Genomic DNA, 134,408 nt, shown 5'->3' with positions numbered 1-134,408 from the left:
GTTTTGGGTGTAAGAGAATACCAAACAAATCCCAACTCTAATCCTAACCCTAACCTAATCTTACCATAACTCTAACCCTTACCCTAACCCTAAATCCTAAGCCTAACTCTAATCCTATTAGTATTTCGTGCTCTCTTACACTGAGGATAAACCACGTTTTGGGAGATTAAAAAAAAATCACTGAAATCATGTAAAATCGTCCGGTTTTTTTAGCCAAAATGTATTGATTTAGACTGAACAAGAAATGTCTTTAAAAAAGACAATGCCTCAAGAGATTCCAGCGGGCACCATCTGTTATTTGCCATAAGAGATACTTGAAATGCTAGCTTTAAGCCTAGTACAAGGAACTTATACGATGTCCTCATTCACAAACTGATACTATCTGTCCATCGCGCGTATAAGACTATTACTAGGGATGACCAATGAACCATCAACTTGATTAGAACACTCCCATAGACATGCAGGGAGCTCAACTGTGCACTGCTTGCACATACATTTCTAAATTGATCTCATTCTTTTATTTTTCAATATTTTTCTGTAAAATTTGTGGAAGTTACTGCCAATTATATTTTGTAACTATCTTGCAAATTACAGCAACATAACTTATTTTGTTTTTCTGTAAGTGCGAGTCAAAATTGGTCCATCGCCACAGTGCGCTTAATTGCCAGTGGCTGAGTTTAGCACTGCTCAAGAATGGCACAAAATATTCAAATCAGTAAGATCAGGTGAAAAACGTGGCCTACTGAGCTGTAATTTGGCAGAGTGGCCAGTAATACCTCTATCATACCCTCTGTAAAAAGGTTAAAAAATTGAACAAGTAGATCTCGAGTTACAAATTAAATCACCAGCTTCCCTTTGGAATTTTTATATTCCTTTCAAATCATGTTAAGAAGACACCTTTCTGAACATAAATGTGAAGTTTCGTGCTCATTCGATGTATTGTTCACCTGATCTTAACCCTAAACGTTTTCTTATATTTAGGCCTATAACATCTACAACTTGCTGCTGGCTATACCTTGTTTAGGACTTTCAAAAGAAGTACCTGAATGTGCAACCATAACTGTTTCAAAATAGCCCGCGATAGTCATGCAGGTAACTCCGAGGTCAAGGATTGAATTGGTTTGAACAAAGATACTCATAATGTATTGAGTGCTACTTTGGTTTGAATGAGGAATACTACAGGAATACACATGAGCATGATGAGGATAATCTCTATTGTTGTGAATAAGTCAATGACCTTCAAAACTTAAGATTTTGTTTACATACACCTACTAATTGGTCATATTAAACCCAATAACATTGAAATTCTTGGTTGTGAAAAAAAGTTCACCTACTTAGTGCAATTTTGATTTTGTGCCATATCGGCTATCTTGGATGATTTTTGGCAAATGTCCTCTAATAAATGCATGATTTCAATGCCTTGGTTTGAAAAAATAAGTTATGCCAGTGACTAGTTAAGTGCCATTTCATAAGAAACCCTTTGATACTTTCACAATATGCTTGTTTCATGTTTGCAAATATGTTAAAATAAAGAAATATATAAAGGTAAATATATGCTTATGCCAATTTTGCTCCCAACTGCTATTTTTGGACCTTGTCATTTTATTTCGTTCCAATGACCGGTCAGAATGGGAAACTTTGATAATTCATAATTCGAAAAGTGTTTGACCGATTTTGACCATTTAACCACCAAAATACTTCTGTTGATTAGTTCTACTCAGAAAACAATCTTTTGTAGCAATAGGGTCAACATGAAATTTTGATGGTTATCCCTACTATTACCGTAAGGCAGCGTATTGAATGAATATTAAACAGTCAAGAATAAGCTCCGCCACCCGCTGTTTCGGATCCCTCACTGTCTCCCAAAACATCAAAAGCGTTGCACGTATACTTACTTAAGACTGTCCTTTTCACACAACGCAGACAAAGTAAGGCCAACTTGCCTACAAATGGTCAAATTTTGGCACGAAATATCTCTGTGTAATCCTATGCAAGTCCCACATCACATCCATCACATCGATATCGGCGATCGTATTTTTTTTACTGAAGTTAGGCTAGGCTGGTTACCACCAGCGTCATGCGCGTGACGTGACACAGCTAAAATAATCAATCGGGGATCATTAAAACGTCAACAATTTCAAAATACGCAATGACAGTAAACTTAATGGCGAGCGGTCCGAATTTTGAGCCATACAAGTTTACGTGGTGAACTAGCTTTATTTAAGCCATCTTGCAATGGTAATAATTCTGATGTATTTAATGCAGGAATATACACACCCAGTTTTTGCCCACTTTGTACATAAATTTTAAATTTACACACCCAGTTTTTTAAATTTACACACCCAAACCTTCTGATCCTGCCTAAGACCCTGCCTAGCATGGAGGACAGGCCTAGGCAAAATAAAAGCTTTTTTTCTAATAATTTCTCCGCAAGCGTCATTTATGTCAACAAATTGTTCGCAAATCCACAGCAGGGTTGCAAATATACCATATGTCACTCGGAGTGCGACAATTTGTACAGATAAATTTATCACAGGTATTTTTCTATTAATTTGGCCATTCGTCTGCATATTACCAAATATAATGCATTTTGGCCGACCGTTTCTCCACGAACGTTATTTATGTCGACAAATTGTTCGCAAATCCACCACAGGGTTGCAAATATACCATACGTCACTCGGAGTGCGACAATGTGTACAGATAAATTTATCACAGGTATTCAGTTTTCTATTAATTTGACCATTCGTGTGCATATTACCAAATATAACCCATTTTGGCCCACCGTTTCACCGCCAACGTCATTTATTGCGACAAATTGTTCGCAAATCCACCGTTAGTTTTAAGAATATAATACATGGCATAAAATGTGACAATTTATCAAAATAAATTGATAATGAACGCTTTTGTGGATATTTGCCAATACAATTATACATCTGACATGTATATGAATTATGATTATGTCTTCAGGCTGTCTTCAGTCAGTAGGAATTCAGATGAGTACATGCAGCTGAGACTAGTCAATGCTAGTCTCAGGTTGTAGTAAGCTACAAATTTCAAATGTAGGACTTGTTCTCATTGCTTACCTGTGTTTCATATCATATTTTGTGGTCAAAATGATTACAAATGTGTAATTTGCAATCATTTCCGACGGCTAGTAAGGATTTGAATGCACACTAAACCCCGGGCCGTGACACTCGTATTCAATCCCTGTATAAAAGTGAACGGCAGTTGACACATCGTAAGTTTGAGTGACAGTTGCTAGGCATTTTAAATACAAGATGGCGGATGTCGATCGAGTACGTGCTATTTTATCAGCAAAAATACAGCTGATTTAGCCAAATTCAACATGGGGTCATCGGTTATAATATTTTCCTAGCATATTGAGCTAACACCACAGCTACATGGTTTTTCACAATATACTAGTAATAAAATAAAGAAAATCAGTAAGCTTAAGACGAATATTACCGTACCTAGGGGAGATCGGGGGAAAGTGGAACATATTTTTGTCCAGCCCAAACAGGATTACGAAGCAAGCAAGGCAAAACGTAAGGTTTACAAGATACATATTTGGTGCATACGCACCAATATGAACCTCGCGCCAATCAACCTTTTTGTTCCTTATGACCGGAGGAAAAGTTCGACATATCGCACGACACTGTAGGATATTTGATTAAAAAGATACAGAGTTAAGTGCACAAAGTACAATAAGTGACTATATCTCATTAACCAATGATCGTACAGATACGCGACCACTGAATTTTTTGTTCCTTATGACCAGACGAAAAGTTTGACATATCGCACGACTCTCTAGAATATTTGGTTAAAAAGATAGAGGGTTAAATGCACAAAATTGGAAAAGTAACTCTATCTCATTAACCAATGATCCTACAGATATGCCACCGCTGACTTCTTTGTTCCTTATGGCCAGAGGAAAAGTTTGACATATCGCACGACTCTGTGGGATATTTGGTTAAAAAGATAGAGGGTTAAGTACACAAAGTAGAAAAAGTGACTATATCTCATTAACCAATGATCCTACAGAGATGTGACCACTGACTTTTTGTTCCTTATGACCAGAGGAAAAGTTTGACATATCGCACGACTCTGTGGGATATTTGGTTAAAAAGATAGAGGGTTAAGTACACAAAGTACAAAAAAGTGACTATATCTCATTAACCAATGATCCTACAGAGATGTGACCACTGACTTTTTTGTTCCTTATGACCAGAGGAAAAGTTTGACATATCGCACGACTCTGTGGGATATTTGGTTAAAAAGATAGAGAGTTAAGTACAGAAAGTAGAAAAAAGTGACTATATCTCATTAACCAATGATCCTACAGCGATGTTACCCCTGACTTTTTTTTTCCTTCGCACGACTCTGTGGGATAAAAAGATAGAGGGTTAAGTACACAAAGTACAAACAAGTGACTATATCTCATTAATACAGAGAAGTAAACACTGAATTTTTTTGTTCCTTATGACCAGAGGAAAAGTTTGACATATCGCACGACTCTGTGGGATATTTGGTTAAAAAGATAGAGAGTTAAGTACAGAAAGTAGAAAAAAGTGACTATATCTCATAAACCAATGATCCTACAGAAATGCGACCACTGACTTTTTTGTTCCTTATGACCAGAGGAAAAGTTTGACATATCGCACGACTCTGTGGTATATTTGGTTAAAAAGATAAAGGGTTAAATGCACAAAGTAGAAAAAGTGACTATATCTCGTTAACTAATGATCCTACAGATATGCGACCACAGACTTTTTTGTTCCTTATGACCAGAGGAAAAGTATGACATATCGCACGACTCTGTGGTATATTTGGTTAACAAGATAGAGGGTTAAATGCACAAAGTAGAAAAAAGTGACTATATCTCATCAACCAATGATCCTACAGAGATGTGACCACTGACTTTTTTGTTCTTTATGACCAGAGGAAAAGTTTGACATATCGCACGACTCTGTGGGATATTTGGTTAAAAAGATAGAGGGTTAAGTACACAAAGTACAAAAAAGGATGCAGCCAAAGATAGGAGCTTGTAGTCACCTGCTCCGCAGCCGACTGATGATTCCGCTTTGCCCCGTGTTCCACTTTGCCCCGATCTCCCTAAATATTCGTCTCAGGCTGAACTATTTAGCTACCGTTCACAAAAAATTCGACATTTTTGTAAGACGGGGGGTGCAGGCCCTTTAAATATCCCTAAAATCCTTCACAGATACCTTATTTCAGATTAACTTCTTTAAAACAATAAAAACTTTACACATTCAAAGCTTTATATTCTTTTCAAAGTCCAGAATCAAGTCAAACATTTTTATAATCACTCTTCAAGGCAAACATTTTACTACAACCCCGTATAAAGAATTTATGACCGTCCCTGTCATTTTTTTTTTTTCTAATGCATAATTCATTAGCCCGAAATGCAGACTCATTGAGCATTTTGTACTGTAAGAACTTCGTGGCAACATGGAAAACGTAGCCCAAATGTACTTGACAGAATGATTTGTCATGGCAATCCGGCCATTATTTCGCCCAATAGTCGTGTTTCATGTTCCAATTCGAATACATACTGCTTTCGGCAGAAAAATATTTCGAAATAATTATGTTTGCGAAAAATTATTAGATGATTACGCGAATGAAGAGAATTAATACGTATTGGGAATAGACATCAAAGGTATATTTCGAAACTGGTCAACAACACTCAGTTTTTGAACCGAATATTTCAGAGAAACCATTCTCCGTCATCAGAGGGAAGGGAAACTAAAATATCACTTAGTCGTCAAGAGAACTAGCTGTCAAAAATACCAATAATTATTTTGACAATGCCGAAAAATGCATCCGAAATATTGACAAGTTCAAGATGAGACAAGTTACTGCAATGTCGAAACACTTCGGCAAGAGACACTTGGCAATCACCGAAGCAAATCATGCGACAGTGTTAAATACTAAACTACGCAAAAAAAGTTTCTTTATGGTTAGGAAATGTACCCACTATATAAATCTAGCGACCAATTTTGTACGTTTGCTAAATAATCACATGCGGGAGATTGTCCTGCGCATTTTGACACCTCAATCACTACCCTACGTCACTCCTGAGAAAAGATATGAATGTTTAAGTAACACAAGGTCGAAAACTGAAAATTGCAAAGAAGCCTATTCAATGGTTTTAGAGCTGATTGACTGATCCAAGACGGTTTCATTATTTCCGCCTTTTCAATTTTAATTTAAAGCATTTTAATTGATGCATGTTGGATAATCGATTTGCTTATTGTGCAGATGAATGATCAAAGACAAAGGTGAGTGGGTACTAAGACATTTACGTTTTGAGAGATGGATTTGGAAAAGGAATTCAAAACAGGTCATGATTACAGCTGCATTCCTGGAAGCAGAAGGAATTGAGACTCTTGAGTGGCCCTCTAGAAGCCCTAATGATCTTAACCCCATGGAGAACCTTTGGGATCAACACAAGAGACGAGTCAACAAGAAGATAAAGGCAGATACAACTCTGGTGGGATTGCGTCGCATCGTTATCAACGAGTGGAACGGGGTTGAGCAAGGTAAAATTCGACGCCTCATTAGGAGCATGAGACGCCGCGTGGGTACTGTAAGGGAAGCCAACGATGGACACACAAAGTATTGAAAGACTGGTAAAGAAAGTGAAGTTGGAAGAGGCAGTATGATGCCTGAAATGTGCGCAGCAATTAAACAAACAATGTTATCTGCATGTTTGTTGTTTTTGGTGTTCTTTTATGCTGAAAACTTGAATAGGCCTTTCTGCAATTTTCATTTTTCGACCTCGTGTTACTTAAACATTCATATCTGTTCTCAGGAGTGTCGTAGAGTAGTGATTGAGGTGTCAAAATGCGCAGGACAATCACCCGCATGCGATTATTTAGCAAATGTACAAAATTAGTCGCTAGATTTTAATAGTGGGTAAATTTCCTAACCATAAAGAAACTTTTTTTGCGTAGTGTATATACCGTCATTTTTGCATGTTTTGCAAGAATTTCTATCGAAATATCGCCTATTGCGTTCATATCGTTATGACTTACAAGTTGCCGACCGCATCCGGATTCGTCTTTTTGTTAAATTTAGCATTAGCATGATTAGAGGGTAGGCTATTTGATGCTAGAGATGAGTTTTGTGGCTCTTCTCATCGCTTTCTACATCATAAAAATATCTTTCTTGAGGTATAGGCCTATGGACACCGTGCTTGGACCAACTCGGTGCTTGGACTGAGTACTCCAGGTGCGGACGGATATACGTCTTGTACAGCATTGAAGCTTTTCTTGTCAAAGTGCTTGAACGTGTGTTTTATTGCTCGTCTGTTCATCGCCTTATTCGCCGCCACCACACACTGTTCAGTTATTGTCCTTCGATCTTCTGCAATTATCACTGCAAGATCTTTTTCTTCAGTGTCATGTTGGATTACCTCATCACCAAGCTTATATTCAAGTCCTTGGTTTGTACTATACCCATTGGCATTCGTTTGCACTTACTTGCATTGAATATGTGCAGCCATGTAGCAGACCATGTTTGAAGAGCATCTAGGTCTTTCTGCAGGTTGTTACTATCCTCTTCACCAACCATCATGACCATATGTACACCTTGGTGTCATCAGCAAACATCTGGACTGATTCTGATTCAACATTTTTCCGGCAGGTCGTTGATGTAGACCACGAACAAGATTGGTCCAAGGACTGACCCTTGTGGTACACCACTAATAACATCATTCTAGTCCGACTTTGCATCTCATACTGCCACCTTAGGATTTCTACCACATCTGTTCTTGTTCATGTTGCTACCGAACTAAATCGTCGGTTAATAAAGACCAGGGGGTTTTACACTGGTGATTCTACAACTTTCAGGCGGACCGGTATTTCCACCTTTTTGTTGGGATTGTGCGGTGATGTTCACCCCCACCTCGGACCTCGTAAGACTGCTAGAAGAAAGCGTACCATCAAGTTTTTTGTACTCTATGTGAACAGGAAGTCACCGAGGACCACCAAGCTCTGGACTCACACAAGATGTGGTGAAATTAGCGAAAATGAGTACACAGCACTCACCGAACTTGACGAGTTTGCATGGTTCTGCCCGGCGTGTGATATCTTGAATTTCAGCGACTCCCTTTTCTCAACCAAAAACATTGAATGTACCAATCAGTACGAAATACTTGGATTGTAATATGCAAGAAAAAATGTAATGTTTTGTAAACTGGCAAGTTTAGACCCCCTAAATTGACATTTTTTGTCAGATTAATTATTTTTTGTTGTCACTGATGCTATAAATAGGTTAAATACAATGCATATCCAAAAAAGTGGGCCCGAAGTCGATGTGGTCCACCTTCAAAATTTATAAAACATCACTTTTATATGACTTCTAGTCTTAAATTACAACTTTGTTAAGTCCCAGTAATAATTATTGTCTAGGTTGACTTCATATAAAACGACAAATTGGGCCCAATTTGACTTTTAAGCCTTCCAAATTCGGCACATTTGCAGTACATGCAATCATAAGAAAATGGTCAACTTTGGGCTTGTCGTTTTATATGAAGTCAACCTAGACAATTACTGGGACTTAGCAAAGTTGTAATTTAAGACTAGTAGTCATATAAAAGTGATGTTTTATAAATTTTGAAGGTGGACCATATCGACTTTGGGCCCCTGAAAATGTTGAATTTGCAATAAATTTCATCTTCGTGAGGGCGCTGTTCGAAATGTAAATGAGTTGAGACCTCATTTTTTTGGATATGCATTGTATTTATCCTATATATAGCATCAGTGACAACAAAAAATAATTAATTTGACAAAATGTGAATTTAGGGGGGCTAAACTTGCCAGTTTACAAAACATTACATTTTTTCTTGCATATTTAATGACCCCATGACACAACACGCAATTACAGAAATCTTTTTTTTACTTTTCGACAAATTGGGCATGCAGTTAGTGTGTATACAAGGTTTCAGACCTCTCTCTCTTTTTATAAAGAAGGCACAGACTCTCAAAGATGACATTTATTTAAAGGGCAACTTTTTAGTCCAAATTTAGACCCCCCCTACTCCAACTTTAAATGGCTGCCACAGAAAATCCGTAAGAGCTACAGACCTTAAATTTGCAGGTTTTTAATTTTTTACAGGTACAACATATGACTAAAATATAAAGCAAATCTGAGGGGGTCAGGTGGGGAGCCTCCTTGATTTCATATGGAGTGACCCAACATCAACTTCCAGAATTTGAAGGGAAAGGTTGTTGAACTTCATGCGCTGCTTGACTCCGAAAAGCCGGATATTTTGATCGCAACTGAGACGTGGTTAAATGGCGACATCATCAAGTCTTGTGAACTTTTCCCCCAAAACTACAGGAAAGATCGCGCTGATGGTTATGGGGGTGTGCTTATCGCAGGGCCGGCGCAACCTATGCGACAGGTCAGGCGATCGCCGCACCAGTTTTTGAAAAAAAAAGAAAAGAAAAAAGAGAGTGAGAGAGAGAGAGGAAAGAAAGAAAGAGAGAACGAAAGAAAGGAAAAGTATGCACCAAATCGGGCGAATTGAGTTCAGAAATGCAAAATTTCCCTATAGGCAACACACTGGACCCCCGTATTGGTCATAACTTAACAGCAGGCTCCCACAAAAACGAGGAAATGAGAGAAGAGAAAGGGGAAAAAAGCTTTAAAAAAAAAAAGGAGAAAAAGAGAAAAGGAGGAGAGAAAAAGTTAAATTGCACGTAATTGAGTAGGTCCATACCTAAAAAACCGTACAGTCGGGTCGATCAGAAGTAGGCCCTATAATATAGGCCTGCAATTATTTTAGGCATTGCTTGAAGGCGGGTCCTCGTGTGCAAATTACTGCGGGCCCGCCGATATGCAGGGCCTATCACATTGTGTCACCAAAGTCATTAGACGACTGACTATAGGGAAAACTTGTTCACGAAAGGCTTCATGGATGGGCCGTCATTCACAAATATTTTCGGCTTTTTCAACATGTTCTAACTAAAATTTTACACACTACTAGTGCCAAAATGGTCATTGGTCCACCAAATCGCTTCAATTAGGTCTTCATTTTGCAAAATTTTCCAACTTCTCAGGGGGGAATATCCCCCTCAGACACCCCCTTGCGTAGTGGATAAACAAGTGTCCATTTTCGCTTCTGCTTTCAACATTTGCCAATTTATATTTAAAACAATTTATAGGCCTACAACAATAGGGAAACTAAAGGCTTCATGGCTCGTCATTTCACAATTTTCAGCTTTTTCAAACTAAAATTGTACACACTAATAGTGCCAAAATGGTCCACCAAATCGCTTCAAATAGGTCTTCATTTTGCAAAATATCTTCAGACACCCCCTGCGTAGTGCATAAACAAGTGGCCATTTTTGCTTCTGCTTTCAACATTTGCCCATTTATGTTTAAACATAGGCCTACAACAATAGGGAAAACTTGTCCACGAAAGGCTTCATGCCATGTCATTTCACAAATTTTCGGCTTTTCAAACTAAAATTTTACACACTAATAAAGACAAAATGGTCCACCAAATCGCTTCAATTAGGTCTTCATTTTGCAAAAGTTTCTTACTTCTGAGGGGGCACATCCCCCCTCAGACACCCCCCTGGGATGCTCGCTTTGCGCACATTTTTTTACCATTTACGATATTTTATTTTAAAGCACCCCGGGGGAAGCAGTCCTGGATCCGCCCTTGACACCTTGTATATATTGATGGGTCTACATGTACTTTCAAATTCTCAGCGGCACCCCCCTTTCCCGGGTTTTATAATGTGAAGTTCTTAATCTGCATATTTACCATTGCAAATTGGGGGAAATTATAATAGAGTGAATTGTATTTTTCGTGACTGATTCTCGCGCAACCGGGACCTTATTTTGGTGTTAACTTAAGCCTAGAATATCCGCAATTTTGTTTAAAAAACAACAGGAAATGGCCTCTCTAAGCGCATCCAGAAACAAAAAAATTTTCCAGGGGCCTGAGAGCGGGCCCCTGCACCCACGCCGTTAGACGCTCCGCTCGTTTCCCTCGCTACGCTCGAATGGGATAGTATATTTATAGCGCCGCACCACTTATAAATCCCTTGCGCCGGGCCTGTATCGCAGTTAAAAATCGCCCCTGTCAGCATTTTGAGGGTCTGGATGTGGATGCTGAACTGATTTGGATTAGGATTGACCGTAATAAAAATGAACCCCTGAGCATTGGAGCCTACTATAACCCTGACTCTTTACTTGACTCTCTACATGAGCTGGATTTATCGCTGCCCAAACTTGGCCAGGGCATGACATGGTTGGGAGGTGATTTCACTTCCAAAGTTGAGTGCCCCCCCCGGGTTAAAACCATCAAGGTCGTATCAATGTTAGCAGTTACTGATAATAGATATTTGGATTGTCATGGCTGGTTATGATCACCGGCAGCATGCAAACATTCTTAAGGTCGTCTGAATAGATTGTTGGATTGATGGGGAACTCGGTGGATGTGATTTCCATTGATCCCTTTGTTTGTACAAGTATAAATTCAATGTAGACCTATTTAGCACACATTTTTTAATTTAGCTTTCAACATAAAAAAATTCTTCAGAATTTCCTATAGTATGTCATTGGTAGTAAAAACATTTCCCACCCAGTTAGTTGTGCATGTGCTACACACACAAAAATTACTAGCATTCCAAGTAGGCCCCTACTTGTCAATGTATATAAAATTATGAAACATGAATTTCATCCATGGCGTTGACAACAGTATAAAGATGAGGAAAGTCAAGGAATCAAGAACCAGTGTCCCCTTTAGGAGCAAATCCTGGGGTGGTCCATTGCAGTCATCCCCTCAATGTTATGCAACTATGACCAAATTTAGGCTAATAACATTTTATTAGCCTAAGGTTATGTACACTACTTGAATCTTTTTAAGATCCATTCAAATGTTTTTAAGATCCATTCAAAGTTTCCCTGCTGGTCAGTTGGTACTGTTTTAGTTTGCTTTTTTGCTAAGGGACGCACCATTAGATTCTCAGAGTGGGGTAGGAAGTTTTTCAAAAAAAAAAAACTTCACCCACTACATGAGCAAAAAAAAAAAAAACTTTCCCCACCAACACTAAAAAAAAAAAAAAAAAAACCTTCCCCCACCTAACTGTGTATAATGCATGAAATTAAAAAAAAAAAAAATTGCCGCCTTTGGCGGCAAAAAAATTTCTTCCCCGACCCTAACTTCCTACCCCCCCCCCTGAGTATCAAATGGTGCGTCCCTAATAACATTTTAGCCGGCAAATGCAACTTTTCGCGCGCATTTGTCTCCTTCAATGTTCATATTTGATCATTTTAGCGGGAACTTGGAGCTTGTCAGATATCTGGAAGCAAGACACTACTTTCAAATTGCCAATTTTCTGCGCTTCCCGTGGATTTTTTTAAAAATGTTAACCTGAAAGCAAAATACGCGACTTTCAAATTGCACATTTTTGCGCGCTTCACGCGCATTTGTTTCGTTCAATGTTCATATTAATCATTTTAGCTTTATCGCGTATTTTTTTTAAAAACTAGCTGAACACGCTAATTTCCTCTGTTTCAACATGTGTTCATTGATTTCTTACCAACCTCAAATATCATAAAGATATTTACACCCACCACCCTGCACCTAGACTTCTCCGTAGTCCACTTGCCAATTGTGCACTACTCTGGCTATTACATTTAAGCTTAAAACTCTGATTTAATTAATGAGTGCACGATTGATAGATTTTCACAACTGATCTTTTCAGTCACCGTACGCCCTCTGTTAGCTTCCCAAGTGGACTACTGACTTTGCCTTGAGAGTTAGGCCAATTTCTGGCCTAACTAAAATTGGTCATGATGTAATGCATCTTTAAAAATGAATCTGACGCGTACTGGTACCATTATAACTATACATGGAATACTATACTAGGGAATGCGGCGCTTTTGTGCTGGTGGATGAACGTATGCATCTCTAGCGCGTATTGTACCACCATGCTTAGTCTTGTGGTTAGATTTGATTGATAAACAAGTATGATTGACAGTGTGTGAGTCCCGGGGTAAAGTTCTGCTTAAAAGTGAAAGTCCATAGTCGGTTTTTCGGATAATAAACTGGCAGATTCTAAAATTAGAATTGTTCAGTATTTAAGTGTCATTATAATTATGCCATTATGATATGTTGCATTCAATAATATAAGCCTACGTAGGGCCTATACTTTACTTTTACTGTCACAAATATAATTATATAGCCTAAACTTTTTCATAACCATTTTATACTAGTATTTTGATGTACTAAATATCAGTATAATTTCGAGTTCAACTGAATGCGTTCATCATGATTAATAACATTTTTATTTATCAAAAATCGACTATGGCATAGTCTACCCTGCACCCCACGTATGAAGCCACGTCATCGCGCTGATCAAAGGGGACCCGAGTGCGTTCATTTTACCCCGGGCCCGTATGGCTCTCGGCGGCACTGTTAGGTATTATATTCTTGCTTGGTCTATCCATGCTTAGACTGCGATGCATTCCTTTTTTTTTTTTTTTTTGATAAACAATTCATACGTTTCCATGCATGAAACCATTTAAAATCTATGACGAAACACATCACATCTCCAGTGACTGCCCTGCCCAGAGAAAAAGTAGTTTTCTCATGGATATCTGAGCTGTTGAATCAGAACAGGAATGATGAGTTTTCCATGGTCAATTCAGAGAGATTAATTTAGGGAATGATAAATTAAACTGGTCTACTACAGTAGACTAATCCATGCTATGCGTAGGCCTATACTATAAACTTCTATGTTGTCACAAAAGAAAATTTGGTGTGAAACACATGCATTACGGTATTTTGTGATTTTCTCAAAATTGGACCATTTTGCTGTGTCTGACCTCACAAAGTGATTACTTGATCGATTTGCTTTAACGCGGCTGTGTACTCAAGACGTTGTTTCTTTCGCAAAATTGAGCTTTTTTGATATTTGTTACTTTGTTATGTTTTTTATAAATACAAGGAAAGCAAATCCAGATTTATAAACCCCAACTGCGCTATTTTATGGATTTTATTTCACTATTTCATTCGTGTTTGCAATTTTAAAAGAGAGAAAACCTTTGTTGTATCAGCGGGGTGACACGCGCGCAACAACGCATCGCGCTGCGTATCGCGCAATTTGTTAACGCACAGATACGCTACGCATACGCGACGCTTATCTGCATGCGTGGCGCATCCTTTGGAAACACTAATTTCAAGTGGTCAAATGGCTCCGTTTTAGCTGATAAAATGTGGGTTTTTTCAAGTTCTTTTCCTCGATTTGAATATCAAGTTATGAATGAATTTCGCTCAAACTTCTCAACGGGCTGTGGATTTACCCGATGTTCACATAATATAAGGTAGAAAAACGAAAACTGCCGCATTCTCCTGTGAGATTCGATGAAAGGGCAAAATGTGACCACTTTAAACTTTAACGGCCATTATTTCAATGTTCATTTTCTCGGTAAAATGACGATTTAGGTACACGATAACTCAATAAATACAGCATCTATAGGTAAGCAAATATGATCATCGTAAAAAGCATGATCGACTCAAGAAACGGTTTTCTCATTTTTTTATATTTTGGTCTATTTCCGATTTTAGGCATCATTTTGTGCAAATAGGCGTTTGTGAATTTTAAAAAATCAATTTGATGCCTTATATGGTCAATATCTCAAAAACTAAGGCCAATATCAAAAAAATAAAAAACCGTTTTTGGAATGGAGCCTCAAGATTGAGCTAAAAACAAAATAAAATATTTTGGAAAGAGTGTTTTTTTGTTATGATGTACCTAACAAATATTGCCAAAAACTCACTTTTTGTGATTTTCTTCAAAATTGTTGTTTTTACCCCAAATCTGTATTTATATTAAGATTTATTGATGTCTTGCCTTCATAAAAATGTATACTTTTATATGTTTTGCACGAATAATTACAAAGTTATTGCACTTTTACTACATGCATGTCTGAGAGTACACAGCCACCTTAAATTGGCCCAAAAAGATACGAAACTTGCCCAGAATAATTTGCTGAAAATTAACGAAAACGATTATTAAACATAAAAATGCTTTGAATTTGGCAATTCTTTGAAATCGCTCAATCATGTCAATGGCCTGGTACAAAATCCTCAGAAGTAACACTGCTTGGAACATAATAACTTCAACCAATGAGTTGGAAAAGACACATTCACTGCTTTTAGTAGACTATGCCATAGTCGATTTTTGATAAATAAAAATGTTATTAATCATGATGAACGCATTCAGTTGAACTCGAAATTATACTGATATTTAGTACATCAAAATACTAGTATAAAATGGTTATGAAAAAGTTTAGGCTATATAATTATATTTGTGACAGTAAAAGTAAAGTATAGGCCCTACGTAGGCTTATATGTGACGTGTCATGTCAAAAGGAGACACTTTTGGGCAGGTTATTAATTTTGAGGTTTTTACATATCTTAAATATATAGATTTTTTGCTCCACAAAGCCGTTTTCCCCAATGAAATCAGACATTCCTAAGCGAAGATATTGAGTTCGTAAGTTATAGTATTATAAAATTGGAATTTGAGATATCGGCCTTTAAAAATATTATTGACAATGTTGAGAGTAGGTATTACCTTGAAAAATGTCTCAAAAAATACAAGATGCCAGTTATATTCCGGCCTGAAACTATCAGGCAATATTTTTAACATTAATAACATCACAAATTTGCAACAAACCTAAAAATTGTGAAAAAATCACCCCTGGGCAGATTTTTGGCTATTTCTCAATTTACGATCCTGCCCAAAAGTGTCTCCTTTTGACATGACACGTCACATATTATTGAATGCAACATATCATAATGGCATAATTATAATGACACTTAAATACTGAACAATTCTAATTTTAGAATCTGCCAGTTTATTATCCGAAAAACCGACTATGGACTTTCACTTTTAAGCAGAACTTTACCCGGGACTCACACACTGTCAATCATACTTGTTTATCAATCAAATCTAACCACAAGACTAAGCATGGTGGTACAATACGCGCTAGATGCATACGTTCATCCACCAGCACAAAAGCGCCGCATTCCCTAGTATAGTATTCCATGTATAGTTATAATGGTACCAGTACGCGTCGGGTGGATTTTAAACAATAACGAGATCTGGGCGACCAATCACAAGCCAGATTCATTTTTAAAGATGCATTACATCATGACCAATTTTAGTTAGGCCAGAAATTGGCCTAACTCTCAAGGCAAAGTCAGTAGTCCACTTGGGAAGCTAACAAACAGAGGGCGTACGGTGACTGAAAAGATCAGTTGTGAAAATCTATCAATCGTGCACTCATTAATTAAATCCGAGTTTTAAGCTTAAATGTAATAGCCAGAGTAGTGCACAATTGACAAGTGGACTACGGAGAAGTCTATGCTTTTAGACACACCTAAAACTTAGTGCGCAATTTTGACGAAACTGTCAGCAGAAATTTGGTCTTGACAAACATGACAAAGAACTTTTAGCTGTTTAACAGACCTGATGAACACTTTGGTCAAGTGAAGTGGCAAATTTCGGATATTAATGAGGAAATTGGAAATGGAAATTGTTCGTGATTTCCGTTCTATTTATGTGATATGTCTACTTTGGCCGGGTACTTTGGTTACAAGTATGCTTATTATTATAATTGTTCCACTGAGATTTTTTGGTTTAATTATTTCCCCGGCACCTTTTCTAGACGCTCGACGGCAACAATAATTAAATTCGAGGGCTTAGAGCAAGAACTAGCTATGTTCACAATTACGTGTTACTCATTTCGGCAATGGACGGGTAATTCTGCCCTCTATACAGTGGCGTACCGTGGCCGCCCCAACCCCGGTGGGTTGAAGAAAATTCAATTTTGCCGCCCCTTCCTCAACAGCCCGAAAAGGTTAACGCAATTTTTTCTCGGTCGTTTGAAAAGTGAAGAGCAAAAACAAAAAAAAACAAAAAAACCAAGAATCCAGGCGCTAGCGCCCTAAAAGCAGCACATTTTGATGTATAATAGGCCTACCATTTTTTTATATTTTTTTATGCTTTATCAAATTTTTCCGCCCTTTTTTATTTACTAATTCTTTTTGCCGCCCCTTCGTTTTTGCCGCCCCTGTTTTTGCCGCCCCTTCTTCTTCCGCCGCCCCTTCATTTTGGCCGCCCCTTGCTTTTACCCCGGGGCTGGCGCCCCAAAGCCCCCCCAAAAAAAATACACGCATGCTATAATATAATTAATGTAAGTGACTTTGGGGGTATATGTACATGGTCACTTGCGTCTAACTAACCATGCTAACTGTTTTAAAGTGCATGCATATACCCCAAACTCACTTGCATTTATGGAGGGCAGAATTAGCCCTACCACATGGCCTTTTTTTATATTACACATTATATACACCATGCTATATACTGAGAACTGCTAAAACCCCAGTGACAGCTCACAACCCACTAACCGCTGTCCCCGAGATTTCTGGGGAATTAGCAGTCACTGGCAGCAGCTCTCTAAACATAGCCAGGTTTTATGCATGCATGGTTTTGGATCACCACAGTCAAAAGGCCCTATACTAGTAGGGCTAGGCAGAATTAACCAGCCATTTGTTGCTGAAATGAGTAACATGTAATTGTGGACATAGCTAGTTCTTACTCTAAGCCCTCGTTTGATGATGAACACAGGCCCACCTTGAGTCCAATTTATCTTAATACTAATCACAGAGTGTCCGTCCGTCCGTCCGTCCGCGCGCTATCGCGTTCGCGTGGTACGATATCGTGTTCGCGCGGTGCGATATCGCGTACGCGCTGTTCGATATCCGGGTGTGCTATCGCGGAGTATCAACGTGGGTGTGCGCAGTGTACCGCATCGCGCATTATAAATAAATTTACACCCCCCCCTGTAGGTATATATTCTTGCTTGGTCTATCCTTGCTAGGCGTACGTATACTATAAACTTTTATGTTGTCACAAAAGAAAATTTGGTGTGAAACACATGCATTTGTGATTTTCTCAAAATTGGACCATTTTGCTGTATTCATTCATTCATTCATTCATTCATATTTTATTTCCATAAAAATCAAAGACATTACATAAAAAAATATATATAAACACGGTACATATGGAGGAAAAGGCTGGAAGACCAAAAAGGTCTGAAAGTTAGCCTTTCCCTGAAATCAAATGAAATTAACAAAATAAATCAACATCACATAACATAACCAAAAGACAAGGGAAGGGGGGTGCTCACGAAAAGATTAATTATATTTAGAGATCAGTTTTGTTTTGAATTGATTACGGAAATGTTTAACAGATTTTGAAGCTTTCAGATTTTTATCTAAAGAATTCCAAAGAATGGGACCTCGTGTACGTATGGCATGATCAGAAAAGACTTTCTTATTTTTGGTTAGATTTAGGTCATTTACATATCGTGTCTTGTAGTTATGTATGTCAGAACGTTTGGTAAAATAATTATCAAATGAACAGGGCAGCTCATTTATAGAGTGCCTGTACATGAATGTACCTAATTCCAGTGTGTACATATCTTCAACTTTTAATATGTTATAATTAGCAAACAATGGCGCTGTGTGGTCTCTGTAGTGACCGTTTGCCACCGTTCTAATAGCCCATTTTTGAATTTTTACAATTTTATTTAAGTAAGATTTACATGTATTTCCCCATAAAAGTACTCCATAATTCAAATAAGGCAATATTAACGTACAATAAAGTGTAAATAAAATACGATTTGGAACAAAATGTTTCAATTTATTCATGACACCGACATTTCTTGAAATTGTTCTAGATACGCAATCTATGTGACATTTCCAAGTGAGACATTCGTCTATTAGTACACCAAGGAATTTAGTTTGATGCACTCTTTCTAAAGCCGAGTGATCTAGTGTGATTTGCAGGTCTTGATTCATCGATGTCATTTTGGGTGTGCCAAGTATCATGTAATTTGTTTTGGTAGCATTAATTGACAATTTATTAGCTTTAAACCAATTGCTTACTTCCTTTAACTCTTCATTAACAAGGTTTGTCTGGCGTTCTACGTTTTTATGGGAGTATAAAATGGTGGTATCGTCTGCAAAAGGACGAATTCGAGTACTTTAGATGCATTGGTTATATCATTGACATATAGTATAAATAGAAGTGGTCCCAGGATTGATCCTTGTGGAACACCACATATAATATCGTGTGATTCTGATTCATAAGAATTATAATAGACATACTGTTTTCTGTTACTTAAATAATTTCTGAACCATTCTAACACAATACCACGAAATCCATAGTGTTCTAATTTATGTAAGAGTATGTTATGATCGATTGTATCAAAGGCTTTTGATAAGTCCAAAAATATTCCAATAGTCGTTTCATTTCTTTCAACTGCTGCAGTAACTTTGTCTACCATTTGCTCTACAGCCATAAAGGTCGAATGTTTTGACCGAAAGCCAAATTGTTTGGGGTTAAGGATTCGCTTATTGTCAATGTAATCCGTACATCTGTTAAAAACCAACCTTTCAAGAATTTTTGAAAAACACGGTAGGAGAGAAACTGGACGATAGTTTGAGAATGCCTCAGCATCATCTTTTTTGTATAATGGTATGACTTTTGCTATTTTTAATTTATCAGGAACAATCCCAGTAGATATAGACAAATTAAATATCATATTAAGAGGTTTAGCAATTTCATTACACACTTTTTTAATGATTAGATTGCCAATATTGTCATGGCCTCCACCTTTGTTTATGTCGAATTTATCAATTATTTTTACAATATCGGATTCAACAATAGGCTTCATATACATACTACTGGTTTTGTTCTCACTGAGATAAGCGAAATATTGCTTTCCTGTGTTTTGGATACTTGATGCAAGCTTAGGGCCTACATTTACGAAAAAGTCATTGAACTGATTTGATATTTCTTTAGGATTGGTAATAGAACTGCCATCTTCAGCTTTAAATTTGCTCTGTGCAGATTGTTTCTTTCCTCGTCCAATAATATTATTAATTGTTTTCCATGTTTGCTTCATATTATTTTTTGCATGCTCAAACTTGGAGAAGAAGTATTTGCGTTTTGATTTTCGAATAAGCATTTGCAACTTATTTTTATATGTTTTGAATATTTGAAATTTTTGTCGTTTGGAGATTGAATGTATTGTTTATATAACATATTCTTTTTATTAATACTTTTTAACAATCCCTTCGTAATCCATGGCGATATTGGTTCTTTGTTTCTATTACCAGTACATTTCTTTAGCGGAATACATTCATCGTAAATCGTATTAAAGGTGTCAATGAATTTATTATAGTCATCATTTGCATCAATATTATCAAGAATTTCACCCCATTTAACATCGGATAGTCTTGTTTTAAATTGAGCAATATTCTTACTATTGTGATTTCTTTTGTAAATGACGTCTTTCCCTTTACACGTTCGATTTTCTACTTCGAGGTTGGTCGATAAAGTAGTTGGAAAGTGGTCGCTTATGTCAGTAACCATAATTGTTGATTTGATAATATTGTCATTATTTGTAAGGATATTATCAATAATTGTAGCAGTTGATTCTGTGATTCTAGTTGGTTTATAAATAGTAGGTATTAATGAATAGGAGTAAAGAAGTTCAAGGTAATCATGGGTAGGTCTGTCGATGTCTACTTTAAGCAAATCGATGTTGAAATCGCCCATAATATAAATATCTTTTTTATCCGAAGTTACCTTCTTAAAAATAGGGTCAATGTCTGTCATGAAATCATTGATTGAAGTGTGTGCTCTGTATAATACTCCGACTATAACATTCTGTTTAGATTTACATTCAATTTCAATAAAACAAGATTCAAAATTTGAATTTGCATGACAAAGATCTTTCCTGAGTTTATACCTTACTTTATCAGAAACATACATGCAGACACCACCTTTTTCCCGACCAGTCCTGTTCATATACTCCAAATTATATCTGTATCTGACCTCACAAAGTGATTACTTGATCGATTTGCTTTTAATTGGCCCAAAAAGATACGAAACTTGCCCAGAATAATTTGCTGAAAATTAAAGAAAACGATTATTAAACATAAAAATGCTTTGAATTTGGCAATTCTTTGAAATCGCTCAATCATGTCAATGGCCTGGTACAAAATCCTCAGAAGTAACACTGCTTGGAACATAATAACTTTAACCAATTATTGAGTCGGAAAAGACACATTCACTGCTTTTAGACACACCTAAAACTTAGTGCGCAATTCTGGCGAAACTGTCAGCAGAAAAACTTTTTCCCTTTGGTCTTGACAAAGAACTTTTAGCTGTTTAACAGACCTGATGAACACTTTGGTCAAGTGAAGTGGCAAATTTCGGATATTAATGAGGAAATTGGAAATGGAAATTGTTCGTGATTTCCGTTCTATTTATGTGATATGTCTACTTTGGCCGGGTACTTTGGTTACAAGTATGCTTATTATTATAATTGTTCCACTGAGATTTTTTGGTTTAATTATTTCCCCGGCACCTTTTCTAGACGCTCGACGGCAACAATAATTAAATTCGAGGGCTTAGAGCAAGAACTAGCTATGTTCACAATTACGTGTTACTCATTTCGGCAATGGACGGGTAATTCTGCCCTCTATACAGTGGCGTACCGTGGCCGCCCCAACCCCGGTGGGTTGAAGAAAATTCAATTTTGCCGCCCCTTCCTCAACAGCCCGAAAAGGTTAACCCAATTTTTTTCTCGGTCGTTTGAAAAGTGAAGAGCAAAAAATAAATAAATAAGGTTTCAGGCGCTAGCGCCCTATAAGCAGCACATTTTGATGTATAATACCGTTTTTTCAAAAAATTTTATGCTCTATCAAATTTTTCCGCCCTTTTTATTTACTAATTCTTTTTGCCGCCCCTTCGTTTTTGTCGCCCCTGTTTTTGCCGCCCCTTCTTCTTTCGCCGCCCCTTCATTTTGGCCGCCCCTGCTTTTTACCCCGGGGGCTGGCGCCCAAAGCCCCCCAAAAAAAAAATACACGCATGCTATAATATAATTAACTAGATTTCGCGGTTCTCGGGTCGGGCGCTTCTATTTCTAATTACCCAAACCCGGTGTAAACTCATATACCTGCCCTGACTTTTTAAACTACTATTAGTGATAGGCTGTACAGCACCAAAACAAGGGTGATGTTTCAAAAAGCTTAGGGTACTAGCTGAATTGAAGCAGCTAATCCTCCTGAGCATTTTGACAAAAAAAAAAAAATCGGTTGAAAAATGAGACAGTGCGGACCAAAAAACTACGCATAAGGGGGATTTCTTGGGACCCCCCTGTTTTTCAATATTTTGACAATTATGGGCATTTTCTTTGCTGTTTGTTGGATTCTAATGACTATTTACATGATTTTGGGTCCCCTGGATGTATTTATGCAATTTTTACACAAATCGTATGTTTTAATGCAAGTTTAAGAGCTAATTTAGGATGCGAGGGCGCTGTTTAGCTTAATAGCTGTTACGTATCCCCCCTATTAAAATTTTATCATTTTTTATTATCAAATCAAAGTTACTGATAAATAACAGCATCTGTCCAAATTTGAACTCTCAACCTTATTTCACTTGTGCGTGGTAACCATTTGAATATGTGTAGAGACGCTTCCATTGACTTACATGTGATACAAAGTTCGTTGACCCCTGTATATTGCTATGGCCAGGTTACCCCTGTATTAAAAATTTGCACCATGGCCACACCAAATGTGATAAATGACTGAAAATTTCAGAATATGGATGATTGATGATTATCTGTAGCATGATTAACTTAAAAATCAAAAATGGTTGCGAAAGGGCTCGCTAAAGGGTAAAGCGCCCTCATGGCCTAATTTTGCCCAAAACCGTTAATTTTAAGGACATGTAAAAGTTTTATTTGACACAAAGTGCATAAATGACCTTCCTGGACCTAAAACTATGTAAGTAGATACCAAAAATGCATTACATAATCCTTAATGTGGTAAAACTGGCTGCATGAAGCGCAACTCCAACCTGCTTTGCTCTCCCTACCTAACCCATCTTTCTCCCTGCATGCCCTTGCCTTCTTCTGCATGCTTCTTACCCTTTGCTTGCTTTGCTATTCTTACTATACTTCAAGGTTGTAGGCACAAGAGGCATTTCCATCAGTCCTCCTGTTCCTAATCGCTCGCCTCTCTGTAGTTACCAACCCCCACGTTCACGAAGATTGCAAGTCAATCGCGTACCACCTGTTACGGCTTTGCCTTGCGGTAGAGTTAACAGACGGGGGCTCTGGGGGCAATAGTCTGTGATCTGAAAGGCTGTTGGAGCAGTCTGGAGGGTTGCAGATTTTGCTTACTGTATGACATCATCTTCAAGATCATCGAGCCTTATCTCCAGGTTTGTCTACAGTTAGGAGGAGAAATAAATCTAACAAAGTCACCAGTTAGTGACCTGTAGGGAGAGAACTGGTCCTTCGTCCTACCTTGGTTTAGACCACTGAAACTTAACCACTATGATGAGTTCAACAAACAGCACCCGGGTTAAAGCCCCGGATTTACATTCGCACCGACTAACTCAGGGCCTGGATCACCATCCAGTGCATGATGATGCACCACCCCTAAAGCCAATCGGAAAGAGTGATGGTCCTCCTACAGCAGGGCGAACACCACTCCGAAACCCAATTAGACGGGATGCTGCTAATAACCCTGATGATAGAAGGGCACTTTTACATGCCAAGAAAAATATTGGTATCGGGACATGGAATGTCAGGACCCTTCACCAGCCTGGCAACTTAGAATTACTTATTCACCAATTGGAGAACTACAAGTGGGAGATAATGGGTATATCAGAAACCCATTGGATAGAATCAGGAGATTTCACACAAGATGGTTACCAAATATTGAGCGCCGGTAGTGGATCTACTCACAGAGCAGGGGTTGCCTTAATTCTCAACAAGAATGCCCAGAGATCACTCCTCGGCTACAATCCTATTTCAGAAAGGCTAATTACAGCAAGGCTTCGCACTCAAATAGGAACAGCTACCATTATGCAGGTGTATGCACCTACAACGTCATACCCAGACGAAGATATTGAAGACTTTTATGACCAACTGCAATTGGAAATAAATAAAACACCTTCCCAAGACATCCTTATCATCATGGGTGATTTCAACGCGAAAGTTGGTATCGACTGGGAACCATGGAATGGCGTTATTGGGAAGTTTGGTATTGGAGAAGCAAACGACAGAGGTGAAAAGCTGCTAAGCTTTTGTTCATCGAATAGCCTGTGTATCACAAACACTCTCTTCAAAGAATCCAAACCAAGTCGCCAGTGGACCTGGGAATCCCCAGATGGTTCCACAAGGAACAAGATCGATTTTATCCTAATACGACAAAAATGGAAAACGAGCGTGACTTCCTCGCGCAGCTTTCCCAGCGCAGACATCGGATCTGACCACCAACTTGTTTTAGCCAACATTAAACTGAAACTTAGATCCAGAGGAAACAATGCAAGATCAAGAAATTTGATGTAAGCAAACTGTACCTACAGCAGACTTACAGTGACTACCAAGTAACAATTGGCGGAAAATTTAACCCACTAATTGAACTACCGACACAGACATAGAGACGGAAGAGCTATGGCAGAATATTAAGTCAGGCTTTAATGAAACAGCTGACAAGGTCCTAGGAGCAAAGAAACCTCAGAGACAAAAACCTTGGTTAACTGCCGAAGTTCTTAAGCTGACGGAAGAAAGAAGTAAGGTGAAGCAGGAAAGACTCAAAGACAACTCAAAAAAGCCAAGGTACAACTTTCTCAACAGAGAAATAAAACGGAAGTGTAAAGAGTGCAAAGAAGTATGGCTTCAAAATCTGTGCAAAGATGTGGAGCATGCAAATGATGCAAAGAAAACCAAAGAGGTTTACACTACCATCAAGACCATCACTGGATCAAAATCTACTCGTATGAGAGGTGTAAAGGACAAAGGTGGCGAGGTGCTCACCGATGACAAGAAAATAAAGGACAGATGGAAAGAAAACTATGAAGAGCTGTATAATCAACCCATCCCATCCGATACAAGTATCTTACAGTCTCTACCAAGTACTTCAACAGAAGACATAGAGCCCCACATTCTCAAATCTGAAGTGGAACTGGCCATCAAACGCCTCAAGGGAAATAAAGCAGCAGGAGAAGATGGTATATCAGCAGAAGAAATCAAGGCAGCAGGAGAAGCTGGATGTAATGCTCTTCTAAAACTCTGTAACAAGATATGGGAGTCTGAAGTAATTCCTGAGGACTGGGGGAAGGCAATCATTGTCCCCATATTTAAGAAAAAGGATAAAATGGACTGTGGAAATTACAGAGGTATCAGCCTCCTGAGCTTGGCAGGGAAAGTATTTTGCTCGATCATCCAATCTAGAATCCAGAAGAAAACTGAAGAGATCCTCTCAGAATCTCAGGCAGGATTTAGAGCAGGCATGAGTACAGTGGACCAATTGTTTTCCCTACGACAACTGGCTGAAAAATGCACGGAGATAGGGAAACCACTATACTGCTGCTACATCGACTATCAAAAAGCTTTTGATACTGTTTGGCAAGAAGGTCTTTGGAAGGCTATGGACCACCTAGGCTACTCTAGAAAAATGGTTAGACTTCTCCAAGCCTTATATAATACCTCTAAAAGTGCAGTAAGAGTGAATGAAGAGCTGACAAACTGGTTCACCACTCAAACAGGAGTCAGACAGGGATGTATTCTCTCCCCCCAGCTGTTTAACATCTTGCTGGAACTGGTCCTACGCCTAGCTATTGAAGATGTCAGCATTGGAATTACAATTCAAGGACAGCTCATCAACAACCTGAGATTTGCCGATGATATTGTTTTACTGGCCGACTCTGAAATTAACCTCCAAACTCTAGTCGACAAAGTACACAATGAAAGCATGAAGTTTGGTCTGACCATAAACATCGCTAAAACCGAAGTCCAGGTGATTGGTAGAGAAACAGCAAAAGCCACCATATCCATTGGAAATTCCATCCTTGAGCAGGTGGAATCATTCATCTATCTAGGTGGAGTGATCACTGAAAAGGCAAGCAGCGAGAAGGACATCAAAAGGAGAATTGGCTTGGCCATGGGCATCATGCAAAAACTCAACCCCATCTGGAAATCCAAAGAAATATCCACCATAACAAAATTGGAATTGTACAAAGTACTGGTGCTTTCTATAGCAACCTATGCCTCTGAAGCCTGGACAATCAAAAAACGTGATGAGCAGCGACTTCTGGTATTTGAAATGGCTTGTCTCAGAAAAATCCTGGGTGTTACTAGAAGGGACAGGATTAGGAACACCTCAATCAGAGACACCCTTGATTACCAGTGCACTGTAATGAACAAGATCCGTGCAAAACAGCTGTCCTACTATGGCCATGTGAAAAGAATGCCTCCATCCAGATATCCAAAAATCGTATTGGAACGAAGGATCCCAGGGAACCGACCTAAAGGAAGACCCCCAATGCGCTGGATGGACAACATCAAAGCAAACTGCAGTGCAGTGGGAATCCAATCCGTAGTAGAAGCCGGTCGGATGGCAAACAACAGAGCTGAGTGGCGAAGCATAGTGGCTAGGCAGCTATCTCCAGGACCTACCTGTGTCATGGGAGGAAAGCTTTAAGTGAAAAGTGAATGTGATAAAATTCCCTTAAAACTAGAGAATAAAGGTAAAATCTGCCCCCCCCCCCCTTTGTGTGTCGTTATTTGGCCGGCACTGTCTCAATTTTTGGCCGATTTCAATAAAATTGGTGTCAAATTACTCAGAACAACAAGCTGCATCAAATAAGCTGGTACCCTAAGCTGTTTGCAACTATACCCTTATACAGCCTATGACTACTACTATGAAATGCGTCTGATCAAGACCCAACTTGACACAACTTAATCAACTCTGTTTGTTTTATAGGTGTGATGCTTACTTCGGTAGTTCGGTAGGCCTACCCATAATCATGGAAACCCATCATTCGCCTCTTCCAAGCCCTGCACTCTTACCACATTTAGAGAAACCGAAATTAGTATCTGGACGTGGATTTAGGCCGTTACTAAAGTAATGAAATCAACGTGAACGCAAAAACGGTTATAGGCCTTACCACAACGGATAATTTTTATGTTAACCATTCTGGAGGATTTCGGAAATAGTCATGTTCTGCTGAAATAGGCCTATATGCATGTGTGGGGTGTGTGCACGTGTTCGGTATTGAAATATGTGAGTGGACACTACGAATGCGCCGTAAACTCGGCAAATTGTATTCTGAGATACAGTGCAAATTGTGTGTGAAGGTCGTATTCATTTTTGTCTCAATTATGCGCGACATGTTTCTCATTTGATAGCGTTTATACCTATTGCTGAAGAGGATAATAATCTTCTACATATCGAATCATTAATTGAATAGCTCTAGTCTTTGTTTGCTTTGGCTAAATTCTGTTCGAGTGGTGGGTTACAATTGCATTGTATTTTGTCTATAACCAACAATTAACAATGAGAGGACATTCCTGAAGCTCGTTGACTTGGGGATGATTTGAAATGACTGCCAATTATGACTTTATTATTACTTGCAATGTGGAAAAAGAGACACAAAACCGAAAAAAGGTACCATTTTGTTGAAGGAGCGGAATTCAACAAACCATAACCCCGCTTCTGGATATCGTTTGAAGTCAAATGATATACTATTTTAAAGCTTATGATATATATTTTCTAAACACGAAATAAAACAAAATTGACCGGGGCCGAGTTTACGGCTGATTCGTAGTGTCCAGTCACATAATGTGCTGAAAATAAGGCCTATAATTATTGGTCCGATGAGATGCACCTGTTAGTCACACTGTAATGTTTTTCCGATGCGCGCACTGTACTCCGCGCACACTCCCGTTGATACTCCGCGATAGCGCACCGCGAGCACGCGATATCGCACCGCGTGAACGCGAACCGCGCGGACGCGAACGCGATAGCTCGCGGACAGAGGTACGGACGGACGGACGGACGGACGGACGGACTGACGGACGGACGGACACGCCATGATTAGTATTATGATGTAAGTGACTTTGGGGGTATATGTACATGGTCACTTGCGTCTAACTAACCATGCTAATTAACTGTTTTAAAGTGCATGCATATACCCCAAACTCACTTGCATTTATGGAGGGCAGAATTAACCAGCCATTTGTTGCTGAAATGAGTAACATGTAATTGTGGACATAGCTAGTTCTTACTCTAAGCTCTCGTTTGATGATGAACACAGGCCCACCTTGAGTGATGAAAAATCATTGCAAAGGGGGTCTTTGAAAGATTTGGTAACTCTCATGCATGGTTGCCAACTTTTGTGTTGAGTTGGGGCCGGGGTTGTGAGCCTCTTGCTATCAAGTTGTAATTTTATATATTATTTTATACAAGGACACAGTGATACAAGGCAATCACTGAATATAGGCCAATGAAATAATCATTAGTAGGCCTACAGTAACTAACATAAACTACATAGCAGCGCACACCGACACCGCCTGGCTAATAATTATTTGGTGCAGAAGGGACACTAAAATGAATACACGGGATCGATACACGTGAATTGCTATGCACGATTTTGATATCAGACGAAAATCTTCGGATACCGGGTTAGAAAATGATGAATATCTCCCGTAAATGATTTTTTCTCAAGAAACCAGATTTGGTCTCATACACTTGAAAATACGTGTTGAACAGATATGATAGTCGCTAGAATGCGCTTTGAAAATTGGCCGTGCGCTTTGAACTCAACATCTAACCAAAACTCTAATTTTATATTGCGTTGGTCCAGTATGGCTACAGCGTGTAGCAGGGCCGTAGCAAGGTTGAAAAATGTGGGGCGGCCAAATTACAAATAAATGCCCAAATTGAAATAAAGATATATAGAAAAACATAACAAATTTCTAAAAAAGTGGGGCGGCCATGGCATCCCCGGCCGCCCCGCTTGCTACGGCCCTGGCGTGTAGTACAGCTGCACTCACTACTAGGCAGTATAAAAGTCGGTGACCATTGACCTCAATGGGGTATACACCTATCCGACTTCGCCATTACTGCGGTGTCCCCGATGTAAAACTGCGGTGTCCCGAGGTCGGGGGTTCCATCCATTATTTATTGTGTGCTATACAGAATTGTACCCGGGAATTGTACACAACAGTGATATTCAATACACAATCATGAGTATTGAATTACGAATTAAATCTCCCGCTCTGGTACATCCGTGTTGCCGTCAATAGAGGGCCAAATACAGTAAATGCTTCTCGGATTGGTGTATACAAGCTTATTCACGCACAACCAAAATCAATACCCGGCTATTGTGAGTAGCCTTAGTCATGTCCCTCGACTAATTATTCGTCTCAAAGAGCTTCAAAGGTCTGAACCAAATGGCCAATCGTGGCTGTGGATTCAACCTACCATGGCGATTTCTGCCATGAAGATATAGGGTCGATGACACTGTGCAGCGTAGCCATCAAGTTTTTTTAGTGTGAGGTGGGGGGCGCCAAATTTTCGTCCACATTTTGTCAAATTTTCGTCCACATTTGTCAAATTTTCGTCCCATTTTTAGGAGTCATTTTAATGACACTTTACTCTTTGCCGTCCCCATTTTCATCCCTGGGGAGCTTTTCCTCGCTTCCCGGCCCCTGGATACCATGGATACTGTAAATCACATTTTCATCACAGTTAATTCTGGATCTGGATCTGGATGCTGGAGGAGAATTTGGTTGCGACAGAAGACAGACGTGTATCTGTTGTGCTCCGGTCCTTCAGTTCAAGTTATAATATTTGACGGGTTGTTTGACTTGTCTAGTTAGCTAATTTTTTTGTTTTGTTTCAGCACGGTGTTTGAAGCAGGTGAGTAGGTTTCAAATTACAGCATTGTCGAGGTCCAATATTCATTTTGGGATATTGTTTGTTCATTGTCGTTGACGTTGTATACGGCCAACGGTTTAACCTTTGGCCTCGCTTAACGCCACGTGGCCGGCATGCCCGGTCCGGGGCCAGACAGGGGTACCATGAATAAAAATGGTGAGGATATGGATTGTCAGGAAACAACAACGGCTGTCAGGCATTTGTTGAATATACAGCAAAATGAAGTGGATTTGGAAGGCGGCTACTCGCTGTCATACCATGATACTGCTGCGGTAGCTACTGACAGGCCACGCCAGTCACGCAGTCGTCGGAAGAATGGTCCAAACGATATTAAGAAACGAATGCGTGGCTCGAGTGGCTCTGTCGGTGGAAGCAGTAGCAGCGGAGGGGACAGTGAGGGGCTGCCGGATGAGTTTGCACCTCCAACAGTCAGGCAGCCAAACCTACATGACCCAAAACCAGTGATTGTTATAATACAGAGTGCAGATGTTAATTTGTCCAAGGCAAGTCCAACTAAAATAGCAAAAGCACTGAATAAAGTAGGGACTGATTGTATCAAGAAAGTGAACAAAGCAAAGAATGGCATAGCTGTTACTTGTTTCACAGCAGCTCAGGCTGCAAAATTGAAAAAAATTACCAGTATGGGGAATTGGGTAGTAACAACAGAGTATCCAAAATCTGAATTGCAAAGTAAGGGTGTAATATCTGGGGTGCCAATGGATGTGACAGACCAGGAAATAGTGGAGTGGTGCAAATATTTGGGGGTGACAGAGGCAAGACGGTTAAAAAGAAGAGTGGATGGTAAACTTGAAAATTCCCTTTCTGTGTGTATTACGTTTAACAAAAAGCAATGTCCTGATGAAGTGAGCCTAGGTTATGAGAAGTACAAAGTGCGCGCATATGTACCACCCGTAATGAGGTGTTATAAGTGCCAAAGGTTGGGACACACAGCTGACAGGTGTCAGGGGAGCCAGAGGTGCGTGCGGTGCGGGGGGCCACACAATTTTGATTCATGCAAAGATAAAGAAAGTCCGAAGTGCTGTCGATGTGGTAATAATCATTCGGCAGCATATGCAGGTTGTAGAACGATGCAAGTTGAAAAAGAAATACAGAAAGAAAAGGTAAACAACCACATGTCATATTCCGAGGCGGCTAAAGTGGTAAAACAACGGGCTTCGGGAAATTATGGAAGAACTCAAATAATTCAGGATAATGATGGGGAAATTTTAGAAAGAAGTCAGCAAGGAAATGTTGAAAAAGCAGTGCTGTCACAAGAATATGTTCCTACTGCATTTAGAGTGTCAATACCAATAACCAATGTATGTGAAGCGTCAACGCAAACAACTAGTGAACCGTCTCTTGAAATAGTCCCAAAATTTGTTCATTTAATAATGGAAGCAATGACCATATTTGAGAAGGAAAAGAATATAAAACCAAGACAACAGGCTATTACAACACTGGTACAGAATCTGTTTGATTTAGATAAGAACAAAAGTGGAGTAAATAATACTGACATAGGAGGTGGGAGTATAAAGACAAATAGAAGTAAGCTTGATGCCGCAGGGGGTGGGAGTACCAGGGTAAATGGAAGCACTGCCACAGGTGGTGGGAGTGTTAGGAAAAGTGGAAATACTGCCACAGATGGTGGTAGTAAGGCAAATAGAAGTGACACAAACAATCAAAACAGCAATGAAGCTAATGAAAACACAAAGCATCTCAGTAATGGAAATACAACCAGTAAGGCTAAGAATAAACTAAATCAAACAAAAAGGGTGAATGAAGGGACAAGAACTACAGACTCGCACAAAAATACAACTGCACCATTACGCAGTGCAAACAATAGGAGTGGCAGTAAGTTGCAGGTAGATGAGGTGTACGAAAGTGAAACCGATCTAGAGGATGATGAAAACTTTTACAGTGATACAAGTGTGGTAGTACCAGAAACACAATTCCCATACAAGTCTTGTGAATATAGAAGTGATAAAGTAGGAAAAAATGGCAGACATAAATAGAAGCAAAGTGGGTCTTGTGTTGGGGTTCTTAATTCTTGCTATGGTAAATATTCTTCAATGGAATGCTCAGTCGGTTAGGGGACATGGTGCAGAATTTAAAAAAGCCGTTGGCGATATGGCAGTAAAGCCTGACATTATCTGTGTGCAGGAAACATGGTTGATGGGGAAACATAAGTTTTCGTTACCGGGGTACGATTGTCTTCGTAAAGATAGGGTGATCAACGGGGTCGAGAAAAATCGTGGTGGGTGTGCCATTTTGAGCTATTTTGGTGCGGAAAGGCATGGCGGTCTCAGTTATTGATTTTGGGGATGCAGAGGTTGAATATCAGTGCATTGAAATTTGTGAGTCACAAGTGCACAAGAAAATCAGCTTGGTTAACATTTATAACACTAATCGTAAGCTCAACCCAGAGTTTCTGGACCCAATTCTTGGCAAGTTGCAGGGTCCTATTTTTGTATGCGGGGACTTTAATGGGCACAATACGCTTTGGGGCAGTAAAGATAATGATGCAAATGGGAATATAATTGAGGAAGTTATGTACAATTTCAACTTGGTATGTTTAAATGATGGGTCAGGTACACGGCTTGACATACGTACAGGCAAAATGTCGTGTATTGATTTGACCTTTTGTTCTGGGGAGTTAGCTGGTAAGTGCACTTGGTCGGTTATGAACGATAATTGGGGCAGTGATCATTCCCCCATATGGATTGAAAATGGTGTTAAAATGTATTATAATCAGGGAGCTAGGACCCCAACTTGGTCCTTTAAAAAAGCAGACTGGGCAAAGTTTGATGAAGATTGTCATGAAATAATAAGTAAACCCGATGCCACAAAAACTGTGGATGAGATTTATGACAAGTTTATACTGCAATTAAACCAAGTGTGTGGGGCAACCATTCCAAAAACTAAAATTATATCAAATAACAAATCCCCTGTTCCGTGGTGGGATGAGAGTTGTGAAAGGGCAGTTGGTGAAAAGAAAGAAGCATTGAAAGTTGTGCGTAGAACACGGGCTCCAAAAGATTTTATTGAGTATAAGAAAAAACGGGCGGCAGCTCGTAGAGCTATCAAAATGGCTAAGGCTGCAGATTGGCATAAGTTCTGTGATGGAATTAGTTCAAATACCTCCCCAGTATTAGTGTGGCAGAAGGTTCGTAATATTAGTAGAACAAAAACTTACTCAAGCATTCCTGTTTTAAAGAGTGATGGGAATATGGCAGTGACAGAAATGGATAAAGCGAATCTTCTTGGAAAGGCATTTGCCAAGGTTAGTAGTACGGAAAATTATGAGGAAGATTTTAGAAAGATCAAAGAGAAAGCAGAGAGTCAATTTAAGTTTGAGAAAGATGAGAATTCCATGTTGAATGAACCATTTACAATGCCAGAACTGGAAGCAGCTATTGGGAAAACAAAATGTACTGCGCCGGGGAAAGATGGCATTAGTAACAAAATTATTAAACACTTTCCTCTGTACGTTAAACAGATTCTTCTCATTATGTTTAACTTAATCTGGATTAGAGCACAATGTCCCGATGCTTGGAAAAAAGCAATTCTTACTCCGCTGTTGAAGCCAGGCAAAAGTGCTACCGAACCATTGTCCTATAGGCCAATAGCACTGACATCAACCTTATGTAAGCTTATGGAAAGAATGGTTAACAAAAGATTAATGTGGTTCCTTGAAGCTAAAAATCTGCTGAGTAACGTGCAAAGTGGTTTTAGGCATGGGAGGCGAACCACTGACCATTTAGTCAGTTTAGAATCATCAATACAAAAAGGTTTTGCAAATAAGGAAAGTACAATTGCCATTTTTTTAGATATTCAGAAAGCCTATGACATGATCTGGCGCAAAGGGGCCATTATCAAGCTGCAGATGTTAGGAGTTAGAGGTCGTATAGTGAGATGGATTGATAATTTCCTTAGTAACAGAATTATACAGGTCAGGGTGAATGGGGTCTTATCAAATGAATTCAATATAGAAAATGGAGTCCCTCAGGGAAGTGTTATTAGTCCACTGATTTTTAATGTATGTGTTAATGATCTCCCATCAATTTTGGAGGGGGTGCAGGTGTCGCAATTTGCTGATGATGTGGCGGTATGGAAGACAAATCGTAACATAAAGTATGCTACCAAAAAAGTTCAGGAGAGTTTGGATAACATTTCCAGCTGGTGTAAGAGATGGGGCTTTAAGATCTCAGTCCCGAAAACAGTGGGGGTGTTCTTTACTCGTAAAAGAATTAAGGCTAATATTGAGGTGAAGCTTGCGGGGGTGGCAGTTAAATTTAAAGAGGTCACTAAGTTTCTTGGTTTAAATTTTGATGAAAAATTGACCTGGGCGAAACATGTGAATAATGTACGGGAGAGATGTCAAAAAAGAATTAATTTGTTGAGATGTATTTCCTCAAATGAATGGGGAGCTGATGGGAAAATGCTGCTGAGTATATATAGGGCCATGATCAGACCTATTCTTGAATATGGATGCGAGGCATTTGCCTCAGCATCCCATGACTCTTTGAGGAAGCTTGATAGTATCCAGTATAAAGCACTTAAAATATGTGCAGGTGCAGTTTGCAGAACCTCATTAACTGTACTTCAAGTTGAGTGTGGGGAACCACCCCCCGGGACCACCCCTGCATATGAGGCGTGATTTTTTAGCAAATAACTATGCTATTGCAATAAGATGTTATGAAAACCATCCTAATGAAAAGTTGCTCACCGATTGTTGGCAAAAACATTATTTTTACACTGGGAGAGTGCGGCTTAAAAGGCAGCGTCTTCCTTTTGAGGTTCGGATACAAGAAATACAATGGCAGATTTTTTCAAATAAACCCTCAACAATACCATATTGGGACTATAGAAATATACATATTTCAACAAATATTCACACAATGTTACACAAAGACATGGACGTTGCTGAAAAACGAGAAATGGCTGTTAAGGAGATAAACTCAAAATACTGTACGGCTTTGCACATATATACAGATGGGTCGGTCGAGTCTAGTGTTGGACATGTTGGATGTGGTTTTGTTGTTCCGTCATTCAAATATTCCAAGGGGTTTAGGCTTCCCTCTGGTATTTCTATTTTTTCTGCTGAATTAGTGGCTATTTTGATGACGTTGTTATGGATTGATGAAGTGAAACCATTGGATACTTGTATTTTAAGTGATTGTATGGGTGCTATTCTGGCAGTAAGTACTTTTGATGCAGGTAATAAGATTATTGTAGAAATTCAAAGGCTGATTTTCTCTATTTATGATCAAGGGATGGCGGTATGCATTGTTTGGGTGCCGGCACATTGTGGTTTGTTTGGAAATGAATGGGCGGATATGGTTGCGAAGAAAGCTTCTGTTAGAAAAATAGTTGATGTGCAACTTAAGTTGAATAAATCGGAGGTTAAACATATTTTGAAAAATAAACTCAAATTGGAATGGCAAAAGCACTGGAATACATACAATGCAAACAATACACTGAAACAAATTTGTCCGGAGGTATCATACAAAATGCACTACTGGTCGGTTAACAGAAAACATGAGGTTACGTTACATAGACTGCGTTTTGGTGTATGCAGGTCCCTCAAACATTTTCTTTTCCTGGTAGGCAAGCACCCGAATGGTCGTTGTGAGGTCTGTCATGTGTTAGATACAGTTGAACATTTCTTATTAGATTGTCGTAAGTATAGCAGGCAAAGGGCTGAACTAATGGAAAAGGTTGAGAACTTGGGAGTTGTTTTTTCTTTGAAAGGGCTTTTAGGTGGATCAAGTCCACCAATAGGGGAGGTATTGGAGTTTGTTGAGATTTGTGACTTGGCTCTGTGAGTCAAGATGCATCTTATGTACATAGTGTATAGTTCAGGTGTGGTAAGTGTACAGGAAATGTGTGGGTAAAGGTTTATTTTTCACCTTTTACATTACAACATATATACATTATTGTTAAATAACAACTTAAATGTGTAGTAATGGTGATGTAATATTAAATGTTTGAAGACAATGCTGTAATTTGTATAAATCCTAACTCACTAGCTCCATGTGCTAGTTTGGTTTTTGTTATGGTTTTGTTTGAAGGTACTGGATGCTGGAGATTATGTAACTGGCGCAAATAGCCATAGTAGCTGAAGGCGCCATTAAAACCAAAGAAAGAAAGAAAGAAAGGATCTGGATGCTTGGCTAAATTGCTTCTCAAGTTGCAGATTTCGGCCTTTTCACAAACATAATCGTGTACCGGTACATATCGGGACATATCGGAAATTTATTTAATATTTTTTAAACAAGCCTGCACGAGCAGATTTAATTGATGTGATTGGTAATTTGAGTTATATATTTGCCATCTATAGGCCTTCACTACTAGGCCAAAAAGCCCTACGTATTTTCAGACAAAAGGATATTGCCCGGTCCGCAAATAAGATCATCTGGGATCAGGATTGTCAAATGTCAACTAAACTGACAGATAATTCAAAAATTCTTGTAAACATCTTGATCCAAAAAATTGCAAAAGTACTGTAGGCCTAGGCCTATATAAGAAGTCCCAAAATTTTATGAATTTGCGAGCGTAGCGAGCCAAAAAATCATATTTTTAAACGATTTTTTGGCCAAAAGGTCCAAATTTGGGGAAGAAAAGTCAACTTCACAAAATTGCCCCCTTGGAAGAAAAAGTCCATTTTTTCAAAATCAGCACCCCCCCACCCCAAAAAATCCTGGCCACGGGCCTGCGACCCAACCTGCGATCAACACTCTGTCAAGATTGAAGAAACTTACCGGTATTAGATTCCTGAATTGTGAACGCGTTTTGTTGTCGTACCTGTCTTGTACTGTCTGACGCAAAAAAAGTTGTTAAAAACGCCCTCTTGTGACTACTTATTTATCAATGTTTTGGTTTCGAAACCGAGGCTTCGGAACGCAGATATTCGATCGACGAGCGACCATCTTGATTCTACGGAAGAAAATTGAATAGGAATGAGAATTTTGAATCTCTCTGCATCGGGTTGTGTATAGGATATTTATTTTTGAATTTCTGCCACTTTTAAGGATATACGTTGATTAGAATCCTGGTGTATTTTTAAGACCAGCTCTGCTTGTGTTTAGTGAGAAGTACACTTGAAAGGGACTGACCCTTTCCGGGCCAAATACAGACTTTCGTAAAAATGGCCTGTGCAACACTAAAACGGACTCTAGATTTCGATCCATTACACAGCCCAGGAGCATCACCAAAACGAAGACGATGTTCTCCTTTATTATCACCGTCTAGGACATCAATGTCAACACCTCCACCAAAGTCATGTCGTCAGCCTTCACCTTTTTTGCCAGTTTCGCCCAGTCTTTCACCGGGTAAGTTCTTGAATTGATTTATACCGTAACAATTGTACAACAAGGTCATAGCCATAGGTTTATTTAAATCTCTCTATAAACAAAAACACTCATGCACTGAACAATGAAATTTACGAAAATATCTCAAGAAACAAAACAAAAAATTTAAACCAAAAAAATGTATCACTATTGACTCCTGACTCATGGAGTTTTAAGTTTTGCAGTGTTTGGCAAAATTTAAAGTTAAAAAAAACCCGAAAATAGACACTTAATTTTAATAATATATCCATTTGATTTGTCAAATTGTCATTTTACTTTTTGAACTTACATGACTTATTACATTTCCTTATTCATAATCTAATCTGATACTAGGTATACTATATATAGGTATGCCAGGCAAACACATTTGCTAGTCGGCAGGGTTCGATTTAGAAAATAAAATGTACATGCACAACTCCAATTTTTCCCTCAAAATGGGCCAAATAACACAAAATTTTGCATGCACAGGCAAAATTCTACATGCACAGAGCCAAAGTTACATGCATTTGTGCATGTAAAACCCCTCTAAATCGAACCGTGCTAGTCGGCCAAATTCGCCGACAATGTCAATGCATTTTTACATAGAAATTTAAAACAACTGGCCGAAGAAAGAAACCTACATAAATATGTTTTCTATACTTCCATGACTTCACTTGACCCAAATATATGATTTTTTATGGTGATAAGTCACTCGCACATGGAATTTTAGAGGGATTTTGATAGAAATAAAAAAAAAAAAAGCTGCTATCATCATATTGAGACTAAGATCTAGAAACGCCCCCGAAATGCCGTTTTGGGGAATTTTGCTAGCTGAATCTTTTTGACATTGTTTGATGAAAGTCAATCTTTGACAAGATGTAACTTTGCTACGGAAAGTGCTATGAAAAAAAGGTTTTCATTTTTGGCTTTGTTTACTCAAGGGCTTTAATTTGATAAAAATGATGCAGTTTGATGGCAAATTTGAATTCACCTACAATGTAGCATGTATACCTACTATATACCAAATACCATGATTGGTCAATTCTCAAAAGATGTGCTTGCGCCCAGTTGTGGCTTGCTCCGTATAAGCGTGTGTCTTTGCGTAGTACGCTTGACGCAAATATCTGTGGTGCATACCAAAGTTGGCTCTCATGATCGAGAATTAAATATTTTGCCTAGAGGCCTATACCTGTAAGTGTTATGCCTGTCCAACATATCAGGCCAAAAAAATTGTTTGCTTGCCCTCCACGAGTCCACGCTGCCATTTAACTGCAGAGGGGTTAATGCACTTTAAAAAGTGTATGTTTCAATGGAAGGAAGGCTTCCTGAGAACACGAAAAATGGTGCCACGGCCAAACGAAAAGAAATTATATTGTCAAAACTTTTTGAGGATATGCCACGTTATATACTTCATGTGTGATGCGTCCAGCTAATCGCCAAACTCATTTTACAGTTGACATATTATTATTAACGGCCTGTCACTTTCAGCTTCCTGAGAACACTCTTGTACATAACTTATTACGAAACCACAAATTCACTAACTTCAACTTGCACTAACTACTCAGTGTAGTCACAAAATAAAACAAATTTTAATTATTACCGATCCTGCAGAATAACTTATTGTCAATTTCATGGAATCCCGTTGCTGAGAATCGCAAATTTCACAAAGAAATGTCAGATGCGCTTCATAAATCACAGGTGTGAAGCTGACTTTATACCACTCGCTCGCTTTTGTAGAAAGCGAAGCCACTTAGCCACATAGCACCGCGGCGTGACGTCATGGACGTGTGCAAAATTTCCGACGGGCACCATTTATACCGGCGGTACGGTATCCCCGCGGTACGGTAACCTGTCTTGTGATTGGTTGCAAAAACCATTTATCACGATCGTAAGCCAATCGATGAACGCGACTGCCTTTTACGGTATTAATTAACAGGACCCTGCCAGCAAAGTACGTCTAACCTAGGGCTGCTAAGAATATGCAATTGCGTTATTTGCGCCGCAATTTGCGTATTTTGGCTCCAATTGCGTTTTGACATTTTTGAAAAAATCTATAAAAAAATAAAATTTTTTTTTTTTTTTTTAGATTTTGCGTTTTTGGCAGGAAATCGCGGATTTTTGCGTTTTTTGGAAAATCGGGGTGCGTTTTTTGGCCTCCAAAATCACGTATTCTTAGCAGGCCTAATCTAACCGATTGGTTTACAAAACTACTTAACAATTGCTTTGATTTACAGGTACAATGTATGTCGGTTCGTCATAGGGTAGAAACGATAGCTGTGCAATTTGTACAACATAAAGTTGTTTTTTTATAACTTCCGTGGTCGGGGTACGCGCTGGTGAATTGCGATCGCGTAAAAGTGACAAGGTCGCCTACTACGTGCCGAACAGACAACTAATGGGTCAACCGACTTGTTGTCAAGTGCGTTGATCAGCCAATCAGCGTGATTGCTTATTTTTTCTGTGTGTACGCTCGTATACGCTTGACACACAGCTCGGACCACGGAAGTTTAAAAAAAATAACTTTACAAGTTTGACATAGGCCTAACATTTATGGGTGCAAATCGATCTCCCGTATTATGAAAAGAGCGTGTGTGTGTTTTATGCAAAGCGCCCAAGGCTACATCCTTATTTGGACGACCGTAAAACAGCCATTTTAAGAAAACGGCAACTCCAATTTTTATGCAACTTCCAAAAATGGAATTCTAGACATCAATTACGTACCGGTATGTCAACACCAACTTAACAGAATCGGGCATAATACAATCAGTGTTCGAAATAAGCACTTATCCTCTTGTCCAAAAATCACTGGGGACAACCATATTGAGATATGTACTTTTCCTCTGGACAACCACTATATTTTACCTCTTAAATATGACACATTTTGGGGACAACCAAAATGTTTTGAGGACAAGCAGAATTTATGCTTTAGTTGTCCTCGGGACAACCTCCATATTTTCCTTATTTCGGACACTGAATACAATGTAACGATTGTTGATGAAAATCAGTAGCGTAGATTTCTTTTTGACATTGGGGGATGGGGTTGGAATATTTCTCGAAGTATAGTGAATCCAGCACCGTTTGGCGAAAGAATAAGTTTCTGGTAACACACGCACAAAAAATGGTGAAATATGGTGCAAAAATGAAAGTAATTTTTGCACGCAGTGCGAAAAAATTGGCACTTATTCATTTGATTGTGTGCTCGGTGGCGGCCTTTGTTGTTGTCAGAGTCTGAAATAACGAAAAAATTAAGGTTGTCCCAAAAATTTGTCATATTTTTGTGTGCAAAATATCTAATTTGTTTTGCTGTGGCAATCAAGGTCTTAGCCAGCCATGCGTCCACACGTCTTTAAGACGGGCTAATCTAATTTTAGACGGGTGGATTTAATGGATTTTACAGATGTGATAGCTCTAAAACAGATGATTTTAAGGTTATGAACTTGAGACTAATTCAGAGTGACATGTAAAGGCCAAATCAGGACATTTATTTGACCCCAGTGACCCTTCCCTGGGTATAGACAAGTTGTTTTATATTTGAGGGTCAAATTTTGGTATGCTTGGACGGGTGGTTTCTGATTTCTGGCTAAGACTCTGGTGGCAATCCATAGCTAAGAATTCAGAAACCTGCTAGCTTGTTTAAAGATGCCAAATTGATGCGCCTGTGACACAGCTGCCTTAAAATGCATTGTTGTCATTGCCTATACGTCGAACAACTGAATAAAAGCACAACGTACGGACCAATATATTTTTGTAAACATTTTAGGCCTCGACAAAATGTATATTTCGTACAAATTGTACAACTATAGTTTCTACCCTATGACCTATAAAAGTTACCTGTTATCAAAGTGTCCGCAAAAAACTGGTCATCACAAGTATCTTTGATGCTGAAAACTAAGGATATTCACGCAGGGACAGGCCAAAAACCTTACCTCGATCGTAAAATCCAGCCCATGCATGTCATAAATAATTCATTATTGCATTGTGTAAATGTCACTGATTGTGTCCATGTATTGTTATTCATAGACCCTGCAGCTGCGATCTCGCGCGAGAGCAGTTGTCAACCTGAATTTATACTCGATCGCTGGATCACCACGTGAATTCGCCTCTCGAAAACCTCTATGAGGTTGTTGCATCGAGCACGCTGACTGGCTTAGCAATTATCAAAGTAGTTTTGTAAACCAATCAGGTTAGACGTACTTTACTGGCGAGTCACATTAATTAATACCGCAAAAGGCCGTCGCGTTCATTGATTGGCTTATGATTTCAAAGAATGGCTTTTGCAACCAATCACAATACGGGTTATATGACGCCCGTCTTAAATTTTGCATACGTCCCCGATGACGTCATGCCCTAGCCACGAGGCTGGCTTTTCTGAGAAAGCGAACGAGTGGTATAAAATCAGTTTCACACCTGTTCTTAATGGAGCGTATACACAGCGTATTTGACAGATAAAAATGAAATTGGCAATTCTGAGCAACGGGATTCCATGAAATGGACGATTATGTTAGTTATTCTACAGGATCGGCAATAATTAACAGCTGGTCTGCTGTATTTAAAGTGCATATTGAAGTTTGTAAGTTTGTGACTTTGTATGTTATTTGCAATTGATATTATAGGAAGCTTAAATTGGCAGGCTCTCATGCAATGTCACCGTCAGCTTGCGAACATATGGGCGTTCAGGGCAAGTCATACTGAAGTATGACTTGCCCACACAGGGTATAGTCATTGCCTCAACAAGAAAAAAATCCAGTACATCATTGAATAGCAAAATAAATGAGCAACGGTCAACAACCTTTTCTTAAAACCGTACAATGTACATTTTACTTTACAGGTCAACTAGCAGCCAATATATGTCTAGAATGGAAGCGGCTAAAACGGAGGAAGCGCCTAGTAGAATCCGACCCAAGAGACAGTCCTCCGCCATCAGACCTAACCCACCCACACCTCCAGCAGTCTTTTAGTCATCATCAGCCGCTAGCTATGTTACAACATCACATGAGCAGTGAGGGCGCTGCTGTGTCATCGCCAATGTCTCCGTTTTCGTCGCACTTAGCTCTCCAACATCATCACCATCATCATCAGTCGTCGCATCACGGAATGGTCGATTCCCCAAGCGGCAGCGGACCGCCGTCGCCATCCAGTATGGTGACCGGCGGCCCGAGTACGTCGTCGTCAGCACGCAGTAAAGATCAACCCATGTTTACTCTCCGTCAGGTGATCATGATCTGTGAGCGCATGCTGAAGGACCAGGAATCACGGATACGAGAGGAGTATGACAAGGTCTTGACTTGTAAACTAGCAGGTATGTTGGCAAAATTCATAAAATGTACCACCCATTAGGCCCCTACACCCAATATGGACCACAATGGCCTCATCCCAACATTTTTGGCATTAATAATAACCGCAATGAAACAATCATAGTGCAAAATTTGACCCAAATTTACAGAGTATGAGTTTTTGTCCCCACATTTTCAAAGGTCATTCAATGAATGTACAAATTTGGGGTTAAAGAACTGTGCCCTGATGGGTGAGCATGTTGTGGATCCTACAAATGTAGTGACCAGTACTATTTTTCTAGCAGAAATTAAGACTCATTATTCATGATGTTTGGATTAAAAATGACCAGTATAGCTCGATTGTACATGCTTCAAACAAGATTGTACATGCTTCAAACAACGATGTACATTTTTAAAACATAATCAATCCTGGAAAGGAAAAAAATTACCTCTTGCCTGGTCGAGGTTCAACCGGGATGTTGCAGAAATTGGTTGAATATCCTCCCATGATAGGTTAGCACTTGACAGGATGTGGCTGGGCTGAGTACATTGTACACCTCATCATGTATGGCACCAGTCTCGGAGCCCTAGTGTTACTAGAACAAGTACATGTAGGCACAGGCCACTAGTTACAATGTACGATGAAATCCTTGCACTGGCTGATTTGCCAAATTAAAAACCAAAATTTGCTCATCAACAAGCTGTTAGGGCAATGGAGTTGATGTTAAATAAATAGAATTAAGAAATAAATCTCATTTTTTAGTACTTGTACATGTATAATTACTACGTATAAATATTATAGAGTTCAACTAAATTACACTCTTGCAAATATTTTAGCAATTTTAATCATAGTATTATAAATTTCTTAATTTGTATTGAAATAATATTGTGTAGTTTGGGCTACAACAAGTAGGCAATTAATGACATGTAGTAGGCGATGAATTAAGCAGTCAAGTTAGCTCAATCGTTAAGGCGTTCGACTATGGTGCGAGAGGTTGGGGGTTTGAACCCTGGCAGTGCCTACATGTAGTATGCTCTCGTGGAAAAATTGAGTTAGCTTGAAATTCCCTTGGACAAGGAACTTACTGCTAATTGTCTCGTTGTAAGCCGTACGAAACTCGGGGAGCTGATCCTGGTTGCGATGGTTATTTGTGGAATGTCTAGGGTGTGCGCTCTTGTAGCAGCAAAGTCCCTGATTTGTTGTTAAATGGTTTATGGAATGATGTGGGCCGTAGTGGTCAGCGACAACCTGTAAAGTGTGCTGAGGCTTGTGGATCAACGTCTAGGCGTTGTGCCTGTGCATAGCGTACTATTTAAATCATTGCGCTTTTTTTTTAATTAAGGAGGCCAAAAATGCATCTAGATTAAAAAAAAAAACTAAATTTCCTGCCAAAAAGGCAACAACAACAAATCTTGGGTTTGTTCTTTTCCGCAGATTTGGATAGTTCCTGGACCTAGATCCAAGCATTATATATAGGATCATTTGTGGTTGATGTAATTTGTTGGTAATTTTTTCATAATTATTTTAATTAAATCTTAAATAGATTCTGGAGAGAATATACAAATCACCATTTTGCCCTTTAAAATAATTTTGTACCAATTTTAAAAATTCTTATTAAATCAACCACAAATGATCCTAGTATTTTGTGTCTAGGTTTAGGACTCTCAAAATTGTGAATTCGTTTTTTTAATAGATTTTTCCCAAATGTTAAAAAACGCATATTAAGCCAAAAACTGTGATGATTTGCCCTACATGTTCATAGTGCATTAATTTCCACAAAATGTATGTTTGTCTTGTTTTTCAGAGCAATATGATTCGTTTGTGAAGTTCAACCAAGACCAGCTACAGCGTCGCTTCAGAGACACCACAGCTAGCTGTAAGTACAACAACCTTGCCATCTACATGTACACAAAGTTTTAAATTAAATCTTACTGGAACTTACTACAACTTGCTACGCTGCATCTGATGCCATCAGACTTCATCAGGCAACTGATCCGCTGGCCTGGTCATGTGGCACTTGGAGACGACCAGGGATCTTCTTGATGGTCCGGTCCCACGTATGAGACAAGTTGTATCGCAGTCCCCCTTTCTTGTTTGCAGAAACTTTCCACAGTAACTTGTTGAGTAGTCCCACAAATATGTTGATGCATTGCACCCGCAAGCTCTTGCATGTTTTCTATACTGTTTTGGCACTTCATTTGAAAAAATTAGTACTTTTTTATTTTGCTTGGAAAATGTTTAACTTTATTTTGTCAAAATGGTAGATTTTTGAATGCCGCTGCACAAGTGAAGGACATTATTGTGTACATGCTTCCTATGCTTCTATTAGACTAAATCCTTTGGCGTCTACCACTGCCTATGTATCAATTGCACCCCGGCATGAATTCCTATCGGCGCCCATGCCTTAGCATGTCATTGTGACAGAATCGCATCTGAAGTTCTGAAAATGTACATATGTGTTCATAACAAACATGGTCGTATTGGTCAAGAGGTCAGTTTGGACACAACTGCGTGGTCTCCGTCCCCCAGGATTCGGGTAAAGTCAGACACTTTTATAGTAGTCGACTAGTCTGCACAAAACAGTTGTGACTAGTGGACTATAATTTGGAGGCCAAGATGCACAAATCAGCAGGTGGATCTTGATGGACTGAAGGATTTTGTAACCGGCAAATCAACAGGTCTACCTACATGTATGGATAAACGTGCACATTCTGCACAATAAAGAAAAAAAAATATGTTTGATTGCTCTCTCGACAGACCGAAAAAATGTTAAATCTTGGGTCAGATTTGTTTTTTTAAGAAAAAAAATTTGACAGTATCAAGGACATGTTATTCACTCATTTTGTTCATTGAATACATATTTGATTAAAAACAAGAAGTATTATTTTTAATACCATGTAAAAGCAGTCCAAACCATAAAGCTGGATTTAATTTTCAAGTTTTACTTGTAGTATATTTTGCATGTTTTTTGAGGGGTTTTTTTAATCATCAGAATATTTTATAAAAAAATCTGCAGAAATAAAGAAAGTGGACCAAAAATACAATAAAAATGTTTTTTAAGTAATCATGTGAACTTTAATATTCAACTAAAACTGATTGTACAATTTTTGGATGAGAATTTCCACATGTCCGTAGAAAAACAACCTGAAATTCTTTAGGCAATTTTTTTCTCCATAATTTAATGCATTTATTTCCAAAGTAAGATCTTTCTGACCTCACAGCATTGTTTAATTTTGTTTGGTTGATTGTTTTTTAAGTGTTCAACATTGGGATAATTTTTGGAAAGGTTGAAACTAGTTTCCCATAGACAATGCCCAGGTTCCTGGTTTCTTTAGCCAAAGGTTTATTTGTTTGGCAAATCATGCATGCACATATTTGAGCAATAACTTATCCTGCCAATGCAATCTTCACATAATTTATGCTTCACCGAAGGTGCCTGCCTTTGTTCCAAAGTTCATAATGCATTTTCTTCCCAACATAATAGTGAATAATGCTCCCAGGTTGCCTTTTATGGACGTATCATCCTGATTTTGACAATCTCTCGTGAATAAAGAACATGCGTGGAAAGTAAATTGCATAGTGTTCTGAAGGGAAAAGTAGTCGAGTGGAGAAATTGCAGCCAGCAAGAAATTAAATGTTTATGTGCAGGCAAATTTCGCAACCTTAATTTTTGTTGCATCAGTTTGTGACATGCATGCGTACAGGTATTGCTTGTGATCTTTGGAAGTGTTTCAAGTCACAAACAAATTTTGAGGGTTCTTTCCCTATTGCCAAAAATTCTGCCACATAAATATTGTACTTTAACCATTAATTGTGAAAGTCTTTGCGCTGTGTTTATTTTCACGTTCCAAGAAACTACCACGAAAATAACAGTTTAGCAAAAAAAAATTATTGTTTTTTGTGTACTACCGTGATATTTTAAGAGGTAAGGAAGCTATAGCATTGCAATTTTGAATCAAAGTGTGAAAAAGTAATTGCACAAAAATTTTAAATTTTCCAAGTCCTTAACATGCTTAAAGGAACAAAAAAGGTAAGTTTACAACATGGGCTTCTCCCTTGTCTGTTAAAATAATAAAATGATTTTTAAAGCCAAGTTTAGCAGACCATTTTTCCCCTTTGTTTTTTCATTTGAATCCTTTAGTAGCCAACATTGTAAGTGTGCATCAAACACTTGTTGTACAGACTTCGAGTAAAAGTGAGAAATTTTTGCGGCACATTATTTTTGCACAACACAGCTACCGCGAAAATAAAACATGTGAATATGCAAATAGGTCTATAAGAAAACTCAAAATCGTGAAATTAAAAACAAGCAATGTAGTTCAAAATCAGCAAAGCGCAAACAATTACACACACGAAATTACCACTTTACAGTGCACGGGTAAGTCCAACAGTGGATTAAGATGCACACAGTGAGACATGACGAGCGACTGGACAGACTAGGCAAATATTAAAAGCCGATGTGCATATTGAATACAGTCATAATGATTTTTGTATAAGAGGCACAGGGCAGTGGATGTTTTTGTAACTTGAACTATTTAAAAGAACAATAAATGGCATCAGTTGGGTGGGTGTATTTCAGGGTGTGTGCATGGAGTTTTCTGCCACTTTTCCTTTTTTGTTTCTCTTTGTTATAAAATGTAAGTTTCATTTCCTTTAAAATCCTTCACTCTTAAGTCTGACTTCCTTCCCTGATTCCCGCTGTCATTGAGGTGTAATTTATTGTTGTACAGGGTGAACCAACAAGTAACTTGTATTTTGTAGTCTAACCTTCTTTATCCGGCCGTTTTTGGAGCCAATCATTTGCTGAATAAGTGAAACATATCTGTATTGAATTCTTTGAATAGTAATATATATACTAATCTGCACTGACTGTGTACAAATTATTGTTTAATTTATGACGACAAAAGACGACCATTTTACAGATTCTAATTAATAATATTTGTTGTGTTTCTTTCTTTTTACTGTTCTTTTCTCCAGATGTTTCCTAAATCAGATGAGAAGAATCCAGAGTTTTGCAACTAGACGGTATACACGCGCCGTACATGTATTTAATCTGCATTATATACACACCACTTCAAAGTGGGCTATTCCAGTTGAATTCCATACTCCCCCTGTGGAAGACATGCATGAGACATTACCCTTAATCGCCCACACAAATTTTGGCATCCATACCGGTAACCCCATTTGAAATTCACACTCCCTGTGTAGATGATTAGAGTCATGTCCGGGAGTCATGTCTGCCATAGGGGTTTGGATTTCAACTGGAATAGCCCAATACCTGCAAGCTACTCATAAATAATTTGTCAGATATATAAGGCCTACTATACATGTATGAAAGACTTACCAATATTATATCACATGTTAACATGTTATTATGGGAACCATATATCTAGCCTAAAAGTTTACTAACACATGCAAATTGTATTTAAAAAGACACTTTTGTATTTGTGTACTGTCAGAGAAGAGTTCAATGGCTATATGGCTCGGTTTAAATGTGTTGTCTTTTATAACTTAAAAAACTGCTAATCAAAATTTTCATGATGCACACATTGGGCTATCCCAACTGATATTAATACACTCCCTATTAGGGTGCATCAGATGCCCCTCATGTCAATGGATTCATCTGTCCCTAGTCTTAAAATGTTCCTATTGTCACAAAACTAACATGTGCCAAGTTTGAATTAATTCGGAGGTCATCCTGGGGGGCCACCGAGAGCCTAAAGTTACAATGTGTGTTCCTATGTAGTAAAGTTCGTTGACCCCTGTACAATTCCAATTAGAAGCCGATCGAACAATTTAAAGTAGCTGCCATATCAAAACCGTTAGGACTTAGAAGCTCAAATCTTTTGCGCTTATAGTACTGATAATCATCTTGAATCGGTGATAAAATTAATCACCAACAAAATGAGCATGTGTGGAATTGGCACAAGCGCCCTCGATACAAAATTTCAGTGAAATAGGCATTTTGTGGTAATTTTACCTCAAATTTTACAAATGTTGATGTCCTGGTTGTCATTACACTTTTACAAAGCAGATTTTCTGAACTTTAGATCAATATATAATACATATTAACAACTTTCAGTGTGAAATAAAGTATTATAGCACTTGGTTAAGACAGAAATTATAGATTTTCCCAAGAATATGGACTGTGGGGCGCTTTTGACAATAAAACACACAGTCATTTCTTTGGAGATGGATTTTCATCACAGATTCAAAGATGATTATCAGGACGCTTAGCTCCCAAGATTTGAGCTTCTAAATCCAAACGGTTTTGATATGGCAGCTACTTTAAATTGTTCGATCGGCTTCTAATTGGAATTGTACAGGGATCAACAAACTTTACTACATAGGAACACACATTGTAACTTTAGGCTCTCGGTGGCCCCCCAGGACGACCTCCGAATTAATTCAAACTTGGCACATGTTAGTTTTGTGACAATAGGAACATTTTAAGACTAGGGACAGATGAATCCATTGACATGAGGGGCATCTGATGCACCCTACTCCCTATGGAACTCATGACCTTAATCTGCCACACAAGGGGTGTAGATTTCAAATGGATTCACCTATTCAGGTAACCCCATTTGAAATTCACTCTCCCTGTGTGGAAGATTACGGTTCTCTGTTTGCCAATGAGCTGTTCTCTGGCAACTTGTCCAAGTGATCAAAAAAAACTAATACAAAGAAATCAAAGCTTTTTAAAAATATTTTGGTACGATTGTAAATTAATACAATACCATGATGGATGAGTGCCCATCTCATCCTCGAGCCTTATACGTCATACCATGGTTACAGTTATATAGTGCCAATGTTAATATTAGTTCTCATTGTTTAATCAATATTTACTTATCTACACATTTTGTGTGAGTTAATGGGGGGGGGGTTGATTAAGAAAGGAAAAGGGTGAACTTAAGGTGCGCGAGCAAGTTGTTAACATTGCAGGCAAGCTCTATACAATAAGGGGAGCTGTCATAGATCAGAGAAGGCGAACGCTACTAGCCTACTACCAACGATATGTATGGCCAAAGTATTCCCAACAGGCAATCTTTAGTCTCGTCTCAAGTTGAGAGTTTACACCATGTGACTTTTCGCAGCGTTAGTATGGAATTGTATGCTAACCTATCAGGTGGGCCGTATACAAACGCACAGAATGCTGGTTTGTCCGCATGCTGGCGACGCAACTGGGTAAACGCATTGACAGCACTCTCAACTTGAACCGAGACACAGTTTCCTTGCACTGCTGGTGATAGCGGCACTTGCTAGGGACAGCTAATCGATAAATCTGTAATCATTTTGATGAGGGTGACTTGATTTACAGACACAAAGAACGGTCGCCAAAAACGGTGGGAAAAGTGCAGGAAAGAGTAAGGTGCATGAATAGCAATGTACAGTGTTCGTGATCTGGTTGATGAGTTGGAGGTTTATTAAAAGCGTGTGTGGCAATGATGTGCACAGTATATATTGCACTCATAAATAAAAGCATTATATTGATGCTGGACTCAAAGAAGAAGAAAAAAATGGTGCAAAACCTGAGAAAAGTGGCACACAACCTTATTATGATGCGAGATATTTTTATTTGCTTTATCGTTTTATGTATATCGATTCTACTACCTTTGTGCCACAGAATCTCGGCGTACATTTGTAGATATAGTATATCAACAGTAGTAAATTATAGAAGTAGTAATTTTAATTTTAATGGACAAAAATATGAATATTAATTATAGTTTTTTTAACTTTTTTTTGTGGAAAAAGGTCAGTTAGTGATTTTTAACTAATAATCTTTTCTTTGTTTACCCTTGTAACTATATTTTATTTCTTTGTGACAAAATACATTTTGTTACTACCTTTTTGTTGTGTTTGTATCTAGAATGGGAAAAATTTACAGGAAATAGCTTCGTTCTTTTTTTTAAGTTGATTAATGATATAGTGGATGGTGTGTAAAAATTGGGTCCTATTTGCACATGTACGCACGGTTGCTCAATTTTGCAGACTAGTGCCCAATACTGTGGAAGGGATCATTTAAATGATGGGGTTACGCCCTGCTTGAAAATTCCCATATTCATATTCCTACTAAATCCAATGCTATTTCAAATTCCAATCCAATGGATGCATTCATGGGATTTAATTGAGTTTCTTCATGACACTGTTTCAATTGATGACACAAGTGGCTAGGGGAGGGCAGACTGGTCATACTGATCGGCTGACCTGATTTGTGTTCACACGCTGATCAGGATCTTAAAGTTATTCCAACTTTGAGGATAGATCTGTAACTGAAGGTGCTTTAAGAAATTAACACCAAGTTACAAATCTAACCTAGGTAGGGACATCCATATTTGGACCCATCTTTTAAAAAAGCATCCAACACACACAAGATTTGCTGGGTGTGTAATTTGGTTAAATCGCTCCCAAGAACAATACATTTCAACTTGTTGTAAACACTGACATGAACTAAACTTGGTGTCGGGTTGGATTAACATGGTGTACACCATCACACCCCGGGAGTTAATGAAAGCTCAAGATATTGTTCCCTGAACATGACTCAATAAAGGTCATCATGTGTGTCTGTCTGGTGTTCACAGGTCTCATAAGTGCATCATAAATGATTAGTGTGTGTACAATGATGTACCAGCCTGGTCTGTGTTTAATTTGCAAATAAAGGGAGTGTTACTGAATCAATAGTGAAACTCTGCAGATTGAATGTACGTGTAGAGCTTTACATACTTGACTTTGTAGCGACATCAGACAGACATGCAAGAAAGATGCTGTATGTTTTACCTGCAGAATTTCTTGCCATTTTCAAGCGATGGGAAATGGACTTAATTCATTTGCTTTAATTTACTATATCCTGGAAAGCAACTCGGTGATAGAAGAAGTAACTTTTTTTATTTTATTCCCATCAGCAAAATTCATGATTTCAAAATAATACCCTGTTTTGCTCGAGGTATGACATCATTGTACTACCTTAAAATGTAACTGAACTTCATTTTCTGATGGTGCATTCAAGATAAAAAGTTCGTGTTTTGTTCAAATATTGGCTTTTCTTGTAGTAACCTTCAAGATCCTTTTCAGAGTTCAATTTAGACAACCTTAAATTGAAAACCAAACCTTTTGGCTATAAACGAGATTTGGAACTTGGTGTAGTTTAGAAATTAAGAAATGGTCATATGTATGACTTATGTGTCCTTGGGCATGCTTGACTGGTGGTATGCAAAAGGAAGATGTGTACACCATGTTCAGGGCTAGAATTTCTGGGGAAAAAATCCAAAAAATTGATTCTTTGTGGCTGAGATTGATGGGAATCAACTTGATTTACTGTGAATGTTTTCACCCTATTATGTACATGTCGTCGTCCAAATGGAATCAAGTGATTGTCATGCAAATTTTCTGGCAATATATTTCACAGTGTGTGAAGAAATTCTAGTCGTGAAGTTTGTCACATGTTGACCTGTTGCTGAAGCATTTAACATGATGGTCTGAAAGAGTTAGGAATGAAATGAACCTCTTTAGTTTCAAATGTCATTACTTTGGAAGAAGTATCTCTTGATGTTGTCATTGAAAAGGTCATCCTTCATGCAAGCATACATTATCCTTTTGTCAAGACGTCATTGAGGGACCATTAGTCAGACAGTTTTATTCCATAAGCAGTATAATCCCTGTCTTGATACTAGGCTGGCCCAAAGTATGCTTGCATGTAGGTAATATACCCATTGAAAACGAAGCTATTCGGGGAAATTATCATTACCGATGGTCTAGAGATAGCAGTTCTTACACCAATGCTAACTGATACAATTGTATACAAAATTAAATCAAAAGTAGCAGAGAAAAGAAAATTTGGCTGAAGAGGGATTAGAACCAGCGACCTCTCACCTCTGGTTTATCCATCCAGCCTATGATGGATACTGACCCCAGTTACCAATATCTTTGCTTGGGCGCTGGTCAGAGCCATGAAACCATGCTGTCGTGTGGCTGACGATCATGCCCACATTGCGATACATTCCAGGAACTAGAGGGTATTAGCGAAGATGGAAATCAAATTGAAATGAAGTCTCCGTAGTGGGATTTTGAATTGATTTTGATCCAAGTTGCATTTGTGTTGGAAGTTAGCATTGGCGTAAGGAAAAGTGATCTCTGATTTACTTCTTTGCGAAAGGATCTGACAGAGTAAGAAGGTGACAACTGCACATGGGCAAAAATTAGTATGTTTATATCTGCTGTACGCATTCGTTCACATTTGTCTCAGAGAAATTAGCAAGTAAAAATGTTATAAGTTGGACGAATTGTGTATTCCTCGGTTGATTTTAAAAAAGGTTTGAGACATACTTTTTTTGCCTAACACATGCATTGAAGAAAGATGCAGTGCCAGTGTCAGTCACATTATTTTTGATTGGAGGAGATATAATCATGTAAATACAAAACATTATTTTTGAGCGTTGGAAGTTTTTTCTTGTTAGTTTCCCATTTCTTTAAAAAGGGAACATTTTCAGTGTTTGTTGTACAGAAGGAAGGTATCTTAATGTCCACTGTACAAAGTTTAACCCTAATTATTGTGTTGATTGCTTTTCTTTTTCTTCGCTTTGATGTTATTGTTAAATTTGATAAAAATAGAAAACAACAAAAAAAGATATTTGTATAATTGCAGTCGTAGAATCATTAGCGTATGTTTTGGCCATACATTGTAGTAATATTGATGTAGTATAATCATAGTATAACCCTATTTAAAACATGAAATGCCCTGTTTATGCAAGAATTAGAGGTAGTAAAATTTGTTGTTTTTATTTTAAACCCAAGGAAGAGGGGAGAGAGAATGATTTTTCAGATGCCAAATTATCAGTGCACTAAAGAAGAGAGGGCAGTGTGTGTTCTTACTAACAAATCCATCGGATGTCTGATATATCAAATTAATACAGAATAGAGGTGCTCATATATAGATTATAAATATTATTGATAACTTGGTTGAGGAACTGTATGCTTGAAATGGGTACATATCACAGAAATAGAGAAGGAGAATGGCGACTTGCCTCCATATTGATTCAGGCGTGGGGGGATTATTTGTGTTTTGCAAGGTATATGCACTCGTAACTTGTCTCTGCTTGTGCATGGCACTTGTCGGCTAGACGCAATTTGAAAATACTGAATGGGGCAATGCACTGGTTGCATCGAAGATGTGATGTGAACGCTTATTATTAGAAGATTTGATGCATATTTGTTTTCTATCCAATGTACATGTAGAGTAGACTGACACCTACACCTGATGCATGTAGCAAATTCATTTTGCAAACAAATAATCACTTTCATGCTCACTTTACAGATTGAGGGTTTCTTTACTGGAAGTCAGGTTGTGCCAAAGTTTCTACCAACAATTGCAGAAGAAAGGAGATGGATTACCCTCCGAAATGTATGTGTTGTTTGCATTGTGAGAAGGAATTTTGGCGCTAATTGACTTACAGTAGAGTAACCCTAAATGTGTATTGCCTTTTGTCCATTGTAGATGTCAAGAAATTGCGATCTTTATTGGTATTTTTCAGCTACCTTGTCGTCATTGTGTGCATGGGGTAGGACATCAGCCAGAGCATAGGTACAAGTTGGTTTAAATCAACTATCTTATGTCCTTTCTCTGCCTTACAATTTAACCAACATGTATATCAATTTTATCGAGCAAAATCCTACCCCCTCTGAGGCAACATTGTAGCTGAGAAAGTCATTGTCTAATTCAAGCAGACAGTTCCTTACACTGGGCATGCATTGTCGAGAAAAGCCGAAGAAGGGGAAATTGCATTATTTTATTTATTCCCATTTTTTTTCCGTGTTTGTTTAGATGAAAAGAAAATGAATGTTTTTGTAATGGGAAAGGTACCTAGTTATTGTATATATACAGTTATGATGAAGATGAAAATAATAAAGGAAGCAGATCTAGATATTGTCTTGTATGTATTTATTGATTGACTTGGGTTAGGTTCAGTGCAATTTACAATGTCACCCATTGTGTTCGGTCACATGGCTCAATACGTAAGAAAAGATGCAGTTTTGAAAATTAAAACTGGATCATACAAATTTCACAAAGCATGCATAGAGGCCGTCAGCATGACGTCATATGCCGCCATCTTGTGGGTACACGCTGCGATGGTTGATCTGCATGCGTGAACAACAAAATCGCCGCATCAACGCGTGATATCAGCCGCGTGGCAAGCTGCGCCCTGCGCGAAGCATCCGATGCATGAACACGCAGATCATTTGTACCCACAAGATGGCGAAAGGCCGACGGCCTCTATAGTTACTGTGTAGGTCAGGCCTACACCGCCTACTGTATTGTTTGAAAGGTGAATGGACCGAATTGCAACTTGCATCTTTTCTTACATAATTAGCCATTGTGACCGAATGCAAGATGTGACATTGCAAATAAAAATTGTATCAGTTGCGTCAAACACAATGTGCTACCAAATACCTTTTTTTATCAGGGGCAACTTAATTCCACCCCTGAACTTGCAAGATGTATCATCACATTGAAAGCGCCAATCAATCCCATAATCTATTAGGATCATCTATTCAAGAAATTAAATGCCCATAAAACTAAAGTTGTATGCAGACTCGAGTATTAGAGACGTATAACATATATACGTTTAATCTAGTCCCATTCTATTTCCAGTAATGTTCAAGTTCTAACGAATGTTTGATGACGAAAAATCGATAATAATGTTAAATATAATATCTAGCAGAAATATATCGATTTTACGTCATCAAACATTTGTTAGAACTTAAACATTATTGGAAAGAGAATGGCAATAGATTAAATAACGTAGATATGCTACATCAAATATTTTACGTATAATAAAAAGTCTGCATACTGCTTTATTGTCACAGCTATGTTTTGAAGGAATTCAACTAGCTGATGCAGAGTTAACGGGTAAGTAAGGGGTACCGTACAGTTATCATTTGATCTCATTTCAAGTCATTTGCACCCCTTCTCTGAAGAAGTATGCCCTTTGTTGGCGTGCATGAATTCTAAATTGGGAAAGTTCTAAATTGCCATTTACATGTTGATTATGACCGACTTGGAATGTCTGTGTGCCGAATTTACCTTTTGGGGCGGCCTAGGCCAGGCCAAAATTTGGAGGCCCCCAAAGTCAATGTGAGGAAGGCATGTGTACTCAAGTGGCCAAGTTTTGGTTTATGTATACTATCAACAGTGGCGGCGCACAAAAAAATTCAATTACAGACTATTTTAACCAAAAATTAACATAAAAATTGGTATATAATTTTGCCATATTTTGGTCCAAAACATTGGGTGTTTTTCAGATGCGCAGGGCAAGTTAGAGGCCTGTGCCCATCTGGCCCAATGGTAAATCTGGCCCTGGGACAACCAAAAATGACTGACTTATTGGTCAAATATGGTACGTCAAATAGAGTAAGCATAACAAACAAGTGACAAATGATCTGATATGGGATCATGCTGGATCCCTGCTGCAGGAGGTGTAAGCTGTAGGAGGAAACTGGAGATGCATGGATTTGAACATTAAAACAAGTAGACTTAAATTATGTGGTGTTTAAAATTTTCCCCCATCGAAAGGACAGTTCTCAAACCACAACACTTGACCCTGGGGCTTGACTTTCTCAGCTTGCAAAAAAAATGTGGAAAACTGAAAAAAATGCAATTTAACTTACAATGAATGTTTGAAAACAAAGTCGATAAATGTTGAATATGTGGTGGAAATTATAAATCGATTTTATGTCATCAAACATTTGTTACAAGTTAAACATTACTGGAAATAGAATAATGAAGACATGTTACATTGAATATTCTACATCGACCAAAAAGTCTGTAGCAACCCTAAGCCCGTTTTGTCATTGTCACCGACCATGCTCGCAAACAGACCCCCCATGATAATGGTATAAAAGGATGGTTTATAAGGCCCTGTATCCATAGGCTGTTCCTTGTGGCGTGTGCCCTTGTTCCGTGTTCACTTGTTCCCATGTGACCTGCCACACAGACAATGAACCTTTGTTTTGCTTAGTGGCCGCTATGGTTCGTTGTCTGTGTGGCAGGTCACATGGGAACAAGTGATCATGAAACAAGGGATACAGGGCCTTAGGCCTCGTATCCATAGGCTGTTCCCTTGTGGCGTGTAAAACATGTATAATTTTGTTTTGAAGTCCCAAGGCATATTAGGGAGCTCAAACAGGACCAAAATATTTATCCTGAGTTAGCAGTTCGACAACATCTTGAAAACATTTTTATGGACATTATCCAAATCTACAATATGATGCTTACTAAGCTTTTGGCTACTGTTTTAACCATTTCCGATGTACCAAATCTGTATTCGCTTTAACAACCAAAAATCACATTATCATTACATAATTTGTTTTGTAGCCTAGACTTAATTTGGGTAATTTCAATTGCCTGGCATGTATGATAACAGATATTTGATGATGTAGGTAGAACTTTTCGACTGACCCTCGTATCTTTTGGGTTGCTTCCTTAAAGGAAGTGTACAGCAATCACAACATTATGTCTAAATAATTATCCAGCACAAATCACATGGTTTTATTTTAAACAAACTCATATTGACCATAAAAACCAATGTAACAGCCGCATCTCAAAAACGCGATGTTCAAAATATCTACGCCGAAATTGTCTAGAGCAATGACGTCCCAATAATACAATGAAGGCTGAAAACAAATGAGCACAAATAAGGAATTTCGAATAGTGTGTTGCGAGCCGGCTGTTTTTATTCATTTTTATGGTCAATATGAGTTTGTTTAAAATAAAACCATGTGATTTGTGCTTGATGATTATTTTTCTAACATATACGACATAATGGTGTGATTGCCGTACACTTCCTTTAATATCCACAGTTCCGAACACACATGAAAAGATGCAGGTCTTCCACAATTTAATGGGGGGAATAAAATTGACTTGTGAACCAGTAAAAAAAGAGGTCATAGCAACACACAATTGATCTCCGTGAACCCCGAGTAATTTGAGTAAAGCTGCCAAGGCCTGTTTAATTTGAATATTGCCCATCCAAATTTGACCTTAAACACTGTCGTCTGAATGCAAGATTGTCAACAAAAATACATCTCTTATTCCAGCACTGCATTATCCCAATGAAAACATTAAGCAGGTCTTGTATTGGCAGCATCTTTACTAGGGGGTCACAGAATTCTATGTGATGTTATCACCTTCTTTGCTCTTTTTCTTGCAATTTCAGCCGAGTTAAATGCATGTAAAACTGCTACAACTATAAATATACCACCCCACACCATTCAAAATGATGGGTGGCTAGTCAAGACAATGCTGTGAACTAATATTTAAGTGTTAAAACACTCCATCAAATAATCAACACACAGTCAAGCATCCAAGTAAATAATACTTTAATTTTATGTGATACCTTATACGAATAAACTTTGCAAACAAGTCCTACTGCAAACTATGGTAATCCTCGCCATCAACTGCTCACAAGTTGACCACAAGTTTCTTATAATTTAGTTCACCTGAAGTTCGGTAGTGACGTATGTGCGTACCTCGCTGGCCGCAGAAGTGATTTGCGCAGAGCAAGTACAAAGGCGGTTTGTTGGCACGTGTGCGGCGCAACTGCGAATAAGGTAGGTGGCCAGATTTTTTCATATTGTGTTTTGTACCTCACATTGAGGCCTGTACCAAACTAATCCAATTGCCGAATTTTGAGGTACATTGCACTAGCTGTTTTGATATTTGAAGTAAAAATGTGTTTCACAATAGAACAGTATGTGTGGTATGCCACATTTAGGGATGAGCCTGTCACTTTTTCATTCATAACATCTAAATAGAATATATTTTGAGTCCTAAAATTTCACTGGGATTATGAGAAAACATATGGGGTTTTTTCTGATGCCAAAATCTCCATTTTGATAGATAAAAGTGATGGGATGAGGCTGTCGATCAGGTAAAGCATCTTTAAATAATAAAACTACAATTGGTTCCATTTTTCTATACGTCCATGTGTACTCTAACCACTGTAGCTGGGCAGCACTGTACCTCCGGGGTGGCAGCAATAGGTATCAACCCTGATGTGGCAGTGACATCAGTGGGCATTTCATTGGGCACAGCTGCAAATTGCTAGTTTTCGCTCAACATGCTGGCGTGCACGTGCCTGGAGAGACCGCATAGATGCACGCACAACACTTTGACGTCACTGCCACATCAGGGTGGAAAATGCTTTAGCATAATATGGTAGTTTGATGATATGAAGTCATGTACTGATAGTACTATTTCCTGGCCCACTGTGATACACATAATTTTTGCTTCCAGCAATATGAGGTACAAACATCATGTGTTGCAATTGGAACACATCCCTTTATGACAGCATGTGTTGCAATCAGATCACACACCTTTAAGATAGCCTGTTTAAAAATTAATACCGTAATTTTAAATTTCCCACACAGGTTCAAGTGAGACTGATAGCCAAATGAAGTGACAAAGAACTTGCTTTGCTTGAGGTCCTGCGCTATGAATTGGGGGCCAAATGCGTTACACACTAAAAAATTGAGCAATTTACATGTTTTTGTACTTAAACTGATCTAAACTGTTCATCAAAATCTTATAAAATTATATATCACTGTAAAGCTTAGAGTACCAGGAATACACACATACAAACAATTGGTCAATATACAGGGTGCCACAAATGTCATATAGGGGGGAAAAGTTCACATATAACCACAATGCCATTGCGTTGCTATGTGACCAGTCCGGCGGGTCATATAGGGGGGAAAAGTTGAACATTGCTGGAAATAGAATAATGACGACATGTTTACATTAAATATTCTACATCCGAAAAGAAAAAGAGAACAAGGTATACCAACTTGATGTGGGGAAACAAAATAACAGACCAGACGGCACGCAGAGGGGGACAAAAAACAACAAAAGTAGGTAAAGTTCGATAGCCAAAAATTACCAACCACAAGGCCCACATTTGTGCTAAACCTGCAAAAACAACACGGATCAATAGGAATACAAAAGTGCACTGGAACAAGTGATGAAAATCACCATGCACACAAGCAGACACAGAGAACCAAACAACCAACGTAGGCACAAGCAAAGCCTGATGGCCAAAAACTGCCAACCAGCCCACAGAAGTGTCAGGAAAACAGTACAAAAGTGTACAATGGTGAAAACCACTGTGCACACAAGCAACAACAACAACGAAAAAAAAAAAAAAAACGCCTCGAGCAGACAAACTGCTCTTCCTCAGGGACAGACAACAAAACACAAAACCAAACAGCAAAAACCACATGCTGTAGTGTAAAAACGAATTCAAGTCAAAAACTGAAGGCAAGCTCAAATAGAACTCGTTAGCAAACACGACAACAAGCTCAGAGCAAAACAAGCTGTGTCCACACTCCATGAAAGCAATTTTACTACTAAGCTAGTGACTGGGAAGCAATATGCAACACCAGAGGACAATATAGGGTATTCCACTGTATTGTCCTAATTGACAGGCTACTGTCAATTGACAGGCATCTGATTTTCGCCAAATTTTTCTGGAAAACTAAAAAAAAAAAGAAATTTTGAAATAAAAAAAATTCTGCATTTCTTTTTTTCCAAATCTCAGGATTTTACAAATGGGCGCACAAGCTTTGAGACAAACCTTTTTTTTTGGCCTAAGACATCATTTATCTGTTGGGTTGCTCCTTTAATATCCGTACACATGAAAAGATGCAGATCTTCCACAATTTAATGGGGAAAATGATCAATATTGGTCAAATATTGACTTGTGAACCAGTAAAAAGGAGGTCATAACAACACACAATAGAACTCATGTGAACCCCGAGTAATTTGAGTAAAGCTCTGCCAAGGCCTGGTCAATTTGAATATTGCCCATCCAAATTTGACCTTTTGATGCTGTTGTCCAGGGGTGTGAAATCTCCTCTTAAGCTTAATTCCTCTTTTTTGGAAATTTCTTTGAGGCAAAATTTTAGCTATTTCTTTCATTTTCTGCCCATTTTGAGCATATTGCAGTGCTTTTCCTCTTTTTTGAACAAAGTTTCTCTTTTTTTCAATAGAGGTCACTCACACCCATGTGTCGTCAGAATGCAAGATGTCAACAAAATATGTCACTTGAATATTCCAGTATTGGAATATACCAATGAAACATTAAGCAGGTCTTGGCAGCAGTTTTACTAGGGGTTCATAGATTTCTTTGTGATGTTTTGACCTTCTTTGCTCTTTTTCTTGCAATTCCTGCTAAGTTGAATGCATGTAAAACTGCAACAACTATAAATATACCCTAACCCTGATCCAAAATGATGGGTGGCTAGTGAAGACAATGCTGTGAACTAATATTTAAAGCCATAATGTACAATCTTATAATATGAAATTGGTTTATTTTTTTAAACCTGATTTTTTTGTATATTTGTAATGTTTACACATGTCCCAACTTGCACCTAAATGGAATCGGCCAAATCTGTTGTCTTTGTAGGTCAACAGAGCAAAGTTTGACTGAACTTTGACATATCATAATTTAAAAATTATGATAATATGTCCTCCCATAGAACTGTGTAAATGGCCAAAATAACCAGTGGGGTTTCTTTCACTTTACCTTGTTATTCAACCTAAAATGGACAGCAACCCTTCTCGTCAGTTATTACTAATATTATTTCAACATTTTGAATAAAGAATAACAAAATCAAAATTTGACGGAAATTCAAAAAAATAAAAATACGGGTCCTAGATATTCTTATCTAGTTTTTAAAAATAATAAAAAGATTTTTGTGGCAAAACAATTTTTTTGTTACGTTGCACGAAAAAATTTGGGCCAAAAAACCTGTTTTTTGGGATTTTCTCCAAAAATGAAAATTTTGGCCCAAATTGGACCTCACAGATGAATTTATCAAGTCATTTCCATTCTAAAAATGTATACTTTTATATTCTTTAGACTAATAATTTAGCAGTTCCGAGAGGTCCGAAAGTTTCCATAATTCCAGGGTTCAGACCAACCTTAAGGCTTTAATTGTTAAAACACTCCAAATAATCAAGAAACAAGTCAACCATCCATGTAAATGATACTTTAATTTGATCATGATACCTCATACAAAAAAGTTTTGCAAATAAGTCATATGCAAACTATGGTAATCCTCACCATCAACTGCTCACAAGTTGACCACAGGTTTCTTATAATTTAGTTCACCTGAAGTTCGGTAGTGACGAATGTGCGTACCTCGCTGGCCGCAGGAGTGATTCGCGCAGAGCAAGTACAAAGGCGGTTTGTTGGCACATGTGCGGCGCAACTGCGAATAAGCATTGACGTCACTGACAAATTTGAAGCGAATCAATGTACAGTACATGGCCCTGTGTGTTTTGGGTTTTATTTTGCTCCATTAGTGGAACCAATGTTCTTTAGCATCCTTACAACTTAAAGGTAGGTAGCCAGATTTTTTCATATTGTGTTTTGTACCTCACATTGAGGCCTGTACCAAATTAATCCAATTGTCGAATTTTTAGGTAAATTGCACTAGCCGTTTTTATATTAGAAGCAAAAACATGTTTCACAATGGCCCATAGAACGGTACGCGAGGTATATCAGATTTGGGGATGAGGCTATCACTTTTTCATTCATAACATCTAAATGGAATATATTTGAGTCCTAAATTTCAATGGGATTATGAGAAAAATATGAGCTTTCTTCTGATGCTAAAATCTACATTTTGATAGGAAAAAGTGGGGTGATGAGGCTGTCAATCAGGTCACCCATCTTTAAATAATAAAACTACAATTGGTTCCATTTTTCTATAAGCCCCTCCCCCTATGCTACACATACAGGTACTCTAACCACCAGAGACTGTAGCTGGGCAGCACCGTACCTCTGGGGTGGCAGCCATAGGAATCTGGGGTAGTATAAACATGGTAGTTTGATGATATGAAGTCATGTACTGACAGTACTCTATGGGTCATTCTTAGTCAGTGGGAGTGGTCTAGTTCGTAGACACATTTCTGATTGGACAATCGCATGATTTGGTGCCGTCTATCAGGCTGTAGAGCGACCCCACGTCATCATGCGTCTTGATAATGCGGAACATGCGTGTAGAGGTGCGCGTATGTATCGCGCTGGATGCGTAGACTAGTGCGGAATACGCGAATGCGCTAGCAATACGCGCAACAGAATACGTAAAGTTGTAAACAAGTTTCGTTCATTTTATAATGAGGGGAGTTTTTAAGACGGTAACTTAGTTTTTGCTTAAAAAATTTGTTCACAGTTATTAAAATAATATTTAACTGGCTAAGAATGAGAATAAGCGATAGGAATTTTTATTTTGCCTATCCTCTACCTATGATGAGCGACAGGCAGGTCCAATATTTTTTATCGTAGTGGATACCGGCTGCGCCGGCATCCACTACTCAAAATATTGGACCTGCCTGTAAATCTATCACACGATGTAGAGGATAGGCAAAATAAAAATTCCTATCGTTATTCTCTAAGTGTGATACACATAAGTTTTTGCTTCTAGAATCCAAACTGCTGGAGCATATTGAACTCAAATTTCGACAATTAATATTTGAGTGATGGATTTCAATGTGAGGTACAAACATCATGTGTTGCAATTGGACCCAGTGGCATAGCATCATAGCGGCAATTAAAAAAATCCCATAGAAAAATTGCCGAAAAATGGCTTGTGCCCCGCAACAAACACAGCGCCCCCTCCCCTATCATGGTCGGTGTCCCCTCATCCCAATGTGATGACCCATGCTACGCCACTGATTGGACCACCCACCTTTAAGACAGCATATGTTGCAATCAGATCCCACACCTTTAAGATAGTCGGTTTAAAAATTAATACCGTAATTTTAAATTTCCCACACAGGTTCAAGTGAGACTGATAGCCAAGTTTTTGTTGAAGTCAAATGAAGTGACAAAATGACTTGCTTTGCTTGAACAAGTCACATTACATGACTGAAGAGGTTCATCAGGTCTGTTGATTAAACTGCTATTCAAAGTTCTTTGAAGACCAATGAAAAAACTATGTTCTTTTGCTGACAGTTTCGCCAGAAGGACCTTCTGGCTTGGCTTTCTCAAAGCGATTGGTGTTATTGATCCATCTGCTTGGAGCGGGAATCCCAACCGGATGTTATTGGTTTACCAGTAGTACTCCAGGCTCCAACATTGGACTTGAGTTTCGATCAACGTTGGAGACAGGAGTACTTCCGGTAAAACAATAACATCCGGCCAGGATTCCCGCTCCAGGCAGATGGATCAATAACAACACCAATCACTGTCAGCAGAAAAACATAAGTTTTTCCATTGGTCTTGACAAAGAACTTTAAATAGATAAGTCACATTACAGTTTGGCATTGAACTAAAAACGGTTTCCAATCAAATCATTTTCCCGAGACAATCAACTTGAGTCCTCATTACTCGCATCATCATCATCAGTTCTTGCTTTCTTAGGGCTCTCCTTTTCTTTCTCTTCATTTTCTTGTTTTCCTTTTCGCTTGAGTGCTTTCATCTTGCGTGTTTGCAGCTGACCTAAGTCCTGGGATTCCATGTGTACTCGGCCGTGTTGTGTGCCAAAGACATCGTGGCTGATGTTCTTCTTCTTCTTGGGCTGTACATGAGGAGGAAAGATATAGAAGGTTGAATGCAACATTTAAAAGCAGCAATGAAAAGCCACATCAAGCAAGATGCGGAGTATTGTGTGAAAAATTCAACTATGGATTTTGTTAATTTTTACCATAAAAGGAAACAGTCAGATGTGATGAGTTGCCAGTCTGATGAAACCACTAGTGTAGTGGTGAAACGCCCACAATTCAACTGTGGATTTTGTTCATTTTTACCATAAAAGGAAACAGTCAGATGTGATGAGTTGCCAGTCTGATGAAACCACTAGTGTAGTGGTGAAACGCCCACAATTCAACTGTGGATTTTGTTCATTTTTACCATAAAAGGAAACAGTCAGATGTGATGAGTTGCCAGTCTGATGAAACCACTAGTGTAGTGGTGAAACGCCCACAATTCAACTGTGGATTTTGTTAATTTTCCCCATAAAAGGAAATATTCGGTATACCTAAAGGCCAACTTTTCTGTCAAATACAAATTTTGTTGCAGCTTTTACAAAATTTTTGGCAAATTTCAACAATTTTGGGCTATCTGTCTGCATAATTTGAATTCATATACCCACACATCCAAAGGGTGGTCATATAAAATCATACATTTTCAAAGAGGAAATGATGCTAGTAATCCAACTTGCATACCAGATTCCTGCAAAAAATGAGCACTTTTTGAGAAAATCGCAAAATTTGTTTGTGGTACACGGTTATTAGCAACAAGTATACCCCCACCCAGTCCAGTTCCAAGCTGAGTAAATATTCTTGACGGAGAAGTAGCAGTAGCCTCACCTCTCACCTGATGGATGAAATTGCATTATTAGTGACCAAAACAGATGCTTGCTTGTCCTCATTGACCATCCCAAACATTCCGACAGAAATGTTTTTTTCGACAAACCTCTTACCGTATTTCGTCAAATAAACGCCCCCGGGGGCGTTACATTTTCCCAAGGGGGGGGGGGCGTTTATTCAAGGTCAATTTTAGAACGATAATTCCCGTTAAAATCATTAGGTAAAGTAAAAACACACGCTAAAATGACGAACTATGAACTAGAAACACTGACTTCTGGCTCACTTCCGGGTTTCTGATCCAGATTTTCGCCAATTATTGACACTATTATCGACCATGTGCGCAACTTGGTAAGCTTACTACACAAGATAGCATGGAAATATCGGCATTTTTGAAACATCTTGGTTGAAAAAAGTGGTGGGGGCATTTATTTGAGGGGGGCGACTATTTGACGAAATACGGTATGTCAAAAATCTTGATTTATTTCATAATGCCCACTGTAACTATTTTTGAAGTTTTTGCATGAATAACAATTACAAATATGGATCACTACATAGTAAACTGATTGAGAGTGGTGCTGCCACATCAAAAGGTCGCAAGGTTGGCCTACGTCATCTGACCATTACCCAAGAACAAAGGTAGCCCTCTATCTGTTGGACAAAAACGTTGAATAACATGTCCTCACACCAAGTACTTACTTTGAGTGCCTTGGGTATTTTTAGTGCTCGTTTAAAGAGATCTTGTGATGCTAAGTGTGTTCTCCTCATGGTGAGATCTAGTGATGGACCTATCTCCTCCAACTCAACACGGGGAATCTTGGTTCCAGATTTCTTCAATAGTCCTCTATAATACAAAAAGAAACAAAGGAAGTAAGGCGACGAAAAAATCAACCTTGTTTACGGTTGGATGGACTTTTCAAGAAGGGCTGGTCGGTTGGGATTTTTATTTTATTTCCATTTTTTTTGGCTAAAATAGGACCGAAAGCTTGAAAAATGTGGTAAAAACTTGATTATTTTTTACAAACATTTTAAAAACATTCTAAAATATTTTCAATTTTTCAGTCAAAATCACTATTATGGCCAAAAAATTGATTTTACATGATTTTGAAATTAAAAAAAAAAATTTGGTTTGATTTCACCAAATGACCCTGCTAAATAATTCTTGACCCTAGTGTTTTTTTCACACAATTTGTAAATGTGAATCGATCTCTTCTCTACTTTGTTTTACCTTAACATTGGTAGTGACATGTTTTGTGCGTATTTACCCTGATATTTTGCAGTATCGAATCGTGTGCGCAAATCTTATCCTGCAGAGTGTACAGTATCCCTATGCATACACATGAGGTTGTCAGCATTCTGTAGGTCGGCATGACGTAACTTGCAATAGATCACTTCTTCCCCTTGGTTGCTTTTGCCGATCATTGAAGGGGACGCTTACGATTTGCACTCAATGGGGAAAAAAAAAAAAATGCCATAAAATAAATACCTCTTGATGAATCAATTCGAAAAGTTTGATTTCTTATCAAATTGGTATTTTCTGTGCTGAGAAAATTGGTAAATTGGCTTGAACTCAATGCCCTGTACAAACCGATAGGGATTTCGTGAGGGTGTCCCCTTTGACAGGTGTGTGAAGTGGGTAAGTGCAATAGATGGAACAGCCCCAACCGAGAGAATGCTTGCGGTGCAAATGCAATAAGCACTGACGTCACTGTAAATGCAATTTACAGCTTTAAAAAAATCCCTACCTACCTAGTACCTACCCTTTTTTATGTTACGCCAATCAAACAATTTTTTAGGCCTAAGGGTTAGGGTTAGGATTAGCTTAGGCTTTCTTACACGAAATATTACATGAAGGGACGACCCATACCGCGGAAACATGGCATTTTGCCTATGGGGTTCGACGCTAAGTCAGGTTTGCGTTTGCGAACTCAAAAATAGTGCAAATAGCGCGAGCGTAAACAAAAGAAACTTCGCGCGTGAGATGAGCGTTGTCACAAGGTCTGAACGCTGTACCGGCGTCAGATGAATTCAAATACGCCAAGAGAGCACAGGTATGGAATATTCCAATCTGTGTGTTATTAATCTAAACCCTTTTCAGAATCTACTCACCTGTAACTCCTAATGTGAATTTGTCCATTTACTGCACTGAAGCTGAGTATATGTTCCAAGCCAGCTAATCTTACATTCTTTACTACTGGACCTCGGAAGAAATCTGAAACCAGCCAGAAAATAAATAACCAGGTTGAGTTAATCAAGATTGAGATTAACTTAATAATATTCAATTACACACTTGACATTTAATATAGAATATTTTATTTCAATTTGAATTCAATTGGCAAAATCTCATATAATTTCATACCAGGCAATGTGCTTTCACCTGGGGTCAGTAATGCATGTGGACTTTCATTTGGTGGGATTTTCTGCATCGATGAGTTTTAAAAGACAATAATGATGCCTGCAGGAAAAATGCTTTAAATATAGCGTCCCTTTTGCACTGTCGATTAACGTGAACAACACTGAACATCATCTTGTATTGACTTCCTTATCTCCAAAACGGATTGACAAATCTATCTGAAATTTGAAAAAGAGATAGCTGAGACGATATCAACTGGGGCCCAGGTGTCCCACGAGAAGACCGCCAGCTTATACGGTTGGCTCGCAATATCCGATCAAAGACAGCCTCTACACTGAAGACTGAATGGCAAAATGCCATAAATAAGTGCGTAACCCGGACACTAGTCAATCCTTGCTTGACTAACACTGTTATAGAGCTAGACGACCCATACGCAAACTCCTGCTCAGCCAAAACCACCGCCAGTGACGCCTGCAGTGGGCAAGAGACCATCGCCGTTTGCAGACCCAACATTGGAATCACATTATCTTCAGTGACAAGGTCAGATTTGAGGTATACCACCGTGAAGGTCGCATAAGAGTCTGCAGACAAACTCATGAGCGTTATAATGAGCAATGTATCCTACCACAGGTTCAAGCAAGGGGTGAGTGGTAGCATCACATAAGCTTTATGCTACTTGCAGTATGAATTTCAAATAAATGAACACAACGTGACAAACACCAGCATTCTTGTCACTCATCCATGACAATGCGCCCCTAGGGAGGATACTGCACATGTGCAATGTATGCATTTAATTACGACCATGTCTAAAATGGCAGGCAGTGTTTATTCATTTGAAACTCTGTACTGTAACCTGGGATCATCTCAATATTCATAGCCTTCTTTATTCCAAAATGACCAAATTACAAAATTGTTATCAAAAATATCTGAAACTCATAATTCTGAAAGAATTTTCAAAGTTATTGGACTATTATGTATCTCGTCTCAAATTGAGAGTTACGAGGGGGTATCAAAAAGTTCCATGCCTCACCTAGAAGGCATAGCAGCATCTCCAAATTTATATTGTAATTAAAAAGTATGTTGACTTATAAGGTTATGCACCAATATTCATATATCTGTCATTTATTATTTTCAAGTGAAGTCCTTTGAAAGTCTTCAGATTCAGCAAAGATCTAAAAATGGATAAACAAGAAGCTCATGCAGTGATTAAATATCTTCATAAAAAGGGCATGACACCCAAGGCCATCCATGAAGACATGGTCAGCACACTTGGTGATACCTCTCCTAGCTATTCCACCATTAAGAAATGGGCTGCTGAATTCAAGCGAGGGAGGGAGAGTTTGGAAGATGATTCAAGGTCCGGAAGCCCAAGACCTTCAACAACATCAGATCAAGTGGACGCCATTCACCGGATGGTGCTGAAGGAGAGACGCTTGACTATCCAACAAATAGCTGACAAGATAGGTATTAGTTATGGTTCAGTGCAAAGTGTTTTGACTGACACCTTAGGCATGAGCAGGCTGTCCGCAAGATGGGTGCCAAGAATGCCGACTCCAGATCAGAAACTGCCAGGAATGACGTTTCTAAGGAGCTTCTGGCGCGTTTTCAGACTGATCCGGATAATTTTTACTCCAGAATTGTCACCCAGGATGAAACATTGGTTCATCACTTTGAACCAGAATCAAAAAATCAAAGCAAGCAGTGGAAGCATCATGGATCTCCACTTCCAAGGAAGTTCAAGCAAGTGGCTTTTGCTGGAAAGGTCATGGCCTCTTTTTGGGGGATAGCAAGGGTGTCATTATGGTTGACTACCTACAAAGAGGTGAAACCATCACTGGAGAGTACTATGCGTCAGAACTGCAGCAGCTAAAAGAAGCCATTAAAGAAAACGCAGGTTAAAGTTGCTGGCTGGGGTCCTTCTGCTGCAGGACAATGCCCCTGTCCATAGACCGCAAGTTGCAGTGGCTGGAGCTGCCAAGTGTGGCTTTGAATTGTTGCCCCACCCAACTTATTCACTAGATTTGGCACCATATGTGACATGATCAAGGGGAATGAGTCACATGTCGGCAATTTTCAATTAGACGTTTTTTACATCATTTTCTGGCAGTTTATAAATGCTACATTTTGATGCAAACCCCGTCAAAATCGGACATCTGGTTACCAAGTTGTGAGCAATTTATCAATGGCTGAAAACAATATAAAACAAAAGAATTTGAACACTGTTTTTGCCAATATCTCGAAAACAATATTAGCGACATCCGACTCATTCCTCTTGATCATGTCACATATGACTTCTACCTGTTTCCAAAACTTAAATACGAAATTCGTGGACGCCGTTATGAGTCCAATAATGATCTCATTCAGGCCGTGGAGTCCTACTTGGAGGTCCAAAATGAAACTTTCTTCCATGAGGCTTCAGAATGCTGGAACACCGTTGGACAAAGTGCATTGAGGTCAAGGGGACTATGTTGAAAAATATGTTGGAACCACGAGTCTACTAACAAGCCTTCTTGTTGAGGCTTAGAACTTTTTGATACCCCCTCGTATGCCATGTTGGATATCGCACTGGCATATTTGAATCAATGCATTTACGCAGTTGCGTCGTAACAGACAAATCGCCCTTCTACAAGTGTGTATACGCCCTGCAGGATTAAGTTAGCATACACGATTCAAATTTGCCACTTTAAAATCCAACATGACGTTACTTTCAACTTGAGACATGACATGCTAGTAAAATGGACCTTTAGAATTATAAGAAAAACCCACCCAACCTATCTACCTACCTATAAAGAGTGATTTTAATCTCTTGTACTCTAGTTCTGTGTCAAACATCTCTCCTGTGAATATAAGGCATGGCTTGGTTCCCATAGTGCACTTCTTGTTCTATTCGAGAAAAACAAAGAGAGATTAAAAACGGTGAACTTGCAATGTATATTCCAAACTGGTTTAAGATTTGATACTATCTGATTTTTGGACACTAGCCAGACGGAGGTAACTCAGCTCAACAGAAATGTTGCTAGCCGAACATTTGTCCCGAGTCACAGTACTATTAAAAAGCACAACTTACACGAAAAATATTACCATGTTGCGACCGTTTGATTTATGGATTCATGGATTCATGGGAAAAGGAAAATATTGTTTCACTTTCACATTGAAAACATATCAATGATATCATAAACATTGCTGTTTTGATTATGTGAATGTCAGTCTCAGTCATGCAAGTTTTTAACTCGCATAATGATACCTAATATGCTGATGAATGTGATGATGTACCAAGTCATACCATGCCCACTCAACATGAAAGTTAACCCATACTCATGGATTTTTTTCCTTATTTGGTGTACTGGTTGACACTATTGAGAAGACCTCAAAATTTGAGATCGTAACTCTCTTTCGTTTCCGCGCTACAGCAATTTGAAATTTAGGGGGGTCACACAAAAATAATGTGTCGCGAGGTCTACTTTGATTTACAAGGTGGCGTAATTTCAAAAAAGTATACATCCCACACCCCTGAAAATTTGTATTCTGGGCTAACTTTTGTGTAGAATCCAAATATGCAACTTAGAAGTTAGTAGGATATACCATATTGAAGATATGATGGTCTAAACAAAGCCAAAAATCAAAGCTGGACCCATTTCAGGGAGGTTGTATCACCAAAATAAACAAATTTTGGACAAATAAGGCCTACCACTAGTTAATTTTTGACTTTCAGCGCTTGAAGGGGCGCAGAATCGACGCTGACGCCACTGTATACTGGTCCAAATTTGTGACACTTTACAAGACTTGCAAATCAACAATAGGTAATGCCATGAATGATGTTGAAGTCAGCATTGCTCTCTTTGGTGATATTTCACATGGCAGCATAAAGACAGGCCAACAGTAAATTTAACACATACATACATTTCAATATTTCTATAGCACTGCTACATTTAGAACAAAGCTCTTAAAGACAAAAAATAAAGCAAAAGAACAACATCAGGAAAAAAAATCTGTGAGAACTGCCTGTGATAAGAAATAAATGTGACTTTTTATAACTTTCTTGAAAATACCCACCGATTATGAGTCCCTGATACCATATTTAGCACTGGGTACATCTTAATTTTGATAAAGTTAGATATATCCATATAGGTGAAGACTTATAGTAATCACAGCGTTATTGTAGAGTAAGAAATTATATAATTTATTACACATGTCTTGGCTATTTAACCTCTTCCAATATCATTCTTGTCTCTTTCCATTCCCCTATAACAGTTAAAATCCATATACCCCTTATGGAAGACATGACCTTAACCTCCCACACAGAAAGTGTGAATTTCAAATGGAGCTACAGGTATGGGCAACTCCATTTGAAATCTACATCCCCTGTGTAGGAGATTAAGGTTATGTCTTCCACAGGGGGTGTATGGATTTCATCTGGAATAGCCCAATGTGATCACTTACCTGGAATTCATACATAGATTTGAAATTATCTACTCCCAATTCAATCATATCTAGAATGAGGTGGTTGAATAACCGCCCTAAAAATGAAATAAACAAAGCAAGAAAACTAGTAATCAAGATCTTTAGGGGATATAAAAGACAAATTTGTCCTGCCATGCATCAGGGTTCATTAAATCCAGCTCCATTGAGATAATATTGTCCTTTCAAATCCAAGTTCATGAAATTATTGAAAGTCTGTTCATGCTAATGATTCAGGTTTCTCTAACCCTAACCATGCCCATGGTTTATTTGCTATTGGAAGGCAAAGAAGAAACAACAAAGGAGAGAAGATGAACAAAGAAGTCACTTTGTACCCCCAAGATTAGAACCTCAGACCCCTTGCATACCACGCAGAAGATCACTAGCCTCTACCTATGGAGGTTACGCTGGCCCAGCCAGCGATTCCCGGAGTATATATGACTTAGGCTGATTGCGTCATCGCATCACGTGGAATGCATGCACGAGCAGTGGTTTTAATGGTGAGCTTTAGCGAGCTCTGGTTGGGTTAGGGTTAAAGCTGTTGAGCTCTGGTTGGGTTAGGGTTAAAGCTGTTACTCTGCCTAAATGAGAACCGCTAATATCAGTTCTACCACAGGCCCATTGGAATGAATTTACAGGGATGCACTGATCCACCCTTATGAATCAGCCGATCACCAATCAGTTTTTGTCTAAATCAGCTGATTGGATACCAAAAGAAACATGCCGTACACTCCAGCCTTGATAAATGAATTATGGCGCCCTCTATGATCAGCGTTTATCAACTGAAATCGGTGGCAAATAGTTAAAACAAGAAAAACCTGATGAAACCTTGAAGTAATCAACTTTTCTGGCAACATATAACATGCTAACTAGTTGCTGTCATGAGTCTTGAAGCGTATATACCGATATTGCATGAAAATATATTAACCAGTTCATTAGACAGGCAAATAAAGGGATTTTCCTCTGACCTCGATTCAGAACCGATCAGACTGAAATCAGCAAATTCATATAGATCCCGATCTGATCTGTGCATCCTACGAGTATTACTTACCCATAACAAGATTGTGTGGTCTCTTCTTTGAATGTGAACCAAACAGGAAGAGGGAAGCATCATTTTTATTGGAGAAGAATTCCTGTATTTAATCAAGTAGAAGAAAAATGTATGATTTATAAATCATTAACACACTCCTAATTTGCACCACATAGCCATTCAGAATACATGTACATGTTAGAATATATTTAGAATGAACTGCACTCTGACATATTAAGCAAAAAAACAGCAGCACTGTGTGTTGCCTTCAGCGACCGACCCTAAATCCTTGAAAAAAATTTTGAATGAAGATTTTTACAGATATGTTCCAAAATATTTTCATACCTTATTTGAACCTTCTTTATAGGTTTATCAAGTTTAAATTGATATCACTTTGGCAAAAGCAACACAGATTTTCTGAGTTGAAAACTCTCACCCATGACCTCTTTATAATTGCTTTGAATTATTATACTTACTAGTTGTGTTTGGTCTTCAAATGGTCTCAGCATATTCTTTCTGTAAAAAGACAGGAATTTCAAACAATTTGAAACTATCGAGAACAAAGTAAAATTTTAACCAAATTGTCACAACTTACATTGTGGAGGTTAGTGGCCTGCGACCAGCATCCACTGGTTTTCAGTGCAGACTAATGTTGGGTTTGATGGTAGTGGGACCAGAATTTGAAACTAGTTACCACCTTGGCTTCAAATCATAGCACACAGAAAAACTTTGTAGTCGCCTGCTTCACAGCCGAATGGAATGAATGAATGCTATTCTACATAAATTGCACACATAACCTGGGAGGCACATTCTCCATATATGTTCTACATTCTCCACCTTGCTGCTATGGGGTCATGTGGTGAATGTTGGAGGGCGTCATCATCTGATGATGTCATTCCATTCAACAAATGATCAACTGGCATTCGCCATTGAGAAAAGCAAGAAATTAAATTGCCGTAACTGTATGGAAAACAAGTTTTCAGCTATGAAAACTTATAAAACTGATTTTTGAATTCCTGACCAATCTCTTCAATGGATATAGGTTTTAGCAATATTTTTGTTATAAAAAAATGGGGGAAAATTAATCTGACAAATTTCTCTAAATGTGCACTGCAAAACAAACAAGGCAGCTTTAAGACGTGCATTTTTGGACCCAATATATTTAGCCCCAGGGTGAATTTCAAAATAAGAAAACAAACATCAATTGAACAAAACCAAATGAGGTTGACTCCTTACTTTTGAAACATAACTGCATGTGGTTTTCTTAGCATGTTAAATTCCTTGAGTATTCTGGTGATCATTTCGCTAGTGTTTCCTCCTCGTATGAACATAGCTGTCTTCACCTCCTCTACCAGCTTGGGTTCCCTTTGTGCCAAAGCTCGCTTCCCTCTCTGGGTCTTGGGTTTCCTAGAATAAAAATATTGAAAAAATGTATGAAAAAATTATTTTTCACAAGTACATTAATTCACAAGATTAGTAAAGTACACGGTGCGTAAAAGGTGTCCCCACCAGAACTCAGGTTCTCAGGCTTGTGTGGTTTTATAAAATAGAACCAGTTTACATCGCGGATGTCAATGTACCCAAGGCAGTGTCATCGCCCCGATATCTTCATGGCAGAAATCCCCATGATGGTAGATTGAATTCACTAGTTCTTCAAAAGCCAGGCATGGCCATTTTGTTCCGACCTGTTTAATAGTTTTGAATCTTGAGACTATGGGCCGAGGGACCTCCGACTAAGGCCAATGACAATATACTGACCTCTGTAAATCAGTGAGCCTGGTACGTCATCTGCTTTAGACTGCCTCCACCAGTAGTCTACACAGCGCTAGGTTCCGTAACCTGAGTGTTTACGAATGAGGGCAGCTGTCATTTTTTTTGTTCTGCACATATACATGTATTCTGAATTTTTGTCAGTTTTTGATTTCAAAACGCATGGTTGAAGTTCAATACGCTCACTTACGACTATCATTTTCTTTCAACAGTATGTAGGTATGAAAGGTGAATTCAAATTTGCCATCAATCAAACTGCATCATTTTATATCAAATTAAAGCCCTTGAGCAAAGAAAGCCAAAACTGAAAACCGTTTCGTCATAGCACTTTCAGTAGCAAAGTTACATCTTGTCAAAGATTGACTTTCATCAAAATATTCAGCCAATATTTAATGCATCAATTAAAAAACAAAACAGCATACATTGTACTCTCATGATAGTGCAGATTTTCTATGTGGAACTGCTATCAAAATCCATCTAAAATCCTGTGTGCGATTGTCTATTCACCAAAAAAAATCATATATTTGGGTCAAGTGAAGTATAGACAACATATTTATGTAGGGTTCCTTGACCAATCTTTTCTTTTTCTATGTAAATATATGCATTGTGCATTGTATTAGGGCCCCAGTCTAGGCCAATTTGGCTGACTAACAAATGTGTTACGGTAACTAAAGTTTGCCTCTCATCATACCTACAGTATGTATTCAAGTGCATCTTAAATCATCTTGCTGTATTTCAGCTAGAGCGCCATTCTCTTGGTTGGGCTGACGTCTCAATGGGGAAATAGCCTTGTAAAAACACATAATCTTTTCATGACTTCAGTGACGCGGCCTCGATGGCCATCATTCACCATGTCCAGTGAAGTGAGAGAGAATTGAATACCGTATTTCGTCAAATAAACGCCTCCGGGGGCGTTACATTTTCCCAAGAGAGGTGCGTTTATTCAAGGTCAATTTTAGAACGATAATTCCCGTTAAAATCATTAGGTAAACTTAAAACTCACGCTAAAATGACGAACTATGAACTGACTTCTGGTTCACTTTCGGGTTTCAATCCAGATTTTTGCCAAAAAGTGACGGTATTATAGACCATGTGGGGAACTTGGTAAGCTTACTACACAAGATAGCATGGAAATATCGGCATTATTTAAACATCTTGGTTGAAAAAAGTGCTAGTGGTGGGGGCGTTTATTTGAGGGGGGCAACTATTTGACGAAATACGGTAGATGCGTGTATCCATAATCACAACAGAAATGAATACAATAGAAATTAGAATCTCATGAATATGCTACCAATCTAAATCTTGAAAACACACTTTTTTAGACCGGATGAGCTCGTGTCTGGAGCGCCTTACACGAGAACTCTAGCTTCAAATTTGCAAACGATAGTTGCACATTCGATGCTAGAGTACTTTGCTATGGTTTTTCGATCGGAGAGCGGTACAATTCTTTGCACCAGAGGTTATTTATTCTGATAATGTTGAAATTTGGATGAAAGTTATTTCGATGAGTCAACTGCATCTTTTGAGCAAGATTTACCAAATCTGGACAGTCTAAAATTTTACAGAAGTGTAATTTTAGCAACATTTTTGATGCAATCGCCTGTTTATACCTGGTCTCATGTACCCATACCTAGTGTATGGGTACATGGTATAACCAGGCATTCAAACAGGCACGGAGAGAGCTGTCAAAGAGTGTATATTTCAAAACGTGATAACTGCACCAGTTATAGAAATTCCCACACACATACCACTTTCAAAATGCACTCAAAGTCCTTATTCCATATCTGAAAAATATGATCCCCAATTTGTACTTATTTATTGATAAAAGTCTAAATATCCACATGACAAATTCAGCTGTACATGTCCATTGTATATGTTCACAACATGACCCAAAATCATAACCTTTCAGACCTTAGACACATGCACAAGGCCTGCCATGTGTAGTCAATAGCCCAATTCATGCTGAACAAGAGACTGGTTGAGAGTCCACATGTTCATTCACCTGCACATGGTCAGCACATGCTTCAACTGCTGATGTGTCATATTTAGTGATGTCATGATATCAACCTCATAGTCACAGTCTCTGTTCTGTGGGGTATTGGTAGAATAACACATGTCTTTATGAAAGGTCAAAAGTTAGGGATTGTTTTGTCAGACATTTTGAGAGGCAAGAGAGCCAGATCAGGGATCGATATAATGGGATAGGCATCGTAGTATTACGTAACACACCGAAAGATGTAGTTTAACTCTAGACAATAGGCGCCATATTGCAGGAGGGTTAGAGTTCATAGAGGAAAGCGTTAAAGGTTAGTAGATTAGGTCACCCAGGCACATCACTAATGTGTTTCACGAAGTTGTAATACCGACAGGTAAAAACATTGATTTTGTAAAATTCTCCGAATTTTTAAAATTACTAAATAAGGTTAGTACTTCAAACCATTCTTTGATGAATCTATGCAATATGACGGTAATTTTTGAAACATCTAAGAATCAATCTTAAACATCTTCATGATATTCATTTTTTTGCGCATGGTCAAAGCATGCTCTTGCGCTATCCACAGTCTATCCGGTGGAAACTTCAAAGCAACGATCATGCGTTAATATTTACAAAATGGCGAATGATGTAGTTTAAGTCGAACAATAGCGTGACCGGCGTGACGTAGTTTTTGGCATTGTTCCTATATATGCACTTTCACCCTCCTGGCCAGATTTGATCAACACCATTTGAAGCATGGTGTAGCTTACAAGCAGGACACATAATTTCAGGATTATTGACTACAAATTTGGACCAATAAATTTCCAGAGACATAATACAACCAAGGAAGCTTACTTCAAAGATGTTTAGGGCAACAGTGACATGGTAAGTGAAATAGTTAGGGAAGAATACCTTGGTGTACATTTGAAATGTAATTCTGGTCTTTGTACATGGACTTCATGTCTCCCTATTCCACACATATATCGCCTGTTGTGATCGGCCCGGGGATATCGGCTGTGTTTACTTCTGAACTTCCATTGCTTTACACGGTGTAACGCTTGAATGCAATGGTCTCTAGCCTAGAATGTGAAGCTATCGCAGTGATCGGTGAGCAAATTCTAGACTTCTCGAGCAAGGGGTGCCCCTGTACTGTTGATTTGAAATGGTACCACGTTCATGGCCCTAGGCTAGCCTCTGGTGAGGAAGGAACAACTAGGACCATGATGTTTTGGGCTACCTCACACCGTGACAGACTGGAACAATCTTCAAATATTCATGGGAATTGGGTAGTTCCAGTAACTGTAACTCAGTAATCTTTATTTAACATTATGTTATGACATTATCTGATTCGATTACTGATTCAGATCTGTAGTTGCTCGAGAACTCTAGCCAAGAATTTGCTCACCGATAGCTTCACATTCTAGGCTAGAGACCTTTGCATTCAAAATCTAGTCGGATTCGCTGAAGCATGACACCGTGTAAAGCAATGGAAGGTCAGAAGTAAACACAGCCGATCACGACAGGCGATTGCATCAAAAATGTTGCTAACTAAAATTACGCTTCAGCAAAATTTTAGACTGTCCAAAATACGCAAATCTTGCTCAAAAGATACAATTGACTCATCGAAATAAGCTCTGAATCTGCTGACTCAACCAAGACAAGACAAGACAAAACTAATGTAAGATCACAATCATATACACAAATAACACATCATGATTGGTTGCATCGCATGATCGCCATTGCATTAATTGGTGCATGGTGCTGAATTCGGCAGACAAAAATCTTGTACCGCTACCAATAAAATCTCTGTACTGACATTGATTGCGCATATATTTTAGATTTAATCGAATAATATAAAAACTTACACAACCCGTTGCATATTGTATGTATTAGAATTCCGTCTAGCTCAAAAACAACGGCAAAATGTCAAGATTTTTGACCCGAAATTACAAATTTCACTACCTCACATGGATTTTAATTGACCTTTGACCCTTTTGCTCTTGCTGATACTCAACCTCAACCGTATCCAATACTCTACCATGGTAAAACAAATAATCCCAAATGATGTTGAGAATATGAGGACTACAAAACGAGGGCGTTGTTGTAAAATAAACGAAGGAGCCCTGCAGGGGAGGGTGGACAATGGATTTTGTACGAAGTATTATGAATAGCTAGCAGCGGCGGCACCAGTAATATTTTTTTCGGGGGAATTGGGGGGAGCAAAGTGAATTTCGGGGGGGGGGGGGAGGGGGGCAAATGATGAACAAATTTTGCCCCGACTGAAATTGCCGCAAAAAATCAATTTTGGGGGCCGTTTGCCTCACGGGCGGGGGGAGCCAAGATTTATTATAGGCCTAGAGGGCGACATTCAATCCAAAAAGTTGTGTCCACATAAGCTCACAGTCAATGGCTTAACTGTGTAATCCCCATAGGGAAATACAAAAATTTGAAATTTGGACACCAGAAACTTGACGACGTAGTCTAAAAAGTGCTGGTACTTTATCCTTGATACCGAAGTCAGCATGCAGTGAGTTAGATTTCATAAAATAAAATCGCCTTTGTGTAAAATGGATCATCGTGGTAAAAAATGATGCATTACATGCTTTTTTGTACAAGTCAGTGTAAGGCATTGTCAATGATGGGCGCAGAAAAGTGCAGTTTTTTAAAAACAGACATTTGCCCATAACTTTGCTAATTTTTGACCTACAGACATGGTTGACCCCTCATTTTTAAGTTAAATAATCACCTTTTTAAACAAAATAATTTCAATGTGAAATATCCTACTTGAAAATTTTGTGAACATGCCTAGCCAGGAAGATACATACACGGAGGTAAATCCAGTTTCCTGATCATCCGTTTTGTTCGGATAAGTTGTCACCGTGACTCTTCACAAGTTCTGCACCAACACTGCCGGCTCCCGAGTGACGTCACTTCACATTCATCCTAGTAGGCCTGAGCTTCCAGATTAGCTTCGGAGGATTAAGCCACCAAGTAGGCCTACCAAATGAAACTTAATCACCAGGAGTTCGGTTGTTCATCCCGGGGTTTTTTTTAACCGTTTCCAAGAGTTTTGACCCGGGCGGGGCCCGTGCCGCCCCGAGCCTGGTGAGACTGAACTCATGGGCCTGTATAGTAGGAGCTAGTAGGCCGTGTCAAAAAGATTGGAGCATAGGGCCTAATTATTATAGTTGATTTATCCTTGATGACCTATTGTGACATCCACGGGTCATGTAGTTTGGTAGTTGTTTCATTCAACTTTCATGAGGTGCAAAAGAACCAGTTTTTTCACCCTGCATGCATCCATCCATAGATTGTTTTTTGACGATTTTGATTGCCATGCCATGCGTAAAAACTCTCGTGCTTTTATCACTAAGTGCGCAATGCTAAGTTCGCAGGCTGTACAATAGAGACGTGGCTAATGGGAACTTGAACTGACCAACAGTCGACAATGGTCGACCCGGGATTGGAATTTTCAGCATTTCACAAGTTCGTTTCGGGAGGGGATCAGAACTTTCTTTTATAAGCCCTCATCGAACTCTTTGTTTGTTCCCTAAGGAAAGATCTTGGATTTATGTTATTGAAATCACAGCTTTCCCTTGAATTTCAGGAACAGAAACTTTTTGCTGTCTATCTTGGGACTATAAAATAAAAACCAGAACACAGGCAAGGTTGACAGATGTTTATGTCAGGTTATATAAAGGGTATGAAAAGGATATAAACCGTTTTCATAACATCCAAAAACATTTTTTTAACGTTACCAAAACCAAAGCCCACAATATGACCCGTTTAAAACGTTTTGTTTTTGCTGGGAAGCCTTAGTCTTTGCTAAATTCTGAGAGCGGGCATAGCAGTTCCAACATTCAGAACTTCCTTTCAACACACAAGTGTCAGAAACGGTATAGAACCCATTTTCCTCTATCAATAATCTTCCAGTCTTGTGGAAAGGAGATGGTCATTTCTATTGGTCCTGTTTTAAAGGGTCCTTTCAAAACACAGTCCCTAATTAATTACCCAGGCCCGTACGCAGGGGGGGTGCGGGGGGTGCGACCGCACCTCCCCAAATTTGCAAAAGTATACAAAAAGTCCCAAAATTTAAGAATTTGCGAGCGTAGCGAGCAAAAAAAATCAGTTTTTTACGCTTTTTGGTCAAAAAAGGACCAAATTTGGGAGAAAAAGTCCACTTTTTACAAAATCGCACCCCCTCTTGGGAAAAAAGTCCACTTTTTCAAAATCAGCACCCCCCCCAAAAAAAAAATCCTGCGTACGGGCCTGTAATTACCTAATATATTATAATTTTAGAAGTACACTACGGGTGTTGAAAGTAACACCGGTTGGAGTATGGACCGAACCCTTGGAAGTAACACCGGGTGAAGTCAACAGAGAACCAAACCCATGGGTGTTATTTTTAACACTCTTGGGTGTTATTTTTACACTTTTATGTCATTTTTGACACCTCGAGGGTATAACAATAAGTTGCACCAAAAGTGTTAAAAACAACACCCCTGGGTGCAGTCTTCTATTATATTGACTCCAACCGGTGTTACTTTTAACACCAGGGTTTTTACAGTGTGGGCCTACTGTAATCCAACCACAACCCCAGGCTAAACTATAATTTCCTTCCCAAATGACCATTTTATATCATTTCAGCAGGGTTCGCAGGTTTTTGCCACAGGTGGAAAAAACCGCGGTTTTAACCGCTTGGCAAAAACAGTTTTTGCCGGCAAAAATGGCAAAAACTAAAAAAAGTGATTTAATAGTTCAGTTTTTTCATCTGGTCATGTTTTTTGAGGTGGGCACCCAAAAAAGGTGGAGCTGTCACATTTTCCAAAATATTTTCTCTTCTTATTCTTATATTTTTGCTAAAATCCATCATGAAGAAATGGTTTTGGTCTTATTTTGAAGATAAATTATTAATTAAATGAAATAATAACAAATACAGTTGAACAAATCAATTAATTAATTTCAACAGCTTAATTAAGTTAATTAGTCAGGGGTGGAGCCGGAAGCGGAGGAGCTCTGTGTAATTCCAATGGGAAGTTGGTGTTCATTTTAAAATTTATACACTTTGTTGCCTCAGTAGGAGTAAAAATGCATTTGCATGATGTTAATTTTATTATTTAACTTTCTATAACTATAATTAGCTAGTTAATCTTAATAAATTTAGTAATTAAGGATTTAACAAGCTTTTAATTAATGCAGTGGAATGTGTGTCATGCAATATAATGGGCTTTAAATTTTGCATGCATTTCATCTGTCATAAATAGATCTTTTAAATTGTTTTATCTTTGAAATATCTATAAAATAAATCTTCTCAAAGGAGATTATCAGTCAAGGATTTAATCTGATGACATATTGATCTCTGGCTATTGTTAAATAGTTTATTGATGTAGGCTAATTGTGCATGTATATGCCTATTGTACATGTACCATTGTTACAAATTATTCACTGTATATTGATTTTTGGAACACCCTATATGGGAATTGGATATTTATGTGATATTATAGCAATTCTTATAAACTATTTTGAATATATTTTCCAAATTAATGGCACTTAGTGAAATTTTTCATTAAATTAAACAATTTAAAATTTAACTTTTTTCACACCCTGTATTACACAATGGGCTTAACAAATATAGTGCAAACTTTATATTTAATGAAAACACTAATCTAATTGTGTTCATTCCAAATATATATCAAGTTTATTTTCAAATTTAATATACCATGTAGAAATATTGGAGTGGTAAAGAAATGTAATTTTTTATGTATTTTTCAGTGGAATCACCCTGTATATTTTTGGCACACCCTGTATATCCACTCACACTTTACAGATTTGCAATCCTGACAATATATGCTTTCTAAAAATGTATAATTTTACATAGTTTGGGTGAAAACTTTTTTAATTTTTATCAGAAATACAAAAAAGGAGTTGATTTTTGGCAAATTGCAAGATGTGACGCAATTGGGTCCCACCTCAAAAAACATGACCATCTCAAAACAAATTATTAAGTTACAAAAATAATTTCCTGAGTGTAACAAGGCCAGATATTGTAATTGTAAGTAACATATTAAGAAATTAAAGACATGCATTTTCATTGCTCAAGAGCATTTAACCGAAATGTGGCATATATCAAATTCAAAACTTTTTCATTTTAAGGACTTGACGAGACAAAAAATTGTTGAATGATTCATTAAACGTTTTGTGTTACTGTTTATGAGGTTTCTGTTTTACTTTTTATATTTGAGTGACTATAAGTGAGTATTTGCCATTTTTTGCCATTTTTTGCCGGTTTAAACCGGGCAAAAAGTGGCAAAAACAGGTTTTTGCCAGTTTTTGCCAGTTTTTGCCACCCTTGCCGGGCAAAAACCGAACCCTGCATTTCAGACACAACTAACTGATTAAGACATGAGAAGAATGAATCTATTTCATCTTATAGGTTTAATTCAAACATCACCATACATAATTTACATGAATTGAGTCAAATATCGCAGAGCATGAAAGTTGCTCACACACATTTGAACATTTCGATCAAGAACCTATTAGTCGCATTCTTAAGGAATCGGATATTAACGTTTGCACAGTACTTTTGTGGGAGCTAGCTGAGAGTACGCCAGACATATCGAATTGCATTCTAAATACGAGGAATGTCCTTGGTCCTTGTGATATCAAATAATTTAGATTTTTTTGAAATTCGTGATATAATAAATTTTTAATTGAAAATTTTGACCTTTAATATTGGGATATAAATATTTTCCACAAAAGACCTAAAATTTTTTGGTGTTTTGGGGAAAATAATTCATATCTTCAATAAAAAAGGTCAAAATTTTCAATTTATAGTCAGCTTTTCATCCCAGCTACATACACTTTAAGGGCTGGGGTATGACGTTGGACAGTATTTATTTTGGGACATTAGAGCACATCAGACATATCGATTGCATTCTGAATACGAAGAATGTCATTCTGATATCAAATAATTTTGATTTTTGAAATTCGCAATTTAATACACATTTTATGGCAAATCATTAAAAATTGATATTTTTGATATTTAACAGCACAGAGTAAACTTTATAAATCTGATGATTTATACTTAAAGTGTATGTAGGTGGGATGAAAAACCCGACGATCAATTGAAAATTTTGACCTTCAGATTGAAGATATGGATTTTTTCCCCAAAACATCAAAAAAAAATTAGGTCTTTTTGGGAAAAATCCATATCTTCAATATGAAAGGTCAAAATTTTCAATTGACCGTCGGCTTTTCCTCCTGCTACATACACTTTAAGAATATGTCATTAGATTTATATAATTTACTTGAGGACTGTATTATATCAAAATTTGAAAAATATCAAATTTTTATAATTTGTCATAAAATTTGTATTATATTGTGATTTTCAAAAATGAAAATTATTTGATATCAGAAAGACATGCTTCAGATTCAGAATGCAATTCGATAGGTCTGAGGTGCTCTCATGTCCCACAAAAAATACTGTCGAAACGCATAATAAACGCTCATTTTAGATCCCTTAAGTACATGTACATATCATTAGATTTAAAAGTTTACTTTGAGGACTGCTGTGGTTATATCAAAAATATCAATGTTTAACCATTTACCATAAAATATGTATTATATCGCGAATTTAAAAAAAAATCAAAATTATTTGATATCATCAGGACATTCTTCGTATTCAGAATGCAATTTGATATGTCTGATCAGGGAAGTGAGTGAGATCTCACTTCCCTGGTCTGATGTGCTCTCATGTCCCACAAAAAATACTGTCCAGATGTTGCTACCAGAGCCCTTTGAACAATAAAAGTAGATGAGCATTTAATAGTGCAACTATACAGGCTGTATCAAAATCAGTTTTGATAGTTATTAAAAAGCCTACTTCATCCAAATGCAACATAGGGTCTTCTTGATATGACCATAGATAACTCAAAGTATTCTACAATACGTTGGTTATCTGACTGTTTATGACATTAATGAACAGATTACATGGTTATATATATGGGAACTCCATTAGTAAAGAACTCAAACTATAGAGTCTCTGGCCTCAGGCCTACCGACCCTGCAGCCTTGATCCTTTTCGTTGACAAAACATCAAGGTGTGGATCCTATGTTACATTTTGAAGTGGTAGTCCTGTCCATATCAGTGGTATCACTGATAACTGATGGGTACCAATCATTTTGATACAGCCTGTATAAGAATGGATCTTTGTAGACATTCCCTCTGGTCCATGGTAACAAGCAAAGTACATGTAGACTATACCATTTATACCATCTGCTGAAGTCCTCCGACGAGATGGATGAAATATTAGTAAGTAAAAACTTACTGGTTTTGTCAAGCAAAATTACTAATTGATTTGATGTTACAAACCTGATGAATCTATTCACTACTGTTAATTAATTGAGTTATCATCAACACATAGTAATCCAGGAGCAGTATAATTCTCTTGCTGGTAGTTAGTAGAAGTTACGACTGTGATAACTCAATTTTGCTAGGTTTGCACAATGTTGTATGGGTATTATCTGTAGAATGATGAAGGTGAAGATGGTTTTAGCTCTGAGTATTTACCCAGAGTTAGAATTGAGACTGTGGGATAGTCTAGAATCTTTGAAGCACAGCAGACAGCTGACAAAACTCAGGCCAAAACTGTTTCCATTCCCTTGGGAATCAATAATTTTACATTTTAAATAATGCTCTCATACCTAAGTTTTACTGTTTTAGACACAGTCTAATGTTGAAAATGTTCAATTTGACCTGAAAATAAACTTGAAAGTCTTAAAAACACACAACTATGAAAATTAAATTGTAACTTTTCATTTACTTATGGTCCCTATTGTTTTTGCTCTCTTATTTTTGCATGCAATTATCCATTTCATTATAGCAACATTTACTAGACTGTTGTTGAGCCAGCAAACCAAAAGGACTCATGAGAAGAAGTCATAGTTTACATCTTATGCCAGTACAGTTTAACCTGATTTTGAACTCTTTTGGCTTGTTGTGTCCCCAGTTAAAACATTATTGTAGTAGTACACCGATGGCTTACTAATTGGATGCCTTGCCTACGGATGGAATCAGAACAAAAATGTTTGACATGCCGTTTGTTTGTTTGATTGTTCCAGTTCCTCTTTCTCTCTCTCCAAAATCATTGCCCAAATGATGAGTACAGAATACTGATATAATGAAAAAATGTGGGCTGGGAAAAGCTTGCCAACCACTTGACCCATTTTGAAAATTTCACTGCAGGGGAACATGTCAATTTAGACTTCTTATCATTAAAATTAAAATTCCTAGTTTAAATTTAACAGACCAGATTTGCCAATCCTGGGCACATGATCAAGTCAACTGTATTATGTCATTGGCCTTCTCATCATCAAAATTACAATACCAAGTTTAAATTTAACAGGCCAGATTTGCCCATCACGGGCACATGATACATAATCAAGTCTACTGTATCATCCGTCACTGCAAGAGTTCCTTATATATATCATGCTGGAAAGCTGGATGGAGTAAAGTGTTTGTACCAGCAAGAGTAAGTTTGATTTGAGAAATACATCAGCTGTATTTATGATAAAGGTGGGCAGGTTTGGATCCATTTTCAAAAGAAGACACACAATATAAAACTAGAAACTTCACCATCCGTTGTGTCATGTTGATTTCGGTGGTCTATAATGATTCCTACATCGCTCTTGAAATACCTGCAAAATGTAAATAAAGGTTAAAGGTTACAACAAAGGTTGAAAAAAACCCAATTTTACGACACTATAATGCTTCCTAACTGGGTGATTTTCATTCGTTTTTTTATCCCATCTGCCATCTATGATATGTGTGATAGAGAACACAAAATGCATTGGGGTATTCCAGTTGAAATCCATACACCTCTGAAGACATGACCATGAATTTCAAATGGGGTTACCTGAATGGGTGACTCCATTTGAAATCCTGGTGTGACCCAGTTTTTTACATGATAAATAGGGCATGCATTGATCCATGCAAGGAGGGGTGTTCTTCTCTGACAGAAACTGTAGCAATCCATTTGTAAAAGATCTGCTAACCCAAAGTATGTGACATCCCAGCTACCGGGGCACGTCAAAATGAGTCACTTGATGTGACAAAATTGGCAAACAACTTGACAACTAGTTTCTACAACACCCTTAAGGGGGTACTACACCCCTGTGGTAAATTTATGACTATTTTCGTATTTTGCTCAAAAAATAATAACACACTGGTAACAAAAGTTATGTATATTATAGGGCAAGGAATCCAATTACTAAACTGAAATTTCAGTGACTCAAGACAAGCGGTTCAGTATATATGATAGGAAACGAGGTACATCCTAGCGGTACCTTATTTTTTATCATAAATAACGAACCGCTTGTCTTTGGTCACTGAAATTCCAGTATAGTAATCGGATTCCTTGCCCCTATAATATACATAACTTTTGTTACCACTGTGTTTTTAGTTTTCGAGAAAAATGCAAAAATAGACACAAATTTATCGAGGGGTGTAGTACCCCCTTAAACGCACTACCTAAACATCACAATGTTTGCATTTTGTCTGCATTATTTCACATTTCAGGTGGGATGGACCCTCCAATGTCTGCCATCAAGGTGTAGGAATGCATAAAATTGGATTTGTCTTAGAATTTGAATTGTTCATGTGAACCAAAAGCCAAAAGTCTAATTGTTGACATATGGACTGACACACATGGACGACTGACACATAACTCATGATGCCATAAGGTCTTTTCCTTCAGATGACATAACAATCACTTTAATTGTATGAATTCATTTGAGAAAAAACAAGTGTCCACCTTAAAATAACTTTCTTAACTGGGTATGTTATGGAATGAACATAGTAGACTTACTTTTAGACTTCTTTCTCTTATAACCTCTTCGATGTTGACTTCTGATTGCATTGTTCTAAGCTGCAAGTAATAATGGCAACAATAAGATACATTGTAATTATGAGCCTGCATAGCAGCTTCTAAACTACGCAAAAAAAGTTTCTTTACGGTTAGGAAATTTATCCACTATTAAAATCTACCAACCAATGTTGTACGTTTGCTAAATAATCGCATGCGGGAGATTGTCCTGCGCATTTTGACACCTCAATCACTACCCTACGACACTCCTGAGAAAAGATATGAATGTTTAAGTAACACGAGGTCGAAAAATGAAAATTGCAAAGAAGCCTATTCAATGGTTTTAGAGCCGATTCACTGATCCAAGACGGTTTCCATATTCCCGCCTTTTCAATTTTAATTTAAAGCATCTTAATTGATGCATATTGGATAATCCTTTACTCATTGTGCAGATGAATGATCAAAGACAAAGGTGAGTGTGTACTAAGACATTTACGTTTTGAGAGATGGATTTGGAAAAGGAATTCAAAACAGGTCATGATTACAGCTGCATTCCTGCAAGCAGAAGGAATTGAGACACTTGAGTGGCCCTCCAGAAGCCCTGATCTTAACCCCTTGGAGAACCTTTGGGATCAGCACAAGAGACGAGTCAACAAAAAGATAAAGGCAGATACAACTCTGCTGGGATTGCGTCGCATCGTTATCAACGAGTGGAACGGGGTTGAGCAAGGTAACATTCGACGCCTCATTAGGAGCATGAGACGCCGCGGACGCGTGGCTGCTCTAAGGGAAGCCAAAAGTCTGGTAAAGAAAGAGATTAATCTCAAGTGAAGTTGGAAGCGGCAGTATGATGCTTTAAATGTGCTCAGCAATTAAACAAAAAATGTTATCTGCATTTTTGTTGTTTTTTGTGTTCTTTTATGCGGAAAACTTGAATAGGCCTTTTTGCAATTTTCATTTTTCGACCTCGTGTTACTTAAACATTCATATCTTTTCTCAGGAGTGTCGTAGAGTAGTGATTGAGGTTTCAAAATGCGCAGAACAATCACCCGCATGCGATTATTTAGCACACGCTAGATTTTAATTGTGGGTAAATTTCCTAACCATAAAGAAACTTTTTTTGCGTAGTGTATAAGCGGAACTGTTAAATTGTTCAGTACAATGTTCCAACAGTTTTTCTTCCAAATGGTTTCTTTATTCCACTGTGTTTGTACTTGTACTCTAATCTGTATGCCTTCCTTGAGGCAGTAATTTAGATAATGATATTTTATCTCTAAATGTAATGATGATATTAAAGTATACATTTTTAGAAAGGAAATGACACAATGAATCAAACTAGCATGAGAAGTTTTGAGAAAATTTGATTTTACTTTACTGCCTCGAGGACCGCATACAAACTAATACATGTACATAGTATAAAACCGGCTGCACCGGTGACAACAAACGGCACACTCATAGAAATACTATAACTTATTATGAAGGAAACAGACTAACACATGTAGAACAGAAAGATACAGATGTTGACATGGTTACCCCATTAACAAATAAGTAATAAACATTCACTCTCATTTGATGCATTCCATGTACTTACTTTTAATTGCTCTGCCCTAAGATTTTTATAACTTCAAAGTTGTCTGGGTCCTTGGCCTTTTGTGCCCTGAGTTCTGCCACACTTTGGGATGTCCCAAGCATACATTTCTTTATAGCGCCCTCACGATGTCTGTGTGCTGCCGACAACTGGAAAAAGAGTACTGGGATTAGTATATGTATATTAGAGTTACCAGAGAAGATATCTTGCCATTCCCAGAATCCTTTGCAAAATGATACATCACCTAATATAGAGTACTGAAGTGTGACGTCATAAAATTTTCTTTTTTGCATTTCTGCATTTTCATGACCATATTTCAGTAGAACATGATGAAAACATCCACAGTCCCAGTCCATATTGGTGGGAATCGGATCATTGAGGGTGAAATTGGCCTGCTCATAACTGTTTGGAACCAGGCCAATTTACACTGATTTCAATGGGGCTAATTAGGTATTCATGCGCCATATCTCGGCCCTCATGATCCGATTCCCATCAAATTTGGACTGTGGATGTTTTTATCATGCTCCACCGATACATGGTATTCAAAACGCTGAAATGCAAAAAAAGTTTTCTGTGACGTCATCACTTTGGTACTCTATATTTATCATCCACTGACACTTCTATTACTTTGTACATGTACAGGTCCCACTTATTTTCATGTTGTAAAATAAGACTGGCTAAACATGAATCAATAGTCATGAAATGAAGTTAAGGGGGTACTACACCCCTTGATAAATTTGTGACTATTTTTGCATTTTTCTCAAAAACTAAAAAAACACTGGTAACAAAAGTTATGTATATTATAGGGGCAATGAATCCAGTTATTACACTGGAATTTCAATGACGCAAGACAAGTAGTTATTGATTTATTGATCAAATATTGGTTTTCCCTCATTTTTGACTGTAACTCCGCAACTGTTGTTTGTGCTGAAATAAAATTTTCAGTGCAGTAGTTGCAGTCCTTGCCCCTATAATATACATATCTTACTTGGCACCAATGCGCTATCATATTTGAGAAAAATGCAAAAATAGGCACAAAATTGGCCAGGGGTGTAGTACCCCCTTAATGAACACCATACTGTATTCATTCCATTAACCACCCATGCCCCTATAAGTGCCCACTCAGTGACTTTACAACAACAAGCATACTGTGATATTAGTTTATTAACTACCCATACAAATCTGAATAGTGGTCTGAAACATACAACACACTGATGATAGATGAATATTTTGGGCCTTTTTTACGTATTGTAGGCCTAAACAAAATACAGTCATTTACAATTGAAATGGAAGCAGTCTTGGTTTGCGAGAATCATAATCCATCATAGTCACTGCACTTATGATACTATGAGAGAAGTTCATTATCGCCACCGAATCTTACGAGAATCATTACGAGAATCGATTCGAATTGTTTATGATGATACAGACTCAATTCAAAATTTTCTGATTTTGGTCACTTCATGCCCGGGGCACTCCAACTTTGGAGGTGACGCGTATGTAGGGCTGTTAAGACCTCCTTTTTCAGCATCGCTGTCACCCAAAGACCCCATATTTTTTTACTTAACACATGCTCTGTCACCCAAAGACCCCTATTTTTCCATTTGATCTGTCACCCAAAGACCCTTACAAGTTCAATTTGAACAGCAACTTTCATTTATCACTGATTTTGTTACTTATTTTGAAAAAACAACACTGAACAAAGAAATTTGAAGCCATTTAGAACTTAAAATTCGATATTCGAGGTTTCTGTGGCGCTGTTTCGGCTCTCACCCAAAGATTCCATTTTAAAAAGGTCATGTTCTCACCCAATGACCCCATATTTTTTACATTTTGCTCTCACCGAATGCCAAAAATCATGCTCTCACCCAATTACCCCATATTTTTTACATTTTGCTCTCACCGAATGCCCCTTAGTGCGAAAGTGCCAGCCCTACACCTATATCCATTTCAAATTGAAGTGCCCCCACCCCCGGACTTCATGTTATCAACAATTTTCAACTTACTTCACCATATAATCCTTTGCATGTTGCTGCTGCATCGACTTGCCCAGAAAACGACTGGGTTGGTACGGTGGTGTTGAGGGCGATATTATCTTATCATCTATAACTCGCAGGGTCTTCAATGCTTCCTGCAAAGAAAATAATAACATTAAAAAAAAATTTAGCACTCTTCTCGAAATTAAATTAATCAAAATAAATTGTATAATTTCAAAAGTTTCCTGAGGTTTAAAATATGGGAGTAACTACAGAATACCCCGCTCAGGGTGCCTAACCCTAACCCTAACCTAACCCTAACGCTGTGTTGGGAGGTGAGGTGGGTATTCTGTAGTTATCCAAAATATGTCCTGTTTCATATTCTCTCAATATCTGCTACATGCATACTCAGAAAATGTTAATCCCTTGTATCAAACTGAAAAGAATGAACACTGAACAGCAAAGTTTCTCTCCATGCTTCAGCGGCAAATTAGTCTATCCAGGCCATAACTTGAGTGATGCTTAACTTTGGCTGCTGGGGACACCAGTAGTCAAGCGTGGTACTCGTCGTGCTATCGGTAGCACTGGCCCTGGTGTTGCCTAGCCTTGAATGATTAAATGCACTTCTTTACATGCTCACTAAGGTCTATTTTCTTCCTTTTACGGGCCTATGGTATCTTTTCTTTTCCTTTTTTATGGGCCCACTTCAGTCTCTTTTCTTTGCCTTTACAGGTCCATTATAAGGTCCATTTTCTTTGCTCTTTTACGGTCCATAAAAAGCAAACAAAAGGAGTGGCCCTGTAAAAAACAAAAAATGTGACTAAAGACTTGCATTTTTTTTAAATAAAAGATTGCCTTTGACCCACACTTTCTAATAAAAATTTCACTTTAATTATGTTACTGTTTGTTTTTGCCAAAATGATCATCCTCGATATATAATGAAGACTTCAAGAAATCAGGGGAGTGCAGCTTAATCGTGGGAACACAAATTTCAACGTGCGATGCCCTTCAGTTCATTATTTGACAATTGATATTAAAATTGGCAATTTTTTTTTTCAATCTGGGAGCAAAATTCGCTACTTCGAATTGCAAGTTGTTGCATGTGAAAGTGGCAAATTTTTGCACTTCGCATGGAAGTTGTTTTAAAGAGAAATTTAATCTGGGAGCAAAATGACACTTCCAAATTGCAAATTGCAAGGGTACAGAATTAGGCAGAACTTTGATGATCTTGCCTTTTTAGACACTAAATGCATTCAATCCTTAATTTTGTTTTAACTAAGTCTTAAATTTGCAAGCACAGCAAGGTTGGTACCAATTTCATATCTAGGCCTACAGTTGCCCAAATTTTGAAGATATCTGGATAATCTGACATGCGCAAATCGCTAAGTATGTATTTTCCACAGACAGAAAAAATGGCATGAGCCAGTCCATAATAATATATATGTACATAGGTACGGAGTATAGGACTGGACAGGTAGCCAGTGATTTTGTCTTTCAGTATTGAGTAGGCTTAGCAGGACTACAGCTACATTGTACTTTTTTTGTAGACATGCTAGTACTACTGCTTTGTACAAAGTTATGCAAGCATTAGCATAGGCCCACTGTCATGACCATATAGCGGCACGCGCCATGGATTCGAGTGGCATACGGCACCGTTTAGATTTAAAAAATTTTTTTTAAATTAATAAATTAAAAAACAAAAATCAAATCAAACCCTTTGATCAAACTTCATCCATCAGGAATATCTCCAATATGGTCATTTTCACGGTAAAGGGTGTAACTTTGGATTTTTAACATTTTAATCCGTAGTGTTCTAATAAAGCCACAGAATTCCATGATTTTTGGCCACATAAGTCATCTAGTTAGCAGCTACCTTGGGTAGCATAATCAGCTTTGGGAGTTACTGCGTTCAGTTTTAGCAGGCTTAAATGTACTTAATATTGCCATTTTGAAAAACTATAAAAACAGTAACATTTTTTGTAAAACCCTGTGTTTTCTTCAGTTAGTTCATGGATAATTTTTCTTATCCTGAAAGTACAGTCATATGTTCAGTAAACACTGCCACATTAGATTTAATTGTGAACAGCCCTGTATTTTTGAGAACCGGACTTGATATTTGTCGTTTGGAGGCTTCATTTTCCGTTAACAATTGTTAACAAACTTTGTGGGTGTAGCTTTGGTTCATAATTCTTGGTTATTTCTTCACTTCTTCTTGATTCATAACAGTTGTTATCTTAACTTGAAATGGGTAACAAAAATTAGTCGATTTGCAAGCTTTTAAAATTTTTATAAAATCTTGACTTCAAAGAGCCGTTTTTCCGTTAACATTTTTGAAGCCTCCGAAACAAACTGTTCAGCAAGCTTGTGCAAATATAAATAAAAGAGCTCATCCAATCTATTTATCAAAATGTAGCAAAGTAGATCCTCAAGTCACATGTTTTTAAATCGTGGAGATATATATCACCGTTTGAAAATGGGACCTAATACAAACTTTCCGTTAACAATTGAAGCCTCCGAAACAAATGAAGCCTCCGAAACAACAATAATAAGATTAATTATCATCTATGCATATCTAAATTGGTGTGTTTCATACTGATATATGCATTGTAATTATTACTTGATATGTGCAGAATGTCATAAATTAAAAAAAAAATTGACATTATGGTTAATGTTTGAAAAATATACTGATATCCAAAAAAGCCTGTTTCGGAAGCTTCACATGCAAAAAACACCATACTTAACAAATGGGTGAAAAAATTTACATGTGATAAATCTACAATATCTGCCGCATAGAATCATTGATTCAATATACACAAGAAAATAACAGCTTAGATGATCCCAACACTGTTGTTTTCAAAAAAACTACTTCTGCAATGTTTAACAATTGTTAACATGAAGCCTCCGAAACAAAAAAAAATGACTTGCTGTGATAATTTAATTTTGTCACAACTGAAATTCAATACTTAGAAGCAAAGCATGAAAATTGGTAATTGTGATATTTTTACCTATTTTTTATGTCAACTTGTAGTGGTTAGCCAAATATTTTACTTTTATGATCACCTGTGTTGTTAACTGAAGCCTCCGAAACACAAATTGCTTGAATTGCCAATTCTAAAAAATAACTCCAATTTCTGTGAAACTTGGCTGGGAGGTTCCTTTCATCAAGTTAGACATTCAAATTATTTTAGGAACCCAATTAAAACTTAAAAAATATGTTTAAGGTTTGGAAATTTCCATTGTAAATGACACTTGATGTTAAACATTTTCAAAACTGCAATTACAAACGTAGCAAAACATGGTATAAAATTTAACTTATATCTGTTGACTTACTTTGGAATGGGATTTCACATGTATTCCAGCTTTCATGTCATAATTTTCTGAGGTTATGTAAAATACATTTTCTTAGATTTTAACCAAAATGTTATGGAAATGTCAAATTTTTTATTAGAAATCACTATTAATGTTCGTATGTACAGTGCACAATGGTAGATTTTGTAACCACCAGGCCTTGCCGTCTAGATTTTAAAGGCCTTGAAACATTATTTTACTGGAATTGAAGTTGCTTCTATGCATGATTTCATTAAACAGAAACATATTAAGTGGTTTGAAATTTTGACCCAAAAAATCAAAAGTTACACCCTTTACTGTGAAAATGACCATATTCTACATTTTAACATTAAACAATGCGATTCCCATGTTATCCTTGTAAAGACAGGCTAAACTAGAGTCAACAGACGCTGAATACAAGCCGCAATTTGACCCCTATAACTTGACCCCTGGGTTACGGATGGGGTCAACTGCTCTTGCATTGTGCTTAGGATGTCATAAGAAATATTCCTGGTCAATTTCAGCTTAATCGGAACTTATACATGGACTTTGATTTTTTAAATTTTTGATTGACCTTTTGACCCCCTTAATGACCTTTGACCTAAATAAAAAAAAAACCTTGTGTACACCGACAAAATGCATTGTTCCAATTTTAATTAAAAAATTCTAACATGTTTAGTTCTCGAGATAAAAATTCTTGAAGTTATTCAGCTAAAAACGGGAAGTGACCCCTTAATGACCTTTGACCCCCAAAATAAAAATACCATGCATACATCAGGGAACACTGATTCATGTATGTTGGTTATATTATTCTGGTCTGTTTACATTTTGAGATAAAAATTTTTAAACATTTTTGATAATTTTCGTTTTTGACCGGAAGTAACCCCTTAATGACCTTTGAGCCCAAAACTGTAGGCATCCTAAAGACCCTGGCTAGTAGCCATGCATGTGTGCTAATGGCGACTCTCTGCTATATAATTTGTAAAGACAGTGATTTTTTGAATATTTTTTACAAATTTTTCAGACTTTTACCGGAAATGACCCCTTAATGACCTTTCACCTCAATCTTTATTAGGAAGTTTTAAGCACTGCCACATGTTGATTCATATGCATGAATCACATGATCATTGCATGTAATTTGTGGAAGGAGTAGCATTTTTTGTGAAATCAATATTTTTGGCCATAAGGTCAAGGTCAAAGGTCACAGTCAGGTCAAAGTCAAATGTAAGATTTGGCCTAGTCCAGTGGTCATTTGGCTCAAGTATGGTTGAAATCTGTCAAAGCATAAGAGAGCTAGGGCGAAACGTGGCAAGTCACGCAAAATGTCACGAGTTGCCAGAAAGAAAGAAGAAGAACTAGACTTAGCTGTGGTCTAAGACCACGAACACAGCCGTGTTTTGACGCCTTAATGACCTTTGACCTCAAAATATATAAAACGCCCATAGACATTAGCTAATGTCAATGTATGGGTGCAAGTGGCACCACTTTGCTATGTTAACAGAAAGGGCATTTTGAAGGTTTTTCGTCTCAGACCGGAAGTGACCCCTTAATGACCTTTTGACCCCAAATGAAAAAATACCACATGTACAATAGGTAAACACAATTCACGTGTGAATATACCATCACCCTCCAATGTTTTTCTTAGCAAATAAAAAATGTTGAAGGTTTTTCGTTTTATACCGGAAGTGACCCCTTAATGACCTTTGATTCCAAATTTGTGAGGACCCCATAGACACTGGGTAATAACAATGCATGTGTGCAAGTGGCGTCACTGTCATACGTAATTTGTGGGAGAAGAAGCATTTTAAAGGAATTTCGTTTTATACCGGAAGTTGGTCGCCGTTAATGACCTTTGACCCTAAATAAAAAAATACCACATATGCACAGAGTAACTACAATTTATTTGTAAACATACCGTTACTGTCCTATGTTTTTCTTAGCAAATAAAAATTTTTGAAGCTTTTTCGTTTGATACCGGAAGTGACCCCTTAATGACCTTTGACCCCAAATCTGTGAGGACCCCATAAACACTGGATAATAACAATGCATGTGTGCAAGTGGTGTCACTCTCCAACGTAATCTGTGAGAGAAGAAGCATTTTGAGTTGAAATCACGTTTTTGACCCCTATGACCCCTGCTTGACCTTTGACCCCACGAGTTTCATATGACATATAGGGGCATGGTCAATGATGGTTGTGACCAGGTTAGGTCAAAATCGGTACAAGCATGTAAGTGCTAGAGCAAATGTAGTGGTCGGCAGAAGAAGAAAGAAGAAAGAAAGAAAGAAGAAAGAACCTGTAAGAAAAAAGACACAGCCGTGACTAACGTCACGGCTGTGTAACTAGTGGCAAATGGTGGTCATAGACCACAAACCTAGCTGGGGCATGTTGGGTGTTGTGGAGGTACATGTATCTGACCCCTACAAAATGTTCGAAAAATGCTCCCCTGGTCATGGGGTTTGTTTTCACCGAGTTTGAGTCCCGTACTCCTAACAGATGTCCAAAAAATTCAATTCTAAGATTTGACCCCAGATGACCTTTGACCTGACCTATGCATGATGTTCCATAATGTTCCCCTGGTCTTCAGGTTTGTTGTCACCATGTTTGAGCCCCGTACCTCTTACAGATATCCAGAAAATGAAATTCTACGATTTGACCCCAGATGACCTTTGACATGACCCATGCACAGTGTTCCAAAATGTTCCCCAGGTCAGTAAGTTTGTTTTTGTGGAGTTTGAGTCCCGTACCCCTAACAGATGTCCAGAAAATGCATTTAGAAAATTTGACCTCTACATGACCTTTCACCTGACCCCTGCAAAATGTTCCCCTGGTCATGAGATTTGTTGTCACTGAGTTTGAGCCCCATACCCCTTGCAGATATCCAGAAAATGAAGTTATAAAGATTTGACCCCAGATAACCTTTGACCTGACCCCTGCAAAGTGTTCCAACATGTTCCCCTGATCATTAAGTTTGTTGTCACCAAGTTTGAGCCCCTTACAGATGTCCAGGAAATGCGTTTCTAAAATTTGACCTCTGCATGACCTTTGACCTGACCCCCGCAACATGTTCCCCTGGTCATGAGATTTATTGTATCGAGTTTGAGCCCCATACTCCTTACAGATGTCCAGATAATGCAATTGTAAGATTTTACCCCTTAATGACCTTTGACCCCAATTCTGTGTGCAAGGTATGGGCACTGGGTAAAGCCGATGCACATGTGTAAGTGACGTCATTGTGCTATGTAATATGTGGCAGAAGAAGCATTTTGAAGATATTTGGTTATATACCGAAAAGGCCCCTTTAATGACCTTTGATCCCAATTCTGTTTGCACCATATGGGCACTGGATATAGGCGGTACATATGTGCAAGTTACGTAATTGTAGGGTGTAACATGTAGGAGGAGAAGCAATTTGAAGTTATTGCCAGAAAGAAGAAGAAAGATCCGATAGCAAAACAGTACCTAGCTCGGGGGGTTGAAAACCCCCCAGCTAGGTAAGAAGAAGAATTGGAAGAAGACAGAACAAGCCGACGTTTGACGTCGGCTTGTAAATAGTACAAAATGTTGCACCAAATGGTGTCATTTGCAATTTTGCACCTCAAATTTCAAAAATTTGGTAGCTTTGCAGCCATTGAGTGGCGCTTTGCAGTTTTCTTTTATTCATACTCGGCAGTGGGGTTTGACCCCCACCCTTTTTACTGAGGCACCCTTTATACTGAAAATTCCTGACCCCCACACTTTTTACTGAGGCACCCTTTATACTGAAAATTCCTGACCCCACCACTTTTTGTATCCATTGATGAAGTCACACGCAGTTCGAATTAAATCAAGTACGCTAAATTCTGCACCTATTTCACACATGCTAGTCCGATGTTTTTCTCTCCATTAAGTTGATACATTACGGTACATGTGAACAATGCAAATTTTATGTGAAAAACTACTATTGTACTGTACAATACACATTTCATGCATAACTGTACTTTTTTGGCATCCAAATGTTGTTCTTGTCATGAACTGATCCGTATCTTGACGTGCGCTGTGTTCAGCGCTACATCCTACCCTTCGCTCAATCAATTGCATGATTAATGACGTCACTCATATGTATGATCGATGTAAAGAATAAACTACCACACATCGTAACACGTCATGGAAAAAAATCGGACATTTGCATATCACGTTTATCACTTCCGGGGAGGATATTGTGTACATTGCGCTGGTCTGGACTCACGTAAACAGGCGCTGGCCTGTATCAAATGGAATTTTATCTTGCGCAGGTTTGGCGATTTTTCTAGGAATTATGATTGTTTTATCATTCAATAAAAATATACTGTAAGTTGAAACAATCCCCACGCTTTTTATTTTATTCCCACGCTTTTTACCATTCCACGCTTTTTACTCAAAAAGTTTAAACCTCCACGCTTTTACCAATTTTTAGAATTTTGAACCGGCACGCATTAAAAAGCGTGGACTGCCGAGCATGTTATTTCATGTGGCACTTCAACAAATCTATTTGAGGAAGCCTGCCATTAAAGATTAATAACACATCGATTGGAATGTTCCATGCCTGTGCTCTCTAACTAATACAGGCTAGCATACTTTAATTCAGCTGACGCCGGAACAGCGTTCAGACCTGTCCTGCCGACATCGCTCATCTGATGCCAGGGACTGCCTTTTGAGTAGAGCGAGAGCAATCGCTCTCAACTGCTCTCCTTCAATCTGATATAGGAGAGTGATTTTTAGCTCTCCTTAGACTAGTTGACCATTCTCTCCTTTCATTCTTTTGTAAATGCTCTAAACAGCTCTCCTTGAAGGCTCCAGAAGTCTGAGAAGAGCTAATGCTCTCCCACAAATTTCAAAAGACAGTCTCTGTTACGCGCGAAGTTTCTTTTGTGTTTTTCCTTCACGCATACCTGCCTTAGCGTCGACTCCATGGGCAACATACCCATATTCTGTGGTACCGTATATTTTTAATTATATCATATGGTCGAGGTCATGATGACATTTTCCACATCGACACAAGTTGGCAGTTCAAGTTCTAGGTATGCCAGGCAAACCTTAATTAACACATTTGTTAATCAACCAAATTCGCCTACATGTAGAACACAATACATATTTTACATAGAAATTTAAAAGAACAGGTAGGTCAAGGAAACCTACATAAACATGCTTTTTTCTATACTTCACTTGACCCAAATATATGATTTTTTATGGTGATGAGACAATCGCACATGGAATTTTAGAGGGATTTTGATAGGAGTTCCATTAAAATCATCATGAGACTCAGATCTAGAAACACAACCGTAATAATGCTGTTGAATTTTGCTAGCAGAATCTTTTTGATGAAAGTCAATCTTTGTTGACAAGATGTAGGTATGCCAGGCAAACCTTAGTTAACACATTTGCTAGTCAGCCAAATTCGCCGAAAATGTCAATGCATATTTACATAGAAATTTAAAAGAACAGGCCGGTCAAGGAAACCTACACAAATATGTTTTCTATACTTCACTTGACCCAAATATATGATTTTTATGGTGATAAGACAATCGCACATGGAATTTTAGAGGGATTTTGATAGCAGTTCCATTAAAAAAAGCTTCTATCATAATGAGACTAACATCTAGAAACACCCCCGAAATGCCGTTTTGGGGAATTTTGCTAGCTGAATCTTTTTGATGAAAGTCAATCTTTGACAAGATGTAACTTTGCTACGGAAAGTGCTATGACAAAAAGGTTTTCAGTTTTGGCTTTCTTTACTCAAGGGCTTTAATTTGATATATAAAATGATGCAGTTTGATGGCAAATTTGAATTCACCTAGGCTAGCATACCTAGGGCAAAAGGCTGCAATCAATGACCGGCTACTACAAGTCAAATGGATGAAAAATAGGCAGGCCTTTTGTTTTGGCTTTGCTAAAGATTATGAGAGTGAAAACTAACATTTTGTGGGGAAAATATATAAATCTTTTATTTACGGAAAAGTTACAGTACTATATTGCTTAAAAAGGAAATCTGTACCATAAACTAATCAATGGCTATATAGTTGCAGTAATATTAATAAAAACGACAAACAGTAAAAGTCCCAAGCTTACATACGTCTAGACTGCCTAACTGGCCTGTATCTCGTTCGGCCAAAGAACGTCTGTAATACATACCTGTTTTTAATGAATTTGCAACAATGTTTCTATTGTCCGCAATAACAGCTTGCATTCACACTTTTGAGTTTATATGGTGAATTTTCGTACACATCATAAATAAGTGAAATCAGAATATCCTGAAAGGAATTTAGGTAACTAATTCAACGACACTGACCTCGCAACAGCTAATGTTTTCATGTAAACATGGCGTCATTAGACATTTTTAGCCTACGTTTCTTACCCTACTATCGGATCGTTGAAACAACGAAACCTCCATCCCCGGCCTCATTCACGAATTCACTCACCTTCCTACACCACCAGTTGAAATAAAACTCGAAACATCCCGTGTTATTCCTCAAAACTACATGCACCTTCACTAATAAAAAAATTGAAATCCTAGTAGAAATCCGTTATCGAAAATTGTTTGATATAAAACGTCACCAAAAGTAATTTTTCTGAAGAGTAGATACCGCGTGTCAAAATGGCGGCCGCAGTCGCATCCCCCAGCTTTGTATCGTGTACCCAGGTCACGGTATGTCTACGTGACGAACAGTCAAGGTCAGAGAACAGCGCAACCTGTCTGCTGTAATATAATGGCTCCGCCCAATGAACGGCGCTGTCAATCATCCTTATTGCCTTTGTCGAACAGACTTTTACGCAGGTAAGAGGTCACGCTGTCCTCACTTTTAGGATCGACGACGAGCGTCAGGCCGACACAATCTTGTTGTGTAGGAGACTATCATCGTGATGCCCACGTTGGAACCATTGGATTACGGAAGAAATATTCATACCAGGACTGAAGCAAATGTGGCCATTTCTATGTTTGTACCGGGCAAGTACCGGACATTTTTCAACACGGAGCTAGCGGAAAATACTGCAAATTCGTCCAAGGTAAGCAAAGGGTTGGGGATCGCATTTTTAACTTTGACTAAACTGTTTTGGAGTTAAGGCACGCTAAAAGTAGACCATTTCGGGGGCTGTATTTGGTGTACATGTGACGTTTTGAAAAGAGTAAAAAACTACCACTTATTCGCTATTGCTGAAGTATACCCGCCGAATCATGTACCAATACACAAGGTATTGGTACATGAGATCAGGTATAACATACGTCCAAATTAAGGGGAAATTCTTAATTCCTTACGACGATCAACGGTCAGTTTGCAATCCATGGTGGCGGCCATATTGATACCCGATGTATTTTTTATTAGCTGTAACGGTACCTCGATTTTGAAACCAGCGAAATCCGTGCCACAAGCCTCGTCCCTCGTGAACTTTGGTGACACGAAGCAAATACTACCAAAGTTCAGATTCAACATTCGTTCAAAAGAAAACGCGACAATTTTTACCCATAAAACTACAGAAGAACATAAAAAAATGCATTTTAAGTAATATTTATGATCAACAATGTCATTTGAGAACGAAAAGTAGCTCACTAAAAACCAAAATTCGCTGTGGGGTCGCGAATGCCATAGCAACACGTACGCTCGCCGTGGGTCTGTGTGAAAGGTTACGCTATCGCTTGTGGCAGAAATGATTCGCAAGCAGCTATCATGGCGGCTTCCATAATCATTGAATCGCAGTAACGAAGGATTAAAAGTGCTTTTTCTTTGTTAGGAATATTCCGAAATTCATATAGACCGTCTGGTATGTTTAATTTAGGGGTATATAACTATATTAGCCATTGATTAGTTTATGGTACAGATTTCCTTTAAAATAAATACGCGATTGCCCACACGCGATACGCGATAGTACGACTTTTGCTAGTTGAAACTGCCGACTTAACCGTATCCAGATCCAGAAAAGTCATGATGTAACTAGTATCATGGTGCAGAATTCGGCAGGTTTGCATCTGTGTGGGACATGCTTCCGCTCATGTTAAAAGGCACAACACACCAATTTACGGTTATGATAAACACAAAATTCAGTCAATTTCAATTGATATCTCTAAGAAGTATTACTCTATACACTAAAAATCCTTCAAACTTGAACACAAACGTGGAGATCTACCTGAAAAGCTGCAAAATCATCACACGGTACGTCGACACTGTGCTCCGCCATGACAGATGACAGGCTATTCTATTACAAAGAGGGAATGGCTTGATAAAATAAACTACTAAATTCTCTCTAATTTCCATTTTTTTCTTGAGAATAAATGTAAATCATATTAATTATGCTATTTAATGTAACTCTTTAAGCTAATATACATCAATTAGTTTTTAATATTGTGGAATAGTTAAACAACTGGCCCTTCGCATAATTGGATTTTAAATCATTTTACCCTGTCTGGAATTTGGTTTGGTCCTCCACGAGGATTCCCCAATCACATGGCTGGTTCCCACACACGAAAACACAAATCACGCAATATACATATACCTATCATTATGGAGCAACACTAATTCTGAGAACCAGTTTTTAGTGTTGCCGTAATGAAAATATATGGAAAAAACTGAATTGCTATAAAAAAAAATTGGACAGGAGTCGCGTTTTCGCCAGCCCATAGGGCTGGTTTCTAATTCTGAGATGGGATTTGTGTACACTAAAGATTAGCTAAGATTATAGCCTTCTTCTATTGGTATGAATTATTTTTTTTACTTCTTGTGGTGGAAATATTTTTGATGTCTGCTAATTCGATTTTCAAGGAAAAGAAAGTAGGCCTATGTTTTGCCGTTTCAACGAACGAAAACGATTGAGTATTGCCAAAGTTATGTTTAAATTAATTATGACTTAAAAAGTTATCATAGGTTAGGCCTACACATATAAACATAAACTTGTTCAGCAATCAGCATATCAAAAAAATGACATGGTCAACAATTAGTAATTAGCGGGGAATGATCACTGGAGGAGGTCATATCAGTGGACTACTGAGCATAGCATGATGTTTGGTTGCCTGTGAGTGCATAATTGATATGTTGATATAACAGATCTAATAATGTTGTAGAATCAAAATCTTCATTATATGGACCACATTGAAGTCAAAGTAATTATCTATCCTATCCTGTATCGTTTTAGGGATAAAATTGACTCAAAATGTTATTGATGATATTATTGCTATCTTTAACATCAGTTTTGTCTTTTCAACGGGAAAAATCCGATGGAAAGTAAAGTTTTTAGGGGCTAGCTATAATATTGAACAATATATCCCATATTTTGACATGCACTTATAGAAAATAAATAAATTATTGTCTTACTTTATAAATTATAAATACTGTAAAATGACACATAACTAAAGTGAGGCCACTTTCTATCTTTTTTATTTGATTCATAAAATTACATTCAACAAAATGACATAATGAATACTTTACCAAGAAAATGGACAAATACTAAGTGTGAGCCAGAGGTCTGTGGGGAGACTGTTTTCTTGACTCTGTGACCTATCCTGGTCCGCATGTATGGTAAAACATACTAGTGCGTGGGATACACTGCACAGTCAGATCTGATGACGTCACAGATTTGAGCTCAACACAGAGGCTAAGTTCGACTGGAACCCAGTTTTTCAAGCTAAAAAAAACCATACTTCTACTTATTCAATAGGAATGAGGTTTATATTATAAGCTGGAGAATTTCAATGGCATATCAATGCAGTTTACCCCAAATTTGTACGACCTTTGGTTTTCATATACCAAATTGAGATAACTGTCCGACCCAGATATTTTGAGGCCAAAGGGGAAATTCTCCATTGATAAGTTGTCAGACATGAACTGTTCTAGTTAAAAAAAAACATATATTTTGTGAAGCTATGTAAATCACTTGAAGTTCATTGACTAGGTGAAAAAAAGTTCTTTTCAATGGCGTTTGCCCCATGTTGATACTATGAGTAGATCCAAAGTTATGAGCTATGGAAGTAAAAACAGAGAGGGTTTGACACATGCTTTAGTGGCCGTGTAGTAGTGTGCAGAGCAGATGTCGCGAAGTTTTCATTATGTGAAGACTGAGAAAACACACAATGCAGACTATTACAAAATGGAGTAGGTAAGATGCCATGTCCATAGCTTTGCAGGAGTTTCGGACTAACAATCAACACATTCAAAAAATACAGTTTAAAAGTGAAGTTTGTAGTGAATGATCAGTCCTTTATCATGTGCTTGCCACTATCTACTTGCCACTTGCCACTATCTATATACATTGTGAAATAATATAAAATCATTTTAAAATAAAATGTGCATGTAAGTTGAGTTTACATAGCGAATTAACTAACAACTGCAGTGTATTTCTTGATTTTAATAATAAGCATGGGTAAAAAGCAGTAAAGACAAAAATACAGAACAATTTGGAGTAATGAATTAAAGAGTTGACAGGAGTTATAGGAGTTAATGCTTTTTGCTGTTTCAGTGTGCATGTTCTCACCATTGATGGTTTGGTGAACTGTCATGTAACGTGGATGTTTAGCGTCATTTTTAGCGTGATCCTAAAAAATGCCTTTCACCGTGACCCTATCTTAATACTAATTATGGCGTGTCTGTCCTCTGTCCGCGCGCTATCGCGTGCGAGTGGCTCGCTAACGCGTGCTCGCGGTGCGTATAACGCGAGCGCGCGGTGCGTATCGCGTGTGCGCGGTGCGCTATCGCGTAGTGCTGCGGAGTACCGACGGGCGCAGTGCGAGCATCGGAAAGTATTACAGTGACTAACAGGTGCATCTCATCGGACCAATAGGCCTATTTTAAAGACATGATTAACATACCCGTTTGCGTTCACATTTCTCCCGATTGAATTGACGGCCTACATCCAGACACTACTAAAATTTCGGGGTATTTTGGGTCCTCCGATGTGGTTGCAGGACAGGGTTTGGAAGAGGCGAACGATGGGTTTTCAGATTATAGGTTCCGCCGAAGTAAGCGTCATCGTCACAGCCATAGACATACCACCTAGACCTATTACTGCCCATCCCTTACCACAGCGGGAGGTGAAGCCCCGTATCCAAGGTGATATTGACGGATTGACGGGGTTACTAGGCGCGGAGAAATATTGCGTACATTCTGACTCGCTCGTTTGCGTAGTTACTGCGCGGTTATCGCCCGCGTCAAATGCAGCATGTTCCGTAGACGCGAACACGCCTGCTTATTTGCGTCTGGGTTGCGTCCTTGTCAAAATTGTTGCTATGCAGTGTTGACTTCACTACGCGAAGCAAAGTCATAGGTCTAGGTACTTGTTTGTCTGGGGTCACAGCTACAAAACAGAGTTGATAGTTGTGTCTTAATCATTGAGAGACATATATCGTATAGGTCAGGACAAGTATTATAGGTAACGGGCGTTGGGTAATTAGAGATAGGCCTATCACGAGAACCGCCCAACCCGAGAACCGCGAAATCTAGTATGAACTATTTACAAGACCTCTTCTGCATTGAGGCTGGCCTTCCCTTTTAAAGGGAATTTTTATTGAAAGCCTGGATTTTGGGCTAAAATTTGTAAATCACACCTTGATTTTTGGCTAAATATAGTGTAAATTTTAAAAAGTTTTAGCGCAGTTTTCAAATTATTTGGCCTCTTCGCCCCTCCCTCCCTCACAAAACAAAACAAACAAATAAAAAAAAAAAACACCCTTTTTATTTATTCATAACCTTCAGAGCCCCTTGACTCCCCGGCCCCGCATTGGGCCCAATAATTTGGGCCAGGTAATAGCCCCAGCCTCTTCCGGAGCACCGCTGATTTAGGGGTGGTGCAATAATTATGTGTAGGCCTACCCCCGGGGTGGTGAATTCTCAAAATGGTCTGCCAAAAATCGCTTGCCCCCCCCCTTTGGCCGTGCCAAAAAACCTTCGCCCCCCCCCTTTCGACGTGCCAAAAAACCTTTGCCCCCCCCTTTTTTGACGTGCCAAAAAATCTTTGCCCCCCCCCTTACACATGCAAGATTTTGGGGAACCCGAATTTAAAACCTTAAATTGTCTTAACATCTAATGCGAGCGCAGCGAACAGGAAATTTTGCATATTTGAACGTGTTCCTAACGTTTTCCTACGCCTTTTTAGGGCGTAATATAAAATGGTACCCAAAATATCTGTGCCAAAAATTGCTTGCCCCCCCTTTCGACCTGCCAAAAATCGCTTGCCCCCCCCTTTTGACCTGCCAAAAATCCTTCCCCCCTTTTGGCCTGCCAAAAATCTTTGCCCCCCCTAAAATTCACCACCCCGGGGTACACATAATTATTGCACCACCCCTTAGCTACAAAGGGGGGACAGGTGATCGTTTATATAAAGGCCTGTGGTTATTTTAGGCATTGCGTGAAGGCGGGTCCACGGCCCATATAAGCCTATGTGAAAATCCCTGTGCGGGCCCACTCAAATTGTATCACCAAAAAAGTCAGTATTAAGACGGACTCATTACTGACTTCAACATCAATCCCATGCTTTAGTAATAATAATTATTGTGAATCTCAAATCTCAAGTAAAATTTTCAGTTACCCTTTTTTCTGTATAGGGTAGGCAGGCCCGTAGCCAGGGGTGGTTCGAGGGGTTCGATCGAACCCCCTAAAATTTTGACACAAAAAAAAAGGAGAACATGGGAAATGTGGTTGAAATGGCCATTTTAGCACAAAAATTGTTATTTTTTTGCGCTTCGCACGAATTTTCCCCATTAATTTTAGGATCAGATTAGCGGGACGATTTGAAAATTCCCCTGACGCCCAGTCTATGTAGGCCTATGTGGAAAATATAAATGACTTAATTTAATGCTATAAAAAAATACAGAGTAATTATTTGACTCTTTGTCTCATCTAGATTTGAAGATTTAAAAAAATTATTTGGTGTGTAAAAAAACGATAACCGAGAATAGTTCAGAGATGAAGGGAGATGAAAATAAGAAAATAATTGATATTATTTGTGATGAAGTAACGCACCTGATTTGCAACTTTTTCTTGTTTTAACCGCGCTAATTTCCCTCTTTGCTATATCCATTATATTCCTGATAATAATGTCAAAATGATGCACCAAATGCCTTCAATTGGGACTTCATTTTTCAAAATTCTTCCAATTCGGAGGGGGCACATTCCCCTCAGAAACCCTCTGCACCTGATGATTTGCAATTTTTTCTTGTTTTAACCGTGCTAATTTGCGTCTTTGCTGTAATATATTTAACCCATGTATTGATAATAATGTAAAAATGGTGCACCAAATGCCTTCAATTGGGACTTCCTTTTTTTTAAATACTGAGGTCAGACACGCCTACGCCTGATTTTCTTGTTTTAACCGCGCTAATTTGCCTCTTTGCTATAATATAATTATCGAAACCATATATAAGGTAAAAATAGTGCATCGCCTTTAATTGGGACTACATTTTTCAAAATAAATCAAATTGGGGGACATCCCCTAAGCTCAGACACACCCCGGCGCCTGATTTGCAACTTTTTCTTGTTTTAACCGTGCTAATTTGCCTTTTTGGAATAATAAATTGAAACCATATATTTCTGATAATAATGTAAAAATGGTGCACCAAATGCCTTCAATTGGGACTTCATTTTTCAAAATTCTCCCATTTCTGAGGGGGGCACATCCCACCCTCAGACACCCCCCTGCGCCGCGTTTCTGCGGCGCGATGCCTGCTACGCGGCCATTACTCATCAGTTTTACAGAAACCTGCAAAAACGAACCCCCTAACTCCGAGGGCTGGCTACGGGCCTAACGCCCCTCATGTCAAACAAATTTTTTCTACCTAGTCTTAAAATACCGTAGAAACCCGTCTACAAGGAATAGTAGCGACTGTGATGATAGCATATTTCACGCTAGCGCCCTCCACAATATTATATCATTATGGAATTTGAGCAAATCATTTACCGACACAAGCAGGTATACAATGTATTATTTTATCTTTATTTCGCATCTCACGAGCATAGCTCACTTGGCAAGGCATAAGACTTTGGTTCTTTAGATCGGAAGATGGTGAGTTCGAGCCTCATCACGGTCACACAAACTTTTATAAACAAAATATTGTTCAAACTTTTCATTTATATTTTCTTGCATTTTCTAAAGACTCCTTTCGTGATCATTTTTTTTTCATATTTAGTTTTATTTATTCTATTGTTTTTCTTTTATTGTTTCTTTTCTTTGTCTTTTTTTCTTGTTTAATTTTATTTTTTCTTTATTTTTCTTTGATTCATATAATATTGGCAGGATAAGGAGATGAGGGAACTAAAGACCCATTCAGTGATTTGCTCATCCGGACGATCGTAAAAATCATCAAAATTCACCTTTGTCATTGTCATAGATGTGGTAACATAGCCTGTTAGTGGTTCAGCAGAAAACCGTGTGACACATAATATACATTTGGCTACATTTTATTATACGATAAATACGAATTTATTAAACATGGTAACAAATATTCTCTAGCAGATCGGTTATACGATGGAACTGGTAGGCATAGGCCTATTATAAATTCGGGATATTAAATATCTTCCTGACGAGACAGATCTGCGCGTGTGGTCAAAGACGATTCCTTACTAGCCACAGACCGTCCGCTGGAATTAGTTGAAAATGAACCATTCGCTATGGCTGTTGGTCGGACCTCTCATCTCTCCACATCGATTGTGACCTATAATCCCCGACATTGCCCTTATGAACTCACATCCTCCTGTTTTATTTCAATACGCTGGCGAAGTTACGTAATAATCGGATTAACTACCATAGCAATAGGTGAAAACAATTTTGAATATACCGCGTTATACACTGATACGTTCAGGCGGTACCTCTTCATTGAACCATATCATGCTGCACCTGTAAGATTAGTATCTTTGAAAAGACCAGTATTTACATGTATTCAATCTATGATTGCAGACATACACAGTACAGGTGATGAGTGTAACCTGCTTGTAGCGCAGCGCGATATGTTCAAAATTGTTTTCACCTATTGCTATGGTAATTAATCCGATTAATTACGTAACTTCACCAGCGTATAATGGCCGAATAAATTCTGACCATCACTTGGCTTGTTGGATTCGTCTATACTACAATTCGCTGTCGAAGTGACGTAATAATCGCAATAACTACCATCAAGCAGATTGCACTAATCACCCGCGTATGTCACCAAACATAGATTGAATACCACTCTTTTCATAATACTAATCTTACATGGCGAGTGATTAGCATTTCTTTGACAACTATGGTTCAATGCATAGGTGCCACGTGAACGATGAAGTGCAGGGCTATATATTCGAAATTGTATTCATCAATTGCTATGGTAGTTAATCCGATTAATTACGTCACATCGACAGCGAATAGCCTATGAGTATGGGTTCAAGTGGAACAAAAAAATAGTGTATATCCATTGCTAGCTATGGTAATTAATCATGTTAGTGTTTACATCACTACTTCGGTGAAGACAAGAGAAGTGTGCCTTCTCTACCAACGCCTGTGATATAACAGGTGCAAGCGAAACAAAATTGAATGACCAGAATAGTTTCCTTTGTCAGATGAATTGATTGAAGTTTTTGAAGACACTCTATTCTTGATGGGACAATAGATTCAAATATGGAATAATTATTATTCCTCATCTATTTTTTTTTATTGAAAAAACTGCAATTGTGGCAACAGAACAATATTTATTTTGATTTCATTTCAAGTAGAAACAAAATCGTGCTTAAGCCAAAAACGCACCCTACCTACCATTCCTCAAGAATTGGGATGGCACAAAGGTGCAACATAGGTTTTATTGCAAAGACGAGGACAGACAAGTAGTTACAACACATCTGTCTAACCGTGGGTTTCGCTATTATTTAGAATAAATGCTTTACTTGTTTCTATAAAACCACAAAATTACTATAAAAAAATAATAAAAAAACTATAAAAAAAACACACACCTAAAATTAAAAGTAGAAAGGTAGATTTGAAGAAAGATAAAAAGAACATGTCAAAAGTTAAAATTAAACGAGAATGAAAAGACGGAACCGGTGCCCGGACCATGCTCTCTTCAGCATGTCTTCAGTTCCAAAGTCTGACGCTCTATCAATTGAGCCATACGATCCTGATATACGAAACAGTCGTTATTATGTCAACACCATACTTAGATGGAATGCATAGCCACCCAGTGCCAGTATATATTTGCTCAAACTCCAAATACAAAAAACAACCAATTTCATTGAGGGCGTTTCTTAGGTATATCCTTGTAGACGGGGTTTTACGGTATGCCATTAGTCAAAATAATAACCTACACAAAATTTAAATTCAATCGGAAATCGTCTTCTGGGTCCACCGTGAGCCTAAACTTTGGGCGTGATATCCTACACTATGCAGCACAATGGCCATAAGGCAGCTATTATAATACATAGATTTTCGGTACAGTATAATAATGGCTGCCATGTGCTTTACTTCTGGATTGGGTACTTGTGGTAATGCTGGGCCCTTTTACAGTCCCAAATCAAATATTATAAGGATGTCACACCTGTTAGGACAATGCAATGTTACAAAACTTTAATAGCTGCCCTATGTGTCAATATGTTAAATTAGTCATATTGCTGCCATTTCCGTATCTAGACTTATAATTTTAGGTTACAACAACCCAGTAAACACAGGGCATGTGTTATTATGCAATTTCCCTAAATAACAAAGTTAATATACTAAAGAAAAACTTACCACAATGATGAAAATAAGATAACCCAGTTCATGTGCAAAAATTCTGTTAGCTGTCATATAATTTACACTAACACAGGTTGGGCATCTTTTTCCCGTCATGCTTGACAACCTGTGGAACATTTTGATGTTTCTCAGTTTCTTACTTTTACTCATGATCATCAGGATCATTGATTACAATGATGGCACCAACAGTCCAACATTGACTAATGAGGATTGAGGACTGAAGCAGCAGAGTGTAGCCAGTTTTCTACATTCTCTGCAAGGAACTCTTATCATCTATCTTAAGCATTTTAATAATTTGTGAAAAATGTCCCGCTTTGCTAATCAGCCAGGACTGTTGATGGATCAATATTTTCAGGGAAATTTGGCTTTCCAAAGCCAGTACCAAAATAATTATGTTACGGACATGGTGCAACCATTTCTTCCCAAGGTTTAACTGCATGAAGTTAACTAGGCAGTGCTTGCTTAATTCTCCTCTGTCGGCACTCTTTTAAGTACTGAAGAGTGATGAGACCATCTCTTCAGTTAGGTCCCAGAGATGTTGCTTCAGTGTGTTCTGAGACACTGCAGCATTTGCATACCAAAGGTGCTTGTACAGGTAAGGTAATTCTGTGGTCAGCAACAACACTACAAGTCAATCCACCTTGAGCTGTATATGAGAAAGTCCCGGGGGGGGGGGCACTTCCATAGTGGATACGCATCATGTGCCTCAGGAATGACCCCTTTTTCAAACCGGCTTGTACCCAATGACCCCCCTTTTTGTGTTATGGTCCTACCTATTACCCAATGACCCCCTTTTTCTATTTCCTGCTATACCCAATGACCCCCCTTTTAATTCCCAAATTTAGGTGGTATTTGTGTTCTCCTCCAGAAATAATGAGATTTTTCACATTTCCAAGGTGGCCAAGTTGTTTTTACGCAGTTTGGCACTTATTTATGTGTACTTAATGATACTCTTTTGGCAATCCTGTACTCAATGACTCCCATTTTACTTTTTGTTACCCCAATGACCATCCTTTTTTCAAAGTTTCATACCGAATGACCCCATTTTTATTCAGGTTGTGTACTGAATGACCCCATATTTTTGTATTGTACATTTGACCTGAATGCCCCCTACTTTTAACATGGCCGAGGCACATCCCTGCCATTTCAGATAGGGAGTGCCCCCCGGGGAGAAAGTCTCTTAGCTTGGGCAGCTGATGTTTTGTTGTCCCTGTGCCTTGTGGAAGCTGTAGAATGTGATCCTGTGCGGAGATCTTGATGGAGTGCACCAATTTGGCCATACATCTTGCCTTATGAAGTGCTCCTGATTGCTGTTAATTTGATGGTGGGTTTGATGGATAATTGCTGACTACTCAGAAACAGGCACAGTTCAACAATCTTGTCATCTCTTGTGAGATCCACCTTCAAGGAGGATCTGATAAATCTTTAGGTTGTTAAGCAGTACAGGTAAAAGATGCATTCCCAACCCGGCTTTGTAAGCGTAAATTATATGACAACAAATTTTGCATCTATACTGGTAAATTTGAATCCTTTGCCCACACACCGGCTTATGTACTGTAACCTAATCTTAATATTAAATGGCAGAAATGTCTGATTTAAAATGTTGATACATAGAGCAGCTATTAAATTTTGTAATCATGTCCCAACAGGTGTCACATCCTTATAAAAAGATTTTTTGGGACTGAAAAAGGACCCAACATTCCCCAAAATACTCAAATCCAGAAGTAAAGCACATGGCAGCCATTATTTTGTACCAAAAATCTGTGTATTAGAATAGCTGCCTTGTGTCTATTGTGCTGCATAGTGCAGGATATCACGCCCAAAGTTTAGGCTCACGGTGGACCCAGAAGACGACATCGGAATGAATTTAAATTTGGTATAGGTTATTTTTATTACTAATGGCATATTTTGAGACTATAGGTAGAAAAATTTGGTTGACATGAGGGGCGTTTGATGCACCCTAGTATAGGGCTAAGCAAAGATAGGCCTAGTGTAAAAAAGATGCACCAAATGGCTTATTAATATTGGACATTCATTTTGCAAAATTGTCCATGAGACACGTGCACTCCCCCAAACAAGTGGTCAATTTCACTTCTCCTTTTTCGACAATTTATAGGCCTAAAATAATAAATAGGGACAAATGTTCCACGAAAGGCTTCATGGACAGTCATTTCACAAATTTTGGGCTTTTCAAACTAACTTTTTACACACTAATTGTGCTAAAATTAAAAAATAAAGGGTATAAAAACGTTTTAATAACATTCCAAAAACATTATTGAAAACTTGATACAAAACATTCTAAGCAGAATGTTATTTTGGGGTTGAAAAAATATTTTGTGAAAAATGTTTGCCCAAAATATTTTCAATAACCTTTTAAAAACGTTTTCATGACCTTTATATAACCCGACATTTAAATGTTATTAAAAGGTTTTGAAAAAAACATTTTAAGAACATTTTTGTGTTTGCTGGGTTCAAATATTTTAACATAATGTTATTTAAGTATTGACATTAATATTTGGCAAAAATGTTTGTAAAAATAGTTTACGATAACTTTTTTTGAAAACATTTTTAGAATATTGTTGTAGTTTACGGTGTTATCATGACCTTTATATAACCCGACATTTTAATGTTAACGTTTTTACCTAAACCAAAAGCCAAAATATAACTTATTTAAAACGTTTTTAAAACGTTTTTGTGTTTGCTGGGTAGTCAATTATGGGGAATTACTGAGCCAAAATTGGGCCAATTTAGGAAGAAAATGTTTCATTTGGCGCACCTAATTTCCAGAGAGAATAAATACTGCTTCTGAGGGGGGCACCGGGCACATCCCCCCTCGGACACCTGCGTCGAGCAGGCCCGACGCGATTCCCGCTTCACAGCCATTTTATACAGTATTTATTGATTTCCCATATTGGGCCTCCCACTGTCAGTGTGTCCAGTGGCGGCGCTACGGTGGGGGAAAGCGGGAGGGCATTTGCCCCGCCCCAAATATTTTTCTTGCGCCCCCCCCCACTTTTGAGTCAAAAACCCCAAATCACGTAAATTTCCACTTTTGCGGCAATTTTGCCCCCCTGAAATTCACCCCCGAAAAAAATTCCTGGCGCCGCCACTGAGTGGACCCCCCAAACACACACACACACACACACACTTTCAAAACGGATTTACGCCCTTGCAATGATTGACAAGTGAAGGATTTGTACATCTCAGATCTAGAGTCAAGAAAATTAAACTGGCAACTCCAGAGGCCGGAACGTACATGCGCAATCATCCATCATCGTCTTCGTCGCCATCGTCAATTTCGCGAATATTCACTGCCCTAAGAGACGGAAATTTTTGCTGAAAATACTTTGAAAAAAAGGTAAGATGCTACTCATCTTATAACGGTTACTTAGATCATTGTTCAGAAAATCATTGTGTAAAATTTTATTTAAATATATGTTTGCTAAGTCATTTTTTTAGCGTTAAATTGGCGTTAATATTTTTGCCGGCTCACATTTTCTTATGTTTTTGTACACTCGATTGAATCCGGAAAATGTCAGTAAAACATGAAAATAACATCATAAACCGCCCAACAGCTGATTCGAAAGTCCACATGGTGATTCACTGTGTCTTTTTGAAAGCAGATGTACTAACAATGAAACTGGTGCCTGTGGGAATTAATGATTTTAGAATTCTACATGAACAAATGTGGCAATATTCCATGATTCAGAATCAGATATCATCATCATGATATTGATAATGATGATATTTATATAATTATGTGTACCCCCAGGGTGGAGAATTATAGGTGGGGGCAAGATTTTTTGGCAGGCCAAAGGGGGGGGGGCGGGGAAATCATTTTTGGCAGGTCGAAAGGGGGGGTCAAGCAATTTTTGGCAGGGGGAAAGGGGGGGGGCAAGTTATTTTTGTCAGTGTCAGTGACAGACATTTTGGGCACCGTTTCAATATACACGGTATATACACCCTAGTAAAAAGGTGTAGGATTCACTCGGTCGAACATCCGGGAACATGTCCCCTTCGTCCCCTTGCACAAGCGCACGCATAGCAACCAGCTCGAGAAAAGGGGAACTGCACATGCGCAGTTGCGCACACTGGTTTTACAAGTCGAGGCTATTTCCCCTTTGTGATGTCAGCCCGACCAAGAGAATAGAAAACATTAGGAACACGTTAAAATATATGCAAAATTTCCTGCTCGCTGCGCTCGCATGCTATGATAAGACAATTTCAGGTTTTAAAGAGGGGGGGGCAAAGATCTTTTGGAGCTTCAAAGGGGGGGGTTTGGCACATCAAAAGGGGCAAAGATTTGTGGCACAGCCAAAGGGGGGGGGCAAGCGATTTTTGGCAGACCACATTGAGAATTCACCACCCCGGGGTACACATAATTATCGCCTTAGACGGTAAACCACCCGAGGCCCAGCAGTATCATCACTAGTACAGGGATATATACGATGACTCAAAAGACTATCAGACTAGGTCTATGGCATGCACATGATTTAGGTATAAAAATGAAAAGGCAAATTCAAATTTGTTATCAAAGTTCAAACCACATCATTTTATATCAAATAAAAACCCTTGAGTAATGAAAATGAAAACTGCATTTACCGTTTTGTCATGGCACTAATTTCCAATTACAATAGCAAAGTTACATCTTGTCATGGATTGACTTTCGTCAAAAAACGTTCAGCCAACATTTAATGCATCAATTGCAAAACAACACAGCATAGCTATAGCCTCATGATACTACATGTACATGTACCGAAGTAGCCAAAAACTGCTACACAAAATTGTTTAACAAATTTGAACCCTGCTTATGTAGGGTTCCTTGACCTATCTTCTTTTCTTTTTCTATGTAAAAATATCTACCGTACCGTAATTGTGTTTGGGCCAATTTGGCTGACGGTACAATTTGGCTGATGTTTTTTAACTAAGGCTCTCATTTTCAGGAAATTTGGCTCCCGGGTACCCGAACTTTTTTTCGAGCAGGTACCCGAATGTTGGAAACATTTTCTGCAAGGAAAAACATTAATTCACACATTTCACATTTTATAAGCTTACCAACGGCACTTGCTATTTTGTCATCAAATGAGCACTAGACTACAACAAGACTACTTTGTACAGAGTTGAAGAGTCCAATTTCTCAACACTTGGGCAGTGTTGGATTAATTTTAGGCTCACCCTCACCCCCCATTTTGTTTTCAACAATTTTTTGACCATAACTCATATCAAAAGCCATATTTTTGACCAAAATCACATTTTTTACCAAAAATCACATCTTTGATCAAAAATTTCATCTTTGACCAAAAATCACATCTTTGCCCAAAAATAACATCTTTAACCAAAAAGCATATCTTTGACCAAAAAATCATTTCTTTGACCAAAAATCATATCTACCAAAAGTCACATAATTTTGTCCAAAAAAAAAAATCATATTTTCAACCAAAAATCATGTTTTTGATGAAAATCACACTTGACTTTAAAAGAAAAGATTCTGAAAGCATAATAATGATAAAACTTTTGATTTTTTTTTTTTACCCAATACCAAATTTATTGGTCAAACAGCACACCGAGTTTTTCGTCCAATATTTTAAAACTCGTAGTTCAGTAAATAACATTGCGTATCATCATTGGGTGTTTTTTTTCCAAGTCATGCGTAGTTTACAACATACACTTGTGAGACGCACAAGGTACTTTCAAATGTGCAATTGTGCATGCCATGATGTTAAAATGTAGCAACAATAGTGGTCAATGTACGTATTCTGATTTTACAATTCTTTGTTCTTCTTTTTTTCGTCAGAAAAATACAAGAAAACACGCAAGCACAACAAGAAACAAAAACAAACAAGAAAACAAAGTACAAACAAAGCAAAAACAAAAGCAACAAAAAAAAGTAACAAAAAAAAAAAGAAACAAACATCGCAACATGGCAACAAACAACGAACATTTCCGTCGCTACAAGAACAAAGCATTAAACCCGGAGGAGCTGAGGAAGAGGAGAGAGGAGATGGGAGTCCAGCTCAGAAAACAAAAACGGGAGGAGCAGGTAAGGTTTTGGCTATTCCAGTTGAAATCGGTACACCCCCTGGAAGACATTACTACCTTGAACTTCCCACATAGAGGGGATGTACATTTATGTAGATTTGGAGTCACCCATTCAGGTAACCCATATGAAATTCATCTTGTGTGGAAAGTTAAGGTCATGTCTTCTGGGGAGGGGGGGTGTATGGATTTTCTTTTTGAGAAAAGGAAGGAGGAGGTCTTTTTTTACTTAGAACATGAATGAGGTGAAGGCTCTTGTAAAATCTTTTTATTTGATGGTTGAAGGATTGATTGTACACACAACAAGGGGACGTAGCATCATTACCTAGTGAGACAAATAAAGCTGACACACTAGGGGAATGGTATTGGTTAATTTAATATTTCAACAATGTAATTAAATACAATTTTTTTCAGCAAACTTTTTTATAGACAATGTAAAACTTCTGACTAGTATAAATAAACCTGAGAAAACATGGGTCAATGTTGGGTTGCATTTTTATTGGGACTCCATGTACACTATTAATCTTCACATTTGTGGAATGCATATACATTGTACATGTATGTCTACATTTGTGTACATCCATATCAAAACGATGCACTTGTCGGCTGCTACATGTGTCTCATTTCACATAATAACTAAGAATAAATACCAGACTCTTCTGAAGTGGAGGTCACTTCAAATCATCCCCCAAGTCACTTGATTTAGGAATACAGAGAACATTCCTTTATCGTGTGACTTGGGATGATTTGAAGTGACCTCCACTTGAGATGAGTCTGGTATTTATTCCTAGCCATTATGTGAAATGAGACGCATGTAGCAGCCGACAAGTGGATGGATGTACACATTTGTGATGCGATCAAGCATAATGAGTCTGATGTCAATTGAAATCAAAATTCAGTTTTCAATTTATTTAAAAGCCATTTTCAGAGCTTTATTTTGCTGAAAACCTCATCATAATTTGGTTTACGGTTCCAGAGATACAGCTCAACTGATCATACTTTTCCTACATTCGACCTTGCATGATTTTTGAGTTGACACAGTCATGAAAATAACTATAGATACTTGACAGACCATTAGTAGCCCAGTTCTGAACCTTTTCATTGATCATTCATAACAATAGGTATCTGATGGATCAGTGAAGATAAGAAGGGATTATAATATATCCGTAACCTTGATATTATAGTACATCTTGAGGAAAAACTGCAATGGACATGTTTTCATTTTATGTTTCAAATATCCCGCGCATGAAAATTGAGTATTTAAGGGATCCAAAATGGCGTTTATTATGTTTCGACAGTATTTTTTGTGGGACATGAGAGCACCTCAGACCTATCGAATTGCATTCTGAATACGAAGCATGTCTTTCTGATATCAAATAATTTTCATTTTTTTAAATCACAATATAATACAAATTTTATGACAAATTATAAAAATTTGATATTTTTCAAATTTTGATATATAACAGTCCTCGAAGTAATTATATAAATCTAATGATATATTCTTAAAGTGTATGTAGCAGGGAGGAAATGCCGACGGTCAATTGAAAATTTTGACCTTTCATATTGAAGATATGGATTTTTTCCCAAAAGACCTAATTTTTTGGTGTTTTGGGAAAAAAATCCATATCTTCAATACTAAAGGTCAAAATTTTCAATTGATCGTCGGCTTTTCATCCCACCTACATACACTTTAAGTATAAATCATCAGATTTATAAAGTTTACTTCAAGTACTGTTAAATATCAAAATATTAAATTGCTAATTTCAAAAATCAAAATTATTTGATATCAGAATGACATTCTTCGTATTCAGAATGCAATTCGATATGTCTGATGTGCTCTAATGTCCCAAAATAAATACTGTCCAAACGCTCATACCCCAGCCCTTAACCCAAAATGGAAAATGGAACAATTTATTGGAAATCTGTGTAACATATTTTTTTGACATCTTTTTTTGCACTGTATTATACCTAAATTAAGAAATTTGATAAATATTCAAAGAAAATATAGGTCATCCAAAAAATTTTGATTTTTACACATTTGGGGGCAAAAAAGGAAAAATAAGCAAAAAATATCAAAATCTGTTTTAAAACAGCTTCATTCATCAAGTCATAACAAACGGCCTACATGCTTAATTTCTAATAAAATATTGAAATTGTGAAAAATATAGGTATTTATTGATTTTCATGTTTTTTCTTGCAAATATGCTAATAATATGCAAATTATGAAATTGCAAAATAAAGTTTCTACATAGCATACATCTTTCAAGTGTGATGTTCAAAATGACAGACATCAAAAAGAGATTCGATGAAATGTAAAGGTGTAGTAACAATTTTGGCATGGACTGTCTGGTCAGGAAAAGTACGGTAAGTTGAGCTGTATGGCCATTTTAGTGTTGCTCAGAACAATAAAATACAAAGGAAGTTGAATACTATTATTGGCTATATCTCAAAATCAATTATGTCTTACATTCGACTCATTTTGCTTGATTGCATCACATTATGTAAGTTTGTAAAATGTTACAAAAAATGTACACCACTTACTAAAAATGTTCACTTTGGTTATTTTTGCTTCGTAGTTATTCAAAAGGCGAAATGTTGACGTGGTGTTGGAGGCAGAACCAGTTATCCAGGATGAGTTGATCTCGTCCCACAACACAGGTGAGATAAATCCCATGAGAACTACCTGCCGATTGGCCTAAAAGAAGTTTTCATTATCGATTGGACCAATCAGCAACAATGTTAGAATAATTTCCAGGGGTAGAAATAAGGGACCATTTCCTGATAGCCATCTGGGCTATTTAGTCATATTTTCTGATAGCCCAGGATGTAATTCAATAGACATTGTGTTTGCAAAATTAATTGCCAATCGTTGACCAAGTATTGCACAAATCTAACTTGCCTGACTTTATTGTGATTTAGAATTTAATCGAGTATCAATAGCCCAACGGGCTACATGGACATAAAACCTAATAGCCCGATGGAAAATTTAATAGCTATGGCTATCAGGCTATCACTTATTTCGACCCCTGAATTTCACCACGCAAAAAAATTGGAGTGAATTATTTGCAAAGCTCCATTCTGATTGGTGATTAAAGTGAAGATATTATGTAATTGACCAATCGGAGGCAATGTTAGATCGGCAGGTAGTGCTCAGGGGGTTAATTTAAATTAAAAAAGTATCTTCATCTTGACCATGTAAGCTTTATTCAATATCATTCTTGCAGTCTCAGCAATGAAGAGACAGTTGTGGTATTTCTAGTCAGGGCATAATTTAGTGTCAGAATTATGCATAGCAAAATTGTGATGAAGTTTTATTTGTATAGCAATAATTATTTATAGCAATGACATATGTTTGTGTGATAGCAATTTTGCTAGATTGTGTAGCAAAATGCGATGCGATACCAGTTATTTTATGCCCTGTTTCTAGTGCACAATTATTTATGTATACATGTATTTCAAGCGCTGGTAGCTATTGTGCAAATGCTAATTGCTACTAATGATTGATCAGCATCACTCCTCAGTTGATATGAGACCAGCTGGTAGTGATTTGATGCATATGTTAGGAATTCTGATTGGTATCAGTTAAAGGGGCATATTGTGATCCATGTAGCCTCATCCAGTATCCACCACTTTATACCACTGTCCGAAACCTCTTGCTACATAATGATTGTGTACAAAAATCATCCCAAATTATTATAATTCAGTATCTTATTCTGTTTAAATGTTAATCTGCAAAGTCCGCTTTTGATATATATATATATGATGAAGAGCTTTGTTTCAAAACCCCTTGCATCCACTTGAGCAATTTTGAGAAAACATCAATAAATCATCAAAAAAAGTATTGATATATGGGGTTTTCAACAAAGCAGTTTTTGGCGGATGCTTGGGTAGGATGAGCATCCGCCATAAACTGCTTTTTGTTGAAAACCCCATTATATCAGTAATTTTTTTTGATGATATGGGGTTTTGAAACAAAGCTCTTCATATATCGCCCATCATATATCTAAATATTTTCAAGCCTTATATTAAGTATGCCTGGACCAGGAGCTAAAATGAGCTTCTGGACCCAAAGATGGCTCCTGGTCCTATAGTTTGTAGTGTAAAATATTGCAACACACCAGGAGCCAAAACTGGGCAACCATGGGCTAAGCCTTCAATATTTTCAATCAAATTGCTGGTTATATTAAAGCTAAATGTTCTGGGTTGATCTGATGATACCTGTTTGAGGCTGTTTCAACATCTTTTCCTTTAGGATCAATCCACACTTTACCAGTAGCATGTATGCGAACGCAAGTTAATGGAAGCGTATATGTGACATGATCAAGGGGAATGAGTCACATGTCGACCCTGGACGAAAATGAGTTTTACATATGTTTCTAAAGAGGACATTTAGAGCTTTCAGAAACTGAAAACCCATGTTGATATGACTTTTCTTTGCAAGTTACATCAATTTATCAGTCGCAGAAAACAAAAGAATTTTAATACTTTCTTTGCCAATATCTCAAAATCAATATTATCAACATCGGACTCATTTCCCTTGATCGTGTCACATATGTGTTGCCGTGTAAAATTTGCCATACCTGGAAATTGTGTACGCTACATGTGACTTTCGTTATTATTGAGGAAGCGGTTGAACATAATTGCCCTTTTACTCTAGTTCTTTTGTTGCTATCAATAGAAATATCATCGATCTTCTTGTAATGCTGAGTGGCAATGACTTACACTAGACATTCCTTATGAAATAATCCTGTGAATTAGATGATCTTTAGCTTGTTTTCATGTTGAAAGGGATTCAATCATGTTTCACACCGTTGTTCATCACTGATTAACAACTTGCGTCCCACACGTCTGCATGGTTTAATTCCCTCAAGCAGCTTCTTCCACGTCAGTTTTCAAGATGTTGTCCAAAAAGGAAAATGTAGACAACAAAATCATTTTAATTTGTGTAAAATGTTAATTATGTATTAGAATCTGAGTGATGCGTTGTCTATGATACATGTTATATTTATAACACAAACAGGTGTTTATAATTGAAATTTAATGAACTTCCTGCATTTACAAATTTTCAGGGCATAAAATTTCACAAAATGTTCAATTTTATCAGATAAATGAGTTGAAGTTGGAAGTTAATTAATTATAATAATTAACTTCCTTATTGCATTGATATTTGGGGCGGTCTGAGAAAACCTTTAACATGGTTACATTTTTTGGAAATGATTTTTTTTTAAATTTAGCAACAATTTGCACACTTTCATCTAAATCATCTTTCCAAATTATATTATTGTGTGCAATTTTTATTTTCAATTTATTGTAGAACACTTAGAGCAATTGTATGATAGAAGTTTAAACTTTTGATCCAAACACAAGAAAATTATTCGTACCTCTGAATTTGTATATGATTACTCCATCTTTCATCAGTTAAAGAGTGAGACTGTGATGTGATGTGACCTGAGATTTGATCGCAGTGTCATTGACTCCTGGAAGTTTTTTGTTGAGAGATAGCTGGTTGACTATGATATGCACTGCTTCTTTAACCCTAACACCCATAAATACCACAAAATACCATGATGAAAACCACTGCGCATGCGTGAATCCCAGGGTCTGCGATGACACAATCACCATAAGGGCTATATGCTCATCACTGCATTACCCGTGTGGCTACCGGTCGGCGATCATGTGCTTGCCATGCAGGGGGTCTAAGGTTCGAATCCCGGGGGTGCCAAGTGACTTCTTTCTTCATCTTCTCTTTTTTGTTTCTTCTTTAACTTCCGATAGCAAAAAGCAGGGTTGGATGTTAGGGTTAGTGCCTTGTTCAAACCACATGTGGTCTCTGTCCAAGATCTTGACCTGCTCTTAAGTTCACAAAATGTTCAGGTGACTCAATGTGGATGTGCTTTGAAACTTCTGATTTCAAAGAACTTGGTCTTCTATGTTCCAGAAACCACATTTTCAAGGAGCGTTCTATCTCCCCTGTGTAAGCTTCCTTGCACTGGCTGGATGTAGTTAAGCTGTGGCAGGGGATATAGTACACAGGACCAGTAAATGTCCTTCTGTAGTATTGTTTTCATGTGATGACTAGCCACTTTATTTTTTTAGTATTAATTTTTTTTTCTTTTTTTCTTTTTCTTTTTGGTTTTCAGGGCTCAGTTACAGCAGAGATGGTACAAGCAGTCAAGTGTGAAGACCCAGAACAGCAGTTGATAGCTACACAGAAATTTAGAAAATTGCTATCAAAAGGTGGGTGTTTCAAAACAACAGCAACAAAACATACTGCAAAATGTCAACATACAGGCTTCCCCCCTTAACACCTTGTCAAACACCAAAACATTTGGCCATTAGCAAAGAAGTATGCTGGATACGCTGACATTTTTGCAATGGTTCTATTTTCACTCATGTCATGGTTTGAAATGAACCCATAAATTCAACATCCTGCAAATGTGCTTGATAATGGAGGTTAGTTACTAAACTAATTAGATACTAAGAAAACTACAACCATGAAAATATCAAACTACAAAAATGTGATGTGGTATATCAAAAAGAGATTTTTAAGTGTTTTACATATCTTATATAGAGATAGATTGCTCCACAGCGCCGTTTTCCCAAAATGAAATCAGACATTCCTAAGCGAAGATATTGAGTTCGTAAATTATGGTATGATAAAATTGGAAATTGAGATATATTGGCCTTTAAAAATAGTATTGACAATGTTGAGAGTAGGAATGACCTTGAAAATGTCTGAAAAAATACAAGATGCCAGTTATATTCCGGTCTGAAACTAGCAGACAATATTTTAAACATTATTAACATCACAAATTTGCAACAAACCCAAATTGTGAAAAATCACCCCCGGGCAGATTTTTTGCTATTTCTCCATTTACGATCCTGCCCAAAATTGTCTCCTATTGATATACCACATCACAAATGTTAGTTAAGGTGCAACCATGAAAATCTCTGGATGCAAAAATAATTGGCTTATAATACAGTAACACTATCCTCTATCCAGAATGTTAAAGGCTGAGACCAATGTACATGTGATACTGTATAGTGGGATTTTTTCGCTGGGTTATTTTTTTTTATTTCATCAATTCTGGACAGTTTAGTGGGTGTTTAATATATTCTCGTTTCCAAATATATTCACATTAAGTTTTAAAATATTTTCACTGGGTCAAAAATTTGCGGATGGTGGTTCGAGTGCGAAAATTAAACCCCTGTGAAAATCTCCTACTATACATTCTGCTATGCCATTATGTTTGGTATTTGATCATTGTGTCGTGTACCAAATTACCCAACATGCAGCTGGAATCAGATCAAATCCCATCGTTTGGGTGCAATATGTAAATTTATATCTTGGCTGTTGACTCATTTTTAAGCCATTTTAGCATTTGCCAATATTCTTTGCGAAGAAAGTGAAAAGATGGCACTTTTGATGATGCAGTTTGGGGTTTTTTTGGGGGGGGGAGATTTAGGGTAATACTGAAATGCAGGGTTATAGCTAGACCAAGTTGAGTGCCAGCTAATTTTACTATCCAATTAGAATGCTGGCTCCGGGCACAATCTTTTTCGGGATCGGGAATAGGATAGGGGGTATAGCCAAAAAAAATTTTACTCTTTTTATGTTGAATAAATCATTTGTGGAAAACAAAGTCCATTACCCTGCTGAAATGACTGATAGTCTCCAAATGTATGATGGGAAATTTTCCACAATCCAAGTGGACGGTAGGTAAAATTGCAAGTTTCGTAAGCCAAACTGAAAATATTATTAAGAATCCATGCATTTTGAATACAACAGAATTGCATTATGTTGAAAATGGTATTCAAAAGATCAATTTTATCTAAATTCATATTTCACTCAAAAAATTGGTGTACGTTAATATTGGAATCTTCAGTATATTTTAATTGGAATGACCTTTAACCTTTTCAGAGCCAAACCCACCAATTGATGAGGTGATTCAAACGGGCATTGTAGCTAATTTTGTGGAATTTTTGAAGAGAGATACAAATAGTACATTACAGGTAAGTCACATGACAATGCTAAGTTCCTGGCCATCTAACATCATTTCTGATTGGTTGATAAATTGAAATGCTCATTTCAATTGCCAATTATGACTAGGCTTTAAACTATTTATGGTTAAACTTGCATTTGCCGGTGATCTTATTAATACCTTCCGTGATTGGTTCAAAATTGGACACAATATTCAGTGCAATTAACTTTACGCATGTGATTCGATACTACGGCGAGCAAAATACGCACATACGTCACTACCGAACTTGAGGTGAACCAAATTATAGTTTATGCGACACTAACCAATCACAGGTTGTGAAGAGTGTTGATGACAGGATTGTCAAACACAAACTAGTTTCTTTCTTTTTGGCTTTTATTATAACATTGATGTAACTCTAATTTGCAACCATTTTATCTCTTCCACATACCAGTTTGAAGCTGCTTGGGTTCTCACTAATATAGCATCAGGGTCATCAATGCAGACTAGGACTGTGATAGATGCTGGTGCAGTACCAATCTTTATTCAGTTGCTCAACTCAGATTATGAAGATGTTCAAGAACAGGTATGGATTCTGTCTGTGTCTTATCAGTCAGTTGGTGTGTCTGTGGTTTCATACTATCAAGCTGGAACTCTTCCTATCCCCTCTATCTCATACTTTCTTGATTTTTTTTTCATTCTTTCTCTTCCCTATATTTTCTTACTCTCTCTATCTTTTTCTTCCTTTTCTTTTTTCTTTTCTTGTTCCTTTCCTTTTCTTTCTTTCTTTCTTTCTTTCTTTCTTTCTTTCTTTCTTTCTTTCCTTCCTTCCTTCCTTCCTTCCTTCCTTCCTTCCTTCCTTCCTTCCTTCCTTCCTTCCTTCCTTCCTTTCATTCTTTCTTTACTTCTTTTTTTACTTCTTTTCTTCCTTCCTTCCTTCCTTCCTTCCTTCCTTCCTTCCTTCCTTCCTTGCCTGTCTGTCAACCACTATGTAGCCAGTAAACTTAGATTATGAAGATATACAAGAACAGGTAAGAAATGTCTGCCTGTTAGACTCTTTATTTTTTTACAAGGCATTTAATAGCTATTATCATTACGGTAAAGCTGGCGGATTGGTGCCTAGAATAGCTGTTAATCTCCTTTTTGAAGGATTTGAATTCCTGTTATGTGAGGTGGGAGTGCAGGCTGTAGAAGGAATGAAGGACCAACTCTTTATGACTAAGGAACTAAGGCCAAAACTGAAAAAGGGCAGGCAATGGCCTCCCTGCAATTCCAGCCCTAATGTCCAGGAGCACCATTGGACAATTCCTCCAACTGCACCATACACATGCATGTTAACTGCTCATGATGGGCAAGAATTAATTGAATTTGTTTTCTTCTGCGCCTATCATTCAGGGATGTAAGTTTGTAGGATTAATCCTGCATTCAGGATTTATTTTTTGTCCAAATTTCCGTAATTTTATTTATTATCAGCCCGTTTTGGAGCTTTTTTTCCAGATTTGTAGGATTTTTTCTTCAGGCCTACTTACATCCCTGTATCATAATGTTAAAAAGATAAGTTGTTGTGCATCTTGTCAGTAGTCTTCTCTCTTGCTTGAAACAATAACCAAAGATGACAATAATTGTCCTGGGTACCATCAGGTTAAACCTTGCTTCAAAACATAGTTCTGTTCTAACACCAATATCGCCCCAATGAAATGCTTCTGTCAAAATGCATTGGATGGACTAACTTCAAGAAGTCCACCTAGTGAGTGAATGTAATTAATAATTGAATACATTATTTTCATTTTTCAGGCTGTGTGGGCATTGGGTAACATAGCTGGTGACAGTCCTGGTTGTAGGAATACAGTATTGGATTGTGGCATACTAATGCCTCTATTACAGTAAGTACTTACACTTTGATCAGCTCATAATCGACGGGGTTTATAACATTGCGCATTAATATCTAAATATTTTATTTTGACAATTTTCTTGTGACATCTCACCACATGCATCACAAATGATTAATTTCAAGTCCTATACTTTGTCTACTTTCTTTAACACACAAAAATATAGACCAGACAGGTCAACTCTATCACTCTTGATGTCAGTCGACTTTTCGGCGTAGTGGTGAAAACCTAATGATTACCGCCGATTACGAGCTGATCAAAGTAATTGATTTTAAGAGTTACTTAATTCACTAGACCTACAAAACAGCTTGCCTATAGAAAACCGACTGAGCCATTTTCAACCCTAAACCTGTCATGTGTGGTGCTACTGGGAAGTACTTTCTGAGCTGGTAGCATCCAAGGAAACGAGTCGTAAATGGCTGGCAGATGGAAAAAGTCCTCCATCTCTGCAGCACTCAGAGGTTCCATAAGACTCGGGAGAGAGTCATAGATGGCGGGCAGGTGGAAACTGAATAAACCGATTGTCCACTGAATTAAGTTTATTTTTTACATTTCAGATTATTGACAAAGTCCAACAGGCTATCCATGACACGAAATGCCGTATGGGCTCTGTCTAACTTGTGCAGAGGCAAGAATCCACCGCCAGACTTTGCCAAGGTATCCGGTAGCTTGCCTGTGTTGTCTAGACTCCTCTTCAACAACGACCAGGATGTGTTGGCTGATGCATGCTGGGCACTGTCCTACCTATCAGATGGGCCTAATGATAAGATCCAGGCAGTTATTGATAGTGGCGTGTGTAGGAGACTAGTAGAATTGCTCATGTAAGTTATCTGGGGCAACTGTAGATTTTAGAGTACTGTAAAAGTGGAAATGTTCACAATACATTAATTTTCGTGCTTTTCGCGCACAACACAGCAACCGCGAAAATTTAAAACATGAGAATATGTATATGTCTAAGTAAGAAAACTCAAAATCGTGAAATTAAAAACAAGCAATGTAATTCAAAATCGGGAAAACGCGAAAAAATAACATGCGCGAAAATTACCACTTTTACTGGTTGCAACGGTTAACTGTAATCCTAAGCCTGCCCTAAATCCCAACGAAACTTAAAAACCTAACCCTGATGCACTTAAAATTAGGCAAATGGACCATAAGATTGCTCTGTCCATGGCTAATATTTGTCCCATATAGAAAGAAACATACTTGTACATATAGCTTGCAGTCAGTTAAAAACAAATGTCCCAGTTGCACCCAAGAGGTGCCGAATTTTTAAACCAATGTTCTGCACGGATAAATGGCTAGCTGCTATGACAAATGAGTAATAAAAAATATGAGAATTGATGGAGAAAAAAGATGATATCAGATGCATCACTGGTAGGTATGGATAGGGTGTGCCTTTTGGACCTGAGCATTTTTGGTGATTGCATGTTTGATATAGGATTAGTAGTAAGTGGATCATACTTTGACACTTAATCTCAATGCAGACTTAAGCTTTCCTCATAATACACATAGAATGGGGGTAAATGAGCTAGGTTTTTATTTTGTCTGCTTGATTCAAAGTCATTAATCATGTTGTTGTTTAATTTTGGCAGGCATCAATCTCACAGTGTAGTATCAGCAGCATTGAGAGCTGTGGGCAATATCGTGACAGGAGATGACGTACAAACACAGGTATGTAATAGCACCATAATATTAGTCTTCTAATGTGTACTATTTGAGAATATCAGCTTTAAAGTGTAGTGTTAAGGGTATGTTCATACATCACTGCATCTGCAATGTGCTGCCGATATATCAATCATTTTCTGCCAAAATAGAAGCCCCTCACCATCTACATGTCTAAAAAGCTAAACATGCTCGCTTCCATCTTTGCCAAAATTGCCGCTTTGCAGTATGCAGTGTCGACTTCACTAGGCACACTTAGGTCAATGGTCTAGATATTTGTTGGTCTCGGGATGGTCTAATGAATAATGCCTGTTAATATGATCTTGCCAAAAATATGGAATTAGTAAGCATATTATGCTGATAGTTTTCACTAGTAGCTGATCAAGCAGTATCCATGAATCATGATCTCTTTGACCTGCCCTATAGTTGATCCATTTAATGTTGTTGCTATATTTTGCAGGTTGTTCTTAACTGTTCAGCACTGCCATGCTTGTTGTATCTGTTGAGTAGTGCAAAAGAATCAATCAGGAAGGAGGCTTGTTGGACTATCTCAAACATCACTGCCGGTAATAGACCACAGATCCAGGTAAGAGTTGTCTGGTGTCTAAAAATAAACAAAAAAATTAGGCCTGTTATCGACTGTCGTATGTGTTGTATTATCGTCGATATGATCCTAAATTCGACATGTCAAAATAAATTGTCCTTTTTCGACACTTTACGACACATATCAAAAAAGAAAAAAAAGAAATTTCCATGCTATTTTGTCAGAATAAGCTTACCGTACGATCATGTTTTCATCGGAAAGTCAAAAATTACCTCCCAAAGTTGACCTGAACCCGGAAGTAGAACGATCCAGGAAGTATATGTTTACACCGGAAGTCGGCAATCGTAACTCATATCGTGATTTTAAGCTTATCTATTGACTTTTTTCAGCATTTTAAAATCTCATTACGAGTTTCGACACATGTTGATTGTCGTACTTTTTCCCGCGACGAAGTGTTGAATTAGAAGTCATGTGTCGATAACAGGCCTAAAAAAAATAGACCAAATACAAAACGTGTGTATGAATCGCCAGAATGTCATTGGGTCTGTTTGTCACACACCAAGCAGTTTGCCTTAACCAGCTTAATTAGTTACCTGACGTTGCAGACTAGAAAGTTGTCTGTTACTGCAAATGCTTCATTTTGATTTTCAAACCTTGCAAGATCAAGATTTGTCACAGAAAGAAGAGAACCTACAATGCTTGACAGAAATCATATCTGTATTTTGTTCATTGCTGATTTAAGGATTCAATCATGTTTCCCTGTTATTCATCACCGTTTAACAACGATGCGTCTGCATGGTTTACTTCACGAGGGCAGCTTTAGCGAAGTAAACCACACAGACGCACCGGATGCAAATGAAACATGATTGAATCCCTTTCAACAATGAAAACAAGCTCAAGATCGTCTAATTCACATGATTACGTCAGTTAGTCTTTGCCACTCAACCTCAAAAGATTGGTAATTGCGCTGTTGATATTATCAATAAAACTAAATAAAACAGCAATGTTTAGCCGCTACTGAATTCAACATGTAAACCAAGTTCCAGGCAGGACAAATTTTAAGCGTAATGTGTGAACACGCTTCCGTTAACCTGCATTTGTGGCACACCTGACTGGAAAAGTGTGGATTCATCACTGATTAACAAAGTGTGGCTCCTGTACAAAGGTATAGGAAGAGTTGTTGAAATGTTGGTTAAAAAGAAGGAAGAATAAAATGTCTGGGGAGAGACAAACATCTCTATAAAAGCTGTCTGTGGATCTATTTGATTTTGGATTCAAGACACAAGGTTGGTATTGTGCTAGTTGTCATAGAAAGTGATGTTAGGTACAAAAGACACAAGACATCCACCCACCTGTTCAAATTTCCAAAATTTGGATTTGAGGGTGGAATTGAAATTCATATTTTCAATAAATAATTGTGAGACTCATTTTGATATTATTTGCAGGCTGTTATTGATGCCAATATCATCCCATCACTGGTAGACATCCTTGGCAAGGCTGAGTTCAAGACGAGGAAAGAAGCTGCATGGGCTATCACTAACGCTACATCAGGAGGGAGCCCAGAACAGATTAGGTGAGTAAACGTTCTCATCATTTTTGGCCCCAAACATATGTGGGGATTATGTTATCATCCAGATGGTTGCCTGTCTGGTTGGTTGCATGCCTGCCTGGTTGTTTGGCTGTCCGGGCAGAAGCAAATTCATTAATCCACTGTGCAGCTCCAACACAATAACCGATCAACTTCAAACTTAGTACAGTGATTGGATATGGTAGCCTGATGTGCTGTATAGTTCTGACTCGTGTTATTTGCATATTTATGAATATTAATGAGCTAATTTGCATATTTTATTTGTAATTACAAACCTTGTTTACACACCTATCATTACAAACCGCGGAATTCTAGTTTAAATGATGAAAAACTTTAATAAGTAGTGTTGTTTTGGGGGGATATGTTTAAGAGACATGTCTACACACAAGCCCTCGACCACCTAGCCAAGTAAATAGGCATGCCTGCAAGCTTTAAAAATACTCGAACCACCTAGCACTCAAACCACCTTGCCAAGCGAATAGGCAAAGCCTGCAAGTTTTAAAAAATACATTTAGTTGTAATTTTGTGAGTTTTGTTTGTGTTTTTACAGCATGCACTACTTTAGAATTATTGTTGTTCGATATATTCAAGAAACATACAACCACTATCATGTGTCGAGTTGCTTAGGTTTTATGCTTTTGATCACTCACTGATTACACCCTTTTTTTCATTTCTCAGATTTATTGTTGAACACAGTTGCATCCCACCTCTCTGTGACCTGCTCACTGTCATGGACATCAAGATTGTTCAAGTGGCCCTAAATGGACTAGAGAACATTTTGAAACTTGGCGAGACAGATGCAAAGACTGTGGGTAGCACTAACCAATATGCTCTGATTGTGGAACAATGTGGAGGTAAGGATGCCAGGGAGATATTTTGAATTCTGGTTTCCTGAAATCAGATGCTCAATTTTTGAAGTATGTGAGATAATTGAGCATCTAAACTCAATATCAAAAGTATTCCAAGTTCCAGTATGCGCTGTGCCGCTGTGAATGAATGTGTGTCTTACCAGTAGCAGCAAAATCATAGCACTTTGAATCCTGTGGAAAAATGCACTTTTTAAATCCAAAATTTTCTTTTTATTTTATTTTGACAGGTTTGGACAAAATAGAATTCCTACAAAGTCATGAGAACCAGGACATTTATCAGAAAGCTTTTGATATCATCGAGAGGCACTTCAGCGGCGAGGAGGAAGACGAGAAGTTAGCTCCGGAAGTGGACGAAAATGCCCAAGAGTACCAGTTTGGTGCTCCGCAAGAAAACATGCAAGGCGACTTCCAGTTTTGATGCAGGAGTGAGGGCGCCATCATGAAGTGGAAACCCGACTATACTAACCCGCAATGGTGAAGCTGGTAAAATTTCTGGTGGAAAGAATGGCTCATGAAATGTAATAAATATTAAATGTTGTTAGCGCCGTTATAAATGTGTATAGTTAACCATGTTCTTTTTTAAATTGTGCAACTTTTTTCAGTGGAAGTGGTTATTTTGTGTCTAAAAATTATTTTTGCTCCCTATAAATGTGTGTTTTAAAAGCATGCTAAGTTGACTTTATATGTTCAAGTGCCAATTCATTATTTAAAAAAATAAAAGAGCATGTTAAAGTTGTGTAAGTACAAAAGAGATAAAATTTCCACTTTTACTTGAAACAGTTGCAGCTAAAATCTGTATTTTTTTCTTCCAGTCTTTTCATTTTTTTGTTGACTTGGAATCAGAAACAGCTAGTTTTTTCCATCTCGGACCCCGAGATGGTTGTAGATAGAAATTAATGAAATACTTGTTTGTGAATCAGGTTGAAGAATGTTTATTGTTTATAATTAGCTGTGTGGACTTGCAAGCTACTAATGTCAATTTGTCATATACTTTTAACGAATTGGGGGTTATAATATGGGTATTTTAAACAAAATGTGCTACTACATTCTTTAACAAGCACTGCCACTCACACACACCCCCCAGCTGGAATGGCTTATGCCATACAATCCGACATGACCTTAATCTCCCACACAGGGGATGTAGAGTTCAAATGGAATCATCTATTGGGATCGCCCTATTTGAAATTCACACCATGTGGGAGGTTTTAAGGTCATGTAACCCAATGTAACATGCAGAAAATGGAGAGAGTCAACTTGTTATAGAAAGAATATTGAACACAGTAACAAGTTGGCACAGTTTTGGCTCAACTTTTAATTTAAAATACACAGGGGTATGGAAAATGTGTTTATATAATGAAGGAAAATGTAAAACTGAACACAATACAAATATTTGACACAGTAAAAATTTGGCATGGCAGTAGTACATGTTTGTAGTAATTGAAGACCTTCTTTTTGCAGTGATAAGCTTCAGTCATAATGTACCCTGCTCCATTGTTTTGGTGACAAATTTTAAAATTTAGAACAAGAGAACACACTTTTTTGTTTGTTTTAAGGGACTTTTACTATCAGTTTTTGTTAAATATTTTTGGATTGTCATGGTATTTTCATTTTTCACTGACCTGCTTGCTACCTCAAGTATCTTATCAAAGAAATTCTGCTACACTTGCAAATTTAGTTTTAATGAAAAAACAGACTTAGGTAATATATGGCACAATTTTGGCATAGGGTTAGAAGTGTTCCGACTTTCCAAAAAATGTGGCGAAAATGTCCAAAACAGGTTGGTTGGGAACTAGTCTAGGAATTCAGAATTGAAAGTATTGTTAACTACTCAATATTTTGATGATATATCTGAAAGAACCATAATTATTTTGTGATGTGTAAATGTCGCGAAATCTATAGGAAAATGAAATAATGGCGAGCATGAGAATTTTAGAATCCTTGTCACTCACAAAGTTACAGTACTTTTAAGGCCATGCAGAGAATACTCAGGAACTATGTGCTCATTTTGGGAATATAATCTTGCTTACATAAATATTGCACATGTATAGGAAAATAGCCATGGTTCAAGCCATCATGCCGTTTTTCTTTCTCACTCTCTGTTTAGTTACGCCGTGGTATAGACTATTAAGTTTTCTGCACACATGGTGTATGTTTATTGGCCACATCTATTATGAATATAAACATGTTCAAAGTGATAGAAAAATGGATCAATTTAGTACTATTACTACATAAAAGCCTGAGGAGAAGTCTAATATAAAGACAAAACGTAATTACTCGCCTTTCAAAATAGTTTAACTGCAATATTCTCTTCTTGTTTTGGAACAAAGCTGACAAGTTAGTTCCTAAAAGAGTTCATGAATCAAAAAAATCTCAACACCATCTATGATGGTTTATCGTATATTTGTTGTGAGTTCTCTTATACGGGTTTATATTGATCTGATTCAGATGCTTAACCCCATGGGCACTACTGGCTTAATAGCCTCTAAGAACTGTTTTGATTGGTTACAAAGAGAGCTATATTGTATATTGAGCCAATCAGATATGTGATAAGAGATCTAAAAGCTCTATTTTGATTGGTTACTCAAATGATTATTTATGTAATTAACCAATCGGAGGCTCTATAAGAAAGACGGTATTGGTTTGGTTTTAAGTGATTTTTTTTAAAACTAAAAACAGCTTAATTATGTGAAAATTAATATCATGAGGTTTTTACTTGTTTTCACAATTTGGGCTCTAAAGATAACTTAAAAGCTTAATTTGAACCAATTTATCATTCATCTGTTTATTTTATTTGTATTAAATCAAGCATTTTGTGTCATGTTTTGACAATGTTGACATTGAATATGGAAGGCGAAAACTATACTAAATGTATCTGTATATAAAATTGAAATGTGTGTAAAAATTATGCAAGATATTATGTCTTCAAGAAGTGAATATTGCTGTTACACTATCAGACTACAACCATTTATACCAGTTTCATTTACTATAAAGG

General features: G+C 37.9%; 4 protein-coding genes across 4 annotated transcripts; 2 read left to right on the top strand and 2 right to left on the bottom strand.

Moving 5' to 3' along the window:
* Positions 1 to 36,751: 36,751 nt before the first annotated feature.
* LOC140140997 (akirin-2-like) lies at positions 36,752 to 47,892 on the top strand. The gene is made up of 4 exons (XM_072162772.1): positions 36,752 to 37,197; positions 42,023 to 42,493; positions 44,273 to 44,344; positions 47,446 to 47,892. Exons 1-4 carry the CDS (start codon positions 37,014 to 37,016, stop codon positions 47,454 to 47,456), a joined length of 738 nt encoding a protein of 245 aa, XP_072018873.1. The 5' UTR covers positions 36,752 to 37,013; the 3' UTR covers positions 47,457 to 47,892.
* A 15,821-nt stretch (positions 47,893 to 63,713) lies between these two features.
* LOC140140993 (ribosome production factor 2 homolog) lies at positions 63,714 to 78,395 on the bottom strand. Its single transcript, XM_072162767.1, has 9 exons — positions 78,280 to 78,395; positions 73,906 to 74,076; positions 73,146 to 73,185; positions 72,691 to 72,772; positions 71,622 to 71,698; positions 69,965 to 70,064; positions 66,938 to 67,040; positions 65,528 to 65,672; positions 63,714 to 64,041 (listed from the first exon to the last, which is right to left on the bottom strand). Exons 1-9 carry the CDS (start codon positions 78,291 to 78,293, stop codon positions 63,832 to 63,834), a joined length of 942 nt encoding a protein of 313 aa, XP_072018868.1. The 5' UTR covers positions 78,294 to 78,395; the 3' UTR covers positions 63,714 to 63,831.
* A 5,658-nt stretch (positions 78,396 to 84,053) lies between these two features.
* On the bottom strand, positions 84,054 to 102,353 carry LOC140140409 (protein MIX23-like). The gene is given in 6 exon segments (XM_072162168.1): positions 84,054 to 86,110; positions 87,280 to 87,339; positions 88,876 to 89,013; positions 90,868 to 90,950; positions 90,953 to 90,992; positions 102,303 to 102,353. Coding segments are annotated over 6 exon segments (423 nt in total). The 3' UTR covers positions 84,054 to 86,059.
* An 11,724-nt stretch (positions 102,354 to 114,077) lies between these two features.
* On the top strand, positions 114,078 to 132,774 carry LOC140140991 (importin subunit alpha-7-like). Its single transcript, XM_072162766.1, has 13 exons — positions 114,078 to 114,207; positions 116,644 to 116,889; positions 119,462 to 119,534; positions 123,021 to 123,122; positions 124,807 to 124,898; positions 125,319 to 125,450; positions 126,659 to 126,747; positions 127,311 to 127,574; positions 128,346 to 128,424; positions 128,876 to 129,001; positions 130,405 to 130,532; positions 131,226 to 131,401; positions 131,644 to 132,774. The coding sequence occupies exons 2-13, from the start codon at positions 116,770 to 116,772 to the stop codon at positions 131,832 to 131,834; spliced, it is 1,572 nt and encodes a 523-aa protein (XP_072018867.1). The 5' UTR covers positions 114,078 to 114,207; positions 116,644 to 116,769; the 3' UTR covers positions 131,835 to 132,774.
* Positions 132,775 to 134,408: the final 1,634 nt, after the last annotated feature.

The sequence above is a fragment of the Amphiura filiformis genome, chromosome 19, assembly GCF_039555335.1.
Source record: "Amphiura filiformis chromosome 19, Afil_fr2py, whole genome shotgun sequence".
Taxonomy (NCBI): Eukaryota; Metazoa; Echinodermata; class Ophiuroidea; order Amphilepidida; family Amphiuridae; genus Amphiura; species Amphiura filiformis.
The sequence above is the reverse complement of the archived record's forward strand: the minus strand, read 5'-3'. Positions and strand labels throughout refer to the sequence as shown.

Bases quoted from the DNA above. Each gene is read 5' to 3' on its own strand.
- LOC140140997 (XM_072162772.1), top strand. From the start codon at position 37,014: ATGGCCTGTGCAACACTAAAACGGACTCTAGATTTCGATCCATTACAC. The intron at 37,198-42,022 runs GTAAGTTCTTGA...TTTACTTTACAG, and splicing joins TTCGCCCAGTCTTTCACCGG to GTCAACTAGCAGCCAATATA. The intron at 42,494-44,272 runs GTATGTTGGCAA...CTTGTTTTTCAG, and splicing joins CTTGACTTGTAAACTAGCAG to AGCAATATGATTCGTTTGTG.
- LOC140140993 (XM_072162767.1), bottom strand. The intron at 72,773-73,145 runs GTAAGTATAATA...GATTAAATACAG, and splicing joins TTGAAGACCAAACACAACTA to GAATTCTTCTCCAATAAAAA. The intron at 65,673-66,937 runs GTGAGTAGATTC...TTTGTATTATAG, and splicing joins ATTCACATTAGGAGTTACAG to AGGACTATTGAAGAAATCTG.
- LOC140140991 (XM_072162766.1), top strand. From the start codon at position 116,770: ATGGCAACAAACAACGAACATTTCCGTCGCTACAAGAACAAAGCATTA. The intron at 123,123-124,806 runs GTGGGTGTTTCA...TAACCTTTTCAG, and splicing joins TAGAAAATTGCTATCAAAAG to AGCCAAACCCACCAATTGAT. The intron at 124,899-125,318 runs GTAAGTCACATG...TCCACATACCAG, and splicing joins ATACAAATAGTACATTACAG to TTTGAAGCTGCTTGGGTTCT.